The sequence below is a fragment of the Oryza glaberrima genome, chromosome 3 (genome assembly GCF_000147395.1).
Source record: "Oryza glaberrima chromosome 3, OglaRS2, whole genome shotgun sequence".
Lineage (NCBI taxonomy): Eukaryota > Viridiplantae > Streptophyta > Magnoliopsida > Poales > Poaceae > Oryza > Oryza glaberrima.
The window spans coordinates 12,352,842-12,495,713 of record NC_068328.1 but is presented as its reverse complement, the minus strand read 5'-3'; the positions used below and the strand labels follow the sequence as shown (position 1 = coordinate 12,495,713).

The 142,872-nt window shown below is 40.5% G+C and overlaps 10 protein-coding genes, 2 non-coding genes and 1 pseudogene across 16 annotated transcripts; 6 read left to right on the top strand and 7 right to left on the bottom strand.

Moving 5' to 3' along the window:
* Positions 1–2,464, bottom strand: part of LOC127765453 (tubby-like F-box protein 6) — a 2,989-nt pseudogene extending 525 nt beyond the window's left edge.
* Positions 2,465–15,877: 13,413 nt separating this feature from the next.
* Positions 15,878–23,518, top strand: LOC127765703 (tau-cadinol synthase-like). Its single transcript, XM_052290646.1, has 7 exons — positions 15,878–16,044; positions 16,864–17,122; positions 19,028–19,403; positions 19,538–19,756; positions 19,862–19,997; positions 22,670–22,918; positions 23,145–23,518. Exons 1-7 carry the CDS (start codon positions 15,946–15,948, stop codon positions 23,433–23,435), a joined length of 1,629 nt encoding a protein of 542 aa, XP_052146606.1. The 5' UTR covers positions 15,878–15,945; the 3' UTR covers positions 23,436–23,518.
* Positions 23,519–39,832: 16,314 nt separating this feature from the next.
* LOC127766944 (tau-cadinol synthase-like) lies at positions 39,833–50,534 on the top strand. Its single transcript, XM_052292122.1, has 7 exons — positions 39,833–40,023; positions 42,613–42,871; positions 43,062–43,440; positions 46,047–46,265; positions 46,693–46,828; positions 49,476–49,724; positions 49,940–50,534. Exons 1-7 carry the CDS (start codon positions 39,922–39,924, stop codon positions 50,231–50,233), a joined length of 1,638 nt encoding a protein of 545 aa, XP_052148082.1. The 5' UTR covers positions 39,833–39,921; the 3' UTR covers positions 50,234–50,534.
* Positions 50,426–54,611, bottom strand: LOC127766945 (CRS2-like protein, chloroplastic). 3 transcript variants are annotated; one of them, XR_008016320.1, is made up of 10 exons: positions 54,163–54,431; positions 53,782–54,009; positions 53,626–53,710; positions 53,436–53,503; positions 52,820–52,870; positions 52,672–52,745; positions 52,203–52,261; positions 52,055–52,131; positions 51,156–51,437; positions 50,426–50,966 (listed from the first exon to the last, which is right to left on the bottom strand). XR_008016320.1 is itself a non-coding variant. In XM_052292124.1 (9 exons), the coding sequence occupies exons 2-9, from the start codon at positions 53,947–53,949 to the stop codon at positions 51,306–51,308; spliced, it is 714 nt and encodes a 237-aa protein (XP_052148084.1). In that variant the 5' UTR covers positions 53,950–54,009; positions 54,302–54,611; the 3' UTR covers positions 51,077–51,305. The 3 variants fall into 3 exon arrangements, 2 of the variants coding, with proteins under 2 accessions (XP_052148084.1, XP_052148083.1); XM_052292124.1 differs by lacking the exon at positions 50,426–50,966 and having other exon boundaries at positions 51,077–51,437; positions 54,302–54,611; XM_052292123.1 differs by lacking the exon at positions 50,426–50,966 and having other exon boundaries at positions 51,077–51,437.
* Positions 54,612–58,896: 4,285 nt separating this feature from the next.
* Positions 58,897–61,555, top strand: LOC127766943 (BTB/POZ domain-containing protein At1g03010-like). Of its 2 annotated transcripts, none has more exons than XM_052292120.1 (4): positions 58,897–59,007; positions 59,151–59,217; positions 59,305–60,573; positions 60,644–61,555. In XM_052292120.1, the coding sequence occupies exons 1-4, from the start codon at positions 58,916–58,918 to the stop codon at positions 61,235–61,237; spliced, it is 2,022 nt and encodes a 673-aa protein (XP_052148080.1). In that variant the 5' UTR covers positions 58,897–58,915; the 3' UTR covers positions 61,238–61,555. The 2 variants fall into 2 exon arrangements, with proteins under 2 accessions (XP_052148080.1, XP_052148081.1); XM_052292121.1 differs by having other exon boundaries at positions 58,902–59,007; positions 59,317–60,573.
* Positions 61,556–61,666: 111 nt separating this feature from the next.
* On the bottom strand, positions 61,667–61,740 carry TRNAN-GUU (transfer RNA asparagine (anticodon GUU)). The gene has a single exon. It is a non-coding gene; the product is annotated as a tRNA-Asn (tRNA).
* A 16,318-nt stretch (positions 61,741–78,058) lies between these two features.
* Positions 78,059–80,978, top strand: LOC127768536 (bidirectional sugar transporter SWEET12). Its single transcript, XM_052294144.1, has 5 exons — positions 78,059–78,230; positions 78,420–78,456; positions 78,623–78,995; positions 79,344–79,463; positions 80,526–80,978. The coding sequence occupies exons 1-5, from the start codon at positions 78,194–78,196 to the stop codon at positions 80,865–80,867; spliced, it is 909 nt and encodes a 302-aa protein (XP_052150104.1). The 5' UTR covers positions 78,059–78,193; the 3' UTR covers positions 80,868–80,978.
* Positions 80,979–82,642: 1,664 nt separating this feature from the next.
* TRNAM-CAU (transfer RNA methionine (anticodon CAU)) lies at positions 82,643–82,714 on the bottom strand. Its single transcript has one exon. It is a non-coding gene; the product is annotated as a tRNA-Met (tRNA).
* Positions 82,715–83,626: 912 nt separating this feature from the next.
* On the top strand, positions 83,627–95,585 carry LOC127767139 (cysteine-tryptophan domain-containing zinc finger protein 3). Its single transcript, XM_052292369.1, has 11 exons — positions 83,627–83,990; positions 85,136–85,208; positions 85,290–85,423; positions 85,502–85,867; positions 85,969–87,326; positions 87,728–88,140; positions 88,268–89,706; positions 89,801–89,961; positions 91,468–91,625; positions 93,625–93,785; positions 94,978–95,585. Exons 1-11 carry the CDS (start codon positions 83,832–83,834, stop codon positions 95,173–95,175), a joined length of 4,620 nt encoding a protein of 1,539 aa, XP_052148329.1. The 5' UTR covers positions 83,627–83,831; the 3' UTR covers positions 95,176–95,585.
* A 1,983-nt stretch (positions 95,586–97,568) lies between these two features.
* LOC127767141 (nuclear cap-binding protein subunit 1) lies at positions 97,569–109,645 on the bottom strand. The gene is given in 21 exon segments (XM_052292370.1): positions 97,569–97,835; positions 97,838–97,940; positions 97,942–98,016; positions 98,581–98,692; positions 99,094–99,275; positions 99,378–99,677; positions 99,932–100,432; positions 100,529–100,667; positions 100,890–101,008; positions 101,783–101,851; positions 102,169–102,253; positions 103,893–103,963; positions 104,756–104,952; positions 105,194–105,260; positions 105,343–105,468; positions 105,840–106,016; positions 106,859–106,921; positions 107,067–107,138; positions 107,846–107,902; positions 108,495–108,554; positions 109,487–109,645. Coding segments are annotated over 21 exon segments (2,730 nt in total). The 5' UTR covers positions 109,574–109,645; the 3' UTR covers positions 97,569–97,767.
* Positions 109,646–118,963: 9,318 nt separating this feature from the next.
* Positions 118,964–124,568, top strand: LOC127768076 (uncharacterized). The gene is made up of 3 exons (XM_052293592.1): positions 118,964–119,356; positions 120,736–121,554; positions 122,302–124,568. The coding sequence occupies exons 1-3, from the start codon at positions 119,330–119,332 to the stop codon at positions 124,102–124,104; spliced, it is 2,649 nt and encodes an 882-aa protein (XP_052149552.1). The 5' UTR covers positions 118,964–119,329; the 3' UTR covers positions 124,105–124,568.
* Positions 124,569–126,424: 1,856 nt separating this feature from the next.
* LOC127765154 (metal tolerance protein 2) lies at positions 126,425–131,591 on the bottom strand. Its single transcript, XM_052289992.1, has 12 exons — positions 131,150–131,591; positions 130,981–131,050; positions 130,057–130,154; positions 129,729–129,877; positions 129,146–129,261; positions 128,729–128,825; positions 128,137–128,221; positions 127,978–128,040; positions 127,734–127,839; positions 127,050–127,189; positions 126,886–126,977; positions 126,425–126,796 (listed from the first exon to the last, which is right to left on the bottom strand). The coding sequence occupies exons 1-12, from the start codon at positions 131,498–131,500 to the stop codon at positions 126,634–126,636; spliced, it is 1,530 nt and encodes a 509-aa protein (XP_052145952.1). The 5' UTR covers positions 131,501–131,591; the 3' UTR covers positions 126,425–126,633.
* Positions 131,592–134,214: 2,623 nt separating this feature from the next.
* LOC127767303 (E3 ubiquitin-protein ligase JMJ24) lies at positions 134,215–141,148 on the bottom strand. Of its 2 annotated transcripts, XM_052292591.1 has the most exons (13): positions 140,301–141,144; positions 140,055–140,212; positions 139,038–139,137; positions 138,795–138,927; positions 138,648–138,702; positions 137,805–138,564; positions 137,100–137,429; positions 136,211–136,630; positions 136,042–136,114; positions 135,513–135,598; positions 134,897–135,016; positions 134,733–134,803; positions 134,215–134,539 (listed from the first exon to the last, which is right to left on the bottom strand). In XM_052292591.1, the coding sequence occupies exons 1-13, from the start codon at positions 140,670–140,672 to the stop codon at positions 134,440–134,442; spliced, it is 2,778 nt and encodes a 925-aa protein (XP_052148551.1). In that variant the 5' UTR covers positions 140,673–141,144; the 3' UTR covers positions 134,215–134,439. The 2 variants fall into 2 exon arrangements, with proteins under 2 accessions (XP_052148551.1, XP_052148550.1); XM_052292590.1 differs by having other exon boundaries at positions 136,042–136,630; positions 140,301–141,148.
* Positions 141,149–142,872: the final 1,724 nt, after the last annotated feature.

The following is a 142,872-nucleotide window of genomic DNA, read 5'->3' as shown; positions in this document are numbered from 1 at the left end:
GTACTGTAGAAGCAGTTAAATCTAGCATGCAATGTCAATCAACAATGAAAAGGCTCAAGGAGTTGTGATGTTATCACCACTTTTTATAATTGGAGCCTTTTTTTTAGAAAATAGATTCAGCATGTCTAATTGATCGCATTAATCACCACTGTGATTTTTACACTATCGATGAATTCACATATTCAGATCTCAGGTGGTGATGACAATATTTACCAAAACTATCCATAGATTTACTCGGCATAACACAAGTGCTGATTCAATACCTTGCACCCAAAACATTCAGTTCGTAGGGAACATGTGAAACTGGGTAATTCCCGGCAGGAACTCTCGGGGATACTTGGTTCAGACCAACCACACGTGCAGACCGACATTTTGGGTCCATCTATATATATGGCGCCACAAATTTTAGTCCAAAACAGTCGGATTGGACTACATACTGATTACCGCAATTTCAAACACAAAGTTGACAATTAATGAGCCTTGGCAATATAACAAATAAGTAACTTTATTATAATACACAATATAAATTAAATTTACGATAGAAAACTAACGATCACAAAAGTTACACTTAAATAAATTTAAAATCACATACGTAATTTTAATGTATTTTCACTGTAAGTTCCAAAATTACATAAATAACTTTAATGTATTTTCACTGTAAGTTCCAAAATTACATATTTAAGTGTCCTAAAATTACATATGTAATTTTAATATATTTTCACTGCAAGTTTTAAAATTACATATGTAAGTCCCAAAATTACATATGTATTTAATATGTAATTACAATGTAAGTGCCATATAATTGCATAAATTATCACTATAGTGTAATTTTCATTAATTACGATTTACTTTTTCGTACATAACGAATAGAATCTTTGTGCTCAGTTGGTCAAAAGCCTGGTGTTGTAAGCCTGTAACTCGTCGATCACGGGATCGACTCCCCGCCACCGCACCACCGCACCTTCATTTTTCTCGGAAAGCATTAGCACGAATCTTGATACAGATCCTAGGTCTAAAAATCGACTATTTTTTTACAGAAATTGGCGTGCGAGTGAAACTGTCCCACCCGCACACATTTTCTTTTTTTCTTTTTGCCTTTTTTTTCGCGTTTTCTTCTTTTTTTCATCTTTTTCGCATTTTTTTGGCTCCCCCTCCTCTCATGCGTTTTCCCTTTTTTTCCATTTTTTTCCCATTTTTTAATCGTTCGCACAAGTGTTTTCAAAATATTTGAGTTGAATGTTTTCAAATTTTAACTTTGAAAGTTTTTCAATCTGAAGTAAGTTTCAAATCTAGAGTTGAAAGTTTTAAAATCCGAGTTGAAAGTTTTCAAAATTTGTCTTACAAATTTAAATTTTGAGTCGAAAGTTTTCAAATTTAACTTGAAAGTTCAAATTTCGAGTTGAATTTTTTTTTAACAAAATGAGTTTAGAGTTTCAAATTTTGAGATGAAAGTTTTAAATTTTATGTATGGCTTTTAATTTTTCGATAGAAAGTTTTAAATTTTACGTGAAAGTTTCTTTCACATATATATAGATTTCTTTTCAATCTGTTAGTAAAAAAATAACCCCAAAAAAGAAAAATATTCCCTTAATTATTATCCTAAACTAACTCAGTTACGGGAGAAGAGAAAATGCACACTGGCGGCGCGCACGAGCTAGCTTTCTCAGACATTTTGAGACAACAGCTCCATCATATGGTGGATGGGCATCATAGATGGTAAACTTTGTACTATGAAAGTTTGACGTGTTAAAACAAAGGTGGTTAGCTGATTCTTTTAATTGTTATTGTAAGCCATATTTAGATCTGTAAGAAAAAAAAAGATACAACTAAAGATTAAGTTTGAGTAATACACTTGACATCCAAATACATACAGTTTTGTTCTAAGTTCAGATGCTAAATGCATAGCACTTTCAATTTCTTGTACCTTCCAAATTCTAACACTTAAAACAAAAAAGGAGGGGGAAAATGCCATGTGATGCTTTTATATGAAACAACCTACAGTACATCTAAAGGGCCTTCCTTATACATACTTTGTTCATAACACTCCTTACCGCTGCGATTTTCTCATTTTTTGCAAATGTTTTTGGCTCCTTGGAGAAATGGACGCGTGTTGGGCTACTTAGCAAAAAAAAAAAAAAACTCCTTGCATTTGCATGAAATATCGCACAAATCCTTGAACCAACTGATGCCCCTGTCATGTTTTATCCAGGAAACCCCTTGTCTTTCATAGAAATAGAGAAAATTCCGCTTTCAGGGGTTGGACTGTAAACATGGAAAGTATAAGGATTTTTCTGCAAAACATCCTTCCCCCACCCCCAATCCCCAAACTCTCCCTCGATCCCCTCCATCATTCCCTCACCTCAGCGCCTCCACCCTCGCCCTCGTCCTGCCGCCACCGCCGGTGCAGTACTGCCTCCGCCGCTGTACTCCTACCCCTGTTGTCGCTGTCGTCCTTCACCCCCATCGTCTCCGTCCCTCACAACCCTAAACCCGCCACCGCCGTCGCCATCGTCACCCCGTCGAAACCTTCGCTTCAAAACCATGTCGGCCACGACACGTGGCGAAGAGGCATGTCCATCGATGACAAACCCGTCCTGCACCACCACCACCAAATCCATGACGGACGAGCCGCCGACGGTGACAACAAACATCCATGACGGCAGCGACGGCAATGATCGATGAGACGGCACGGCTGAAGCGGAGGATCACGTGGGTGGCAGCGAGAGGGCGGGACTGGAGGCATGGATGCAGATCGAGTGCGGGAGAGGCTACTCCTCTGGGTGGCACCGCGGCAAGCAGCACCTGGGCATCAATGATGACTCTTAGTTCGGCATCTGGGATGATGATCAGGAGCAAGAAGACGACGCGAAGATGAAGGAGGTTTGATAAAACGGATTTGCTAACCTCCTGCTGACAGGTTGTATCCCCCAAATTTTGCAAATTTTGGGCCACCGGATGAGCTTTGAGATTCGTGCTCCATGCCTTCTCCTCCAACTCCGGCGACCTCCTCTTCTTCTCCAGCGCCAGCGACACCCTACGAGTTAAGGTCTTGGGGTGGGGTGGGGGTGGGAGGGGGAGGGGAAGGGGAGGAGTTCGCCGCCTTAGAGGGATGGACGGGGGAGGAGGCAGCCCAGCAGTGGGCGGCGGATCGGGCAGATGGCAAGGCGCCGGCGGCGGCGCCGGAGCCACGGTGCTGGAGGAGGGCGGTGGGCCGGTGTTGGTGGCAGGGGCATCTCGCCACCAACGACTCGCAGAGGAAGGAGGGGGCAGGTGGGACAGGGAGGGGGAGGTCTCACCAGCGCCGTTGACGTCCTTCGGCCAGTCGGCGAGGCGGGCGGCGGCGTGGTGGGGCGGTGGCGGCGGGGGGATCGGGCGGATAATAGTGATGGGATGGGTGGCGGCTGAATACGCGCGACGTGAGGGAAAAGGGAGGAGAGCTAGGGTTAATGCCTCTGCATGAATCTTAAAGCACATCCAACGGTCTAAAATTTGAAAGATGGGAGGTGAGATTTTCTGTCAACAGATGTATTGGTAAAAAGTCGAAACTAATAGGAGTATGAATTATGATGCATGGTTTTGTTATCTGTCCAATTAAATGATCGAATCATGCTTGCTGCTGATCCATCAATGTGCCTGATGTTTTATATGCATCTCTGTAGGCTACTGCAATTTCTGATATGATGTTCAGAATCGTCTACTACCAATTGAATTTGCATGCAACCTATGCTATGTAGTTCAGTTGATTCTTTCTTCGGTGTCAAATTTATGCATGAAGTTCTATACTTCTGTTTATTATGAATTGCAATAAACCTGTCAGGAATTGTTGCTGCCATGTTAGTTTATTTCTTGTTTGTAACTCAGGTAAGGATTTTCTGGTCCGGGGCGATGCAATTCTCAACTGTGCATGACAACTGATTGCCGCCCCTTGCATGTGCTTGTATGCTTCCAGTTTCAGGACATGTATGGCTGTATGTTGGGTGACCATGAAGTTACAGGCAGGTATTTCTCCCAAAAAGAAAAAAAAACTATAGCCAAGGTACTTGTTATAAAATGGCAGAATCCCAATTGCAAATCTCTTGCTAAATAGGAGTACTATTTGTGCTACATTGCAATACCTAACCTTTCAGGTAGGAGCATACTCTGTCGCTGATGCCTTAAACTCTTTCATCTACTGAATTTATAGTAGAACATACAGAGTTAGAAAGTACAAATTAGAAAAACACCTCAATACGAATCATGATTATATTTCGGGGTACTGATAGAAGTTCGGAAATTTCTGATCTGAGAAAAATTGAAATTTGAACAATGTATTTGTTATTTTTTCCTTAATTCAAATAAGAATTTTTTCGCTAAAATAATTTCATATCATGGAACGAATTTCCTGAAATTTCAAACCAAAATATTAAACCCTGCATTGTTTTGCCAAAAATATTTTAATGTATTGACTGGCAATTTTTTTGATTAAGTGTGCTCATCTTAGTTATATACGCATTGTGAATTTTTATTAAGTACATTCCTGTTGTTGTAGTGGTAACTATGATTTTTATTAGAACCCGTATTCAACCTTTTAGGTAGTTGTCCATAGTCAGGTTGGCAACAGTACAACTAAAAAAAAGATAAGGATGCAAGAGTGATGGAGCACCCTACAACTGGAGAGATAAGGATGCAAGAGTTTGTGGTGCCATAGTCTATGACCATTGATGCATCAAAGATTTGACCATCAAACCGGAGGGCCCATTGCATTCAGCGGTGTAAAGTAAAAAAGAATACACACATGCTCGTCTTTCCTTGTGTCGATTTTTTACTACTACTTACATGTGATTGGTTCACCTACATGTTTAGTATCATCAGTTATGATCCATCCAAGCAGCTAAGAAAAAAATAGGTTACATGACCACCGACGTTGTACATGCTATTTGTTTGCACCTATTCCTCTCTTGAACATCGATAGGATAAAAAATTTTGGAATTATGACAATTTTGGTCTACATTAATTTAAAATGTTAAACAAAATTTGGTCACAACTAAATAAATTTTGCTAAATTCAATTTTTATTGAAATGTTCTAAAATAATTGAGAGAAATAGTTTCATGTTGAAAGGGGTTGACAAAATCCGAAGCTTCGATGGTTTATATTTTGTTGGCTGGTGGGAATCAACCATACATACAGTTTAGGATACGTGGAAATGCAAAATGGTTTGAATTTGTAAGTTATCCGATAAGTGAAGATTATGTTTCCTCTTTCTTAAAATAAACTATAATCATCGTCATAACATTAGTTTTTTTCCTATTACAATGCACGGGCACCTTTTATCTTATCTTACCTACTTAAAAAAATTGGAATTTTCCAATCGCCACAATCTGAGATTTCTTCCCCCGGCCGGCACAAAAATTCCGTCCAATGCGTCTGATTCCGCATCCTTAGACGCGCCCTCCTCGGATGATACGTTGTTGGAGCTGCCGCCGATTCTATTGCCGATGAGAGATCGTGCACTGTTGCCAAATGCTACCCACACGATGGCACACATTTGATTTCGTCTTCGATCTCCTCCTCTCTCTTGTAGCGGCGGTGGCGGCGTCGGTGGCCTCCGTCTCTGATGACGAGTTGCTGATCCGGCAGGTCAGGCTGTGGCGCTGTGCCGTGTCCACCGTCCACCCACAGCGTCGCCACGCGCTAGGCGCTGTCTCTCACCTCAACAGCCTAGAGAGAGGCGATTGACCACTGCCTCTACGCCTTGTACAAGGAGGATGACGACTCCCAATGCTGACTGCTGGCAAGGTCGGTTCGGTGATCAGTTTTTTACTTCATCGGTTCTTCCAGCATATGGCCATCCTACAAACAAACACATCTAGATCAGGCTGAATTTATCTCATCATCAATATTGTTTCTCTGAATTTTTCTGCACGCTGATGAAATCTTTGTTTTGTGTTTTCCGCTTTGATGTCTGAATCTGATCCAATTGTCTCATCAGTTTTGTTATATAAAAGTTAGTCGATAGTGGAACGACAACTAATCTTCTCGACTTCAGTCATTGATCCCAAAATATACCAGATGACGACACATAAACAATCGTAACAATGAAATAGAACAATTCTAATTTTATTTATTTTACAATAAATTTAATTTAATTTTATACATCATACATGTTATATATTTACTTTGAATACTACTCCCTCTGTTCTAAAATTTAATGGTTTTAGTTTTTTCACTGTGATTAAGGAAACAAGAAAATTATTACTGGATGATTACTATAATTGTTGAGATGAGGAAGTCACCGAAAAAAAATAAATGAGAGATGACTGTAATTGGTTGAGATAAGATTTTAGGTAGAGAAATTGCTATATTTTAAAATAAATCATTAGAAGATGCTATATTTTGAAATGAAGGAAGTATATAAATCCATGTTTCCAAAAATATTTTAAAATGAAGGAAGTATATAATTCCCTGGTATTTCTACAAAATTTAGAAACAGAAAATGCATGCGGCATTTCTAGATGTGGTAAGAGTTATGGCATATCTTGTGCTAAGGTTATCTTGACGTCATGCATCCAAAGTATAGTTCATAAGGGCAAAAATTGCTGAATTATTGACATTATTATATTCTCACTGATGCACAGCTGCATAATGACATCTTTATCTTCTTCTGTTCGTCTTGAGGTCTTGTGTCCACTCATCATCATTATGGACGATGACCTTGCATGCTGAGGTGCGTTTATCATGCTGATGCTGTTCTGCAACCACGTGTAACACTATTAAAAAACCATTTTACAGACGGTGACATATTTTTCCAGACGCGTAGGCCTTTTGGAGCTATATAGCCACCTACAAAAATAAAAACCGTGAGACGAGATCATTATCTGCCTGTGAAAATTGAATACCATTACTTTTACAGGCGGACCTCGATTTTTGCAGGCGAGACATTATATGTCCGCCAACAAAAAAGTTCATAAGTTACAAAAATCGCAACCTACCCCATTACCAAGTCTCCACCATTATTCCTTCCCTCCCTTGCCTCACCCGATCTCCCCCATTCTCATGCGTGTTGTCCTTCCCCCTCCCCTCCCTCCCTCCAGATCCGACCGGAGGAGGGGAGGGTGGTGGTGGCGCGACGTGGAGGTGGCGCGGAGGCGGTTCCCCCTCTCTCTAGCTGGATGAGGGGGAGCGACAGTGGTGGCGCAGACGCGGCGACGGTGACGACGGTGGAGGAAGCGACAGTGGCGGCTACTCCCTCCTTCCCCGCTCCTAGATCCGGCCGGACGAAGGGGAGTGACGGTGGCGGCGTGCAATGGTGGCGACGTAGAGGCGACTCCCCTCCCGAGCGACGGCGGCGGCACGGAGCGACGGTGGCGGTGCGGAGGCAGCACCCCTCCCCTCCCTATCCTAGATCCAGCCGGAGCAAGGAGCGGGGATGGTGGTGGCGGTGGCAGAGACTTCCCCTTGTAGATCCGGCCGGAGGAAGGGGAGCGATGGCAGAGGCGGCACAGAGGTGGTCGGCGGCGGCGGCGGAGACCTCCCTCCCTCCTGAATCCGGTGGAGGGGAAGGGTGGTGGTGGGGGCCACCGCATGCAGCAGCAGCGGCCGGAGGGCCCTCCCCTCCCTCATTTTCCTCTCTATCCCAGATCCCTCCGGAGGGGGGAGGGCAATAGCCAGATGAGTTCGGTTGTAGGGTTGGAGGTGGGGTAGTTGCAACAGGGGAGGGGGTTTTATGGGTTTGGAGGGATTCCTATGACGGCATCGTCATTGAAGCTAAGCCACATGGGTTGAACAACGGGGACAAAGTGGAGCTAGTGGTGAGAAAGTGGTAGCGTAGGAAGATGATGGAACGGGACCACGTCACCCCCGCTGGATTGAGGAGCAGGAGAGAGGGACCTCGTAGGCGCTGACAAGATCAGGGGGAACGAGTGCAATGGCGGTGGTGTGGGAGGCTGGCTACTGGAATGCATCGATCTGAGCGAGTAGAGGGAGAAGGAGGAGGACAGGATATGGTTGAGGCACAGTAGCTCTATGAATCTCACAATGATCCGGGCCGTCCAAAATGTGATTGAGATGAGAGTGGGTTCTTCCATCAAATGGGTATGTGTAGTCCTTTAGAGATCATGATTTACGTGCACACACGATTAATTAGGGCCTTTTCTTATTCAGATATTCACAAAGGATTTAAAAGTCCCATGTCAACCCAAAATTTCCTGTTTGCATTTTACTATTGTTGCTCAACAAATTAACATCTATATATAGTTTTCATACTTCTAAACTATCTTACTATTGTCAAGCAGGACAGTAACTCCGTATACTCTTCTATTTAGGGATATCCATAGCATGCAATTTTGCAGTAAACAGTATAGAAGCTCTGCAACCCCAAAGTTTTGCCCGCATGAAGCGCCTTAATTCTTGCCTGCTCACCCCCACCTTGTTGACATTAATTGACAGATATTGGGGCTTACAGTTGTGGCAAATGGTGAGTAAATAGCTCGACTTCAGCTGTATAATGTGGTATTTTTCCTTCAGAAAAGCTAGGAGAAGCACCTGTCAGCAATCATTCTGTTTCTCTTCAGTCTTTATAAACCAAAATATATATGTATGTCGTGATCTAGGCCAAAAGCGAGATGAAAAGATAGCTTGTATCTTTTGTGGGGGCAAGGTAGAACTAACCACACATTGACCAATCAATTACTCTCAGGGATTAATTAGTGGTTGGCAATATATATTCATATGAAAGGGACTTATTTTATTTATAAAAATGGAAACCTTTGAGTTTGTAAAAACAAAAGAAGAATCCCATAAAGAAGAAGAAGAAGAAAACAAACGAAGAGAGAGAAAGAGGATCAGATTCTCGTGGCCGAGTTTGCTCCGTAGTCCACATTGGAATCAAAGGTGTGCATTCTCATGTCTAGCATGATAGTGAGACAGCTGACACTAATGTTTTTAGAAGAATATTCAACTAGATCATGTGGCTTGTGTAGAAGCATTATTAGTTAATTTATCTTTCCGAGCAGATGTCTAGCGAATAATCTTGCTGTTTGGCAGCACATTTTAACGGAATTCAGGGTGCCAAGTTGGTTGAATGCAAAGCAAATAAATGTCTGAGGCAAATGAGTAAATTATATATAACTACTAGGCGAGGTCTAATAGTATTTCTCTTAAAAATAATAATTCTAAGACATAGGGGTAGGATCACCGTTTTGATATTTTCTTTAGGTTTATATACACACACAATTAATTAATGCCTTTTGTTAAAAGTTCCTTTACAAGTTAATTGTGGTATTGAAAAGGATTAATAATGGCGGGAACTAGAAAATATGTAAGCCTAGAGAGAAATTAGTCTATCAAATATGATAGTATTGGCATATATTCTTCTATTTGCAGCATGCAATTTCATACCACTTGTAAACAATCGTCTGTCTAAACTAAATTCATATTACTAGAATATTCTAATCTGGATTCTAAATTGCTATATTTTAATAATGAGATGAATATATAAAGTTAAACGAAAATTTTACCCACATGAAGCACCTTCTTACCTACACACCCAGTTATTACCCCACTTTCTTGACATTGACTGTCAACAAGAATTGGGAGAGGTCCACAGATGGGGGCAAATGGAGAGGTCCACAGATGGCGGTGACTCGACGAGGAGGAAGGCTGGCAGCGGCTCGATGAGGTGGAGGAGCGGCAACGGCGGCTCAACAAGGAGGAGGGGCGACGATGGCTAGACGAGGAGGAGGAGTGGTGGCGGCAGCTCGACGAGGAGGAAGGCTGGCAGCGGCTCGATGAGGTGGAGGAGCGGCAGCGGCGGCTCAACAAGGAGGAGGGGCGACGATGGCTAGACGAGGAGGAGGAGTGGTGGCGGCAGCTCGACGAGGAGGAGGGGCAACGACGGCTTGACGAGGAGGAGTGGTGGCTTGACGAAGAGGAGCAGTGGCGATGGCTTGACGACGACGAGGTGGAGGGGCGGCAGCGTTAGGGTGGATCCGGCGGAGGCTCGGAGACGGATCTAGTGGCGCCGAGGCACGCACGCGGCGGTGGCGGGACTCAGTGGGGAGGCGGTGGTGCTGCGGGGAGGTAGGGAGCACTGGCGGCGGCGGCTCACAGAGAAAGGGAGCATCGGTGCACAGTGAAGCGACAATGGCTCGTGGAGGGTGAGAGCAGCGGAGCCGGAGGGTGGAGGGAGTGGTGGCGGCTGCTGCTCCGCACGGATGGGCTCGGGAGTTCGCCATCGGCGACGTGGTGTCCTGCTGCTTGACATGTTTTTTTTTTGGTGGACATAAATTTGTACCATGAAATTGTGTTTGAGGCAGTTTAATATATACTAATTGCACATAACTATATTGAATAAAAAACTTTGAGAAACTAGGTTAAATTCACAAGGGTATAAATGAAATTTTTGTCTTGAGTTAACACCGTCATGTTGCCTTCACATAATAGGGTCAAGCCCCATCTTCGTTTCTAAAAAAAGAGAGTCAAATGATCAAACTCGAAAAATCAGGACCAAATCAGTGGTTAGTCTTCAAAGTAGGGTAAAAAACGCAATCGCCCTATCATATAAAGTCACCCGATTATCTCCAACTAGGGCTTTTCTAAAAGAGACATCAAGTAGTACGCTTGTGAACACATTGGCCAACACGACATTTTTCTTGCTAGCAAGATTATACAACGAGGTAAATAACTTATCAAAAGAAATGTCTCCCAAAACCTCAAAATTGAGTTCCATTATGAATCACAAAAGATCCATGTGAGAGAAAGAGACGATCGACATGGATGATCCCTCCAAGCAGAGGCGTTGGCATAGTACAGAGAACAAATCGGAGGGAAGGACGAGACAACATGGTGAGGGGTTGAGAACTATACATGCTTACGATTGTGGCAAATGGTGAGTAAATAAATTGATTTCAGCTCTACAATGTGGTATTTTTTCTTCACAAAAGTCAGATTCTACTTCTCATCGGTCTTCACAAACCAATGTAGTGACACGTGCCAAAAGCGAGATGAAAAGATAGCTTGTGTCTTTTGCGGCAACATATCCTATGCACACAGTCCCTCACGTGTACACACGTGCACACCAACTAAAAAATGTCACCAAAAAATCTAGAAAAAATCATACACATACTTTAAATTGTATTACACCTAGGGTTAAAATCTTAACGTCAAATTCATTATATTTTAGCCGTAACAAAAAAAACAAAAAATCTGACAGTTTTAAGGTTGTAATTTTGTCAGAATTTTATCTTTTTTGTTATTCTCTATGTAGAATGAATTTGAAGATACGACTTTGCACGTAGATGTAATACTATTGAAAGTATATGTATGAATTTTCCTAGAATTTTTTGTGATAATTTTTAGTTGGTGTACACGGTGTGTACACGTGAGGGCCTGTGTGCATAGGATACGCTCCCGTCTTTTGCCGGGGGAAGGCAGAACTGAACCATGCTATACACCATACATTTACCTATCAATCACTTTCGGACATTGTTTAGATAATAGGATTGGAAAATGATTTCCCACCCATCAAAAGGTATCTTTAAATCCTAACCATTCATTCTCCCTCTTCCATTTAATCCTAACTCTTCATTCATTTCCTAATCCCAATCCCACTCTCCATTTCCCATTATCTAAACACACTCTCGGAGACTAATTAGTAGTTGGCAATACATATTTATTTGTAAAAGATGGAAACCTTTGTACTATGAAAGTTTGACGTGTTAAAACAAAGGTGGTTAGCTGATTCTTTTAATTGTTATTGTAAGCCATATTTAGATCTGTAAGAAAAAAAAAAGATACAACTAAAGATTAAGTTTGAGTAATACACTTGACATCCAAATACATACAGTTTTGTTCTAAGAAGAATCCAATAAAAAAGAAGAAGAAAACAAACGAAGAGAAATAAAGAGGATCAGATTCTCGTGGCCGAGTTTGCTCCGTAGTCCACATTGGAATCAAAGGTGTGCATTCTCATGTCTAGCATGAGAGTGAGACAGCTGACACTAATGTTTTTACAAGAACTAGCATGATGGCCCACACAGATTGTGCGGCTAGCATCATTATATTTTATCTCATATAATAGCATACATATTTTCTCATTATATTATTCAAATATATTAAAATGACATCATAATTTTAAATTTTGCAATAACTTTATGAAACTACAAATGTGTAATATTCATATTGTATTTTATATATGTGTTAGTTATTAATTATTTTTAGTATCAAATTTTAGTTATTTGTAAATTATATATATTTCTATATGGACTCTAGACTCGTCTTTTAATATTTCTTTTTCTTAATTCAGAATTTTCTGTAAATTGTATTTCTATATATACTCTAGGCTCTTCTTCCAATATTATTTATTTTTATTTCTAAATTTTTATTATTTCTAATTGTATTTCTATGTGGACTTTAAACTCATCTCTCAATATTCTTTAATTTTTAATTTCGAATTTCAGTTACTTCTAAATTGTATTCCTATATTGACTTTAAACTCTTATTCCCATGTTTTTCTTAATTTCGAATTTTAGTTATTTGTAAATTATATTTTTATACGGACTCAAAACTCTACTTTTAATTTTATTATGTTTATTCCGAATTTTAGTTAGTTTTAAATTCCTATATGGACTCTATACTCTACTTCTAATATTCCTTATATTTTAATTCCGAATTTCTTTTTTTTTCTTAATTGTATTTCTGTATGAACTCTATACTCTACTTCTAATATTCCGTATTTTTAATTCCAAATTTATATTATCTCCTAATTGTATTTCTATATGGACTCTATACTCTACTTCTAATATTCCTTATTTTTAATTCCGAATTTCGGGTATTTCCTAATTGTATTTCTATATAGACTCTAGTCACCTCTTCTAATCAAGGTTGTCAGGATCAGGATACTAGGTAGTATCGTTTTGCTCAAAGTAATATCGTATCATAGGATCGTATCGTAGTATCGGGATACTGTGAGATTTTCTTTTTTTAAGTTTAATTAATATTTATATTAATTATATATAGCCATTCTATATTAAAAAATATAGTAATGATATATGCCATGCAAATGGAGACTTATCAAGAGAATCTACGTTGGTTTTGATATATTTAACTGATTTTAAATTTGAGCATATTTATTTACATTATTTTCAAATCATGTTATTTTAAATCATATTTTGTAGTATTGTTGGGATCGTAGAATCGGGATACACCTAAGATTTCGTAGGATCGTGTAGTAATGAATACTAGGATCGAGATACTATGAAAATTAGGATACTATGTGGGATCTGTATCGTTTCGGCTTGGTAGGATCGTAGTATCGTAAGATACTAGGATACGAATCGGGATACTGACAACCTTGCTTCTAATGTTCCGTATTTTTTAATTCCGAATTTCAACTATTTCTAAATTGTATTTCTATATGGACTCTAGTCTCCTCTTCTAATATTCCTTATTTTTTAATTTCGAATTTCAGCTATTTCTAAATTGTATTTATATATGGACTATGTCTTTTCTTTTTTCCCGATTAATGTGAAAATTTCTAGGCCATGAGAGCGAACGTGGAGGCTCCTTTTTCTATTCCTTTAATAATATAATAGATATTCAACTAGATCATATGGCTTGTGTAGAAGCATTATTAGTTAATTTATCTTTCCGAGCAGATGTCTAGCGAATAATCTTGCTGTTTGGCAGCACATTTTAACGGAATTTAGGGTGCCAAGTTGGTTGCATGCAAAGCAAATAAATGTCTGAGGCAAATGAGTAAATTAAATATAACTACTAGGCGAGGTCTAATAGTATTTCTCTTAAAAATAATAATTCTAAGACATAGGGGTAGTATCACCGTTTTGATATTTTCTTTAGGTTTATATACACACACAATTAATTAATGCCTTTTGTTAAAAGTTCCTTTACAAGTTAATTGTGGTATTAAAAAGGATTAATTATGGCGGGAACCAGAAAATATGTAAGCCTAGAGAGAAATTAGTCTATCAAATATGATAGTATTGGCATATATTCTTCTATTTGCAGCATGCAATTTCATACCACTAGTAAACAATCGTCTGTCTAAATTCGTAGTACTAGAATATTCTAATCTGGATTCTAAATTACTATATTTTAAGAATGAAATGAATATATAAAGTTAAACGGAAATTTTACCCACATGAAGCACCTTCTTACCTACACACCCAGTTATTACCCCACTTTCTTGACATTGACTGTCAACAATAATTAGGAGAGGTCCACAGATGGGGGCAAATGGAGAGGTCCACAGATGGCGGCGGCTTGACGAGGAGGAAGGCTGGCAGCGGCTTGATGAGGTGGAGGAGCGGCAGCGGCAGCTCGACAAGGAGGAGGAGGGGCGACGATGGCTAGACGAGGAGGAGGAGTGGTGGCGGCAGCTCGACGAGGAGGAGGAGGGACAACGGCGGCTTGACGAGGAGTGGTGGCTTGACGAAGAGGAGCAGTGGCAATGGCTTGACGATGAGGAGGAGGAGGGGCGACAGTGTTAGGGTGGATCTGGCGGAGGCTCGGCGACGGATCTAGTGGCGCCGAGGCACACACGCAGTGGTGGCGGGCCTTAGTGGGGAGGCGGTGGTGCTGCGGGGAGGTAGGGAGCACCGGCGGCGGTGGCTCATAGAGGAAGGGAGCATCAGCGCACAGTGAGGCGACAATGGCTCGTGGAGGGTGGGAGCAGTGGAGCCGGAGGGCGGAGGGAGTGGTGGTGGCTGCTGCTCCGCACGGATGGGCTCGGGAGTTCGCCGTCGGCGACGTGGTGTCCTGCTGCTTGACATGTTTTTTTCTTTTTCTTTTTCTTTTTGTTTTTGGTGGACATAAATTTGTGCCATGAAATTTTGTTTGATTCAGTTTAATATATACTAATTGCACAAAACTATATTGAATAAAAAACTTTAAGAAACTAGGTTAAATTCACAAGGGTATAAATGAAATTTTTGTCTTGAGTTAACACAGTCATGTTGCCTTCACAGAATAGATCAAGCCCCATCTTCGTTTCTAAAAAAGAGAGTCAAATGACCAAATCAGTGGTTAGTCTTCAAAGTAGGGTAAAAAACGCAATCGCCCTATCATATAAAGTCACCCGATTATCTCCAACTAGGGCTTTTCTAAAAGAGACATCAAGTAGTACGTTTGTGAACACATTGGCCAACACGACATTTTTCTTGCTAGCAAGATTATACAACGAGGTAAATAACTTATCAAAAGAAATGTCTCCCAAAACCTCAAAATTGAGTTCCATTATGAATCACAAAAGATCCATGTGAGAGAAAGAGACGATCGACATGGATGATCCCTCCAAGCAGAGGCGTTGGCATAGTACAGAGAACAAATCGGAGGGAAGGACGAGACAACATGGTGAGGGGTTGAGAACTATACATGCTTACGATTGTGGCAAATGGTGAGTAAATAAATTGATTTCAGCTCTACAATGTGGTATTTTTTCTTCACAAAAGCCAGATTCTACTTCTCATCGGTCTTCACAAACCAATATAGTGACACGTGCCAAAAGCGAGATGAAAAGATAGCTTGTGTCTTTTACCGTTGCAAGGCATAACTGAACCATGCTATACACCATACATTGACCTATCAATCACTTTCGGAGATTAATTAGTAGTTGGCAATATATATTTATTTGTAAAAGATGGAAACCTTTGAGTTTGGAAAAACAAAAAGAGAATCCTCGCCGAAAACAAAAAACAAAAAAAAAAAGAAAAGAAAAGAAGAGAACGAAAGATGCATGTCTCAAAACAAGACATAACCTTTTTTTTTTTTGGGGAAAATCCCAGACATAACCTGTGTCCATCGTGATTCTCATTTAACTTAGCTTCTCTGGTGCCTATATAAACCTCTCCATGGTGTCCATCTGCAGTGCACACACAGTTTCTGTAGTTGCAGGTCAGTCACAACTAAAACAGAAACCAGTTAGCTGCAGACAAACCACACACACAAATTCATGGCCTCTTCAAGTTGTACAGCTCCCAAGGCAGCACCTGAGTTTCACCCCACAGTTTGGGGTGACTTCTTTATCAACTATGAACCACAACCCTTGCAGGCATGCATGCTCGTACACTCTATTCCCTTACCTAGTGCAGAGTACACTTATCTCAAATTGAAGCCAAATGGTTTTGTATCTAAATCTTCCCTTTCTAATATTTTTCTGTTTTATAATTACAAGAGAATACACACGTAGTCTCGCCATTACACAAACACACTGGGCTGCTTTTCATCTTTTTTGTTTAGCTAGGGGCTTCATGTTCTTAACCAGTTGAGTATTGGATATGCTAATTAACCAAGATTAACTAAATCAAGTACTTCGTCAAAATTTTTGGAAATGCCTCAAGTACTTTACTTCAAATTTCTGAATTCGCAATCTACAAATCCAAGTGGATTATAATGCATAAAAATCGAGCATATTAGACATTTCACCATGACAAGGGACAACTTATAATATTTATTAAATATAAAAATGATAAAACAAATAAGATCCATATGCATGATCAATTTTAAACCCTTTCCCTTTTTTTTTCAATAAAGGTGGCATAACTTCTTCCTTAAAGTACTTAAACTAGCACTTCATCTCATTTATATTCGAATTCATGAACATGTTCTCCTGTTCCAGTATTTCTACATGTCAACAAGCTCTTTCCACACATATATAGCATTCTTTAGCGATTCGTACAGGTTACCATGCATGCATGATTTGCTTAAAAAGTGATCTGCTGAAACCATAAATTTTTCATGGATCGATATGCATGATGCTTGCAGTATAATACCTTTTCTCATGTACCATGAGAGATAAATAAATAGTCATCAAATTGCTTCTCCTTTCCACATATTTTTACCTAACATATGTATTAATTCGTGTTAGCAGCGGCCAGAGAAATGGATGAGAGAGAGATCCGATCAGTTAAGAAAGGACGTAAGTCAGCTGTTCGACGCTTTCGTTGGTGTGGCAGAAAAAATGAATCTAGTTGACATGCTCCAACGCCTGGGGATAGATCATCTCTTTGAGGAAGAGATAGCCACCACCTTGAATACCATTCATGGTGCTGAATTTGACAGCCCTAGCCTTCATGACGTTGCCCTCCGGTTTCGCTTGCTGAGGCAGCAAGGGTTATGGGTTTCATCAGGTATGCTGTAAAAGTGAAATATTTATATGCTAATACTCCCTATCTGTATTTTAATGTATGATGCCGTTAACTTTTTAATCAACGTTTGATCATTTGTCTTATTAAAATAATATATGCAATTATCATTTATTTTACTGTGACTTGATTCATCATCAAATGTTCTTTAAGCATGACATAAATATATTTATATTTGCACGAAAATTTTGAATAGGACGAATGGTCAAATTTTGGTTAAAAAAGTCAACGACGTCAAACATTAAAATACGGAGGAAATATATGCTATCCGCTTGCAAATACTTTTTTTTTGGTGGGGAAAAGACAGATATATTACTCAGCTAAAGCCTCCTTACAAACAGCTTGTGAGATTAAATTACAACTTCCATCCGGCCAAAACTCCGAACGAGCATTAGTCCGGCCTCTATTAGCTAAGTAATGTCTGATATTGTTCTGACTACGCTGAATTTTCCGAATTCTAACTTCCCTTCCTTCAGACAGCATCTCTCCTATGTCTCTAACAAGGTAGGCAAGCTGAGACCACTCCTTCTTCTTAGATTGGATCATATCGACTGCAACCAAACAATCTGACTCAACAATGATCGGCAGCAAGGTCCATTGCAAAGCCAGATTAATTCCCTCTTTGCAAGCTAGAAGTTCAGCTTCAAGAGGGTTGCAACATCTCTCTATAAAGCCACAGGCTGAAAAAATAACAGTTCCTAACCTGTCCCTGAGCACCGCCCCTATGCCTCCTGTACCAGAGCTCGAATCAAAGGAACCATCAACATTTAACTTCATCCAGCCTGGCTGCGGACGCTCCCAACGGCATGGATCTGATCTTTTCTCTGGTCTTGCCGCTACACAATTCCGTAAACCAGACTGAACCACATGTTTCCCTTTAACCACATCGACAAGGGGAAACTGTCTAACTTCAAGCAGAGAACTGCAGTAACTTTCTAGGAATCTTTTTGACACATCAATAGGCGGAGGAATTTTACCATGATATAACTCATTACGGACGAACCAGATCCGCCATAGAAGCATTAGCAGCATCATTCTCTCCTCCTTTGGTGTTTTTTCAACTTGGTTGAGAAACCAGTAACTTCCTGTACCATTTCCGACTACGCCCATGGACAAATACCCTGAATTCTCCAGAGCTGCCCAAAGATGAACAGCATGAGGACAGCGACAAAGGGCATGTTCAACATCTTCTTTTTCATTCCCACAGATGCAGCAAACATCAACTCGCTCCATGTTTCTCTTTTTCTTGTTGGCTTGAGTTGCCAGGCTATTAGTTGCAGCCCGCCAATCAAATATCTTCACCTTTTGTGGCACTTCACATTTCCAAATCATATCCCAAGCCGCCTTAGAGTTTTGTCCTGAAGAACTTGAGCTTTCATCAGTAGTTGCTAAGGAGAGCACCAACTTGTAAGCACTCCTCACCGAGAATCGACCTAACTTATCCGGGTGCCACGCAAGAAAATCCTCCTCCAGACGCACTGAAGTACGAATTCTAAGGATCTCTTCAGTGTCAATCGGCAGGAAGGTCTGAGACACCTTAAGAGCATCCCAAGAACCATTTGGGCTCAAAAGATCAGAAACCCATTTCAAACGATAGTGTCCCTTCGTGGTAATCGGCCTCCGAGAGTGGTCTCTCGGGATCCATAGATCTCGCCAAATGCAAACTGACTGGCCATTACCAATCCTCTAGATAATGCCTTTCTTAAGAAGCTCTAGGCCAAATTCGATTGCCTTCCACCCCGGAAGTTAGGTTCAACTAGGCAACTCTACTTTTTGAAAGTTAATGTTAACAAAATTCCCAGGCTTAGTAATAACTGAAAAGAGCTGGTAACAAAAAGAATATTATATAACAAATATTATGATTTTAACATGCATGTGTGTACTTTGCAGATGTTTTCAACAAGTTCAAACACAGAGATGGAAGCTTTATCATTGACATAACAAATGACCCAAAAGGTCTCTTAAGCTTATACAATGCTGCCAACCTTCTCACCCACAACGAGGAAGCCCTCCAGGAAGCTATCTTATTTTCAAGGCATCATTTGGAGTTAATGAAAAGTAACCTGAAGTCCCCATTAGCTGAGCAAGTTTCACGTGCTCTTCAGATACCATTGTCCAGAAACTTGAAGAGGGTTGAGGCCCTATCTTATATATTAGAGTACAATGTACACGAGCAAACATACAACCCCTCAATACTGGAGCTTGCCAAGCTAGACTTTAACCTTCTTCAACATATTCACCAAAGGGAGCTCAAGACAATTACTCAGTAATTTTTCGGAGCATGCTCTAAATATATCAAACTCAATATCTATGAGCCCTAATATAAATGGAATTTGACAATGACTAGAACTTTTTTACTATCACTTACAACAACATACACATATCCTTTCTTAATTTCAGGTGGTGGGAGGATCTTTCAAATGACATAGGACTATACTACATAAGGGATCGCATTGTTGAATGCTACTTTTGGTCATATTCTATGTACTTTGAGGAGGAGTACACACGTGCCCGGATGATCCTTGCCAAGTTTTTCATGTTAACATCATTGTTAGATGACACTTATGATACGCATGCTACTTTGGAGGAATGTCGAAATCTCAATGTGGCCATACAAAGGTTATACTATTATTTTTGATTAACTTTCATCTAGAGAACAAAACATGGGTATAATCAATGAGGTGAAATTTGACTAACTAATTCGTGCAAAAAATGACCATGCAGCTGGGATGAGAGTGATATTTCTGTTCTACCAGATTATCTGAAGAAATTCTTTCTCAAGGTGATGAGCAATTTCGTGGAGTTCGAGAATGAATTGGAACCACATATTAGGCACCGCAATGCTTACAATAGGAAAGTGGTATGACACCTTTTTACGTTTACCTCCGTTTGTATTATTGATTTTACAAATTAAATAGCAAGTATGTTCATTTCCCTAATATTCATGTAAAATTCGCACTATAGCTAATTGATCAAGTAAACATGCCATAATCTTTCATGGTGCTACGATATTTTTTCTTAAAAACATCAACCATATTTTATTACATGTAACAGGAACCTAATTTTGGAATTAAGTTAAAGAAAGGTCCCCCAAAAACAGGCAAGGACCACTGATGTAACTGAAACCAAAGATAAATTAAGTAACATCTTCTGGCCCAAGTTTTTAACTTGGAATGGTATGCTGGTTCCAAAAAACTGGCAAGGACCCCACCATTTTTGGCTCACCTTCCTATTGCTTATATTTCGTGAACTAATTTATAAACAAAATTTTAGTTTCCCTAAAGCAAATCGGTGATAAAAGTTGGAACCAGTCTCCTTTTGGTATTTGGACAGTTGTAATTTTTGAAACCCTACATGCTTCATGGTGCTTACATATTACTCCTTTGATCCAGTTACAAGTATATATAATTTTGGATATTGACATGGTGTTCCAAATGCTATTTTTTTAATCAATCACTAATTTCTATTATTTGTAACAATTTAAGTTATAATATTATGGAGTAATTTTCAAGGAAACTACTAAAGTATGTGATCAAACTTTCATGAGTCAAAATGTAAATATTTAAAAATCCACGGATACTTCAAACTTTGAATTAATTGACCAGGTGTTTGAAATGAAATTACTATTTGTAACTGAAAATTAAGACAATATTTAACAAATAGGTGGATGGATTGGTGAAGGACTTTAAAAAGAAAAAGAGAGGTGTTGCGGACTGTTGGAATGGATAGTAAAGACAATAAAGCAAAAACAATGTTTGCCTAACCACAATGTGAGATTAAATAGACCCGCCACATATAAAGTTGCTTGAAAAAGTAGGGCACTGAAAAATACCTCAAAAACTGAATATCCACCACAAAAGATGACTAACTTATTGAATATATTGATTTGTAGAGCATACAAATAGGTACAATCTGCCAAACAAAAAAGGAACCAAGGAAAAAAAATTAGTAGAACGATATTTGAGATAAATGACAATATAACATAACCCAATGGCACCTCCACATCTTCCATTCGCCTAGCTCTTCCACCTCTGCCGCAACATTTCTCACTAGACCCCCAAGATTATGATTAAACAAACAAACAAACGAGCAATCAATCTTAACCAATTAATTATATATGTGCCGGCCGCTCAAATCTGTCCTTAAGTCCGCGCACAACACACACATTTGCAATGTCCTCGAATTCCCAATATCTACACCTCTTCGAGAGAGATGCCGTTGCCTTTTCCTTTATACAGCTTCTCTCCATCTTCTCAAGTCAAATCGATCGCAGTCAGAATGTCAGATGAGCTGAGAAATCAGAGAAGAAGTTGGCTCGCTCGCTTTTCCAGTCTGGTCGTCGGCGGTCTCCGCCGTCGAGGCGGCGTCGACCGAGCCGCGCTTCCCGGGCCAGCCTCCCCATCCTTCCTGGCTCCTGCCGCTCGCCTCGGCCTCGTGCGCCCCTTTTTTTTCTTTCTTTTTTCTTCCGTTTCAGATAATTTACTCCGCTAAGTAGGGCTGGATCGGAGTGGCAGTAGCCCATGGGCCTCTTGGGCCATGGCCCAGCAAGGCAGCAACTCCTCGTCAAGGAATTAGTCTATTGTGGATCCTTCAAGTCTTGATCCTCCCTCATACCGAGTATAACGTATCCCCAATCTTTAAAAACTAGAGCCAATCAGTTCCCTCGACCGTTTGGATAGCAGTCTCATCCTATGTAATGCTCATATGACCTACTTGTCAGTGAGAAAAAAAATAAAAACAATATAGTCTTACATGTCAATCATCTTGGTCTCCCCCTTTGCTCTTTCTCCTCTCTACCCCATCCCCCATAGAGTCATCGTATCCTATAAAAAAAAAGTTTGCTGATCCTTGTAATGGGACTAAATGCACATAAAACAAAAAATGAAACGCTACCTCCGTTAAGGACATCGTCCTATAATACCTTGATTTCTTAAATCATTACTGGATAAAAATATTAAGATTTAATATGTGAAGATAGCATTGATAGATCTGTGATGAGAAAAAAATATTTTATATGGTTTTTTTAAACATATTTTTAGAAATATTAAAAAATATTAATGATGAGACAACTACATTGGAGACTATGGCGGCTTAGCTATTCCTCTATTTTCGTTGGCACGCTTTTCAAACTGTTAAACGGTGTATTTTACGTGAAAACTTATATATATATATGTATACATACATATATGTCTATATGTATATGTATATGTATACATATATGTATATATGTATATGTATATGTATATGTGTATATGTATATATATGTGTGTGTGTATAAGTTGTTTAAAAAAATCTAATAAATTTATTCATCAAATTTTTATATATTAATACTTAATTAATCATATGCTAATATCATTTCTCGTTTTACGTGCGGCTAATTACTGTTTCAAACATCTAAAAAGAACACAGCCATATATATCAATGTTTGGACAAGTAAAGAACAGAGGTAGTATCAGCATGCACTTACTATGTGATACACACACACACCCCTACCTCATAGATCTTAGCATTGTTCTGTTTTCTCCTATGCAGTTTCAATTGTTATCTGGGTATTATCTCCAGGAGGCAGAATGGTTCCATCATAACTACATACCAAGTTTCAAAGAGCAAATAGAAGTGTCGGTGATGTCTGCAGGTATTCAAGCACTAAGTGTATGTATACTTGTTGGCATGGGAAATATAGTAACCGAGGAGACACTTGAGTGGGCCATTGGCAACAATGATGCCGTTAGGGCTGGCGGTGAGGTGGCACGTTTCATGGATGACATGGCTGCATTTAAGGTATGAGTTTAAGCTTTGTAAATAGAACTTACTCCTCTACTGTATTGCTTTTATAATAGGAGTCACTGACATATAGATCCTAGAGCATGTCAGATCCATGTGTCAATATATCGTATTGCAACAGCAGTGCTAGAGATCAGGATCTCTCTTGTAAATATCAAATCTAACTTTACCATGGTATATTGATACACATGCACATTGCTAAATCTGTCATTTTTCTTCATAGAATGGAAGGAACAAATTGGATGTAGCCAGCTCCGTGGAGTGCTACATCAAGGAGTACAATGTTACCAGTGAGGTTGCCCTAGCCAAGATAGGTTCTTTGGTCGAAGATGCATGGAAAACCATAAACCAAGCTCATATTGATCGCCGTGAACTGTTGCCATTTGTACATCGGGTCACCAACCTATCAAGGAGCATGGCTATTTTGTTTCTTGACAAAAGAGATGCATACACATACAGTAAGGATTTCAAAAGGACGATGGAGAGCCATTTTGTCAAACCTATTCCCCTTTAGGTACCGCACGTAGAAGTGTGAACTACTTTAATTATTATGTATTGGGATATTAGTTAAATATGACAATAATGATAATTAAGATGCCTGTTTTGATCATATGAGAGATTCATTATTGAACCTCTCAACTTGCGTTGATACATATGCAGCACTATGTATTGTCATCATGTAGGTCCATGTACGTACTAGCGTGTAAGCGTTTGGATTGTGTATATAACGAGTTATATCATGCGCTTCGAAATCATTCATCATATGTGCACTATGATTGATTTTCTTTTCTTATTACTTCCGCAACCATATTCCTAAGTTGGGAAGTCAATGCAGTGGGAGTCACTCCACCTACCACCAGGGTTCAAATCCTGGTCCCAACAAATATCACAGGCATGCAAATATGGTTTAATAAAATTAAGTGGGGTACGTAAGAGATTCGCCGTTAGTTTCCATCTATTTGAACCTTGTTAAGAGTTGTATTCGTGTGCAGTTTGGTGGCATTAATTCCAGCATATATATATATGATACACACTAATTATTCCTTGCGGAAAAGAATGGGAGCGCATGAACTAAAGTTGATCTCACCTTCATCATAGTTGAAAATACTAGACTGGTGGGTGACTTGGTCAACCTCTCGGTTCACCTATCTGACTATCTGGCCAATCGAACTGCAATTCACTAACATAGAGATAAATTTTATGTTCCAATACAATCACAAATAACGCAGTGGACGGATGGTTATAGGAGTTTACCCCTAGCTCAACCACCTCGGGTTGACTCCCCACCATGCCCATTTTCAAAATCAAGTGCTTGCGGACCCACGAGTTAGCCGGGCCTTTTTCTAGCCTATTTAAAGCAGTGACATGTCCTAGTCCTGGCCTGACTGAAGACGGTTTACTACTGGTTCACCTAACAACCCGCCAGTTTGAGCGGTCCAAAGTGGGTCAATTGTGTGTTCAATATTTCCATATAACTGGACCATGCTGACCTCGAGGAGCAGCAAAATGCTACCGCCACCGATTAGCAGCAAGGCGCTGCCGCTGTTGCCAAGGAGCTTCCTGGTGATTGACAAGGGGCTCGACAAAATTGATGAGGGATCGTTCCTAGAAGTATTTGCATTAAAATCCTATGGCATCGATAAGGTGGTAAGGAAGGAATGTTGAATACTTACATTCATGATCTTGTCCCAATCAACTTGGGCTAGGTTGCACAAGGGGCTGGGGATATCTTCAGCAACGCTCAGCTTGTTGGCCACTGTTGGTAATTCTTAACCTCACAGATAAAATCTGCAAGCGCACGGAATAAAACGATGTAGCACTTCACCCGGGAGTATTCTCAGGTATCGATTTCCACAGGGAATGTGTGTGTCAGCTCTTCACCAGGTTCGTCCAAGGACACAAAGCTAAAGATAGGCTAAGGATAGAGAGGATTCACCGGTGAGAAACAGTGTCCATGGAAAGCTTAACTTTAATCCTAACGCGATACTTCGGGCACTGGCCAGCTTGTTGCTCTGAAATATCGCTCTACTACGCATCCGGACTGGGAGGACTTTAGTGATCTTGAGGGCTGTCACCACCTCACACCTACTGTGGGATGCAGAGCAAACACCGGAAATCAACTACCTAGACACCGCGTCTAAGTAGTTAATAACTTACTTTAATGTTAGCTACACACTAAAGCAATCACTATATTTTAATTGATTATAATGAACGATGGTCCCGTATGCTAATTAGGAACTAATCAAGAAGTAAATCTCACTAAGCAAAACTAAATTACTCAAAAGATATTTCTATTATAATCAGAGTAATTAATAGAGCAAAAGAAATAAGAAGTGGATTACCGACAACTCCGGAACTCCTCCGACTTCTTCTACTCTACTCTCTCCCTAATCTACTATACAATAAAGTACAATAGAGCCTCTTATAATTCAGCTCAAGCTTGGAGTGTGTGTTGAAGTGAGTGAAGTGAAGTCATTATATAGGGGTAGGTATAACGGTTGTAAAACACGAAAAGTCCATTTTGCCATCCAACCGTCATTCAGGAGCTCATCCAGACTGTCCCTACCAAACCCTACATCGGACGGTTGCGGGAGTGGTTCGGCCGAACCCAGGCCTGGTCCAACAGGCCTAGGTTTTGGCCTGTTGTCTCTCCTCCTAATCTTCTATCCATTTCTGCGAGTGGAAGGCCCATTTGATGGTATTTTAGTGTAGTTCTTGGCCCGCTTGTGATATGGATAGGAATTCTCCTTCACTTAAGTCTATAGTTCATCCAACTTTGGCGGTTTGTCACCTGTATTCAAATATTCACCACATTTGTGGAATATGTAAGAATTTAACCCTTTCACTATGTTGGATGTTTTATTTCCTTGATTTATGCAGGTATTGGCGATATAAAATTGGCATTTAATAGCCGTCAACATCCACCACCTTCTTGGTACAGTCTTTCGACCGTATCAAAGTAGGAAGCTCCTCTAGCAGGAAGGCAAAGTACCCTGACCCCCTTTAGAAGTTCGGCCAGGGTGCAGGTACCGAGGTTGTGTTTGGATCGCATGAAAGGATGTAGATAAAAGATATATATAGGTTCATGATGTTTGAAAGCACAATACCCTACTATTGTGTTCTTGCTCTATGCGATCAATATTACAATGTGTTATTGGGTGGATGTTGTTCTAAGTGGGAGATGATGAACCCTTCTTCACTTTCTTGTGTCTAGAATCTAACTTAGTCCAACTAAACCAAATTTCTAAATTGAACCCTTTTCTCTGTGGAATTGGTCCTCCTTTTACATGCCAAGGGGATACTACAGTGCCCATGCAAGTATACATATGTGGGACCCAACCCACAGGAAGTTGGTATGCTTAGTCTTCTCATTGTCCCTCTAAGAGGACCGGCTGGATGCAAAGGGTCTACCTACTGGTTGATGCGTGGAGCAGAGTCACCGAAGCCATCACCCCAGCAGTCATTGGGCCCGTATATCAGCCACAGAGGAGGAGAAAAGTGGGCCCTTACAGCCAGGTGAGCATGGAGCACACGCTGGGTCACTTACTTTTTCTCCGGGGCGACATGGGCAACGAGGAGAGACATGCACCGCCACATCTCCCACGCCGCCCGTGATCTCTCCCCAGGAACCATATCACATGGTAATTAATGTGGAATAACGGGGCAAGGTTGTGCACATGATACCGTAATTAATGCTGAATGACGGGATCAGGCAGCCGGCAGGACTGAGTCAAATCTACCCAAAGACAAACTCGCTCGTAACAGACGTCGGGGCCCTGGCCCACGTGCAGTGACCGTGGTGGCCCTAAGTTGACACTAGCTCGGCCCCGGGCAGCGGTTGTCCTCGGGTCACCTTCTTCGGCCAGGGGCACTACTTGGGTCCCTGTTTTAGTTCTCGCTTTGACCATTGTGGGCTCCACAGTTCCCCATGTTGCTGATGGAGTGGGAACCTCCGGTCCTACTTCTCCGACATATCATGTCCTTGAAAATATCTGCACATTGAAGTTCAGTTTAGGTTTTATATTTCAACTAATACAATGTAGATATCTGAAGAGGAAAAATAACCGTACTCCGCAAGATCATCCAGGTTAGCTATGTACTCGTGCACATGGTGATCATGCTCTTATAAAGGATGGTTCCGACGATGCATGAAATCGCTGATAACCTCATGCGCTATCAGAATACTCCCTTAATTCTCGAGTTATCTCGATAAAGGGATTTGGATTCCAATCGAGTAGAGGACCACGTTTTTTATCGAGCAGGCTTGGTGGTTGAGAATTTGAGGTGGCAAGAACTGGTATCGATGAAGAGGTAAAACCAACCTTTTCTCTATCCCTTCCTAGGAATAGGTGAGGTCATTACTATGTATGCTTTCTTCAAGCCATCTCGGACCCGAACACCACAGTGACGTGTGAACAAGGTAATAAATAGCGTTCATAGCGGGTGCTATAGCAGTAGCGGCCTCCTACCGCTACCGCTACGATGTAGCAGACTGGAAATAGCATGTTGGAACTTAGCGGCCGCTATTTTTACTTAGCGAGCCACTATAGCATGAGCAAATTTATATAATCACTAACCTATAACAAACGGCGAGTTTGTTAGTTATTTTGCCTCTCAAAATATTGTATTCTTGTGAGTTGTAACTTCTAATGAGTAGAATACCAGGTTTGTTCCTTAATTTAGTGTAAGTTGGAACAAGAGATTAACTTTTCGAGTGCTACTAATCCTCAGATGTTATAGTTGTATTGATCTATCACTAATTTGTTTCTTAGTTACTTTGTTAATGTTTTATAAAGTTTGCACCAACTTGACTCACAAGTCACAGCAGAACAAAATATTATCATATACGAATAGAAACCATCTAGAAGTCACAACCATGAAGCAATCTAGAAAATCCAGGAAAACAACTTGAAACCGACACTCTTCCGGAGTTTGCTGGTCTGACTGTCGAGCTACCCAGTCAGACCGCTTCAACACTACTGGTCTAACTGGCCTCCCTGAGCTGATAACTCCATTTGCAATCCGAAAATACTATTCATCGTATTTCAATAAACATTACCTTTGATAATTTCTTCATCACCAAGATTAATCATCACATGACTCTACAACGCAAACTACCGTCCTAAATTGTTGCTACCTAGTTTTTGATGTGACACATTCTAGTACCATGAATCATCCTGTCTAGATTCGTAGTACGCTGGTATTTATTACGAGCACAGAATAATCTGCAAGCTCACAGGTACCGTTGTAGCTTTCACCCAAGAGTGTTCCAGGGTATTGTATCCACAGGGAACGTGTGTGTATAATCTAAGAACATGATTCTTCCAAGGACAACGACTAAATGGTAGGCTTGGGATAGAGAAGATTCTTATGGGTTAAAATTCTTAAATAAGTTATGGTAAAACTCTATCTATTGATTCAGGCATCGGCTTACCCCTGGTCTGCCAAGGAGACTCCGGCCTACAGCTCTATGATGCTCCCGAACGTGAAGGATTACAAAGGACGGACATGGCTGTTACCACTTGCCGCCTACCTCTACAACCCGTGGAGCACACAATAAACAAAGGTAACCTTCAGCCTAGACATCGCATCTATGCTATTGATTACTACGCTAATCTCGATGTCACGCTAGAAGATTAAGGTACTCTACCTAAGCAGAGCGATGAACCCATAACAATGAAAATATATCTTACTTAAATAAGAAAAGTAAATACCAAAGGTAATCACCAATACTTATATAAAAGAGACATCCGTCAAGGTACAAAATCAGAGAAAGTGCTGACATCTCCGGTATTCCTCCGGAACTCCCATGGAAGAATGTCAATATCTCCTGCACGTCTCCGGAACTTCACCGGAGAGAATTCCGATATTAGGGGCACTCCTTTCAAAGCTTCCCCCCTCTCTTTTCCTATATTATAACTCTATAGAGAGTAGCCCAAATGTATAAGTGAGTTGTACTCCACTTGTTATGTGTTGAGAATGAGGAGTAGAAGGGATATTTATAGTGTGAAGATGACTTGATAGAGTGGAGATGCTAAGGGAATATTCTCCTCCAACTCCTCTCAAGCCTCCACATCATAGTTATTAAGATTGGACCGATAATTGAACCGTTGAGGGACTTGGTTCACTAGTTTACTGGTCTAACCGGTTAGACCATCGGTTTAATCTGGTTTAAATAGATAAATGATGCACCAAAATCTCAATAGCTTTCATAGCTCAACGGTGGAGTATTTTGGTGTTGAACACTTGGTCACGGGGTCACAGGTTCAAATCCCAGCCTTCTCTCTTTTTTCCTCAATGTTCTATTACGCACGAGCATGGCTCACAAGCCCCACTCCAATTTTTTATTACTCACAAGCCCCACTCCGCCTGATAGGCCTACATGGGCAGTCACCGGCTTATAGCCGGCCCAAAAGATACAGAAAACTGGCCGGTTTGATCGAGTGTTTACCGGTCCAATTGCGTACCGACATTTTGTTCCGGTTTATTCCGATCAGCCCGCTGTCCGGTCCGATTTTAAAAACTATGCTCCGCATTCCTCCAACCATCATTGGATGGAGGTTTCCTACCTTGAGCCTTGCACCACCGACTTTAGGACAACGATATCTGTCGCCACGTGGAAGCTGAGCGCAAGGGGAGTCAAGCTGCTTCTACCGAACCCTAGTCGAGCCCCTCACGTCGCCTTTTGCCTGGGACACTGCCTGGTGGGCTCTCATGATGGTGCACGGTGGTTGGCTTCAAATATGTTGATTTTACTTTGGTTTGTGGGTCTTCCAATCCGTGTACTCGCATCTGATTGGCCAGACATGTCGAGTGGTTTTCGTCCAAAATTCACATGCATACAAATATTCACCAAGACTTGCGGAAATGGTTAGTAATAACCATTATCTCTAAGTTTGATATTCCATTTTGTATTCTTTCATTTGCTTTTATGTAGGAATTGAAGTTCGAATTTAGTAATTAAGGACCGTCAACATAGTACTAGGATGCGTCCCATCTGCTCAGATTTGTATTACTATGATGCATCTAATGCAGTACTAAGTAGCAATATTTTGAGACGGAGATAGTATATGGTGGGGCTGTTTGAACAGAGGCATGATCTTCAAAACATATTTTGACTATGTGTTTTATTATAACATATACAAGACATAAATAAATATTTATTTTTTGTTGTAGCACTTTCTAATTTTAATCTATATATACATTGCTATATTGTTTTCAAGTTATTGATAATCAAAGCTTTAAAAGTCTACTCAAAACAATATGGAACTGAAGAGGAGAGTACTCCATTGCTAGTGGCTGATGTGCACTGGGCATTGTGAGATGGACGGGGATACCTGTCGCTTTTCGTCCAATGCATGATTGCTAATACTACTGTTGAGCAGGAGGCCCTGTATTAATTATTGTACAAATGACGACAATCGACCCTAAACTTCTTGACCAGGAAGGTATTTGAATCTTCTGAGATTAAAGATAAAGATAAAGGTTAAAGTGTTTCACGCAAAATGATGTGGTAATAACGTGTGATTAATTGAGTTTTAATTATTATAAGTTTAAAAAATGAATTAATAGAACAACTTTTATATATAAAGTTTTCGCACGAAACACATTGTTTAGCAGTCTGAAAAGCGTGCCATAAAAATTTTCATCTTCATGTAACTTTTGTTGGAGAAACGAATGGGACCCATGTCGTTATGTCGGACCAGTGGCTGAGAGTGCTTCGGTGTTCAAAGTTTCTGAAGTTTGGTATGTGCAGCTCTCAGTGTATGGTGTGCATGCTTTCTAAACGGTTAAATTGTGGGTTTTGTAAAAAGGATATAAAAGTTTTCTCCACAAAACATCACTTTTCAGGTATATAATGGTTAGTACTTAATTAATTAATTAATTAATCATACTCTGTCTCGTTTTGCATAGGACTAATTAGCTACTAAATGCAGCCTAAAAGAGCGTGGCTCGTGTAGGAATTAGATTTTGTGTGCCCGTCTTGTGGTGTTAGCATATGTTTAGAGAGAGAATCTTGCCATTTCACACCATGGCTTTTAGGCTAGCTGGTTGCAGGCAGATAAGTAGGGAAAGGCAATTTTGCCCATGGGTCCGGATATCCGCGGATACCCGACCCAATGGACACGAGCGTGGGTGTGATTTTTTATCCGTGGGCACGCCCGCCCGAAACCCGTAGACATCGTGGGCAACAACCGGGTTTCACTTTTTGCCCGTGGGTAACCCATGCCCAACCCGATACATATGTATTAGCTAATTTCGACTTATCTCTTAATTCTTATACCCCTTTCTCTTGGTTCATTTGTGATACTAACTAATAATAAGTTGTGATGTAATTCAAATTATTATTGATAACTGATAATTTGGTAAATTATTGATTTTATTTCTCTTTGTTAAATTATGTATCTTTTGAGTTACTATTAATGTGAGATCCATTGGGTACCCGCCGGTATATCCATGCCCGTCGGGCATGGGTACAGACACAAAGTTTTGCCCGCTAACCCTAGTGGGTAGGGTTTGGACGGGCGACGACGGGCATGGGTTCGGGCATGGTTTTGCTCTACCCATGCCCGACCCGACCCGTTGCCATCCCTACATATAAGGGATTGTAAACAAAGAAATCCATTTGTATTTTACTATTGTTTTACTCACCATAATTTTGTCCCGTTGGAAAACTCAACGAACATTTACAATCTTTCATATATAAATTCAAACTTTTAGGTAATCTCAATATATTATGCCAAAGGATTGTGACCGCATATATATTCATCTACGAGTATTTGGGATAAAGGATGAAATTTTCACTTTTCAAGTTTATAAAGGAGTTGTACTTAATATTTTTCTTTCTATAAAACTAATATTCACTAAATACCTGAAACTTAACATGCAAACATAGTATTTATTAGCACTCCTAAAATCAACATGCAAGCATGCCATATTAACACACTAAACACACAAAACTCAACATGTAAGCATATAGTAATTATATCTATAATTTATTTCATTCTAAAACTAAACATACACATGCTAAATCATCATTCTCAAACTATTTTCATAATATTTCAATCTAAATCATTTAATCATTTCTATAATTTCTAACATATATCCTACAGCAAAGCGCAGTGCATCCACTACTATAGAATAGCTAATATAAGTCGGCACTATAGGTGCCGAAAGTAGGTAAAACATGCATTGATAGTGCCTTTCCCGCCCACGCTCCCGTCAGCTTGCTGCTACTGTTGCTGCTTGCTGCTGCTTATGTGAATGTGTGATGGAAAACCTATGTGAATATGTTTGGGGAATATATTGCCTATGAATATGAATGTGAATGTGAATGTGGCTCTTTCTTGGTGAATGTATGTGAATTGTGTGATTTGGATGATGTGGATGTGAAAATTGAAATATGTAAGTGAATGATGTTTGTGTGATGATGTGGATGTGAATATAAAGCATATTGGAATTGTATGTGTGATCTGTATGTGAAATTGTCAAGTACTGCTATTTTTTTTTACCCAACATATAGGTGCCAACTTTTCATTACAACCAGCCACCTTGTGTGCTTGCCACGTGTTCCTTTTGTGCTAAAACCAACACCTATATGGAACCGGCACCTTTCTCCCCTAATAGGTGCCAGTTCTAACATACAAACCGGCATCTATTACACAGATAGATGCCAGTTTTGAAACCGGCACCGATGACCAAAGTCATTGTGCCGCCTCCGTGGTGCCGGTTGGGAAAACCGGCACCTAAGGGGGTATCCCAACCAGCACCGATTAGGGTTTCTGTAGTCGTGATGATCATTTAGTTAGTTATATACTTATGGCTTATCTCATTTTGCATAGGACTAATTAGCTAACACTACTAGAAAAAGCACTTTCGCAGATGTAAGGGTTTTTTTTTCCAGGTGGGTATGACTTTCGGAGCCAAATGGTTGCCTATGAAAATATAAATCGGGGTGAAGCTCGTCGTCCTCCTACGAAAATCAATTTTTCCAGGCGGACCACATAAGAGATCCGCCTGCAAAAATACCTTTGTTTTCGTTGGTAGACCTCTTAAGTGGTCCGCCTAGAAAAATATGATTTTTGCAGGCGGAACCTTATGTGGTCCGCCTACAAAAATAATGCCTACAGAAAAAATCTAACTCCTATCCCATCCTTGTCTTCTCCTCCACAGCTTATCCTGTCCAGCACCACTCCTTTCCCTCACCCTTCTCTCTCACTTTTCTGGCTCCCTCCCCTCCCCTTCCTTCCTTCCCCTCCCAGATCTGGCAGAGGGGAGGGGCATTGGTGGCTGCGTAGGCGGAGGGGGTCGTGGGCAGCGGCGCAAGCGGAGGGCGTTAGCCACGCAACGACGACAGCGCCTACTGCACGCGACGATGACGACTACCGCCGGCCGCATCGCTGCCCCTTCCCTCCCCTGCCCTCCCAGATCCAGCAGAGGGGAGGGGCATTGGTGGTGGCGTGGTCGGAGGGGAGGTGCGGCTCCCCTCCCTCTTCTCTCCCTCAGCTCTACTCTCCTCAGCCGCCGGCCGCAACAATGACAACGACTACCACAGGACGACGACGGCCGCCGCAGGAAGAGGGGAGCCGGCCGCCGGCGGCGGCGGTCGGAGGAGGAGAGCCATCGAGGGGAGGGGGAGGATCTACCACCTGCAAAAATAGCAAAAATAGTTGCCACCTGTAAAAATGATTTCTGCAAGTCTTTGCTTGCAAGCGGAACGCCTATCCGTATGGGAAAACGGATTTGGCCCGCCTGCAAATACCTTTTATCTAGTAGTGTAACCAACAAGTTCTATTGAATGCAGCCTAAAAGAGCGTGGCTTGTGTAGAAGCTAGATTTTGTGCCCGTCTTGCATTATTACCATATGTCTAGAGAATCTTGCCATTTCACACCATGGCTTTTAGGCTAGCTGGTTGCAAGCAGATAAGGGATTGTACACAAAGAAATTGTTGATAGTGAAATTTGGCACCTGTTTGATTGTGCATGCACTTTAATTAGTAGCCGTGGGGGTAGCTGCCTATGAGTTTTGCATGTAGTGCTCTTATTTGTTTGCATGCATGATCAGGTCGTTTGGAGGGATCATTGAATGGATATGCACATGCACTTTGATAGCAGTCTGTTTAATGGAGATTAATTAGCGGCAAGATTACCTTGGGAGGCTCAGAGATGCGAATGAAAAACTTTGCTGCTTCATGCGACACAAATGGAAAGCATGCTATATGCGAATCAAGGCTGAGCAAGGAGATGGAAAGGTTTGGTTCACACAAGGGAAAGTGAAACAGACTCGTCGGCTGATGAGGATTCACCGTTCGAGTGCTATGAAGTTACGGCATGGCGGCGGCAAGGGTTTCCCTAACTCAATCGATATAAATTCATTCTACGTTCTTGTTTCTTCTTTTTCTTCTTTATGGCTAGGAGTATATTAGTCTAGTTTTATTTGCAAATGACCAGTTGCTTGTCGTCGCAAGAGCGTGATGGTCATCTTTTTATTAATTTGTTTTTGATGAACCGTGTGTTGGTGCTTTTCGATGCCAACACAAATATACTAGTATTGTTGGATCGAATAGTAAGAATCAAGCCAACCAAAGGGGTGAATAGTTATAAAACCTCAAAACCAAAACTTTTAGCGGAATTAAAATTTACCCTCAATTCGATATTCGATGACGATCACTAGTAGAGAAATGATCTTTACTATCGCTTAATAAACCCTCTTAGTACTGGTTGTAGCAACCGAGATAAGGAAATCGAGACTAAAGTTTGTGACCTTTAGTATCGGCCAAAGGAACGGTACTAAATATTCATATTAAGTCAAAAAAATATGTGGCATATTAAAGTCAAAAAAATATGTGGGATGTTCGGATTCAAACTAAACATCTCTCACCTTAGCCCATTAACCATCCCACCAACTCCACACATCTAACTTGGATAGAGATGCTTTCTTTTTAAACTAACCCCGAAGACATCTTTAGCACCGGTTGGTAACACCAACCGTTATTAAAAATATATTTAGTGATACCAACCGGTACTTAAAAATACATTTTTGTATTTTTAACACCGGTTTGGTAAGACCAACCAGGACTAAAGATATTTTTGAGACTTGCGCTTTTAGAACAGGTACTAAAAAGTTTTTAGTATCGGTTCTTAATACATCCAGTACATTTGTGGTTTGGGGTATTGGATAAAAGATGAGTTCTCTAATAGTGGATCGGTCCGACTGGAGTAGATGTGCCGATCTGACCGCTCGAAGACCTTCGGTCTGACCGCCCATTGCGTCGCTATCGCTTGTCGCCGTCTCTGGTCTGACCGTCGTGTCCCAACCGGTCTGACCAGTGCGATGCCACTGATCTGTCCGTTGGTGTCCCGTCAGTTAGACCGTCGAACCCGAGCAAACACAAATCGAAAATCTCTCAAAGTATATTAAAACTTTATTACTTCTCTCTGTGTCTATAAAGTGCAACAATAACATTCACAAACTCAAAATCCTAACTTTTCTCTAAACTCAACTCTATCTAAATTGATACTGAGAGCACATACCCTCCCTCTCTATTTATATCCGTGATAAGTAGCCTAAAGCCACAAAACCAATCTTGTACACGAAGTCATAATCCCCTAGAAAACCTTCCCATACAAGAAACAAACTTTACAAACTCAAATCGTACCAAATTTGGACTCTCTCCAAATTCGACTACATATTCAGTATGCACACAATATATCCATCGTATGCCATATGAAATTGTCACCAACCACGTGCATTGTTCTTTTGGCTAAGCATCCCGCATGATATCATGATCATATGTTATCTTCTCCAAGTTATCGGTGGGGTGGAGGCGGATGACATGTCGCCGGAGAAGGAAGAATGGCCGGTGATGTTCGCCGGTGGGGAGGGAAGGTTAGAGAGTGGAAGCGAGTGATCAGTAGTCTAATACCATGAGAGTGAATATGAATCAACACGATAATCATATTGATATGCGGAGATCAAACGGCCGGAAGCGTCGGCACTTCTCACGCATGCGGGTTCGCGCACGCGATCCATCGATCGATCGATCTGGATACTTGGGCCCTGTTTGGGGGAGCTTGTCCCAGCTGCAGCTTTTCCCAAAAGCTGCTTCTGCTAGAAGCTGCCCCAAAAAGTTCACAGCTTCTGAGAATCTGTAGTTACATATTCTAAAAAATGAACTAAGTAGCCAGAAGCTGGAGAAGCTGGGTTTCAGAGCTTTTCTAGATTCTCAGAAGCTGGCTAACAAACAGCTGCTTCTCAGTATCTAAAACTCCCCCAAACGGACCCTTGGTCAGTGAAGGTGAAATCGCGTGCTCCGGCGGTCTTCATCTCCCTGCCCCCACCTTGCCAGCGGTGGTATGCGGGCGCGCGGTCCAGTGCCTCAACACGCCTGCATCCTTCTCCGGGCTCAGGACGACAAAGCTGAAGCAGCGCGTACGCGAGAGATCGACAGCTTAATTCTTCTATGATTAATTATTAAGATCCAATCAACATGCATGCAAGAGTTTTGGTTGTGGACAAAATGTCCACTTTATGTTACATTATTTGTGAGATTTGTCCGATATGCTGCTTTTGCGATCAGTGCAAGAGTTGGAATTTGCGACAGCTACCAAACAATGTCCTGCTGTTCTGGATCGGTGATCCAATCGATCCACGGCATCAATAATATACACACGTATAACGATGTCAATGGTGCTGTCATGCAGTGACAGGTACTGCAACAAATATGAGCTGTACAACCGACTCTTTGATATTTTTAAGATATGTTTGACCGTTCGTCTTATTTAAAGCTTCTGTAAAATATATAAAACTATATGTATAAAAAAATATATTTAACAATGAATCAAAAGATATGAAAAGAATTAAAAATTATTTACATTTTTGAATAAGACGAACGGCTAAACATGTTTAAAAATGTCAACGGCGTCAAATATTTAGGTAGGGAGGGAGTATATAATTTCTCATTTGGATGAGGGCCTGCATTACCCACATGTATTGCCGTGCATACACACACACACATCAAGCTTCGAATAGTTCCCATCAGATAGGAACGGATCGACCAGGGGCCCTTCATATGGTTGCGTCATGTACTGATTACTTGATCAGGCTAGCTAGAATAAGGAAATCGGAGTTGTCCAATTATAGTAGATCATTTCTCATAGGGATAAGAACTAAACTGATCGGGCCTGCTTAAGAGTCAGGGTTTACTGTATACTAGTTGTCTACTTCCCATTAGATAAGAATCGATCAGGCCCCCACATGTTTTGCCCGTTTTGTATTACTTCTGTGTATTATGCCTATGGAAACACACATTACTAGAGAAATCATCTTTAATCGGTTGTCCAAATTCAACAATAATTCTGATTTGAATAGGAACTGGGACTAAAGATGGGACTAAACAATATATCTTTAGTCAATATCTATTCTTTAGTCTCATCTTTAGTCCCGGTTAAAAGACCTGACGTCACTTTAATTTCTTACCTTTAGTCCCGCTTGGTGTTCATTTTTAGTCCCAGTTTAAAAGAAGGGAAGTTGTGTCAGACCACTCCACTATCTTTAGTCCCAGTTGTAACAATTGGGAAAAAAATCAGCGACCCGCCTCATCCTCCCCTCCCCCAACCTTATCTCTACTCTCTTCTCCTCCTCACCCCCTCATTCCTTATCTTCTTCTCCTTCTTCCCCATCTCCTCCTCCTCCTCCTCTCCTCTCACCCCTCTCCTCCCCCTCCACGCGCCGGCAGGAGGTGGCCAGGCGGCGGCGACTGGCGATAGTGAATGATTTCTATATTAATTTTGTTGGAGTTTTTTTTTTATTTTTGTTGATGAGGATGAATTTGTGATTGATTTGTGGATTGTAGATGTGTATGTATTGTGGAGGATTGATTTTGTTGTGCATGATTTTTGGATAATTTTATTGTGCATGATTTGTGTGGATTTGGGTGGGGAATATATATACAAGCATAAAAAAATAAAAGAAAAAAATCAATCAGGACGTGGCCCTATATATCCATCTTTTAGTCCCGGTTATTTCACCCAAAACTAAAGATACCCATCTTTAGTCCCGGATTCGTACTCCTGGTTGTACATGGGGGTTACGAACCAGGAGTAAAGATCATTTCTCCACTAGTGACATAAACCAATGTATATATGAGTAATTTTTTTCTTTTAGATACACAATTATTACAAATGCAGACGCTTATAACGTGTGCACATTCATCTCTATGAACACTCGCACACTATTATACTCTCTCTTCATCCCAAATATAAGGCACAACTAGCTAGTTAGTAATTTCAAAGACTAGAAAATAATTATTATCACTTTGTTTTTAATGATCCCAATATAAATATAATGCATGCAACCAATAAGATTAGAGATTTTATGCGTGCAGGAATATATTTTTTAAAAAATAATTTTGGAGAGTGGAAGGGGCTAGTTAATTTCTTTGTTTTCATTCCTCATTCTTAAAATTGTGCCTAATAAGTACGATCGCTGCTTCTAACAAAGAATGGACAAAGATCAATGTATATCTTTGTACCATATAGTCCAAACAAATTTCTATATGTTTTGTATTATAAGGTCATTCGCTATATATGTGAGCCTATATGACAGTGGGTATAGGTGAACCACCACTGTGGTGTCTTTTATGCATGAAGTGCGCATGTGTTTTAAAAATGTGGTGCCATGTCTCATCTAGCTAACAAGCCTTTTTTTTCTTTTGAACATTACAAGCGTTATGATCTGTGCAGTGGCGGATCTAGAAAGAGATAGCAGGAGGGTCTGAATAAATTAGATAAAAGCTACAGCCCCCATTCTCAACTACATATATCAAAAAAATTTTAGCGGGGACTTTATGGGGGTTTCATAGTACTCGCGCCAGTAGTGGGGGCTCGATCGAGACCCCACCGTCCCCACGTTGGATCCACCCCTGGATCTGTGTATCTGACTGATACTAGCTAAGGGTAGATTATATTAATTATCTTCTTTCTTTTCTCTTTTCCCCTACCATAACGCAATAACAAAAAGGATAAGGCCTATATATAGAATTAGAGTACTCTCTCCGTTCCAAAATAAGCATAGCCATGAGTTTCTGTGTCCAACTTTAATCGTCCGTATTATTTATTTTTTTAAAAAAACTAAAAAACATAAGTGACGCATCAAGTACTATTCATATTTTATAATCTAACAACAATAGAAATACTAATCATAAAAAAATTCAATAAGATCGACAATCAAAATTGGACACTGAAACTCATGGCTGCGCTTATTTTAGGACAGATGGAGTAACTCCAATGACTAAGCTGAGTTCATTCCAGCTAGTTCCCAACACGAAACAGTGTGCATAGAAAACGAAGCGGTCCATTAGCACGTGATTAATTAAGTATTAGCTAATTTTTTAAAAAAAATAGATCAATATGATTTTTTTAAACAACTTTCGTTTATAAATTTTTGTAAAAAAAAAATAAATTGTTTAGTAGTTTGAAAAACGTGCATGCGAAAGACAAGAGGGGGAGTTGGGAACGCCTGATATCGAAACACAGCCTAAAGCTACTATAACCTTCCCAACCAGGATGAGGCATAAGCTTACACTGATTACACCTCTAAATTTAGTATTCGATGATAATCCATGCAACTACTTCTATTATTTTAGTCCAAAATGCAAGTAATAAGCTTGGTACGTTCTGCATAAATTTAGAACGATCGAAAAAAACAACAAGATAAGTATAGATAGTGTATTCTGTTTAGGCTTAATTAATTGATTCATAAAATAAAATAGAGAAATAACAAAAATTGCAGCACATTACAATGATACACATGCATATCTTAATTAACGTCCACGAACTGACCTTTCACTTTGTGGCAGCCATGGCCCATGAGCCGCTGTCCAGTTTCTATATAAGGCGATTTGTGGCAGCCATGGTCCATGAGCCGCTGTCCAGTTTCTATATAAGGCGTTTGAACTGTTTTTAATAATGTGTGTGTGCAGCAGAGTTTGCAATCTTACATGGCTTCTAACATTAGTGCAGCTGCTCCCATGTTGGTAGAAGCTTTCGATCCCTCAGTGTGGGGCGACTTCTTTGTGAACTATACTCCAGAACCGTTACAGGCATGTTTATATTATTGTTTATGTGTACTACTCACAAAATTTATGTAGACACATCCTCTAGCTCTTAATATACATAAGTTTTCTTACATATATGTAATTTCAGTATTTTTAATTAATGCTACAGCATAACCCCCAACATGTACATATATAGTACGTTCATAGTACTCACTTTGGAAATAGATTAAAGAAATACTTAGTTCATATAAATGTTAGTTTTAGTTACATAGTTGCTTTGTAAGACCATTATAACTAAGCAACTCAGAATAATTTATATATCACATATAAATTAAGGCTGAACTAATCTAAGCATCCATTACTAAGGGCCTCTTCGGATTGAGGGATTTTTAGAGGATTTTCAAGGGAATACTGTAGATGGAAAATATTTCATTTCCTGTCATTCGGTTCATAGGAATCAACCCAAAGGAAAATCAGAGGAAAAATTCCTTTCCTGTGGAAACAATAGAGAAACAAAGGAAAATTTCCATCCACTCCTACCTCATTTTTTCCATTTCCTATGTTTTTCCTCTGCCTATCCGAACACATGTTTACCAATCCTATCTACAGAATTCATGTGTTTTCCAATCCTCCGTTTTACACATGCATTCCTATCATATTCCTACGATTTTTCTATTCCTACGTTTTTACATTCCCGTGATCCGAATAAGCCCTAAGTGTAGTTAGTGGTAGTCTCTCTTCTCTTATTAAGCCACATCGCCTCAGTTATTTCTAACCCTTAAATGATTATCTATGGTCCAAGTTATCTTCCGTCTTTTATTCTCTTATAAAATCCCTCCTTTTCCTTCTCTCATTGACCCATACCACATTAGTTTTGCTTTTGAATAAGTAATTTATACATAATTGAAATTGTTATAAACCACATCATATTGATTGTTTGTAGCTTTTTGTAATAGTCGATCAAAGATAAAATCTATGTAAAGTATTTATGTTATTTCTACAGTTATTATACAAAACTCTCATAGTAGCATGCAGGGTTTTATCTAGTTATTAATGCTACAGCATAACCCCCATCATATATATAGTACATTTTTCATAGTATTCACTTTGGGAATAAACTAAAGAAAGAATTAGTTCATATAAATGTTACTTTTTTTAATGGCACGCACCAGACAATGCGAAGTTCATATTGATAGAGCAGAAAAAAAATACACGATTACAACCCTAGGAGGTTGTAACCAGGAAAACGAAGAAAAAATAGCCACCCCCACGCATCAATAGCACCAACACACATACACGGGAGAAAGCTAGCACCAAACCAGCCACCGCTAGGCCAACAAAGGAACTACAGCCGATGTCGCCTAAAACCTAACCCTAACAACCGACACCAAACCCTCACTCTAGCCACCTCTTTGGGATTGAGGGAGAGAGGGTGAGAGAGAAGAACGGAACCGCTCTCCCCCCTAGGCCCTCCGACGTGGCCAACTAGCATACGCTAGGGCGCCGACACAAGAGGACATGCATCTAGAGAGCAAGCTTGCACCAGTTGTCTAGGAGGATTTTGGCAAGGGGGTTGCCTAGACGACGTCTCCACGGAGAGGAGTGACAAAAACACTGGCGCTGCCGTCCGTCAAGGTCTCAAAGAGAGACGAGATTGGGTTTTCACCCGACAGCCCCATTGGAGAAGATGAGACGGCACGACAACGCCCTCAAGAGGGAAAGAGATGCTCGAAAACGCCATCATTGCCGGCCGGGCCAAGGCTGAGCAAGGTTTTCACCCGCCACCCGCCGCCTACGAATCCACAGTTGACGCACAATGTTAGTTTTCGCTATATACATTACTTTGTAAGACAATTATAGGTAAGTAACTTAGACTAATTTATATAGCACATTTAAATTAAGGCTGAACTAATCTAAGCATCCATATTTCCTAATTTGCAGCAGTCTCCATTCGTGTTATATTCATTTACTGTATCCTACCAAGGATATGATTAATTATACATACGTCGGGATTGACAATTAACTAAGTAGTATGTTGTAGGAAGAAAAAAATCCATTAAACTATTTCGTCGGAACACTTAACCCTGTAAACTATTTTTTTACTCGTTTCGCACCCCAAACTATTGAAAAATTTCACTTTACGCTTTAACGCTATTTCTCCTTTATGTTTCCCTCTACATATATAAGACATTTTTCACTAAAATTCTGGTAGGATGACAGATGCATTAAAACATACATCTCAACTTTTTTTTCGATTTTTCTTACAGTTTAATAGAGAGGTAAGAAGCACTTAAGACTTATTTAAACATCAAGATTTAAAATCCAAGCAAATAGTCATGAAACATTTTGAAAATATTTTAACTTTGATAATGATATCATCTATGGCTCTAAAAAGTTTTAGCTTAAAATACAACTCGTATAAAGAGTAAAAAAAGGAGATAAATGAAGTGAACCATTTTTAATAGTTTAATTATGAGGTAAAATGATAAAAAATAGTTAAGGGGGGTTAACTGCTTTAGTGAAATAGTTCGGGAGAGTACAATGGACTTCTTTTCCCTCGTAAAAAAATATGCTAGAAATTCATATGATTTGATCCCCTTGTGTGTTAGTCAATAATAGTCAGTGTGTGTGCAGAAGTCGGAGGAATGGATGAGGGATAGGGCTGATCAATTGAAGGAGGAGGTAACTTTGCTATTTGAAACTTGCAAGGATGTGGAGGAAAAATTGAAACTTGTGGATGTGCTCCAACATTTGGGAATAGACCATCACTTCGAGAGACGTATTGCCGTTGCTTTAAGCGACATTCATGGTGCTGAATTCAACAGCTCCAGCCTCCATGATGTCGCGCTTCGATTCCGTTTGCTTCGGCAGCATGGGCTATGGGTTTCTCCAGGTATAGTATGTGTGTAAACTGCAAATTAACCTAACATATATAATTGGCATTAACTCTAAATTAATTTGTATCTCATGATGTGGAGAGGCTGGATGCAATGGGTCATTTTTTTTCAACATGTAAAAGAATTGGATTGAAATCGATGATTTTGTATTCTTGTGATAAAAAGATCCCGCATGATTCCTTGCAGATGAGTTCAACAAGTTTAAAGGCCCAGATGGGAGATTCAACGCTGAAGTAATAGATGATCCCATGGGCATGTTGAGCTTATACAATGCAGCTCACCTATTAATTCATGGCGAGGTGGAATTGGAAGACGCTATTTTGTTCTCAAGGCATCAACTCGAAACAATAATAGCAAGAAATCTCAAGTCGTCACCATTATCTCAACAAGTAACACGGGCCCTTCGAATACCTTTACCACGGACCTTGAAGAGGATAGAGGCTCTTAATTATATAGCAGAATACAATCAAGAGCAAGCATGCAATCCCTCTGTGCTCGAGCTTGCAAGGCTGGATTTTAACCTTCTGCAACTTCTTCACTTGAGGGAGCTCAAGGAATTTTCTCGGTATATTTAATTTTCCTAAGTACTTGTTTCATGCCACACATTAATCCCCTCTACTTCCATATAGCTAGCACTAGTACAGATCCTTCTATATATAACGGGCTTTAATATGCCTAGAAATAGCGGGCCGTCATAAGGAAGTCATCTCAATCGGGCCGAAAAGTGCTCGATTGAGATATGGTCGCACAGACATGTTAGATGGGCATAAAACTTAAGCCCGTCACGGATAACAACTATCAGTGACAGGCCGTAGTTTAGGCCCGATTGAGATAACATTCCATTTCTCAAACGGGCCTAAAGTTGCAGCCCGTCACAGATGACCATGTGACGGGCACCAACTGTAGTCCCAATTGAGATAACATTCCATATTTCAAACGGGCCTCAAGTTAGGGTCCGTCACAGATGACCATCATCTGTGACGTGCACCAACTTGAGACCCGTTTGAGATAACAACTAGGCCCGTCACAGATGACTCATCAGTAACGGGCTATATACTTAATCTCTATCGGGCATTAACTAAAGCCCGTCACCGATAAGTATTTTTCCACTTTTCATATGAAGTGTTTATATTTGTAAGTTGAACTATAGCAAAATAATTAAGTGCAGAATAATAATTCATTTCATGAGTCAAAATAATTTTACGGGTAGTAAATGATTTCAAATGGAAAAAATGTCAACAACAAAGTTGTATAACTTATCATGATTTACAACTTTTAGTTTGGTCATTTTTCTATATAACATTTTTTGAACAGTTTGAATTTGAATTTGAAAATATGACAACTTCAAACAACATTTTCAAATACTAAATGATTTCAATTGAAAAAGTCATCAACAACAAAGTTGAATAACTCATCAAGATCTAGAATTTTTATTTTTGTTATTTCTTCATCCGACAAAATGTTAGCAATATTATTTACAAATTTTACATATATGTGTTATAGTTTATAAAACCAGATAAGAGATGTGTTAATTTTGTGAACAATGTTACTATCACTTTGTCGTATGAAGAAATGACCAAAATAAAAGTTTTAGATCTTGATGAGTTATTCAACTTTGTTGTTGATGACTTTTTCAGTTGATATCATTTAGTATTTGAAAATGTTGTATGAAGTTGTCATATTTTCAAATTCAAATTCAAACGATTCAAAAAATATTATATAGAAAAATGACCAAAATAAAAGTTATAAATCTTGATGAGTTATACAAGTTTGTTGTTGATGACGTTTTCGGTTGAAGTCGTTCACTGATCTAAAATTCTATTTGAATTTTTCAAACTGAATTTCAAATTTCAAATTGTTTAAATAGAGTCAGATGGAGAAATGACCAAAATAAAAATTTTGCACCTCGATGAGTTCTACAACTTTGGTTTTGGTGACTTTTCCATTTGAAATCATTTAATAACCTCAATTTGACATCTTGGCCTAGGGCTTAATAGGATTAATAGAATACTCATACCAAGAAGTTACAACTACTTTTCCAGAAGCCGATCTCCAAAGAACTTTTGTGTTAAGCGTGCTTGGCCTTCTTCTCAGGTGCACACGAGTGAGGAAAAAAAAGGCTAGCCAAAAAATAGAAATAAAATTTATTGCCCGTCACAGATGAACATCTGTGACTTCTAGCCTGTGACGGACGCCGTGCTCGATTGAGATGGGGCTTACCGCCCGATTAAGATGATGGTATCCCTTCTAGTGTAGGATGCCACAATATATTTTGTTTGTGTATCACTAACAATATCATAAATTAGTTTCTTTTCCAATATATACTAGGCAATGACATCATCTCAAATTGTCACATAAGTATACAGGCAAATATCATTAAATTTTCGGAGTTGGGTATGGTATTCTTTGTAATAACGTTGCAGGGATGTGGTCATTATTTAAGTTGTCGTGAACTCAGATTTGTACTACTAGTGCAGGATATATAAAAAGGCCTTCCAACTTTCAAAAAATAAATTCCACACTATTATTCTGACTTCTACGTGGTTTCTCTTTGTATGATTTACTAGTTGATACCCAACGCTTTGCAGCGGGATATGTGGATAAATACATGTTATACATTATAGAAATGATAGATGTGTATGTTTAAATAATGTGAAAATGACGTAGAGATAATAATTTGATGCATATTAAGTTCTAAAAATACAACATTGTAAATGATATATCATGTTTGCATGATATTTAAAATGTTCTAGATAATAATTGCTAGTGGGTGATGATGTGGCATACTTGCATATGCTTTAAAATATTCTAGATAATAATAGATAATAATTGATAGTGGTTGACGATGTGCTTACTTGTTAGGAGTTAGTGGATATCAACTATATAGATAGTATAGATATGCAATGGAATATTAATCAGATGTTCAACTAATTGATTTAGCAAATCACATCATCACAATTCCATGAAATGAAGCTGTGCATGCACACAAGCTATATATATGATCGATCCATATATGTACAATTTTCTCTCCTTCTAATAATATGTATATTGATGTGCAAGGCTATTTGTGCGTTCGAAAAAATAATAAAGACAATTATGATTTAATTTATTGCACAAAGCACACATTTTATGAAGATACAACAAGCTAAAAGTATCCCATATTATTTTCAGGTGGGGAAATAATCTATACGGTGCAGTGGAACTAACCTACTCTCGAGATCGTATAGTTGAATGCTACTTTTGGTCCTACACAATTTACTACGAACAGAAATATGCACAAGCACGAATCATCCTTGCCAAGATATTCGTGCTAGCAACCTTACTAGATGACACTTATGATATGCATGCTACATTGGAAGAGGGCCAAAAGCTCAATGAAGCAATACAGAGGTGGGAAAGTATTTTTGCTTACTCTTCCTCATCCCTTAATTAACGGAATAAACCATGCTCATTTTTGTTCTTCTAGACAGAATTTTAATGATTTTTTTCCCTTCCAGAAGACCATTTACTTTAAGTTCTACCATTCTAGACATCTCATGTTTTTTTTTCATGACAAAACTACGTTCATATAATTATATTTTTAATATTTTTATGAAAAATACATTTTAAAAAAAATGATACACATGTGCATTAAAGATTGATGTGTTGATGTCCTAACGAAGTGAAAAGGAATGGATCGGAGGGAATAATTCTTTTTTATCACTAGAATATGAGTAAACTACTTGTGAGAACCGATCCTATTGATATTATAATATATATGGTCGCATCCATCTTGCAATTGATTAACTTGTATGCAAACTACAATGGTTGTGCACAGATGGGATGAGAGTGCCATTTCTGTTTTGCCGGAGTACTTGAAGAATTACTATGCCAAGCTAATGAGTACCTTTAAAGAGATTGAGGATGAACTGAAATCAGAGGAGAAGTACTACATTACTTATGCTGTAAAAGCGGTACAATACTAGTACTCATCAATCCTTTTTACTCCATATGTATGTCATCCTCGTTAATGCAAACAGAGTCATATGGACACTTGCTATGTGTGATCGTGATCGAGCCAACAAAAGTATAACAGGCACAAAATCATAGGCAAAAAGTTGAAGAACACTCACTATGTATAATGTAGGATTGAAACATAGCAAGAGCCAACCAAAGGTAGGATGAATGGTAGTGGTAGAAAAAAAAATCTTGTACAATTGAAATTTCACCGAAAAAGAAAAGGACGAAAAATGGATAACTCTTTTTGTATATTGTTCTGGAACAAATTTAAAGAAATCAAATCAATAAAATCAAGCTGAATTATAAAAACAATTCTCTCTAATCTCACAGCATAAACTCTAGATGACAAAGCAAAAGTCTAAAGCCCTAATTTTTCTATCCACATGTGTGTTCAATGGGGTCCAGGAGGTGTGGGACCCACAAACATAGTGAGGAGAGAGTAGAAACCTAGGTGCATAAAACATTGCGACTATTTCATGATTTCATACAAAGGGGTGTAAAGTTTAGACGTGTCATATAGGATATTATATAGGATGTCGCATGGAGTGTTTGGGCACTAATAAAAAAACTAATTACAGAATACATTAGTAAACCGCGAGACGGATTTATTAAGCCTAATTAATCCGTCATTAGCAAATATTCACTGTAGCACCACATTATCAAATCATGAAGCAATTAGGCTCAAAAGATTTGTCTCGCAAATTAGTCGCAATCTGTGCAATTAGTTATTTTTTAGCCTATATTTAATACTTCATACAGGTGTTCAAACGTTCGATGTGACAGGGTGTAAAATTTTTGTGTGGGATCTAAACAGGGCCAAATACTTCTTCCCTCTCATTTGAATTTGAATAGACCAACCTATAGAAGTTTCCAAGGCATGGGCATTGTGGTGTGATATCTACACATTGGCGTATCCAAGGGGTGGATGAGGGGACCACCCAAATATTCCTTGGGCCAAGGTCTATCTATTAAACAACTGAGGAATTATATTTGTACAATTGAATAAAAATTTATAAGCAATGAAGAATTAAGAGTTGGAAACATGAAATGGGTAATTCAAAAAACTAAATATCAAATTGGACCACCCTAAAATAAAATTCTGGATACGCCTCTGCATCCACAGAGTACCTATAGTTTCCATTTGTCAAAGTGAAAATGTGAAATTTGAATTGAATTGACTTGCTTCTAGAAATTTACATAAAAGAGGACTAGTTAAAACTTGCTTGAATTTTTAAAGTGGTTATATTGATGGACAAAGTTATGAAAAATTTACATTAATCCACCGTAAATAAACTAATATTTGAATAAATTATTTAACGTGCATACTTCCGTAGAGTTTGATGCACCCCAATTAGGGTTTTAATTAATTTTCAAATTTGACTGTTTTGACTGATTTATTTGACGTGCCAAATTTTAGTTGTTGAAATCAAACCAATTTTACCAAAGCTATTAGTAATGTCTAATTGTGAGAATTATCTTCGAATTTTTGGTGGTACAAAACATGTTGAATGAAAGCTAACGGAAGCCCAAGGACCAGTACTTTCCGCTATATTTGGATTTGAAGGGAGAGAGAGAAAAAAAAAAGTGTAGACGTCCGAGCATCGGCAGACAAGAGAAAACATGTATTTGGGATCAACTAGGAGCTCTCAGTGCAAATAGGCTAAACAGCATGTCTGAGTGTGCCCGGGAGCGAGAAAGACATGATCACCAATACAGGTTTGGGCCTCCCAAAGGATAATGACCCTAGTCTTGTTCTTCATCACTATCAAGCAAATTCGTAAAAGTTATAATTAGGAGCTCTTGAGATAGTAGGAAACCAGGTTTCTTGCCCGTATCATGCATTTCACCCCTCTATAGGATCTAAAGATGTGTTTTTTATACCCTACGGCTATCGGCTCTCTCTCCTACAACTACGAGAGACAAAAATCCTATTATACAATCATAAGCCTGAGCTAACTCCTCGTATGATCTATTGTAACAATAAATATCTCATGGGGCTCCACGTCGAGTCCAACTACAGTCTTTAAAAACCATTTTCCAATAGAGGCTTGGTCGTCTTGAATACACCGTATCGCTCAGCATCGCTGAGAGGCAACTTGAAGGAATCTATAGTTAATGTGATGGATGGGCTTTACAGCCTGCGCATCGCTCCCAAGGGTGACGTGGTGACAAACATCCACCAATCTTCGATATGTGAGAATGCCACTTGGTCCTTAACGAGATGACAAGGGGTTCTTACGACACGATATCCGTAGTGTAGGGTCCACCCCCTTTCCTGGGTGTGACTACATGGTGTAAGCCAAAAATGAGTGACTTATCTGCTCCACTTGACCATGTTGCTCAAGATACACCTAGCAGAGTCTCAAACATTTAGCTTTTCTTGAGCTGACAAAAAAAATATAAATCGGTTGAATGTTCAAGTACTTGAATGCTAATTAATCCAATGAAGTGGATTTTCCTTGTTCACTTAGTGGCCGTTGAAATAATTGGAGCTAAAAAACCACTAACAAACATAGCATATTATATATTCGGCTTGGATCAAGGTGTCGCATTAATTTTTATTATCATTCATCAAGATTTGTTTTTCCTTCTCACCTGCAGTATCAAAGGTTATGCAAGCTTTACCTCCAGCAAGCTGTATGGTTTCATCAGAATTACATTCCAAGCTTTCAAGAACATTTGGAAGTGTCCATCATCTCCTCAGGCTCTCCAATGCTATCTGTTGTGTCATTTGTTGGTGCCGGTGATTTAGCAACAAAAGAAGCCCTTGAATGGGCCTTTGATTGCACCGATGCTGTCAAGGCTTGTGGCGAAATTGGACGTTTCCAGGATGACTTAGCTGCATTCAAGGTGTTTATACTATTCCATGAGCAAAGCTGCAGCAAATTCGTTAATGTTATCCTCTGTCGGTGTCCTTTTATTTTAGCAAAATCTTTTATGTTATTTTGACATGTGCATGGGATATAATAAAATCCTCTATAAAATACTACCTTCGTTTTTTTTATTTGACATTATTAGTCAGTTCAAATGGAGGGAGTAACTAATTAAGTGTTTGTTGGTCACAGCACGGGAAGGGCAAACTAGATATGGCCACCTCTGTTGAGTCCTACATGAAGGAGCACAATGTCACTGGTGAGGAAGCCACGGCTGTGATAAGTAATCTGGTCGAAGACGCATGGAAAACTATCAATCAAGCACGCTTTGAGCGTTCCTCGCTTGTGCCGGCTGTGAACCGAGTCGCCTACTTAGCGATGAGCATAATGTTCTTCTACCAAGGCAGCGAAGACGCCTACACCTTCAACAAGCTCAGCATGAATATCATCAAGCAGCTGTTCGTCAAGCTTATCCCCATAATCTAGATATTATACTACACTCCATGTGCCAGCAGTGAATTCCTATAGTAAACATGAGATGCCTAGATGATCTTGTCATCATGCAACGTCTTTAATTCTTTGTGAGTGTTGAATAATTGTGTGCACGCATATAATTAGGTGTTTGTGTCCTCGCAAAAAAGAAAAAAGAAAAAAAAGTGTTTGTGCTTGCAGTTTGCTGGGGTGTTTTGTTGTCGTGCGTGGCAAACTGTTTGCCATGACTTGTGTAATTCTCCCTATATTTCAGTTCAAATGGATCAAAGCTGCGCTTGTTGAGGCAGCACAAAAATCTGTGTGCATCTCTGTTTTCACAGTAAGTGTCATTTCGTTGAATACATCACTGTTCATCAAATTGCAATTTTCGACGCTGAGTTTGGACTGAAGAGCAAATAAAATTAGTTAATAATCTAGGGCTGCTTGGCGCATGTATATATGTGCTCAGTGCTCATGTGGTTTTCCTAATATTACCAGCTTGTTCAGAGAACGTATGGTAATACGGAAAGTACTACTTACTCTTGTGTGCTTTGGATTAAAATCCTCTAACTTATTTTCCTCTAACTTGTGTCATTGATATGTGGGCTCTTTACCTATCGGGTACACATGTCAATCAATGACTCAAAGTCAGAGGGAAGTAAGTAGAGGATCCTCTTCCGTGTAGTTTTGCTGTTTCTTTGGCTCCGTCCATTCAGTCCATGGAGTAGAAGCTGAAGAGTTTTAGCACCTGGTATAAGTAATAGGTCTGAATACGGGCGTAAAATGGATATCCATCTTCTTTTAAAGAAAAATGATCAGCTTTATCTTTAAAGCGCATGGTAGATAGAATCTTGAAGCTGACAGAACCGTCAAGTTTTTATTTATTGAGTCAGTTGTTCAAAAGTACAAAAAAAAGATTGAGAGCATCAAAACTTACAAATCCAATGCAAAGGAGACGGCTGACAGCCCTTGTAATAAGTTTGGCAAATCAATGAATCAAGCAGTTTAGATGTTACCAGGTTCTCCCATCAGGCATTCAACAGGTAATAGTGGATCGCTCTCGGACAAGCAGCGTCTGTCATCATCTTTACAGTTGCATGTCGTGTGTTGTCAGATGCTTATACTTCTGATCCACATTTGATGATCTTGCAGCCTCTGTCAAACCCTTGGTAACAACCAACTTAAGAATCTCAACACCCTCTTCTATGGCTGAATCAATCTAGGATAAAACAAAACATGCAAAGCGTAAGACTACCTGTCACAGCACAATTCTTCAGGGTCGCTACATACAGAATAATAAAAACTGTGACAGTGAAATAATTATGTCAAATATGGTGCTTCCAGAAATATGATGTACCAGAATGATTCCATGGAAAAAAACGCTAATGAGTGACAGAGATTGTCATAACAAGTCCTCCAAGTACCTTCAGGAACCCCAGCAGTTCAATTTTGAGGACATGGTGACATTATTACCTAAAACAATTTGAGATTTAAGAGATCTCAAGGGCTGTAAACTTCACAGGATTGGCTTGGCACACCACATGGAAGTTGACCAGAAGGTAATCTTCTAAACATAGACATGTTGCAAGCCTATAAATCATCTCTCATTTGCGTATAGCACAACAAAATTTATTCAGATTTAACTGAAGTAGAATAAATCTAGGTGCGGCTCACTTCCATGCAGAATATAGCCATGGTTTTGGTCATATGGATATATCCCAGCATATGAGCACGATCATCCGGTGAGAATTATGAAAGTAAATCATCCAATGGTTACTGTACAAAAACTCAGAAAAGGGCATGACGCTAACAAGTACTAGCCATATAGATATTTACCCGTTCTCGACCGGTCTTATTAAACTTCTGGAGCACAAAAGCTTTGGGGTCCATTTGGCCAGGTGGCCGTCCAATTCCTGAATAAGTTAAAGTATAAGAATATTTATCCACATTAAGGGAGGGAAATGAACACAGATGTCGAACCTACCAATCCTTAATCGACCAAATTCTCGGTTCTTACGAAAATGGTATATCAAGCTCTTCACCCTGATAAGCTAGAAAGGTAAATATTTTGTCAATGTAAAAAAAAAAAAAAACTTACTTACAAACAGAAAATAGGATCACATAGCTAATAGTAAAATAAATGAGTAAAATAAGAGAACACTAATAAGAGTGTCATTATATCTGGTAGACCTTTCAAGAGAACTATGGCTGTCTCAGGCTATGTAAAAGGGAAAAAAAAAGAACATGTCCATATGGGGAAAATGGAAAGGTGCATGCAGAAATTGCCACTACAAACGAGAAAAATTTATTAAGTAAAAATATTAGAAGGGAACAATATGTTGTCTCTTCCTGATGAGGTTGTCAGAAAGTTGCTTATCAGGTCAGTCTTTTAAATGACAAATTAATTTCAACAAATTACTTCATTAAAACACATGATTATAAAATCAACAGACCCATTATGGCGCCCATATCCTCCTTTAGGTTGTAAACGAAGAACTCCACAGGGCAGGTCCATGTCATCAAATGCCTAAAACTCACAATAGAGAAATCAGATTGCCATGTAACTTAGCTCTCATAAAGATTAGATATTACAATACTAACCACAAGGACGCGATTAAGTGGTAATTTATAATAGGCAGCAAGTGGCCCAACCTGCAATAGGCCAAAAAGGGACTTATCACCAATAGTCATCAGATCAGGCTCAGTGTATTATAACCATTTTTTTATTTCCAGTTAAAGAAATTTCTACAAGCTGAATTATACACGACCTTTCTATAAATAAGACACAGAACTAACCAAAACAGACATTGGTATGTATTTTATTCTGTATTGAGATTTCAAGTTCAAGTCATAGCAACTAAAATATCTGATTGCTGATAGGATTTTGGTTGCACCAACCAAAATAAAGCTCAGACATAATTGATTTTAGGGGGAAATGGTTCTTAGCAAATCATAGTGATTCAATTAGCACCATAAGAAACATTCATGCATTCATCAAAAACATAATTGATTTTGTTGAGGGCTTGAAGAGGAGACAGAACTGTTGGAAGATAAGTAGTGGCAATAAACCATGAACCAGAACGGTTGGGTTTTAGAGTTCAGGGACAAAAATTAAACCATGCCAAGAGTTGACACGAAATAGACTTATTCCAAGATAGTAAGGAATAGTATAAATCAGATACTAAAACATGGAAAGACTTCTAAAAGTGATGCTTACAGATTCACCACTGAGATTCATATATGTTTGAGGCTTAGCAAGCAAAACAGGTACACCTTCGACCATTCCTGCATCAATGGAAAGACAAGACAACAGTTTCAATTCAGCCCTTTCAACCGAGAGAACAGAGTATATATTGCTCAAAATATAAAAATACATTCTCTATGGGATCAGATGTAATGAACCAGACCTTCCCCAAATAGTGCCTTGAAGGGATGCCTGGTTAGAGATATACCCTGAGACTGTGCAAACATGTCTATCATATCAAACCCAACCTGCAGCGAAAAAGGGTGTCATAGGATTCTGAAAATAAATGACCAAGACAAGAATGAGATGCAAAGCTTACATTGTGTCTGGTGCATTGATACTTCTCACCAGGGTTGCCGAGACCAACAAAGAGCCATGGATTTATCACGGAGCATGACGAAGAAGATGAAGATAATGAGGTCTGAGAGGTTGAAGCATGACGCTTGGATATGAAAGGGGCAAGTCTTGTCCAAAGCTTTCCTCGCATGGCTTTACTCGACGTTAGTAATTCCAAACATCCACCAGATCCAAAAACAGATGCGGCAGTCTGCAGCAGAAGACCAGATTATTCTTTCGGACACACAACAGAAACAATAGTATACAAAGCAATCAAAATGATGTGGACTATTAATAAGCCTCGCTCATTCAACGCCAATACGGCAATACACATGGCAATCATGGAAGGAAGCGCGCCACTAACCATCGCCATGCGGCACGGGCATTACGTCGAACAGCTCTGATGCACACCTACACGGGGAAGTCTAATTCGACGCCCTAATCCTTGTAAATCACACAGGTTTAGAGGCTACGCGACACAAGATCGTCGAGATGCTGCTTACATATGGCGGGGACCCCCGCTGCGGAGTGAGCGGCGACGAGGGGGAGGAAGCAAGCAAGGAGGGCAACAAGAAACGGCCGGTCCCCTCCGAGGCACGCGGCGGGAAAGCAACCAGCCAGCAAGCCGCCGGCGCAAAGGAGGCGGACCTCGAGCGCGAGAAATGAAGGCGGCGATCGCCGAGGAGGGAGGCAGCGACGCCGCTGGGCTTGGGGGGAAGGCGCTTTCGGAGCTGGAAGCGAGGGAGGCGGCGGCGCTCGGGGAAGGGAGAGGGACGAGAGTGGCGGCGACCGGCGAGGATGTTGGGCCCTGTGGGCTATGGTGCAATTTCTCCCTGGGTTTGGGCCGATTTGGACCAGTATATTTTACTTTTGGAATAAATCCACTTAGGCCCTCTTTGTTTAGGGTTATAAGCCAACTTATAAGTTAAAAAATATAAACCTAAAAACAAACAGCTTTTTTTGTTTGGTTTTTTTAAGCCATAAGCCACTCTAACACTATTAAGCCAAAAGCTAGGTTGGAGAAGTTTTTTTGGCTTATGTGAGATAGATGCATGACTCCACCATTAAACTTAGAACATTAAATCCACCGGCTTATAAATCATATAAGCCAATAAACTGACCTAAAAGTCTAAACTAATAAGCCTAAGCCCAAACAAAGAGGGCCTTATTATCCCTCAACTTTACGTCGAGCTCGTTTGACATCCCTAAACAAATCACTTTTAACCGAAAATTCATACATGGGGATTTACAGAAAAATCAGTTGAGTTTTCATGGAAAGCAGAGGATATGTAAATCCCCCACGTTCCAAACTCCAATTTCCAAAGGCTTGTGCTGGCCAAAAGTTGCATCATATCATTCGTTCATGTGCATGCACAAGCACAGCCAGGCGGCGCCGGCGACGATTATTAGCCTCTCTCTTAGCTTAGCTCCGGGGAGATTATAAAAAGAGCCCCCAAAGCGCCGAACCGCCGTGCCCTTTTTTGCTCCATCAAGCAATGCGGTGCACTGCAGCTCGCGCGGCCGACTGCGCCCCCTTCCGCCGGCAACCGCATTGCGTAAATGCGTACTCCTACTACATACCCAGCAGCACAGATCATCATCATCAAGTAGTAAATAATACTCCCTCCGTTTCAAAATATTTAACACCGTTAACTTTTTAGCACATGTTTGACCGTTCATCTTATTAAAAAAAATTATGAAATATGTAAAACTATATGTGTACATAAAAGTATATTTAACCATAAATCAAATGATATGAAAAGAATAAATAATTACTTAAATTTTTTGAATAAGACGAATGGTCAAACACGTAGTAAAAAATCAACGGTGTCAAATATTTTAAAACGGAGGGAGTACTTTTGTCCGCGTAGCGAATCAGGCAGCGGTTGTACACGCATGTACAGATCGATCATCTCTAGTGATCAGATTAACTAATTAACTAACTAGCTTTGATCACGAACAATGCATGATAGGTTTAGCCAAAAGAGATCGAGTAGTTCAGTGATGAGTCTAAGCAAATTAAAGATGGTGATGATGATGAGACGCCTTCCTTTCGGCCTGCCATGACCATGAGCATAGTACTGCATAGGAGTACATGACCAATTGGCGCCTGTGGCCTACGCTAACCCGCTAACGCCTAATGATTCCAAGCGAGAGAGTCGCAGTCCCCATCGATGCGCCAGTGGCGAGACGCAGGTTTTCTCCCTCTCTCGCGTGTTCGTCATGTGTTCCGTTCGTCCTCTCTCTCACGTCAGGTTGTTTCAGATTAGCTCTGAAATCTTCTCCCGGACAAGTTGCTATATATCCCTGCATTGCTGGTCATGGGGAGCAGTCCGGCATTTGGGGGAACTCAAACGTTGTCTGTGTCTGGCAATAAACGCCTGAAGCTCAAAGCTCGATCGATCAGAGAGAAAATAAATGGAGAGAGGGAACAAAATGTGAAGGTTGATTTGTGTAAAAGTTCTTTTTTACTAAAAAAAAATAGAGAGAGAGAATGGTTAGTGGAGGTTGCTGTTCACAAAGTGAAATTCTGCTACTCAATGATTGATAGCCTACGAATGTGATCAAGCATCAAAGTTATACTACGAGCCAGTACTTGAAACAACGAGAGAGATCATCTTAGAATTCAGTAAACTTTAAGCTAGTGAGTGTATATTTAACTGCAGTACTAGCAGTGCTGCTTTTTATGATACCTGCATGTGTGTCCTAGCTTGTTTAGTAATACTCCTACTTAACAGTGCAAAGAGTAGCATTAGGATGAGGATAATAATAATACTCTATTTCTGAAGAAGAAAGGCTGAACACAATCGAATGGGAGCAAGCAAAGCTTCAGTGTCGGCTCTGTCATTTTTTCAAATAACAACAAGATTCTTCTGCTCTTTGCCACCCTCCTTATGATTTCCAGTCTGACTCTGACAAAATGCTTTACACTCACACACTAAAGAAATGCACTTAGCCAATATAGCCATTAGGTAGTTTATTAAAATAAACCGGTTGGTGACAACCTACTACATAGAGTATATAGATTGGCAATTTAATTAGGTTGCATGGCCCACATGACAGAGAGGAGCTAATGCATATGCTGGCATGCTAAGCTTTCCAGGCAATTTGGGTGCCAAAGAATACCTACCCTTTTGTTTAACTAAGCCTTGGCCTTTGCCTTTGCTTCTCTTTTGCCTTAAGCCCCCTCTTTTGATCCTCCTTTTGGCTTATAAAAAACCCAGGGCTTAGTCATGCACCATCATGGAATTTTCACTTTCTTGTTAAACGCCAATGCTGGTCCACGGGAATCCAGCGAGTAATTGCATGCAACAACTAAGATATCAATCTTTGTTGTTTTGTTTTATGATCAAACATAATTTAAGATACTAGTAGTCTCATCTCAAAAGAAACTAAGATATCAATCAAGTATATTAAATACAATTATTCCCCTTCACTTTGTAGCAGGCTATTCTCAATATGGAATCAAGATCCTCTGTTGGTAGCAAAAGGAAATTACAAAACTTTAAGACTACAAAACTCAACAAGCAAAAGAATAGCACATCAAGATTTACCTTAAAATTAACATTTCTCATGACTTAATGTGTATTATGCAAACTACCCTGCTGATGATAAGCCTGCTTTGGAGTACTCCACATGGTAATTTAAGATATAAACATTGTGAACCATATCTTATACAGAGTCAGTGCCACAAATGATTTGCACCTCACATGGCACCAATTCAACCAGCAGGGGGCAGCTTTTAGACCAGAAGAATAACAGAAAGCCATTGCCCGTGCAAATTTTTATGGCAGAAAGTTTGTTCGCCCTGGGATCCCCACACACATACTTCAAAATTGGGAGATAATCTTGAGGCCAGCGGTATGATGAGATATCAGACCAAAGTTTAGATTCAACCATGCTGAGATAAGGTGACAACAAGAGCATCACATTGTTCATCACAAAATGCCGCTTGAGGTTAGCAAGAATAACAAGGTCGATCGACGATAAGCATTTCTGGAGTTTTACACTCAGTTTATTAATTGAAGCTGATTAATGTTCTACTCATGGAAATGACCGAGTGTAAAACCGTACATTAAGCTCAGATGTGAGATAGTTCAGTTCCTATAAAACTCCTGTGTTCCAAAGGAGACATTATTAGAAGAAAAACCGTTTTATCACTTGAGGGATAATTGCTCTTATTATTTGCAACTCTAGAGCTTATAATTGATACCTAGCTGCTGTCACGTCCTGATGGAGTAGTGACGGCACTCGACAGAAACAGCAATTTAGGCGATGGAATTTGGCAACATTCCCTGTATTTTTCCCTGTTCATTGTTCCTGTGCCACTTTGATCCATATATATATATATGATTAATCTTTTTCCATGACACATTTGGCATGAATCGGCATGATTGGAGCTAACCATTTTCCCTCCCGGCAGTTCTTACCCTGCATCATCAGAGTGGTCATTAGGAGAGACAAGAAGCAACTGCAGGAAAGCCTACATGATGCGCACTGCCCCCCCCCCCCCCCCCCCCCCCAACTCCTTTTTTCAGATTGTAACTCATGGCTCATCAATCCTTCCTAGCCAAAATGACTCTGCAGCAGCAGCTTGTGTGCCCTCACCATCATCATCATCATCAAGATAGCCAAAATGACTATGCAAATTGCAATAGCAGCAGTGTTTTTGTTATTTTGTACTACTACTACTACTACTAGTAGTAGCAACTTTTGAACAGAGCTAGCTTAGCCCATCAGATATTCAGAATTTCAGATACTCACTCATGCAGAGTCACAGCTTGTATAGTTGTAATGCATGCATGTAGCTCTAGCTTTACGCACGCACTCCCACACCGCACACTCGCCACTTCGCCCTTAAATCCTAATTATAAGATTTAAGACCTTTCTCTTCACTTCACCTCTCTCTCTCTCTCTCTCTCTCTCTCTCTCTACTCTCTCCCTACAAGTTTCTTGACACCCAACTGCAAGTCTGCAAAGCACAGAAGAAGCTTAGCACACGCTTGCAGCTGAACTAGGAGACAACCAAACAAGCCATCCTTTTGCACTGATCACACTTACTGTTAGTACTCCATTGTGATTTGTGGAGAGAGAGAGGGAGAGAGAGAGAGAGAGAGATGGGCGTGGCGACGGTGACAGAGCTGAGGCAGAGCTTCTCCGGGAAGAGGGCATTAAGACCAACCCTCACCAGCCGCCATGCCAATGAATGGTGAGTACGCCATTGTTTTGATCATTGTTCATGTCACCTGTCCATGAATTATGGAAGATTTTGCATGACAATCAGATGAATTATGGATGATTTTGCATGCTAAATTGTGACATGGATGGTGGCCGTCTTGTTCTTGCATGCAGGCCTCCGACCGACGTCTCCAGCGACCTCACCGTCGAGGTCGGCACGTCCAGCTTCGCCCTGCACAAGGTAAGAGCAGGTTCATCTTCTTCTTCTTCTTGTTGGTTGCACGAAGAAATCGAGATTAAGAATGGTGTGCTAATGGCGACGGCATAGCTGCTCGCGCAGTTCCCGCTGGTGTCCCGGAGCGGCAAGATCCGGCGGGCGGTGGCGGAGGCCAAGGACGGCAAGCTGGCGCGCCTCGGGCTCCACGGCACGCCGGGCGGCGCGGCGGCGTTCGAGCTCGCCGCCAAGTTCTGCTACGGCGTGGGCGTGGACGTCACGGTGGGCAACGTCGCCATGCTCCGGTGCGCCGCGCACTACCTGCAGATGACGGAGGACTTCTCCGACAAGAACCTGGAGCTCCGCGCCGAGGCGTTCCTCCGCGACGCCGTGCTCCCCAGCATCGCCGGCTCCGTCGCCGTGCTCCGCAGCTGCGAGGCGCTGCTCCCGGCCGCCGAGGACGTCAACCTCGTCCCGCGCCTCATCGCCGCCATCGCCAACAACGTCTGCAAGGAGCAGCTCACCTCCGGGCTGTCCAAGCTGGACCAGCTCAAGCCGCCGCCGCCGCCGCCGCAGGCGGTGGTGGTGGCCGCCGCCGCCGCCGCCGGCGACCTCGACTCGCCGGGGGACTGGTGGGGCAAGTCAGTCGCCGGCCTCGGGCTCGACTTCTTCCAGCGGCTGCTCTCCGCCGTCAAGTCCAAGGGGCTCAAGCAGGAGACGGTCACCCGCATCCTCATCAACTACGCCCAGAACTCGCTCCACGGGCTCATGGCGAGGGACATCGCGGCCGCCGCCAAATGCGGCGGCGGCGGCGGCGACACCGACGCCGTCAAGAAGCAGCGCGCCGTGGTGGAGACCATCGTGGGGTTGCTCCCGGCGCAGTCGAAGAAGAGCCCCGTGCCGATGGCCTTCCTGTCGGGGCTCCTCAAGACGGCGATGGCGGCGTCGGCGTCGAGCATCTGCAGGGCCGACCTGGAGAAGCGGATCGGGATGCAGCTCGACCAGGCCATCCTGGAGGACATCCTCGTTGCCGCCGGGCCCGTCTCCGCCGCGGCGGCGGCGGCGGCGGTGGAGCACACGCTGTACGACACGGACGTGGTGGCGAGGATCTTCGCGGTGTTCCTCAACCTCGACGACGACAGCAACGACGAGGACGCCGTCGTCGTCGGCGGCGGGTGCGGCGCGTTCGACTACGACAGCCCGAGGTCCCCCAAGCAGAGCCTCCTCGTGAAGGCGTCGAAGCTGCTCGACAGCTACCTCGCCGAGATCGCCCTCGACTCCAACCTCCTCCCCTCCAAGTTCATCTCCCTCGCCGAGCTCCTCCCCGACCACGCCCGCCTCGTCACCGACGGCCTCTACCGCGCCGTCGACATCTTCCTCAAGGCAAGCAAGCAAGCGACATTGCCATCTTCTTCTCCGATACGACTAACTCTCGATGATTTTGATCGAGCAGGTGCACCCGAACATCAAGGAAGCCGAGAGGTACAGGATGTGCAAGGCGATCGACTGCCAGCGCCTGACCCCGGACGCGTGCAGCCACGCGGCGCAGAACGAGCGCCTCCCCGTGCAGATGGCCGTGCAGGTGCTCTACTTCGAGCAGCTCCGCCTCCGCAGCGCGATCCAGGCCACCGGCACCACCACCACAACCACTAACACCAGCATCGGCGGCGCGCACGACGCGGCGCTCTTCTTCGGGTGCGCCGCCGCCGCCGCGGCGCCGCGGTCGGGGAGCGGGGTGGGTAGCGGGGCGATGTCGCCGCGGGACAGCTACGCGTCGGTGCGGCGGGAGAACCGGGAGCTGAAGCTGGAGGTGGCGCGGATGCGGATGCGGCTGACGGACCTGGAGAAGGACCAGGTGAGCATGCGGCGGGAGCTGGTGCGCGTCGGCCCGGCGAACCGCCTCCTCCGCGGCCTCGCGCGGCGACTCGGCTCGCTCTTCCACTTCCGGGGCGCCGCCGCCGAGCCGGGCCTCCAGCAGCTCGGCGCCAAGGCCACCGCCGACGCCAAGGTCCTCTTCCAGCGCCGCCGCCGCCACTCCATCTCCTGATCGTGATGACGATGGTGGTGGTACAATTAATGGATTTTTGGATGCTGTTGTTGTTGTGAATTTTTTGTGGGATTTGGATGCGAATTTGCAGTTGTTGTAATATGGGGATTGTTATGGATGGATGGACGGATGGATGATTTCGATGTAGGTGTACAAATTAATGTGCAGATTATGGATCATATGCTAAGTTGCTGTTATGTATAAGATGGCTGATTTGTTCTTCCTCTCGCTGAGAGCTACAAAGCTACTAACACATTTAAAACTTGTCACGCATGCTAAATGTTGAAATTCTCTCACACACAAATTGTTCAAACAGCAAAGCGGAAAATAAATTGTTCAAAACAACAAAGCAGAAATTGCTGAAATTCTCACATATATAAATTGTTCAAACAGCAAAGCAGAAAAGTCTAAAAAAATTATAAAAAATATCGCTAGAGGAAGGGTTTGAACCTTCGACCTTGTGGTTAACAGCCACACGCTCTAACCATCTGAGCTACTCCAGCTACTTGTCATCTATTTCTGTCCTTATTTTTATATTCTTTCTGATAGAGCTGCACTATCAACACAGTAAATTCGCTCGACGAATCGATAAATTACCTCTGAGAGTATAGTGTTTCATTATGTATTACGCAAGGATTTTCTCAAAAATTACCTATTTCTAGATTTACATTGCAAATTCGCATTGCCTTTCTTGGGCTGTGTTGGGCCGACTTCTGAACAGAAACTGACCCAATCTCACAAGAACAAAGGTTGCAAGCTTCTAATTCAAAGGATTAAGTCCACTTTGACTCCCTTAAAAGTGACCTGAATCTAATCCATGACCCTCAACCGTAAAACCGAATAGGACGACTCCCCGAACTATTGAAACCAGTGCAATTTGACTCCCTCGGTGGTTTTGGATGGCGGTTTTGCTGATGTGGCGCTGACGTGGCGATGTTGACCTAGTCTTCGTCCTACGTGCACTTACGTGGCCTTAGAATTAAAAAAAATCTGTGGGACCCATATGTGATTCACACATAGAAATAATTGTGGGTCCCACTGACCATGTGGGGCCCACATGTCATCCGCTCTCTCTTCTTCCTCCTCTCTCTCTCTTCCTTCTCTCTCTGGCGGCGCAATTGGCGGGCAGGGGCGGCGATGTCGGGCGATGGCCGGAGCGGCGGCGGCAGCAGCACCGCATCGACGCGCTCACGCACAAGCACGTCGCCGTCGCCGTCGCCTTCTGCTACGCTGCGCGCCTCCTGAAGCGCTTCCCGCGGCTCGATTCGCTCTCGCTCAAGGGCAAGCACCGCGCCGACATGTACGGGCTCATCCCCGACGACTAGGGTGCCTACACCGCGCCATGGATCAACGAGATCGCCGTGCCGTTGAGTGCCTCAAGGCGCTCCACTTCCGTCGCGTGACCGTTACCGACGCCAACATCGCCGCCCTTGTCCGCGCAACTTAGTGTTCAGCCTGCTGACGCTGCCGATCGGCGCCATTGTACGAAGCTCAAAGTGGACTTATTCCTAATTCAAACTGTATTGACCTTTTCGATTGGGGAATTTTTTTATTTATACATTTTTTTATTAAAATATTTACAAAAATAATTTTCTGTTTCGAAAATTTACAAATCTAATCGCCTGCCGCCCTTTGGGTGGGCGATTTTTAAAAATCGCCCTTGCAGAGGGCGGCAAGGGACCTAAATGCAAATTTTTCAGCACAACTTATTAGCTCTATGATTTTACAATTTAAAATTATATTATACAAAGTCAGATGAAATAAAACTTTATATCAAAATTTTAGAGCTCAAGGAGATCTACAACTTTGTAGTTAACAATTTTTTTATTTAAGATGTTTTAGATATCCAAATATTTGTTACAAAATATAAAACACATTAAAAAAATCTCAGATCTACATTTCAACGACATTGGATGGAGATAAACTTTATATAAAAGTTGTAGATCTTGATGAGATCTATAACTTTGTAGTTTATCACTTTTCCATTTAAAATCATTTGGAGTATCGAATAAGTACTATTAGTTTTTAAGCAATTAAAACCGGTGGAAAGGATTTGAACACAAATAAAAATTTTGCATTTAGGTCCCTTGCCGCCCTTTGGAAGGGCGATTTTTATTAGATTTGTAAATTTTCGAAACAAAAAATTATTTTTGTAAATATTTTAATAAAAAATGTATAAATAAAACAAATTCTTCGATTGGAATCATAGCACTTGAAGCCCAACATGTGCTTCACAAGGCCTATTTTTTTTTGTTAAACCTATTTTTTATATATAAAAAGGAAATGAAAAAGGTATTCATCCCAGTAATAAATAGTTGGCATTTAGGATGATTAGGTCAAACTTTATTCTCATATATTGTTTAGTTTTAAAAAATAAAAATATTATACATAGATTTATTATATTTAAAAATACGATATAATAAAATTATTAAATATTATAAATTTATTTTAAGATATTTCTTGAAAATTTATTATTCTTATAAAAAAATTTTGACCAGGAATAGTGCCAGGGCTTTGCCCAGCAGTTTAATTTTATAAATGAAAGAGAATATTTACAAAGTTACAGGGAAAAGAACAAAAGTGAAAGAAAAACAGGATTCCTATATAGTTTGTATCCAATCAGAAACCAGTTGTTTAAGAGGATCCTTCATTCTGCACATATGCAGAAGAACTTTTTTGAAGAGCAATCTCCACGATTGGAAGGTGGGCTGAGTATTTCAAAGATAAGTCCATTCATTTGCTTCCACATATGCCATGCAGCCAAGAAGAAGATCTCAAGAAATCCCCGATGTGCAAACCGAAATCTTGCCAGGACCAACATCTGAAAAATTTCCAAATTTCGGTTCTATTGGATCCCAGGTGTTGCCAACAATTTGCACTAAATGGGCATGTGAAAAAAAAGATGTAGTCTTGTCTCTTTCTAGCCAGTATCACACAAGACACATGTAAGATCATCATCTTCTTTGGCGCAGTGCCGTCTATCCAACATATCACATGTGTTGAGTCTATCGCAGAACAAAAGCCATGCAAAAACTTTTATCTTCATGACACACTTTGTCTTCCATAGCCACAAGAGAGGTTTAGGGGGTTGCAAAGCAGTGAAGTTCAGTTTGTAAAACCTCTTTGGTGTGTAAACATCAGAGTTCCATATAAAGCTCCAAATGTCACCTCTTCCAAGTTGGATGTTTAAGCTATCCAAGTTTTCTTCTAGCTGTAGGAACTCAGCATATGCCTCAGGCGATACGGGGAGTAAGAAAGAGTCTTCCAATTGCCTAGAACACATATCCTTGATTGAATCTTCCTTATACTTGGCCACATTATACAAATGTGGGAAGCTTGTGCATTTGAATTCCTCGTTCCAAATATCATTCCAAAAGAGGGCAGTTGAGCCTGACTGTATTGTGCACTTGGCTATACCCCTGAAGACATCTGCCAGAACAATAATATCCCTCCACCAATAATGTTCCCCTTGTCGACGTTTGATGTCGCGATTCCGGTGTTTGCATAGTATAGGGATCGTTGGTACTAGGATATATGCGAGACTTAGGTAAAAGAGATGGGGACGAGGATTTTTATATAGGTTCGGGCCCCTGAATTGTCAGGTAATAACCCTACTCCTGTTGACCGAAGTCGGTCGTTGCTCTTATTCACCATAATCACACCAGTACAATATTTGGGGTAGCCTATCTATCTGTTGTCGACTTGGCGGCCATAAAACCATCCCGTAGTCAACAACAGAGAAGTCTTCCTCCTCGAATCCGTGTCCGGCGAGATCAGAGACAGCGCTAGATCCCTCCTGACGGTAGTCGTAGGAACCGTATGGGGACTAACTAGGCTTATCTCCGATAGCGATATCCGGCAGCTTGTCTTGACGTATGTTGGCTTGTATGTTGTATCTTGATCTATTGCTCCGTGTCCACTCTCCTCCTAGGGGGTTTTGTATTTATACCCATAGGTGTCCCCTTGTCCAAGTAGAACTAGGGATACCAATATGGATACAATCCGAGTAGTCCTTGTCGTTTCCATGTAGAACTCTATTTATCTTTCCTTATCCAGAACTCCTTATATACCCGAAGGTTGTTTCCGTATAAAACATGGTATGTGGTGGGTCCTGCCGAGATTTAGTCAACTACTATTAGGTATGCGGTATCCATAACCTTGACAGCTATACCCCTGAAGACATCTGCCAGAACAATAATATCCCTCCACCAAAAAGATCCTTTATTCATGATTAAATGTGGGACTTTTGAAGTATAATATGATTCTGAAATCAATTTAACCCATGGCAAATCTGCAGCTTTGTAAAACTTTACAAGGTGCTTCAAGAGGAGGGCAGTGTTTTGCACTCTCAAGTTTCTTATAAAAATTGATAACCAAAGTTTAAAGTTTGACAACATACAAATAACATATTACCATTCGCCTTATTTAAAAACAATTATGTAACTATTTTTAAATATATAACACCGTTGACTTTTTATATACGTTTAACCATTCGCCTTATTAAAAAACAATTATGTAACTATAATTTATTTTATTATGACATGATTTATCATTAAATATTTTTTAAGCATGGCCAAACGTTTATAAAAAGCTAACGACGCCATATATTAAAAAAACCATAGGTAGTACCATATTTTTCAGTGGTGACCAGACCCTGATACCAAACTTTTAATAATATCATTTTACTTTCATTTTTAAGGATCTATACAGGTTGTCGAGACCAATATGGGACAACGGGGTGTGCGATACTAGTTGTGTAAGCTTACTTGGTACTCATCATATTTCTAACTGTTTTGCTTTAGAAATGGCTTAAGCTTTGCGACTAAATATATGAGAGGAAAAAATCTATTATCTCCGTAGGTAGATCTACCCAAAGGAAACATTTCCTCAACAGATAAAGGTTCTTCTTGCCTGTTTTGAACGTAGGATGATGTGCGAGAACTACAGGATCCTTAGCGTAGAACTTAAACTCACATAAATAATTCAAGGATCAAGTAAGGGATGCTTAACAACACTACTTCATATCCACAAAATGTCATACTTCTGATTTTCCGTTTCAGGAACTCTGAGGGATAATACAAATAAGATTTGCTTACCTTACACTGATTATGTCACAATCTTTACTCCAACATACTAGCAAGGTGGACTCTTAACGTGTTACTACTAGAATTAGAAAGTGGCTTCTGGGATTTAGTTGAATGCTCTTGCTTCTTTGTATTCTTCTAGTTCGGCCAACTTCCTCTTTTATAGAAGCTGGAGAGGGAGGCTCAACTTAGGCTTCATCCTTATTTTTACAATACTGCAGCATCACGGGCTTGCTAGAGAGTTATGCGTCTTCTATTGATCTAAGTGTCATAGTGATTCCTAAGAGCACGGCTAGCTTATCTTTTGCAGTGATTTGTCATTCACCACAAGTAGGTTTAGACTCTTTAGGGGAATTGGCAAATTATTTGGTATACTTAAAATATAAAATATTCAGCCAATTATTCCATGTCTTCGAAATATTCTATCATAGATTTCAAAAACCTTTCATAAGAAATATAACAATACATAAAGTACCAATAACTTTATAAATGCATTTAATATTTTTCTTTGGAAACTCCTTATTCTAGTAAAAGTTGATGAACAAAGTTTTAAAAGTTTGACCGTATGGCACATGCCTTAAGTGCCAAATATTTCCTATGGTCATAAATATTTAGTGCTCTTTTGAAATGCAAGATTGAAAAATAAAGTAAAAGAAAAACATATAATTGCGAAGCGTGAAATGATTGTTTCAGTGGATCGCAGGAAACATACAGAAATCAGATGAGAAAATTGACCCAAATGATTTCTCTTCAATATATAGGTTAATTGGAGCTCTTTACTAACTTTCCTTCAAAATCCATTCTATAAAAAAGATTTTTCTTTTAAAAAAAGACATGATTGAATCATTTTTTAAAAAGACTTTCCTATGAATTTTCGGTATCGGATTGAATCCCCAATTATTTTATGTTTTCTGTACAGAACAAAAGGCCTTAACGCAGATTCGATCGAAAACTTCTTTGAAACTTTGACCATACAGTTGTCCACGTAATCAACGACTTAGATACATTGTGCATTTGTGCGTCGATGGTGCATGCCAATATATATGTCGTTGATGAGAGATCTGCAGGTAAAGCTCCCTCTCACCATTGAATTGGTGGTAGGACGATCGATCTGACCGTCGCACTCATGCAGTCAAACAGCAAAAAGAACCAAACTACAAGATGGCGAGTAGCTAGGTTCACTTATTATCAGCATCACAGAAAAGGTTTAAAAAAAAGAGAGGAGAAACTGATAAAGTAAGAAATAAAAGGATGTGTCTGTCTTTGTCCTATAATATAGTAATCTATGATTAAATGAAAAATTTAATTGTAAAAGTAATCTGAAATAAAACATCTAATAGTAAAACAAATTTAGACAATAGAAAAATAAATTTGGATCTATACATCTTAATTTATTTTACTATTAAATGTTTCATCCGATCGTATATTGTTTTATTACGAGACAAAAGGAGTACGCTGCATCACTAATGTATGATGATGGAATGAATTCACCAAGCTAATGAATCATGGAAGCTTTCGGCCACCTCGCAGCAAACACGGAGCAGCTTAGCTAGCTAGCTAGGTACGTAGCCCACAAATCAAAGCTAAGATAGCGTGAGTCTGGTCGGCCGAGCACGTTCGTTGAGCATCATGGGCATCTCAAACCTTCTAATATATGCTGGAAGCTTAAATATGCTAGCTAACCACATCCACGGTAAAAAAGCATGAGACGCATAATATTTGACTTCTAGGTTGATGAAGAGGAGGTGGGTACGTAAATCGTAATATTTGACTTCGTGGTCAATGAAGAGGAGGTAACTGGGTTGGGAAATAGTCCCTCTAACGGAAGTGTATATACATTGTGTGATATTGTTATTAATATTTCGTGAACCCATATATCAGCGACCACATTATAATGATTTTATACTAAAATATACTAGCATCATATATGGGTTGTCCTACTAGTGTCATTTCACCTTAATAGTCGGTCAGTCGGAGCATTTGCCTTATAACTCATACTATGTATTTATTCTTCAACATGATAAGTTCCTAGTGGTTCGGCGGTTCGAGCTTCGCCTCTGTCGACCTCGTCACCTGCACCGAGTCTAGCATCGTGCCTGACACCATCGATATCATCCCATGTCCATCGCCTCCACATCCTCAACGCTACTGATCTCACCGTCGACCATGCCTCAATCCACTTCCAGGTATGCTAGCTCGTGCTTGCTCACTCGTCACCTCATGACCTCTGCCCTTATTTCTTCTCACCGCATTGAGGTCTCACCGTGGCAGGTGACAATTGGTTATGAGATTTGATGCCCATGGAGGTGTATCTCTTTGATGATGATGAGATCCTAGTGTTGAAGTTCGATAGATAGCTTCCGCTCATGATAAAGTATGGAAAAGGGAGAGAAGAAACAGGAAACCGTTCCGTTTAAACCAAACAGTCGATCCCATGCGCAGTAGCACTATTATATTATGTTTGGGTTAAAGGTTTAAAAAAACACCAACTGACTTTATTGTGTTTTCATAAAATTAGGTACGATATTATCCAGTTTTGCATACCTGCTTTGGTGGCCGGCCCTGATTGGGGACTGGGGTTCTTTTATTACTTTTCTAGTTTCCATAGCATGAAAACATATATGTTTATATTTGTTAGCTCAAACCAATCTACCTATGTATCATCATGAAACAATAATAGTTTTATGTACAATTCATGAAATAAGTTTTACTCCACCTAAAAATTAGGTTACCATAAAATCCTGGTAACTAATTAAGCTTAATGGTTTCTTGATCCTACACTAACTAGAGATACACATAATTAATAGTATATGCATATCTATAACCCTACCACGTTAATTAACATCGGGGTTTCCCAATAAGACTGGAAGGTACAACAGTTGCAGAACATTCCAGAACACTCATCTTGTAGCTAGACCATCCTATTAATCACCGTACGTTAGCTGTCCCCTTGTGTGTGTGCTTTGGCTTCCTTAGCTCGGTCGTTTAATTACCTGCACCTATATGTGTAAACATCATCAACACGTATGTCCCTAAACGTTTAGCCTTTCTGCGATTAATTAATGCCTAGTTTAAATTATTAAAAATTTTAATTAACCATGCCACTTTGGGTAGCCGAGAGGGGGGACGTGTCAAGGTCTGAAAAGCCCCTACTCGTAGCACACGTACGTACATGTCAATTTCTTTTTTGCTCGTACTGCTACCGAAATGACATGCATGATGCATGGATGGATAATATATATGCTGAGTTGGTGCCCTTTTGTTATTCCTCTTATTCTATATTTATTAACTTAATGATCATCGAACTAGCTAAGCTATATGCCTAAGATGCTTTGCATAGTTGCATTGGCTAGTACTGTATACGATGTGACTTTCATCGAAAAGAAAATACAATGTGGCCTTGCACGATTGATCTATCTGTTAGGTTGCTTGCTACCTTGTGTTTCTTTTGGAGAAAATATATAGTTTTGTTGTGGTCTCAACCGTTGAAGATATTGATGTCATCACAAGACGACGACATGATCTATGTTAAATTTGTTTCTTTTGTTTTTCTTCTTTTTGTTATACACATCCTTAATTAGGTTGCTTGCTAACCTTATGTTTCTTTTGGACAAAATAGTTGTGTTGTATGGTCTCGACCGTTGAAGATATTGGTGTCATCACAAGACGACGATATGATCGATATGCCTATGTTGTCTTTTATTTTTCTTTTGTTTTTCCTCCTTTTGTTATGCACATCATCAGACTATGTGCAATTTCACTGCTCAATAAAATTGATACTAATATAAAAAGTAATTAATTAAAGGCATGCTAATAGTTAGGACGTGTTTAATCGTTCATTGTCAAAATAAACATTAAGATGAAGAATGTGGATATGTAATATTTGATTTGTGTTTTTATCAAAATTTGGTGTTGTTCTAAGAGTGGAAGTTTTGAGAGCTACTAAAATTTGTTAGACTTGTGTGGTTGGAGCATGTTTGATGAGCATATGTGTACTTACCACCGGGAAACCAGCAGTAAATGCTCACTAGCCAATCAGCAACAATACAGATTTAATTTGGCTCTACATGCAACTAGCGCCAGTAATACTATTGGTAGAAACGATATAAGCCATTATTGATTATTAATTTGATTTTAAGGATCTCACCTTAATTATTAGATAACAATATTAACCTCCATTTGGTTTTACTACTAGCTAGCTAGCTCATTGAGTTGGCAGTTTAATAGCTTTTTCTATTGAATGGAAAAAACCCTACTAGCCAAAATTAAGAAAGAGGTTAAAACATGAACCTTAGCAAGAGTGAGAAATCTTCATAATTGGCTTTCTTTTAGTTACCTCGGACCGAAGATCCTGAAATCCTTTTTTTTCTTTCCTTTCGCTTTGTAGAGTTTACCCCTTCTCTACTAAATGAAATTGACAGCTCACCGATTCGTTCAAAAATAATTGAATGGAAAAACAATGAAATGTGGAGAGACCGTAGTCAAAGTTATCTGGATATTTGATTATACTTGGTACCAACCATACTTTGCCCGCCAAAGTTTGGCATAGAGTAAGATGGTAAAGCTGTATTTGGTTTAATGACAAACATTAAAAGTTATATGCTGTAAGATACAAAGATGGATATTAATTACCAACAAATCGTAAGATAGCAAGCACTTCGTTTGCCATCTTATTCTTACAATTTTGCTATATATTTCTTGACAAATTTTATCCCAAAAATTTGACATATGTAATTACACTGTAACTATAACGTAACTTTCAAAAAATCTCTCCGTAACATGTTATTTCAGTAAAATGGAGGTTGTGGGAACTAATCCTCTCACATGTGTGTCTGCTGTGATTTTTTTCTTCCCACTTGTACAAATCTTATAACAGATCTAACGATTCAAAAATACGTGAAAGTTACGTACAAGTTACACTATAGTTACATACAAGTTATAATGTAATTACAAGTAAGTTACAGTGTAATTACATTTGTCAAATTTTTGGGAGAAAATTTATCAGCAAATGTATAGGTGGTCCCTATTCTTATACTCCCTCCGTTTCTAAATATTCGACGCCGTTGACTTTTTTAAATATGTTTGACCGTTCGTCTTATTTTAAAAATAAGTAATTATTAATTCTTTTCCTATGATCATTTGATTCATTGTTAAATATACTTATATGTATGCATATAGTTTTACATATTTCACAAAAGTTTCTAAATAAAACGAACGGTTAAATATGTGCTTAAAAAGTCAACAGTATTAAATATTTAGAAACGGAGTGAGTATCAATTAACAAATTCTGGTGTAGTGGGCAGAATCGATCCAAAAATTGTTGAAAATTAAAGCACGCGTCCGCTAGCTCATACATGCATGATCGATGCACACTACGAGGTAACGAGGATATCGATCGTTAATTCGTTGCACTTTGCGGTTGTTTAGTTCTTTTCCATGGAAAAGCTAGCGGTTTCTTCAGTTCTTTAACTAGGAGAACATACGCGCACCCACCAAGAGATATAGTCCCAATCTCAGTTGATCAGTTAGGAGGAAAGGCCGGCGTTTCTAATCACGACGAATTAAGCTGATGACTAATTAAGATAGTTTAATTGATGTGCTGCAGTGCATGCAATCAGATATAATTTAGTCATTTTAATTTCAGCTGGTTAGACTAATTTCTCGTGGTGGACGCGGAATTTCAAGACTGAATGTATTTACTCAACAATTGTAAGTATTACTCCCTCCGTCCCATTTTAAGTGTAACCATGAGTTTTCGTGCCCAACTTTGATAGTCCGTTTTACTTTAAATTCTTTTATAATTAGTATTTTTGTTGTTATGAGATGATAAAACATGAATAATACTTTAATCGTGACTTATGTTTTTTTTTCAAAAATACTTTAAATAAGACGGACGATCAAAGTTGGGCATGGAAAACCATTGCTATACTTAAAATGGTACGGAGGGAGTATGTCTTTGATACTTACAATTGTTACTACATCTGGATCTGATCTAAGCCCGTTGAGGAATTAATATGAAGTGTGGTAGCCTCTCACACCATCATGCTAGTTCCGCTCCTTCTACTCATATGCCCTCTGCTACAGCTCGCTCGGCATAGCCATACATATGCCTACACACTACTCCCGCTAAACTAGATTTGTGCCTGTCGGTAGAGATTGAAGATGTAAACCATTTCTATTATTAAAAAAACTAGCTTTGTTGTCCTAATCCTAGTCACCTCCATATCTTAGTCATAGCTGCTCCGGCTTATGGTCGCCATGGTGGAGCAACCGACATGTCATCGCCGCATCTAAGCTTATGGTGGTTGGATCCAGTGACCCGGAGGGATACGGATACGGAACAATCGTGAAAGGTAGTGATGGCCATCACTCGTTGGGGTCGGTGAGTGGGGAGAGAAAGGAGAAAGGGCGTAAAGAGAGCAATAGAAGGTAGAGATGGATAATGTGAACTTATTTCACTTGGAGCGCTAGGGCGACTTGCTCATATAGTTCTACTTGTTCATTAAAAATCAGCACTAACTGGGATCATTAGTTAGGTTTTTGTCTACCCTTATACACGCAGGTCTAGGAGCGAGAAATGCCTTATAATATCGATTTTTGTTTAACCGGCACTGATAGGACGCGTTACATTTTATTGCAGGTCATGTGGTAGTGTGTGCAATAAATAAAATATATTGCCTCGTAGAAAAATTCAATTGCGTGTGGCACGACAGGATGTAGAGATCTAATGAATGATCGGTCTTATATAACCACTGTGTAGATATGTAACAAATGTGTGGAGGAGAGAAGAAAAGAGAGAATAGTTTGACTCTTCCGAGAACAACATGGGAACTCATGAGAAAAGTAAGCCTATTTTTTTCACCCTTGAGCCGTCTTGCACCTATGTTATTATCGTCATGTTGGCTCCTAGTTATTATAGGATCCCAAGATATTGTTAACTTGACTGCTTGTCCACTACTTTGATTCATCCAGATCTGGTGGCTGGCTGAGGAGTCAGGGGGCAGACGATCTGTCAGGCAAAGTGGTTGCTGGGTTCCGTCCATGGGCACCTGTCTTCACTAGCTATGGCCGCATGCCACTTGTAACACCCATAAATAATTAGATGCACTTCATATCAATAATATATGTTTATATACCATGGGCAATTGGGTACAGTATATGCATGCAACATATAGCCTGATCTGATACGAGCGTTTATGCATCTAGTAAGTGAGATGCTAGCTTTCTTTCGTTGTTAAGCATATCATCTCATATCGGAAACCTGATCGATCGGTCCATGCATGGATACTATATGCACACGCATGACGTTATGCTAGATAGCTAGCCTCATCATCGTCTAGTGCTCTGCCAATTAAGCGAGCAAATGTGAGACTATTTAAGCTGCCGAAGTGGCCGATCGAGCAACCGATTGGTTATCTATCTCTCTCTAGGCCCAATCGCCTCCTGAAAACATGCCATCTGGCGCATGAGCATGCGCCCATGGCCAGAAAAGCGAAATGAGTGAGCGACCAACTAGGTTTCCATTAGTAGGTGCTTAACTATATTTATTAATACACAACATTTTAAAAGAAAACTTAATTTGGAGTAGCACTAGACCGATCTAGTTTGAAACATACATATTATTGAGCGAGATTAGCTCTACTTAATTATAGAAACAAATTAAATATTGTGATAAATAAACTTCACAAGTTACTTAATTCTAAGCAATAAAATAAAAAAGTTTATTTTTTTAAAAAAATCGAAACGTGAAGGAAATAATTTGTTTCTACAATCCGGTAAATACTCTGAAAATAACTACTTAGTCTAAGGAGTACTATGCTAACCATGTACTGATCTGCTCTCGGGCAGTTTTACGAGACCTATTTAGATTGTGCTTGTCTAATACACACGCTAGAAAATTTTTACATGCAGTATAGTCTATTGGAAACATCTATTGATGGTCAACTAATATTCACAGATACATAAAACTATAACTAATTAATAGATATATTTATCGAAATCAATGTTAAAACACAAGAACTTTGTAGATAAATGATTTTCTGGCATTTTTATAGGCGCCACTTTTGTAGATTTCGGTTCCCACATTAATCGAAATTTCGGCATCTTTGAAGATGGCCCAACTATTTTGGGAAGAATAAGGTGAGGGTAGGAAAAGTATTGAGGAAGGAAGTTACTAATTTGGCCAGCCTATGGCCTGCCCTTCTCATGCAAAGTGCCAGATACCACTATCCCTGTCGTTCATGGCCACAAATATCTCATCCCTTATAAGTTTTAAATGATTTTAGTATTGATGATATATTTAGTTGCCCATTCTTTTCATGTTGCTCATTTTGAATGATAAAAAACGTCATTTTTATTAGTTCGTTTACTTTCCCTTAAATAATATGTAGCTTTTTGAGGGGCAATTCTATATAGTTACACCAGCAGTAAGTCATTATATGACTAATGGTTTTTCACATCATACGCGTAAATATAAGCACTATGATTTAAACTTTAGTGTACAGAGAATATCCGGTGGCAGCATCATCATCCATTGCATCCACTCCCCCTCTTAGGCGAGCTCATCCACAACGGCGGTAGTCCTTGGGACGGCCACATATCCCTCAATGGCAGGCAAGTGGTAGGGCAAATCTGGCGACGTGTGGGCAAGAAGGCGAATTCGACAACGCAGGCGATGGAATGATGACGACCAGAAGTGTGTTGCTTCTGGCTGCGACGACAATGTTGATATTGTTCTACTGTTGTTGAAAATTCTTACATGCCATGTTCTACCGTCATGCTCTGAATGTGTATTTAAATAGGTGTCTACATGGTGTGAAAATTGGTTTCTTTTTAACAAATTTTTTTTACAAGGTCTGAAGGGTGCCGTTTGCGAAAATCGATTTTCGTACGTGGATCTATTAGGGCATCGCCATTTTCGTAGGCGGGTGTTGAACCGCCTGCAAAATTGATTATTTTTACATGCCTTTGGTCATAGGTGGGACGACTGACCTGACCGTAAAATTTTGTTTTGACTGTAAAGCAGTGTGTTGTTAATTTGTCACTCATATCGTTTTGTAATATATATTTTTTAGTTTTGCATGCAGACACTAGTAATTAGCCGCCGTTTAGTAACAAAAAAAAAACCACAGCATATTTCGCCGGAGAAACACGTCAACGGCTGAGATTACCCCATGTAAGGCGTAACGTAGGTCGCCCCACGTGGACGGTGCGGATCTCGCGCCGGCACACCCAGGCCTAACCGCGCGTAGGCCGCTGCATGCTTTTGCTTTTTGACGCGCGCGTACGCGCCTACGCGGGGGAGACAAAAGCTTACTACTAGCTAGTAGCTATAGGGCTAAGCTGCGCGTCGTAACACACTTTCACCGCGGGTCCAAATTAAGCTAATCCACTTTGCCGGTACGGATTTTTACAGCACACGGATGGGTAAAAAAAAAGAGGACAGGATTGGACTAGGGGTTTTTTTTTTTTTTTTGTTTACGTGCTGCGTGCGATTGCAACAGTTTTAATTTGTCCTCCTAATTAACTAATTAAGCATGCAGCTAAGCTTGAGACTATAGCTGGCCTAAAACGCTTTCTTATTAGTTAACCCATTTATCTCCAATGGGAACTTCAAAGCAAAGATATGGGGTATCCACATGCATGCAGAAGTGCCCAACCCTCTTTTTAACTTTTGGTCGCGTTAGTGTGTTAGTTTGATGTTAAAGAAAACGATCGAATTGAAAAGCACTTTCGATAATTAAGCGAAGTTTCGGTCGGGTCACAGACGATACCTGTTGTGTTTTGGATGTCGATCGATCGATACGGTACTCTCTCCGCGTCGTTGCAACTTTTATCGCGCTAATTTCTATATACTGCAATGTGTTTGTGAAAAAAAAAAGGGGCAATAAACTGTGCATACTAATTTGTGATTGTAGTTTTTGAGCATATCTATCCGTATGATTTTCATACGTCCAATTAAAACATTTTAGTAATTCTGTACTCCAAATTTTAAAAGTGACAGAAGACACAATTATTTATGATAGAGTACTGAATACTTCCTTCGTTTTATATTATAAGTTGCTTTGATTTTTTTAAAAAACAAACTTCTTATAGGAATATAGCAACTCCTATAAGACCAGATTAGTTGTATTAAATATAATATTAAATATATTTTGATAATATGTTATTTTTTGTTGAAAATATTGTTGTACTTTCTGTAAATTTAGTTATTTTAAAAAGATTAACTTTGAAAAAAAAGTCAAAGTGTATTGTAGTAATATAAATTGTATAGGTGCATATAGAAAAAAAAAGAAAATATGCATATTTTTTTCAGAAATTTATTCATAGTATTACAATTAATCACACCGGTATATACGATATAAAACAAATCATCAGATTAATAGCCAATATTGTGTTTTGGGGAAAAAAATCAAACCTGGATTTTGTGACTGGTGATTAATTCCAAACACCAAACTATTTGATGGTTGTTTAATTACCGTGGCGGATCCATAAAATTGATTCGTTGGTATCATAGCATGCTAATTATATTTTAACTATAGTGTTATAATATATGGATAAGCAGTTTAACCATAGGTTTTGCTGAAAGTCGTCGGTGTCGTCTGACACCGACGCTAACACAGCCGCCCCTGGCTGTTTACATATATATTTTATCACTCCTTCAATCTCACATATTATTGTTTTTTAAAAAAAACATCTCACATATTATTAAGAGGAAGGCTAAATGCAGACCTACTCAAAGTTGAATCTCCATCAATGTAAAAAGGAAAAGCCAAACATAGAAACAAAGGTCAAAGCACCTAATCACTCGTTCATCTCGTTTTAGCAACAACATTTGCTCTCAAGCTAAGAAATTGCCATGATAATTAAATAGGGAGAAGAAAATATATACCTTTAATTAATCAACTGGTGTAGCTAGCTAGATTAATTGGTTTGTTATAGATGTTCAATATATTCACTTAGAAACAACAATTGAATGTATAGAAAAACAAACAAGAATTATCCATCAAATATAAGACTACTTTCAAACAAATTTTGAGCTAGCTCCCCAATTTGCGTGCCAAATTTGGATAGTTAAGAGTTTTTTAATGCTGAAATTACCGCCTACATGAAATTTTAGCTAGCTAGGGGTTTGAAACATTTGTTTGCAAACCAAATTCAATATCTGAGGAACAAATTAAACGTCGAGACTCTGCCATGTACATAGTTTGGTTCAAACCCTCATAATTTTTTTCTGAGTGATCAAGAATGTATGTATTGAATCGATCTATGCATGCCAAGCTGTCACCAAGCTATACATACATATAGCTACATATGCATATATATTATCATCATGCTTCCATTATTGGGACTTCCATCGACACATTTAGAGGGTGAATTTCCATGTGTCAGTCGAAGTGCCCTAACCTAATGCGACATGTCATGAACGGATGACCGACACATAGGCCAGTCAAAGGCATGAACAGTAGAGAGGGTCCAGGGGAGATTAGGCCGGGGATCAATGCAAGCAAAAGTGAGTGCGCCCGGCCACACGTATGCATGCACTGGCAAAGCTCGATCAAACAAGCAAATGGAACTCGATCATCTCTCCGGCCTCTTTAATTTAGCTATCTAATCTTGAGTTGATCCGGCGATCGAGCGAGCTACTAATAATATAAATGTTGGGCTCTCCTTTCTTGGCCCTATAAATACCAGGGACGATGCCCAGGAAGAGCAACCTGTGTCAGTTCAGGTGGTAGTAGCAAACACACACACAGCTAGCTAGAGGATTTATCTCCTAAATTGCTCTTGGATTAATACTGGTGTGTAGAGCAGGAGAGGAGATCATCCTCTGATCAAACTCTAATTAAGCTAGCATCTCATATCCTCCAAGATGGTTCAGGCATTGGTCTTTGCTGTGGGGATCGTAGGTAACACACATGCACACACTAGCTAATTCGAGATTACACACTTCTATAACAACTAACCACATCTAGCATGCAGTAGTATTAGTGGTTTCCACAACAAGTATAGTATGCATCCATGCATGCATGCATTATACTTCAATTTGCCACTCGAACTAACTAATTTTCCTTATTGCTGGTAAATGTTTTTTGCAGGCAACATCTTGTCGTTCTTGGTCATCCTTGCACCAGTGTAAGTAGCTAGCTATCTAGACAGAGCCAGTGTACACAAGCATAAATACATGCAAGCTAGCTTCATGATCATTGAGCTAAATAATTATGTTGATGTGCTGTTTCTTCTTGAAAAGAAGAACATGTTAAGCTAATTAATGGACATGATGTGCAATGCAATAATGCAGGCCGACGTTTTATCGGGTGTACAAGAAGAAGTCGACGGAGTCGTTCCAGTCGGTGCCGTACGCGGTGGCGCTGCTGAGCGCAATGCTGTGGCTCTACTACGCCCTCCTCACCTCCGACCTCCTCCTCCTCTCCATCAACTCCATCGGCTGCCTCGTCGAGTCCCTCTACCTCACCGTCTACCTCCTCTACGCCCCCAGGCAGGCCATGGCCTTCACCCTCAAGCTCGTCTGCGCCATGAACCTCGCCCTCTTCGCCGCCGTCGTCACCGCCCTCCAGCTCCTCGTCAAGGCCGCCGACCGCCGCGTCACGCTCGCCGGCGGCATCGGCGCCTCCTTCGCCCTCGCCGTCTTCGTCGCCCCGCTCACCATCATCGTAAGCGCATTAATTCATTCCTCACATAGTCACATACATAATACCTCCGTTTGTTAATAGACGATACCATTAACTTTTGAACATAAAATATATAAGATATAAATCATGCTTTAAATATTTTTAAGTTATAAAACAACTTATAATAAAATAGATGATAATTATATAATTTTTAATTATACATATTTTTAATTACACAAATGATCAAATATGTATACGATATTATCTATTAAAAAATACCATAGCTTCATCTAACTATATATCTGTTTCATTAATTTGATTATAAGATAATTAATTAAGTAGCATATTAACAAGAACTAACATCAAGTTTGATTAAATTTGGTTTTGCAGAGGCAAGTGATCAGGACCAAGAGCGTGGAGTTCATGCCCTTCTGGCTCTCCTTCTTCCTCACCCTCAGCGCCGTCGTCTGGTTCTTCTACGGCCTCCTCATGAAAGACTTATTCGTTGCCGTACGTCCTATTATTTTCTCTTTTTTACTTGTTTTTGTCCCGTTCTTTCTCAACATCTCTAGCTAGTAGCAAGCAAGGAGTCCATCCAGCCATGCAAGCTACTCCCTCCGTTTCACAATGTAAATCATTCTAGAATTTCCCGTATTTATATTGATGTTAATGAATCTAGATAGATATATATGTCTAAATTTATTAATATCAATATGAATGTAGAAAATGTTAAAATGACTTACATTATAAAACGGAGGAAGTAGCTAGCCAGCCAGCTTAAGCAACTGTTAATTGGTGTGCTTTTATTAGGTAGTAATAATTAATTAATCATGCAAATGCACGGATAGTGATGTGAGCTAGTGCGTGTCGCTTGTGTCACCGCCCATGAGCCAGATGTTTTCTGCCGAGAGGCGAGAGCACAGCACAAAAGATCACCGCCACTATTCATCACTTGTATAACCTATCTTTCGCCAAAGCAGAGCTTACGTACTCTCGCAAGCCTAAAAAGCCCTGATTAAACTACGTAAACGTACTCATCACACACGATTATATTTAACCAGGAGATTTTTGTTGTAGCCAGCTGCATGCATCCCCGCATATATTCCAGTAGTAATTAATTAGAACAATAAATTAAGCTATATATATTGATTAAATTACGGATTTGCTAGAAAATTTTCACAAGTTTTTTTCCCTAGCTCAAAACTTTTCTCGAGGCTTGTGCATGAAGAAAAAAATTAATAAAAATAAAATTTCACACATGTTACGTGTAAAATTTCAATACTAGTTGAATGCAAGTTTTATAGTGTTGTAAGTTATATCGTAGTTACCATATACTCCCTCCGTTTCACAATGTAAGTCATTCTAGCATTTTCCATATTCATATTAATGCTAATGAATCTACATAGATATATATGTCTAGATTCATTAGCATCAATATGAATATGGTAAATACTAAAATGACTTACATTGTGAAACGGAGGAAGTAATTACATTTTAATTATATTATAACAACTTTTTAGCGGTAGTGTTTTAGATACTCCCTTAAATTATTAATATCGCATTTATATGCAGACGCCGAACGTGCTGGGATTGCTGTTTGGGCTGGCCCAGATGGTGCTGTACGTGGTGTACAAGAACCCCAAGAAGAACTCCGCCGTGTCGGAGGCGGCCGCCGCCCAGCAGGTTGAGGTCAAGGACCAGCAGCAGCTGCAGATGCAGCTCCAGGCGTCGCCGGCGGTGGCGCCGCTCGACGTCGACGCCGACGCCGACGCCGACGCCGACTTGGAGGCGGCGGCGCCGGCCACCCCGCAGCGGCCAGCTGACGATGACGCCATCGACCACAGGAGCGTCGTCGTCGACATCCCGCCGCCGCCGCAGCCGCCGCCGGCGCTGCCGGCCGTGGAGGTGGCCTGATCGATCAGTGAGAGGGTGACGTATTGAGCTGCTTGTACTGCACGCGTGATGACCACGACTGACCAGAGTGACCTAATTACTGTGTGTTAGCTGCAGCTCATTCTAGCTGAATCGCATGCATCTTAGCTAATTAATTATTATATATATCTGCATGCTTAATTAATTAAGTCGCGATATATATGTGACTGTATGTATCTGTGGCCGCGTTCTTTATTCTGAGTTGTAGGATGATTAGAATTTTGCTAGTGGGCTAAGTACATGTATGCACATGATCATCTATCAGCTGCTGGTCGATGCGTGTATCGCCGTACGTGTATGATTGGGGACACGTGTACTGCATCTGCATGCTAGTACGTGGCATCTCAGTTTATGGTACTAGCTAGACACTGTACTACTCTCCAATCAATAAAAGCCCATGTATCAATTGTTTCGTCTCTTCGATTTTACGGAGTAATTTTTTTTTGGAAATTTACGGAGTAATTACAAATGTGCTCTGTGTAACTACCACTTTCTTAATACGGAAAAGGCTTCTCTGACGTAAAGTCAAAGAGACATGGTCACTGACACGTGTGTCCATAAAGATAGGACCTACCTATTATGGATATTCACGTCCCTCTGACTTTATGTTAGAGGAGCTCTTTTCTTTAGTACTGCTCGTTAAGCTTAGTATGCATGTAAACTTGTGTTTTCCAGATTAGATTGACTATTGATTCGATCGAGTTCGATTATTTACCGTACAGTAGAATTTGTTGCTTTGATATCTTCTTGAACTGGTCAGTTTTGGCGTCGCCGGTCGGGCGGAGGCAAAATGGCATTGGCATGCAGATGAATCGGGGAAGCATCGTTCGACCGGTGATATACGGCATGATCGTTAGCAAGATGAAAGGCAAAACATATGAAGTTTAATAGATTGAAAAAAATTGGCAGTCATGCATCCCTGATGACGATATCTGTGGCACATCAATAGTAGTAATTCAGAAAACAAAAAGAAATAAAAGAGGAGACTAAAAAAAATCAAGAGTAGTAATTGAGAAGACAACATAACAAAATCGAGAGTAATTGAGAATAAAATCCAAGACTAGTACTAACTGATAAGAAAAAATAAAATAAAAATTAATTGCAGAGTGTAGTAATTGAGAAGACAAAATAAGAAAAAAAAATCGACAGTGGTAAGACCAAATAAACATTAATTGGAGAGTAGTAATTGAGAAGAAAAATTCAAGAGTAGTACTACTAATTAAGAAGACAAAATACAAAATAAAATAGAATTAAAAATTGAGAGTAGTACTCCCTCCGTACTATAATATAAGGAATTTTAACATTTTGCTTGCATTGTTTGACCACTCATCTTATTTAAAAAATTTGTGCAAATATAAAAAAATGAAAAGTTGTGCTTAAAATACTTTGGATAATAAATTAATTCAATAATAATAATAATTCTAAATTTTTTTTGAATAAAACGAATGGTCAAACAGTGCAAGTAAAATCTCTTATATTAGGAGTTTGAGGGAGTAATTGAGAAGAAAATTCAAGAGTATTACTAATTGAGAAGAGAAAATACAAAATAAAATAAAAATTAATTGGAGAGCAGTAATTGAGATGACAAAATACAAAATAAAATAAAAATTAATTGGAGAGTAGTAATTGAGAAGACAAAATTAAAAAAAATCGAGAGTAATAAGAGAAAATAAAAATTAATTGGAGAGTAATTCGAGAGTAGTAAGAGAAAATAAAAATTAATTGGAGAGTAGTAATTGAGATGAAAAAAAATCGTGTATCAGAGCCAGGTTTCGATCCTGGGACCTGTGGGTTATGGGCCCACCACGCTTCCGCTGCGCCACTCTGATGTTGTTGTGGGTGCTCCCGTTGACGTGCTCTCGCCTATCGGGCTATACTGCTGTAGGGTGTGGCTGTGGCGGAGGCCCACGAAGAAAGGCCCACAGGAGATCGAACGAGGCCGCGTACCGCGGACGTGACGCCCACAACGCAAACACCGTTGGCGTGACCCCCGGCCTGCCCGCTCCCGTGTCGGAACCGAAACGCATCGCATAACAGATCACATCTTTTCGTTTATGCTTATCAGGCCGGGTTTAGATCAAAAAATTTTGAATAAAAATATCACATTAAATATTTAGACACATACATATGATACTAAATATACGAAAAAACCAATTACACAGTTTGCATATAAATTGCGAGACGAATCTTTTGAACCTAACTACGCTATGATTTGACATTATAGTAAACATTTGCTAATGAAAAATTAATTAGGCTTAATAAATTCGTCTCGTAATTTACATGTGGAATCTGTAATTTGTTTTGTTATTAGTGTACGTTCCGTATATTTCAAAAACTTTACACCTAAAAAATTAAACACACCCTCAGATAAAATTTAAATTTTCAACATTAAATTTAAAGCTGATTTAAAGTTTTCTTTATCAATTTTATTTTTAAGTCTTTTAATCGCTAATAATATATATATATATATATATATATGTATATATATATAAATTTTATTCACAAATTACTTTTTTTTCCGTAAATAAACGATGGGTCCGCATATCTCAAACCAAACCGACCCGCAGGTGTCAGGTGATGGGCCCCAAGTCGGCGGCCACACAAGGAAACGAAACGACCCGGTCACGCGCCGCCACCCAACCAACCATCCAACCAACCAAACGCAACACGCACATACACAGCTAGTAGTAGTAGCCTAGTACTAGGAGTAGCTCTAGCTAAGCTGAGCCTGAGAGAGAGACAGGAGGGAGAGGGATAGAAACAGAAATAGAGATAATCGGAGGGGCCCCGCGGTAAAAAATATCTGCGGCGAGGTCGAAGCCGGAGGAGGAGGGGGGCGGGGCGGCCACAGCCAGCGTCGACGGGGAGCCGCCGAATTGTGTGATCCCCTTCAAACCCTAGCGAGCGAGGGGGCGATTTGGAGCTGGGTGGCGGCGGCGGCGGCGGATGCTGTCGGTGCGGGGGCGGCAGGAGGAGGGGTTCCGTGTGATGGGCCACGGCGACGTCGAGCTGGAGGAGGGGGAGGCCTTCCCCGACGACGACGGCGGCGGCGGCGGCGGCGGCGGCGCGCTCTGCCTCGATCCCGAAGTCGCCTTCTCCTACATCGTGAGCGCCCCCACCCATCCTTGTTGCCTCCCTCTCTCTCGCGTGGCCTCGCGGAAATGAATGAATGAACGAATGAATGTGTTGATTTCGGCGCCGTTCAGCGCGGGGGACTGCTGGATCGGTATGGTTTTGGGAGGAGATGCGCGGCAGCTTTTGCACGATTTCGCAGTTCGTTGATTGGTAGGCAGGATGTTGGTTTAGTTAAATTAAGTGGTTACCATCAACATCTCAGTTTCGTCTTTGTCTCGGTAGGGTGAGGAAGCGCCTTCGTTCCATTCGAATTATTTGGAGGATGAATGGTGAACTCTGCTCGTTTAGGTGATTCGTGTAAGCGCAATGATCAATTTAGTCCAAGCTTCTTTCATTGCGCTGTCCTCACAAGTGAAGCGATGCTAGCTTGCCTCGTTGTTTCGGTTATCTGTGATGTGTTGAGTTTACTACTAATCCACTTTTGGTGTGCGGTAAAAGCCAACTGACTAAACGACCCATTAATAAACATTAAATTGTAATAATTCCCTTTTAATTAAATGTGCAAGTCTTTACCGACTTATAAGAATTGTTATCCATTTTTGGGGCATTCATTTCTTGTTGATTGACCCCATCTGGTATCCAAAGTTCTGACTTATGGTCAAAAGGGTGTTTGGTTTGCTTGGACACCCTAACTAAAAGATGTTGAAATTCTGTTAAAGGCAGGCGCGCGCGCACACACACACACATGGTCTTTTTAGTGTTTTTAGGTGATTGCTGCAGTTATTGCCTCCGAGACCAGTTACTCCCTCCATTCACAAATAGATGCCGTTATAGAATGCGTGCAATGAAATCTTGAAAACATAAACCCTAATTTGCAAACATACTAAGATTTGAAATGTAAAAATGTTATTACTAGATTTGTAACGAATGGTGCTTTCATATTGTTATATTTCAAATTTCTTTTAATAAATGTATGGTTGGAGAAGGCAATGATAAAACATATGAATTGGAGACTGTGTTGATGTCGTAAATTACAAGTAAAAACGAACTGAGAGCATTTATTTTGAGGAAACCCAGAAACCTTTATGTTTGCTTGTGTGTGATATGTCCGTTTCTGTGATCAAAGCATTTATCTCTGGTCCTCATTAATTGCTTTCCATGTTTTTTTTTCTCAGGATGAAAAGATTCAACATGTTCTTGGACATTTTCAGAAAGACTTTGAAGGAGGAGTATCCGCAGAGAACCTAGGTAAAGAGCTAGTAGTTGCTGTACTTGTTGCTTTTGTTCATTGCATTTCAGTCATATTAAGTGGGAAAAACTTTTTGACAGGATCAAAATACGGTGGATATGGTTCGTTTTTGCCCACATACCAGCGCTCACCTCCACCTTTGCCTCAAAGCAGAAGCCCACCCAAGGTTGCAAACGTTGGCACTTCAAGATCACCTTATCAACAATCTGCTGAGGTGCTTTATTAGTTTTCCTTGTGCTGTTAACCAATGTATATTCTGGCGTATGTTCATGTGTCATGATTACAAATGCAGAGCATGGGTCAATACCCTTCAACTGTGGCAAATGAATCTATCTCCCGAAATAATGGTTCCACTGCACCGTCATCTGGTGATTTATGTAAAAGAGAAATATGCTCAAGCACAAACGGTGAGAAGGACTCTGTTGCTTGTTCTGATTCCTTGGACAGCTCATTTAATGGTAGTGACCAGAAGACACTCAAAGTTCGGATCAAAGTTGGTTCCACTAATACTTTGGCAAGAAAGAATGCATCTATCTACAGTGGCCTGGGCCTTGATATTTCTTCTTCTTCATCCATGGAAGGAAGTCCTGATGGTCATGAGGGTCAATCTCCAGTGTGTAGTAATGTGCCATATGAATCTCCTCGGACCATCCTGCAGGTATAAATGCTTTATAACCACTGAATTATCACTTCTATGTCATTAAGCATAGTCAAACAATGGTTATAATAGCTTATATTTTTATCTGCATGATCAATCAGATCATGACGTACTTTTCAGTTCCTGGAGGATTCTTGCTGTCACCTCTGCATGGAAACATTCTGAAATTGACGAATAAGGTCACCCCATTGGTTAACAAATGGGAAACTAATCTGGACTTAAAAAATGTACCTAGAGCAGTTGATGGCCATTCAGAACTTTCTCTTTCGTCTGGGCATGTCAAAGCCCATGTGGCTAAGAAAATGAAGCCTGATGGCAAGAAAAAGAAGTCCATAGATACAAAGACTAGAAAAGATGCAAATAATACTAGTGCAATATTGGGCAAGGAGGCTAATGTAGAAATACCTGGCAGCCGAGTGATTTTATCAGACACACATGATATAACCTGTTCTTCTGGCGCCCCAACCACAGAGTTAAAAGGTGTAAGTCAATTCACAGAAGAATCAACTAAAGATGCTCGACCGAAACAACAGATGGGCTGCAATGACCTGGGAACAGTTAAAAGCGAAGCAGTCAAAACAGAAGTAACAAAGCATATAGAAGAAAACAGTAGTTTTGACAGTTCAGGAAATGGTTGTTTAGCACCACAGGGGAAAGTAAAACTTAAGGCGAGTAAAGTGGACAGGACTTCAGAAGACATGAATATAAGTAGTCACAAATTTTCTCCGTATGATAGGAAGAAAGAAAGCAAAGTAAAACCTATGAGAACATTTGAGCCTGCCATGGATGATTTTGAAGGCAATGTGGACAAGGACTGGGGTGCTGGGTCATCAGATGATTTGAAGACAATTCATGGTAAAGAAACCTTTGCCAGTGAGAGAACTGTGGAAGATAACTCTAGAACGGAGGTCAAACGAATGCAGAAGGAACACAAAGCTAATTTTGTAGCACCATCTAGTTTCTTAGAGGATGGTAATTCTACCCATTCTTCTGTACTAGTTAATGATGGGGCAACTGATTCTCATTTGAAGTCTAATCATTTTGAAAATAAATCGAAAGCAAAATCTCATAAAGACCTTAGTGAAAATCTGCCTAAGAGATCTATAGGAAACAAGGAAGGGGCTTCATTGGAGAGTGTAAGTGTTCAGGGTCAACGGAAAGAGAAGATGATGAACAGTGATAATGAGAAGGAACTTCATATAACTGGGCCAGCAAAAAAGGAGATCCCTTCCAGTGTAAAGCATGGCACATTTCCAGGTTCAGAGGAACAGCAGTTGCATATGCCGTCAAATGGCGGGATTATACCTGGACCTGCAAATGCAGCTTCTCTTCCTGCACCTGTTTTGATAGAGGATAATTGGGTATGCTGTGACATGTGTCATAAATGGCGTCTCCTCCCCTACGGGACAAACACTTCCATGCTTCCAAAAAAGTGGATATGCAGCATGCTTGACTGGCTGTAAGTTCTAGTTCAGTTTGATTAGAATTGCATTTATCCAGTGTTATGCCTCACCATACATGCTTGCTTCAATTGGCACCTTACATATGTTAAGTTGTCCTTAGTACATGGTTAAACGTTGTTAAATATAGTTATTTGATCTGGAATTTCTTTGTACACCTTAAACGATTTCTGATTAGACAGGTAATTTGACTAGATTCTGATATCTCCCCCCGAACACCCATCCACCCCGCCTTAAACAAAAAAAAAGTATTTTTAAGTGGTCCATAAGCTGTGCAAATTCAACATTGAGGTAGCACTCTAATTCAAGGGTCATGCAGTTTTCTTTCTCTGAGTGGTCTGACAATTGGGGAAGAAAAAATTCCATTACTGAAAAATACAATCCAAATTTGTCTTTGCAGACCTGGGATGAACAGATGCGACATTAGTGAGGATGAAACAACAAATGCTCTAAATGCACTTTATGTCACTCAAATCCCTGCCGCTGGTGTTTCTTCAGGTGGCCCTCACACTGCGCATGCAAGTGTAGCAGCATCTAGCACCTACAATATAAGTGGACAACTGGGACAGAGTAGGAAAAGGAAAAATGCTCTGAAAGACGAAAACTGTTACGAGCATGATCAACAAGCCCCTGCAAAAATGACTCTCACGAGCAATCAACAAGCCCCTGCAAAAAATAGAGAAGTTGTTGATAGTGAACATTATACTAATGACAGAGATCCTGTAAGCACACATGATCTGGTGCCACAGAGCAAATCAGCTTCTGAAAGGCATAAGTCTAAGCACAAGGGTCGCAGTAGCCACTTGGATGGAGGTTCTGCTCTCTTTCATGTTTATTGCTTATATTTAGCTGATATGTATTATCTTCTGATATTTTTCAGTAAATACTGTGTTTAGTTATTTAAATTGTTTACTGACATATAATTCCTATTTAAATACAGGAGATCTTACAGAAAAATCGAAGAAGCATTCAAAATCAAAAAACAGGAGAGGAATTGATCGAGATGAGCACAAAACATCTAAGAAGACAAAAAAAGAGGATCGACATTACTTTAACAAAGATTGGAAAAATGAATACGATTTAGCTGGCAACGAAGTTCGTGATGAAACCAAAACTTTATCTGCAAAAGCAAAAATGTCAAAGGACTCATGTGAACAAGATGAGTTTTCTTTACGCAAGGAAAAAGCTTCAAGGTTTGATATTTTGGAAAAAACAAAGAGAATTAATGATGATGATGTGGCCTTTCATGAGAAGATGAAAGAACATCGTGCAGGCATAGAAACATTAGATTTTTCTGGCAAAAAGAAGACAGTGAAGGAATGGGAGGATAACCGGCTCAGTTCAATGGACCACACAAGCAAAGGGGGCGATAATGAGAATTTGAACGAGAGATTATCAAAGATAAAGAAGTCCGAAGCTAGGCCTGAAGAAGTTCAGTATGCAAATGCATTATTTTCTTCTGCTGGAAGGCATCAAGATAATGAGCTAGTTGCTGACAACAAATTTGTTACTTGTAAAGAAGGTCCATCAGAACTATGGGATAATCAACCTCCCAGACAGGTCTTGAACTTGGCGGAACCCACTAGGAGGGATGTTGCCTGTCTTCAGTCTTCTACGGTTGCAACTTCAAGCTCTTCAAAGGTCTCAAGCTCTCGGAGAAACAAAAATTCTCGAGAAGCAAAGGGCTCTCCAGTTGAATCAGTATCTTCATCACCACTGAAAAATTCAAACACTGATAAGATTTCTAAGGCCAGGAAAACTGGAAAAGATGGAGAATTGAATGCTGATTCAAGCATCTTGCATACCCCAATGAAATATCCAACCCACGAAGTTGGTTTACTACATACTGGGCAGCAAGCTGTGGGTGAAGCCATTCTGCGTGGTTCTACAAATAACTCCGGTATGGGGAGAGTAGATAATCAATTGTACCCTGGTGATAAAAAGATCTTGGATATGCATGGCCCTACACTACAACCTGATCAGCAGGATTGTTTTAACCCGAGGGCTACAGCTGATTCCACTGGACATAAAAGTAAAAATAGTGCTCCTTCACACCAAGGTAGAAATGGATCCAGTAACTTGATTTCAGAGGGAAATAAGCAGATAGAGATGTCATCCAGAAAAGAGAAATTACGTCCTAGTATTGATAATCAAGATATGCAAAAGTCTATTGGTCAAGATAATCATTCTCATATGAAAGAAGGCAAATCAGAGGTTCACACCACTAGAGTAAAACCAGGTGCTTCAAAAAACCACACACAATTAAGGTCCAATGTTGAAAATGGAGATTCTGCGAGTCCAATTAGGAGGGATGGTAATATGGTTGCATTTGCACTCAAGGAAGCTCGGGATCTAAAACACAAGGCTAATCATTTGAAGGTTGGTGACACCAATTGTGTTAAATGTTGTCTCAGGCAGCATAATTGTGCTGTCAATTTTGCTTGGAAGTATCTAATGACAATTTTCCCTGCAGGAAAAAGGACTTGAACTTGAAAGTATGGGCCTGTACTTTGAAGCGGCTTTGAAGTTTCTGCATGTTGCATCTCTTTGGGAAACTCCTAATCTGGACAATTCGAGATCAGGCGATGTTGCTCAGTCAATGAAGATGTATTCTGAAACTGCAAAACTCTGCAGGTGAGCTACCTGTGATGTCCATTGAATAAGTCTATAAAGTTTATATACTTCGTTTCAGCAAAAGTTTATATAAAGTTGTCATAGGTACAAAAGAAAGACACACCACGATTCACCAAGGGATGAAAACAGTCTAGGTATTTAAAAATACGAAAAAGTCCACTTTACTACCTCAAACTATTTCATAAGTCCACTTCACCCCCTAAACATATTGTAGGCTCACTTTTTTTTCCCAAACACGCAGGAGATCTGTGTATCATTTCATTAAGCAAGGAATAAAAGGTCGGACTTACAAAACAAAAACACGCCATCACACCCGCTGAAAACACAAAAAAGACCCACCCACATTCGCCCCCTCCTAGGGCACAAGAGCTATTGCCTTGGCCAACAGCTCTTGGAGGTTAGAAGCTCCCGCCATACACCATAGTGTGCCCTCATTGTAGGCTCACTTAACCCCCTAATCTATTAATACCAGCCCACTTAGCACCCTAACCCAGTTTTGTTAGGTGGTATTGCCAGCGTGGAGTGGTTTTGATCAGTCAAGTCACGTCTTGTGCGCCAGACGCAGCCTGGCTATGTCCTTGCTGTGGTTGAAGCTTGAAGGGCAGCAACTGCGTCTTCTTCAATGAGCTGTTGCCTGTTGGTTTCTCACTTGGACTTCGTCGCGGTTGTGGTCACCTGTAATTTAGAGGGACAGTTGGCAGCATGCCGAAAAGTGTAGGATGGATGATGTCACAGTAACAGGCCCACAGCATCGGCTGCATCGCACACGCTGGTGCAGCTATGGCAACCAAAATTCTGTTACGCAGCAACATCCATCTGATCTGACTATTCTTTAAAACTGGATTTAACATCCATCTTCTGTATCTGATGTTGCTGCAATGGATTATTAGTTACTAAGGATGCGGTAGTGGCTGCGATCGCTAGGATGGAGAATTGGAGACGGTTGACGGTGGGCAGGAACCTTGACCACAGCCTCGCCACGTGAGCAAATGCAACTATCTGGAAGCAGAAATCAGAAAGCCACACGAAGCATGAATGTCATGATCTATCCTACCTTTGCTCCGCCTGGCGCCTGCCATGACCCTTATACTCCACCTCAGCACATATGTGTGGCGTGGCTAGGTTTACCGGTAAAAACCACTCGACACTGGCAATACCACCTAGTACCAGGTTAGGGTGCAAACATATGTCTGCACAAATAAACTAAGGGATTAAGTGAGCCTAAATAATGTTTAGAGGGTAGGTTGGACTGTGAAAATAGTTTGAGGTAGTAAAGTGGACTTTTTTTCAAACAAATTGAAGATAAATCTGGCTGTTTTAATTAAACTACACTGAATGATGACGAATTGGATGGTTGCATCTAATCACGTAGTGAATACTCATCCATATTAAATTGATCAGAGTTTTCTTCACGTATGGTTAGCTATGTCTAACTTTGAAACTATATGAACTAAGCTTTTTAAATGCAGTATACTAAAATGCTTTTTTTTTTATTTGACTGTCCAGCTTTTGTGCTCATGCCTATGAACGATGCAATAAAATGGCTTCTGCCGCTTTAGCATATAAATGTGTAGAAGTGGCTTACCTCAAAGCAGCGTACTACAAACACCCTAGTGCAAGCAAGGATCGACAAGAACTACAGTCGGTTGTACAGATAGCTCCAGGTAATTGATGTCTAAAAAAATGTTTGTTCTAGCTTGTAAACTTTAATTTGAAATATTTGAATCCTTTTTATTCCTGCTGAGCTTTTCTGGGAGTTGGAGGCTGCTTCTACTATCCTTTGTTCCGCACTGTGTCACTCACTGGAGTTCGAGTATTACCAATTTATTTATTTAGGATGATGAGCAATTTGGTCCCCAACTTTCTCACTTAGCTCATCAAAAGGACCAATTTTGACCATCAATTCAGTTGCCTTACACTAAATGTTTAAGATGAAAATAACCGCTTGCTGCTTCTTGACTTGTTTATGCGAGGTCTGTGTGCATCCAAACATGTAGGGACTGGATTTGGTATTCATAGAGAATAATGAATTGCATTCTTTGTTGAAAGAGAACATTGATTGTGTGTGTGATATGTAAGGGAATGGTATATTTTGTCTTCTCATGGCATTCTGAGTCATCTAAATCCCAAGTCAATGCTACTTGTACGCCACATCAGTAAAAGGACCATTTGATCCAAATGTATAAGTTGATGGACGAAATTGACTATTTTAAAAGCTCACAGACTAAAGTAAGATTTGAATGTAAGTTGTGGGACCAAATTGTTCGTCGTTTTCCTATGTTGTGCATCAAGAATGGGTAGAATTTTGGAAGTCCAGGCACAGGGCTCAGCTATTTTTTTTAGATAATGGGAATTTATAAAACCCGGCTTCTACACCACAGGGGTGTATACAGCCACAGAAATTCCGAGTGAACAAGCTCAGTTCTTACACAAGTTTACAAACAAAAGGAGCACAGAGGCTCAAGCACCTTACATAAAACTAAAAGAGCACAAAGACTCCAAAGCCTTTCAAAGCGAAAAAGACCTTCCAAACAAACCAACGACCACATTACCCCCTTAACCGCTTTCTCATGTTCCATCCATCTTTACCAAAGAAGTGCACGACAGTTTTCTCCAACAGTTTGCATCCTTCCTTCATCACATCACAAATGGCTATGCAACTTGTATTTATGTAATCATAGTAATCATAGTTTTGTATTATGTAACTACAAATGGTTTACTAGATAAACCAAATTATACAAAAAATACAGTTACAGGCATATACTAGTAATGGATTTGTTGGCCTAGAGAGTGCCGCATGCCTGCATGTGGATATATGGATTATATTGACCTGGCATTACCGAATATCTAATTTGGTTTTATACGATTCTTGGTAAATCCATTTTGCTGATATGGCTATCTGGTCACTATAAACTGTACTCCCTCCAATTCTATATTAACTGACGTTTTGGACAGCATTGCAAATACCAATGACTTATTAATTAGTCACCATATTTCCTGTTATACCCTTATTAAATACCCATATAGCCTTTTCCGCTGGATGGAGACGAAGCAACAGCATTTACTGTTTGCATGCATGCATGAGGGGTATTCTGGAGAAATAAAAGGGAGAGAGTTGTGGAGAAAGCTAAAACGTCAGTTTTTGCCATCCAAACAGCATTAACCCATAACGCCAGTTAGGCCGTGTTCGAATGTCCAACAAAACTTGGATGAAGTTTTGGATTAAAGTGGCACGCTTTTCAAACTGCTAAACGGTGTGTTTCGTACGAAAACTTTCTATATGAAATTTGTTCTAAAATAAGTTTGAAATAATTAAAACTCAATTAATCACACGTTAATACCATCTCGTTTTGCGTAAAAAACTTAATGTTCATCTTCATCTTCATCTTCATCTTAAGGAGATTCAAACACCACCTTAATATAGAACTGGAGGGAATAATCAAATTATGCTTGGTGCATTCTGCAATCTAACCATTTGAAAATTGATAGGTACTTAGTTTTTTTTCATGATGTAATCTGGTTTCTACCAACTTTGTTTTCTATACTATTGCATTGTTATCAATTCTCAGACTTCATAGTATACTCTGAAAATTTTATTTGTATTAAGTATTTTATGGCAGTGTATGGAGCTTTATGTGTATATTATTTCTTATCTTTATATAGGTGAATCTCCATCATCGTCTGCCTCAGATATCGATAATTTAAATAGCCATGGATTGTCAAAGGCCCTTTCAACCAAGGGTGGAAACTCACCCCAAGTGGCTGGCAACCATTTGCCACTGGCCGTTCGTAACCAAGCACACTTATTGAGGTTACTTGCCTATGTAAGTACCTTATTGCACATGTCCCAATTAATTGTTACTTTCAATCAAGCTATTTACCTTTAGCCTGGTACAATCTTTTTATTACTAGGTTCCTTCATCTGTCCCTTCATGAAAACATGTTTATAGATATGGATATGCAAGTTGTTCCATTGTGAACTGTTTCTAGTCTATGGTTTATGTCTCTGTGCTGTGGAGGCTTGTTTCGTACAGGCAGAACCAATTGCAATTTAATACATAATCTCTTTTGGGGATTTGAACAATGTATATTAACGACTATACCCTTCAAATTGGAAATGAATTAGTAGGAGTTTGACGCAGTAACATTTTCTTTAGCTCAATTAGTACAGGCAGTAGTGGTTATTTGTGCTATGGTGCTACTGCTATCCTGTGCTTTGGAATCTATTTAGTGAGGGAAATCTTTAGTGATTCCAGTAAGGCTTTGCTGTTAAAGCTAAAAAAATCAACTAATATTTTAATAAAAAAATATGGATAATGAGTGCTTTTGAAAAGTCACTGCATTGCCAAACAGGGCCTAAAATCAGGCAGTTCTCAATAGCTAAATTGAAATTACAATATCAATGGTCAAAATGGCATTTAACTCATTAACATTTTGGGTAAGGTGTAAGTGGCTACCCGCGAATCCACTTATAGATCAAAATAAGCCGCGAACTCGCTTATTTTGACCTATAAGCGGGTTCACGGGTTAGCCACTTACATCCGTAATTTTGGTTAGTAGCGAAACCATGAATATCATAAATATTGCAATTTAATACAGTAGTATGAACAGCATCCGCTTTGATGACAGGAGTTGTTTACACTTTGACCATAGAAAATGTAAATGATAGTTTGGTCAAATGTCTACCAAAATTACTTTTGGTTTGGTGATAATTGGGTCAGATGTACATAAAGTGAATATGCAACTTAAAAAACAATCGAGAGTGGTACTGGTACCTAAACATTGTTGTCCCTGTTTTGGACACCATCCTGTGCTTGTCAAATATGCTTCCACATTGGTCCACAGGAAGCAGATAGCATGGAACCAATTTTTAATTGAATTGAATATTTATTTATCATCATCAATAACTGACTGTGATTGTAGTAATTAATGAGTTAGCATAATGAAACTTCAGTGCTTTGCCATCGAATAATGATATTCGGAATCTAACTTATGTTTGTTTTTTCTGATCTTTAGACAAATGATGTCAATTGTGCATTCGATGCAACTCGGAAATCACAGGTTGCTATTGCTTCTGCTGCTAGCAGTCAGGAAAGGGGAAAAACTGTGGACGATGGTCTTGCTTCAGTAAGAACAGTTTTAGATTTTAACTTCAACAATGTCAATGAGCTACTGAGACTTGTCCGGCTTTCTATGGAGTTAATCAACACCTGATATGTTCAGAATTGCATGAAATGGCACCCCATGAATAGCTATTGTTGGAATGCCTGGCTGCAGTTACCTCAGCATATTTACACGGTGCAAAAGAGATGGGTCTACTAAGTCTGCGTGAGCTCCATAGGAACTGGGACCGGCTTGCCTGGTTTATGTACATTTAGAGGCATCCAGCGCTTTTTCATACAAATAGGATCACCACTTCGGATTAATCTTATACGTTTTGGAGGCATTCAGTGTTTTTTTTTTTTTTGGGTATAGTTTGGAGCATCTTCGATTAACCTGTTCCTTTTGGAAGCATATTGTACAGTTTAGAGCATCTTCTTGGCAGTTGGTACGCAATTACTGTGTGAACGGATCCAGCTGAGGTAGAACCGGATTTTCATGCGTGATGGTTTGAACTCTGGCAACCATTCTGCTGTAGGTAGGCAAATGTGTTTTATCGGGAATATATGGGCTCCATATCAAGCATTCCCCTGCCATGGTTCTGTAGATTAGGTGAATCTTTGACTGACGCTTACTTATACTAACTTCGAAGCAGCATAATACCTTTTATTGGTGTTACTGTGGGGCACTGATGATGTGCCAGCACTCAAGAACAATTTTGTAATTGGTAATTGGTAAGTTCCACCTGAGTATAAAATTCTGAAGGCTAAATGGTTAGTCCTTCTCGTCTTTCCATGACATTTGGTACAGTCTTGAGCAGGGGGGATGAGAGAAATGAGCTGTGCTAACCAAGATAAGTATTCTCCGTCTCCTCAAGCAGGTATTGGTATTTTTGAATTAGCAATTACAATATTATCATCATCAGTTCATGTCTCCTGCTTTAAGCAAAGCATATATTTTTCATTTCATTCCGACCTTATAATTGCCCACAAAACTATCGTAGACTGACCCGTTATTTGAAAGCTAACTATTTTCCCTGTTTGGAGATGCTGCCTGAATTTCCACTTATTTGTGAGCAACATATGCCTGCAGATAAAATAATATAAAAAGGTATCTATGCTCATTAATTGGTGCTGAATTGCACTTATGTAGACCTACCTCTTGGAAGCCTCCCCCTAGTACAGTTTTCTTAGTACAGGTTAAGATTGAACTTGGCTCATAACAGAAATCCTCTAACAAGCTTTAGCCAACCTTATACTTGATCGATTTGTCCTGCTTCGCATTTGCCACGAAGTGTGAAACCCTATTGAGCATACTGGAAAATGGTGATACTCCACCTATTAATTACTCCCTCCCCCAAAATATAAGATTCTAGAATTGAGAGTCTTGTCCAGAATCATAGTATTAGGATGTCTTATCTGGACACAGATTCTTATATTTATATTTTGAGACAGAGGGAGTAGTCATGAATTGCCCCTTACATGCGCATAGCTTCTGAAATTCACTGTGTTGAATAAATGCATTAAAATGGTGAAGTTTTTGTAGTTATACGAAATCTCCTGCTGATTATGGATTGTTTGTTTCCAGGTCTTACGAAATGGAACGGTTTGGAAGCATGGTGGGCAATGAATTCTATAACCCTGTAAATCTCATGTACAGTAGAGATTAACCTGTTTGTTCATTACAGTAAACAGAACCAGCACCTGCGCATTGTCATTTACCCGAAACCAAAGAGATTTTTTCCACGTGTTTCTCTGCAAAACAAAGCCATAAACCTGTAGATATTATTTGCTTGCAATTTTTGTCAGCTCCTAAACATAGTTTATGGATTATGATATGTAAGGATTAGGCTGAGTACGCTTTGCCGCGTAAATATTTTACGCACTAATTATGTGCCCGATCAAATGAGTATAATCATTATCCGAAACATTCGTTTTGTTGCCCTTGTTTAACACACTAATTGGTGACTTCGGCACCCTAAAAAAACCGTCCATTTTTCGCTGGATGATTCATCTGTCTATTTTTCAAATCAAGCGCCTTAATTTTCATCCACCTGATTAGTGAATAAAAATATTCCGTTGCATCCTAGGGATAAACAAGAAGTATAGTTCGGCTTCAGTTGGTAAACGTCCCATTCCAGTTGTAGTAGCTATGCTGTTTTGTTTGTGGCACAGAATCTTCCGTTTTACTCCGTAATGATTCTTTGCAATTGCATAGAAACAACAAATTAAAGACAGGAAAGCGTGAAGAGACCCCTCTTGGACCTAGCTCGTGATCCTTTTTCCGATCTACCCTAACCCAGAGATAAAATAGTCGCTAGTGTACAAAGCATAGCATTACCAAGATTTTCGTTATGGCAGCTCCAGACTCCATGGCAGGTAAAAAAACAGCTTTGACAGTGCATGCTCAGTAGAAGCTCAGAAGACGTTGCAAGGACCAGTGTTGCAAGCAAGTTCCATTGGAATTTGGACCAAGTAACAAACCCACCAATGCGACAGCTCAACATGTAAAGTAATGACGGCTTCAGATCAGCTTATCAATAAACACGGCGTTGTCCTAACACAGGCAGAGGGAATTAAGAAAGCTAGACCATAGCAATTACTCACCCAAGAAAATTAGTCCACTACAATTCAAATAAACCTAACTGATAATTTAATCACCTAAAGTCGTTACAGTGCTTTCTTGGGGTGTTCCTCGGGGCCAGGATTACAGGAGAATCGATGGAGTTCCTGAGTACACATCAGAGTACTTTTGGGCATGTCCAGTTAGTGAAGCATGATGAAAAATTTGTCGCGTATAATACAGGTAAACTCCAACTCACTGGAAGGGTCAAAATCAAAGGTGAGACCCTTCACTGGTAGGTCTGCACAAACCGGAGAAAGCAGCTTTCCGGATAAGAGGGTGAATATTCCCAACGAAAATCTCCTGATCCAACATGGCAATATGGGACCAGATCTACAAAATATGTGTAATATCCAATTAGTAGAAGCTATGGAGGCCATGGAAAAGAAAACTACTTAAAACGTACTGCAGAAAAATCAGTCATTTACTAAGACCTTGAGTTCTTTTGTAATAATAAAACAATTTTAACATGCAGCCTGTGATATTTGGCTCTAGTACACCGTAGCCTGGATATTTCAAATGCTAACACATTAGGCTTCTCAACTTTCTCCTGACTGTAAGCTGTTTGGAACTTCTAGGCCATTTGTTTCTTTTCTTTCATGTTTGCCCTTGAAAAAAATAAATACTACTACACCTCTCACAAATAAATGACTATTCTTTTTTCCAGAACAGTGTAAATTAAGGGTAACAGAATCATATGAGCTTTTTTCTTAACTACGGTGCACAAGTATAAAATGATTTACATTTGGAATCAAAGAGAGTATACAGAAATTGTCAGACAGATAGTTTAACTACACTGGAGAAATCCAGTTTGGCCTAATCATTTATAAAAAGGAATTTGATCTAACAGGTATCCATATTAAAGCATGATAACTCTAACTCCCCACAGGTCCTCACCTCAGTAGCATATTGACGAGAAAACGACTTGAGATAGCCCAATGTGCAGAGACACCATTGCTCAAGCTCTCCAACATTGTGACTGATTTTCTTGTTTTGACCATTCAGCTGACTGCTAAAGCATGAAGACAAGTTAGCAGCCGAATAATGACAGCCAAGCCCCTAATGCAGGCACGAACATATTTATACTGAACAGTAAATATGGGTTCCTGGCACTTCAAGACATAGGTGAATACTGCAATTAAATCATGGTCAGCTGATATTAATCCATCCAAGAACCTGTTTGTCTTGACTGGTATCTAGCAATCTCTACTGAATTTTTTTTCTACATTTTAAGAGTAAATTACTCTTATAGATATATGCAGGACTAATACAAAATCCTAGTCTACTAGAGTTCATGCAAGCTTTCCACAAAAAGCTCGTTTCAGAATGAACCGCCCATGAAAAATAGTTGTCCATCCTGTAAAAGTAGTTATCCTAGTAATAGCATTGCAAACAAAATAATAAACTGACCTATCGTTATCTCCTCCATTTTCATTGTCTATTTCCATGGTTGTTGCTTCAGGGTCACGGGCTGAAGAATTTACATTCGGGTCTCCAGCACGTAAATTAGGAACATCTCCATCAGCAGAAATAGGTGGCAAACGTTCAGTTAGCACTTCAACAAAGCTCTTGAATAGTAACCTAAGCAATTCCTGCAAAACCACATGAAGAAAGGATGCTCAACTCTATTATTATGGGGGCAAAGTACCAAGCAACAGTACAAAATTAAGGTGATAATAAAAGCAACGGAGCACCTTGCTTTCTTCAAGCCCTCGAGCAAGGAGGGCCTCCTTTGCTTCTAAAGATTCTTCAGTGGTTACTTCTCCTTCTTTCGCTTTGTCAGCACGCGCTTGAAGTCGTCTTAGCCTTCCTGGATTTTCAGATGGCACAGGTTGGCCATCTACAATCTCAATAATAGATTTAGCCTCCTCCAACTCTCTGGCGGCCTTTTCACTGGCCTCTTTAGCAGCTTGAAGACCTTTCCTGAGTGTCTGAATTTCTTTCCGGAGGTCAAAAATCCGATTGTATGTTTTACTAACAGCATTTCTAAGAATCTGCATAAGGGAATGTAGATCAGAAAGATTTAATTAAAATATGGAGCTATATTATAATACAGAAAATTAATGAAGGATTGTCTTGGCAGTTCTAGATGGCTTGAGTATATCACCATTCAATAAAAGTAACTAAACATGCATGCACAAAGCACTGAAAGCAGAAAGCTCCTACAGTGCGCCATCACTCACAAGCAGTATAGGTTTGTTTTAAATGCAGAATAGGTTTGGTTATTCGATGAGGATAAAGGATGTACCTCCCATGGACGATCTGAAACATGAAATTGATCAACATTAGCAGGAGAAAAAACCCATTTGACTATAGCCAGATTGGAAAGTAGGCGATAACCCATCATCCTATCAATAGCTATGGCAATCATCTGGGTACTGTTCTTCCAATAAGCACTGACTTCATCCATCAACAATAACTGCATTTCTTCATTCGGGCACAGCTTTGATATTATTTGACCATATCTCTCCAAAACAGTGATAAGATGGGTGAAACTTTTTGAGCCAATGTCCAGAAGTGTCTGGCTAACTACATCAAGTGCAAATTTGGCACCATTTACAGGAATTATTTTTTCGTCTACCCATGAAATAATATCACCTTGTGTCTTCCTTCCTCTAACCATGGCAACAAGTTCCTTGGAGAGTCTGTGGCCATCAGTGCTTTCTTTGCCTTCATCACTATGATATCTGAAGTTAGGCCCAGCTTTTGGGGGTAACAGTTCTTCCAATTCAACAGCATCCTCTATGCTCTGGGAAAGAAATAAGAGACAAGATCCAATTCAAATGACTGTTGGTCCATCAGTAGAAACAGTGAGAAGGAATATGCTTCCTTGCATATCACTAACCTGCTTAATTTTGTCAAAGTAGGACAAGCGAATTTCCCTTTCTAATACTTCTTGGACAAAAACACGCTGTGGAGCCCATTTTGGAAGGTCCTTGACGTAAGCCCACTCCTGCCAAGGCCAAATGAACTGAAAATTTGACCTGCCAAAGCAGAACAATATCGATCACAATTTGGCAGCAATAAGACTTGAAGTTTGTCTTGAGGGTGATATGAGAAAGAAGGCGACGATTTTTTTAAAGGTTTTGGAATATCTCATGTAATGGTCCACAAGAAATTCCCAAGAAAAAAGACGTATAGATAGTAAACAACAGAAAAAATATGTATAGCAGGTCAGACAGTAAACAGTAGAACAATCAACTTACAAGTGATGTGAAAACCATAGGATAAGTCGGGTGCGGCACTCCATATCCATGTTGCTAATTCTGTCAAAAAGAGCATGTACAGCTCCTACCACAACTGAAGGAAATGCACCTGGCAATGCCTGGAATTTAGACAATTAACTCAGTGTATCATCCCAAAGAATGCTAAAAGTGCCAGAAGCTGAATTATTCTTTGGGCGTTGTACTTATGCATTAAAAGCATAATTGAATACCCAAAGAATGTTTTTAATTGAATACCCAGAAGTTAAAAAAAAAACGGCAGCATGCGTTCCCCGTATCCAGAAGTTCATGAAAGATCAATATAGGTCGAATTAGCTTTGCAACAGTACAGAGAACTGATTGTTTTTTTCTGATAACCTCAGCTCACCAAAACAATCTTACATTAGGCCAATATGCTACATTTTTGTATCAACAGCTGTTCTTGAATATAGTTCAGAGATGTACAACACAATGCTACTAACATTTTTTCACAGAAGCTGGTTGTTTACCAAAATGAAACAATAGGTGGTGTTTGATTCATTGCCAAACTGTCAACTCAAGTTAGGGAAGTTTGACTTTTTGAGGCAAGCGTTTGGTTGCAAGCCAAAGTTATGGTGTGCCACACTTCACTATTCTTATGCCCCACAAGTCAGACTCACTTGCAAGCCAAAATTTGCCACAAGTGTAGCTAGCTTTTTTGGCACCACAAAAACTGTGGCAAGCCACACTTGTGGCATAGAAGTTTGGCAAGTTGAGTAAACCATCAAAACAGCCATGATCTAGACAATATATTGCTAAGGGGGGCATATTAGTCTCAACAATATATTGGTATCACACAGTAACGCAGTCACAACAAACAGTGTTAGCTCACAAGATCAAAAGCATGAAAATAGTACCTTGCAAAGGTCAATAATAACCAAGGTATAGTAAATTGGCCTGAAAGGGGGATTCGGCAATAACAGTAGCTGCAAAATATCAATATAATACATGATTAAACACACAAAAACATATGCTTTTCTTGACTAGTTAATGTGCAACATGCATAAATACCGTTAGCAGGTAGTATCCTAGCTATGCGCATATACTGATTTGAGCCAGTTTGCATAGAGTGGAATATAACTTAGTCCAAGATTTTTTGGGTTTTTAAACCAAAACTATGTCACATTGAAGCTGGTTAGAATGCGTTGCATGAAGGGTTGTTTTTCATAGTGAAGTTCTCTATACAAACTACCCTACTAAATCAACTAAAATCAAAAATCAAACACTGAAGATTAAAAAGTACCTGTGAAAATATGGTCTCAGCCATCAGGTATTCATAACGGAAAGGCACAGGTAAGCTGACCAGATAAAATGCACATTCTTTGCGACTGTCTTTCAAAGAAAAACATAACAAAGATAGAATCAGTAAACAAGTTGAAATTTCACTAATCAGTAGGCAAACATTAAATCGTGTCAAAACAATTTGCTGATATCTTTTGCTACCAATAAAGCTCTCGCAAGAATGCTCAATATATAAAGATATAGTACTACCTCCGTTCTTGAAACTTGAAAAGATGAAGTCCTAGAATGCGTGCAATCAAACCTCAAAATCTTAAATCATTAATAGATGCTAGTTCGTGTATTAGTAGATTATGACTTAAAATATGAAAAATTATTAGGATTTAAAATATGAAAAATTACATTAGTAGATTTGTCATGAAAAACTCTTTCATGTAGTTATATTGTTAATATTTTTTTATAAATATATAGTTTGAGAAAGTAATGATAGAACATTTGCATTAGAGACTACTTCCTCCGTCCCAAAAAAGTTGACGTTTTAAGGTTGACAGCCAAAATTAGTATCAGGGTAAAATGACCAAATTGTCCCTAGGATTTGATTCGACGCTGAGCCCCCATCACCATGCCGCCTGCATCCTCTTCGCCTTCCTCCAGTTGCCTGCGGTGAGTGAAGGTCCGTTTCCGCCACCCTACACATGCGTCCGGCCCTGGCCGCCGCGCCATGACCGGCGACGACTCGGTGTGTGCCCGCCATGCCGTGACCTCCGCAGCCGCGACGACCGGTGACTCGGCGGGTGCGGGCCGCGCCGTGACCTCCGCAGCCGTGATACCCGTCGACTCAGCGCGCCTGCGGCTCCGTATACGACCAGCGACTCAGCGCGTGCTCGCTGCGCCGTGACCTCCACAGCCGCTACACCGGCCGGCGAATCGATGCGTACCGGCTGCGCCGCGACCTCCGTAGCCGCGACTCGGCGCGTGCCCGCCTCACCGTCACCAACGCCGGTAGTGCAGAGGAGAGGACAGGTGAGGAGGATGAGGAGCGACAGAGGAGGTGAGAGAACAGAAGAGATAAGGTTTCAGGACGCGAGACGGCGAGAGGATAAGGTTTCTGTGCTGTTACGCGAGGATTCCATCGACCGGAAGAAAAAAAAAACAGAAACATGGGCCCCACTTTCTCTGATTAAATATCCAAAATGACTTGTTTTTTGGGACACCGGCTAGGCGGTAGAACGTCAAGTTTTTTGGGACGGAGGTAGTATGTCAATGTGTCCAAAATGACATCATTTTGAGAACGGAGGTAGTGTAATAATGCAAGTATGATCAGAACCAAAACGGTGCCAGCACCAAAAAGGAAAGAAGAAGAAGAAACTCCAAATCTTAAAGCATAGGCTCTCCACAACTTATTTTGAGAAGAGTAAGTCTTGTTAGGTAAAACCAAGTTAAAACTCCTCACTGGCTACATCCGAGCAAAACATAGCAATAGACAATAAGACAAAAGTATGGGGGCTAAATATGACCAATTTTTGTTTGTAAGAGAAGCAAGACACAAGAGCAATAAGAATATGGTAGTGCATGTTTAGCATAAAGACTGACAAGCAAATCTTGTGACTTGATGGTCAACTATGCCTTCCATGAAATATTAGCAGGTATGTAGGTGATACCCTCCAGTCTCAACTACTGTGAAAAATATAAAGGTGTTGATAATCTTGGAAAAATTGAACTACTGACCATCCATTGAAGAAAAGTAGCACATCCAATATGCATTCTTCAACAACAAAACGATCTACAGGTTGCATGTTCTGCAGCCAAAACTAGATGGTTAGACATAAAGGACATGGAATACAGTTGTCATACATATTGATACAGTACATTAGTTGCAAAAAGTACATATGAGAAATGAATCAAACCAAGAAATGATGGAATTGTTACTGTTACTGAAGCTGATGTGCACAGTAGTTTCTGGTGTAACTGCATGCAATTAATATGACATGTTTGACATCACCTTGGTATTCAAGATTCAACTTTGACCGCTACTTGTTATATGAATGTGTTAGCAGCTGTTCGTTCAATCATTATATAATATAAAAATATTTTCCAGGACAAATCTAATCATACCATTTTCACATGACTAGTCATATACGACAAGAGATGTCTGCCTGTGTGACTATTTTTGTCTGACAAATGGAACAGCTACAAGGAATTAATTAATAATATTCGACTCATTAACAGTAACAGATTATTTTAATTCCATTTCACACAAAGTCAGGTATTAAGGAACATATTGGTCCAATGTTCAGATATTATTTGCTTCTATCTAATAACAGTATCTGTGTAATTGCGTCTTTATGAAATAAAATTTAATTTTAGACTCTGGGTTGTACATACTGGGACAGCATGAAGCATATAGGAACACAGCTGGCAACAAATTGAGCAAACTCAGAGTGAAATATTGCAATGTATTATTTAAAGAAGAGTTATATAACAAAATGACTTTGTAGTGTATAACAAAGTGGTATAAACTTGAAAACGTGATAATCAAAAACATGAAAAGTTGCACTGATATCATGAACAGAAGAAAATTTGCACATTACCTCAGCTTTATTTGTTGGAAATATGTGAAGCCTACGAAGCCTTTGAGGATACTTCAGATCAGCTTCATGCTTTTCTTGACCTTTTACTATTTCAGAAGATGATTGCGAGATAGTAGGTGGGGGGCAACTAATTGGGGAGAAACGGTGAGAAACTCCAGCTACCAGCTGAGCTTCAAACGACAGGTGAGGTTTTGGAACTGCCAAGGAAGTAAAATAGAGTGCAGAAACCAATTAGACACAAGCATGTCTAAGATTTTGGAATACCACCAGCCCAATTTAATATAAGAAAAAGGTGTTCTGAATGTAACTATTGGATGCATATAGGGTTTTTGAAACATATTATGATATAACTCTGTATAATTGTCACATATCATATGCAATTGCAACTGAAGGTCAACAACATTTGTTCATTAAGAAATCATATGGACTATCACATACCACTCTTAACCTTCCACCCATTGCGAGAAAGAACTTGAATACGCTCCCATAAATCTTCGATGAAATCCTACAAGGACTAACTTTAAAAACATTGATCTAGATATCACTAGTGGAGTCTGAGTTGATAAGGAGAAACAGTGTATGTTCACCTTTTTGTTGGGAGAGTTGCCTTCATCTGTTTCAAAGACTGAGAAAGCAATATCATCAAAATGCCTTCTAATGCTTATATAAGACTGTATACCAACCAGAACTCTCTCAAATTCATCTGGAACTTGCTGCATGTTACATATCATTAGTGTATTATACCACTGGATTATCTGCAGAATTTTCTAGTATACAATTTCAAAATGGCTTCAAAAACGAAGGTAGCATGTCATGGATCCCAAGGTAAAAGAATAATTGAACAACGGGTGCTCCTAAAGTGGAAATGTATTGTATTTTCATATAGTTTCACATGTTTCAAAAAATTGTTGACGCTTCAGCTTTCCCTCTAGCTGCTCATATAGGAAATAAAACTAAGAAAAATGATAAAACAGTTATGTACATGAAATAGTATTCACATGCACAACTAATTTAGATACAGTGATACAGTCATGCTGAACTGCATATGTTCACATCAGCAGTAAAGAACAGCAGTTCAAGTTACCTCAAACAATTCTGAGCCACCCCATGGAAGGGAAGCCAAGATACAATAAACATAGAAATCAGCACGTGGTTGCCACGAAGGATTTCCGGTTTCCTCATCTAATATTGTTGCAGCAGATGATAATAGTGCCTCAAATGTTTCAATAATAGAATTTGGCAGGACAACTTTGCTGCACATCTACAAGGCAAACATTAAATAGTTATGAAAAGAATGGAGAAAAGAAAAAACAAAACTATGTTGCACCACAAACAGCTCAATCATATCCATATAGTGTGCAATTAAAGAAAATGTTTGTCACGAGATATGAAGAATTGAAGAGTGTAGAAAGAAGTCACTCTGCTCTTTTGGAGAGGAGACCTAAAGCATTCACAGTTTATAACTTGTCAACTCAGTCCTAGGTGGCAATTTGGAGAATCAGAACTAAAAACATGGCTCAAGAAGGCTCTAGGTGCTAGAGGATCGGGCAGGGTCGGTGCCTGCACACCGCCTAGGTGGCACCTAGGTCCAACATAATTAGTCAATTAAAAGCAATTAGCAAGTATATGACAGAGAAGTTAGATAAATGAACACTAAAATAGTAGCACAAGAGTCGCCACGGATAGTAAGCTGCCTGATTGACCATCTAATGCCTAATCGGAATGGGTACCCGGCGCCTAGCACTAACTTTTAGAATGCAGACCAAAAGTAAAGATTATGCTAACCAAATGCAAATTTTATGAATCACTAGTTATAAATGCCTGTGAGTTTGCTATGTTGTGTCATGCAAATGCACTGTTGCATGATTCATAAGCGCTCAAGTTAGTAAGGTTGAAAGACAAGAACTAATAGCCTTGCATACTTGGGAATGTTGACAAACAGATTCAATTATTCGCAAAGATGTGTTGTTTGTATGAAACATAACACTATGATAGTATGTCAGTTAGACACATTTCAGGCATCACCAATTAAGATTAGGAAAGCAACAAGCACAATAATGTCAACAACAAAATCAAATCAAATCAACCAAATACAAAACTTACCAGGCCACAGAGAAATCGCAGCAATATCCTGATTCTGTCACGATTTTCATTATGCAAGGCATCCTGCAATTAAGACATCATTTATAACCTAAGATAATCTTTAAGAAGGAGAACCATAATGTGATTTCGACTTAGTATTCAGCACCGAAAGAAAAACATCTACATAGACCTAATACTGCTGGGGCATAAGAAAAACATCTACATGTACCTGTAAATTGGCATGTGTTGTATCGACAATACCCTTGGAAAAATCTTCATTTTCCAAGTTTATCAAACCTATCTGAAATTAGAAACAAAAAAAGAGCCATCTTACGGACTTAGTTTAATGCCTAGGTCAAATAATAAAAACTAAATTGCCATGTCTTGTTCTTACACCAATATTGTGTAAAAATAAACTTAAAACAAGATATAGGTAATGTTTGGAACGAAATTGACAATCCAAGTTCCATAGAGGATACATAGTGAACAGTCAAACACGCATAGGCGGCAGAATAATGAACAATAACAGCTTCAGGAAAAAAAAACTATATTTAAAAGAACAGAGCATAGTCATATGCAACAGCTCAAGAAATAACAGGACCGAGCAAAACAAAATATGAAGCAAAGCGTATGTCAACTTCGGATTCCTCTCACACAATAGTTTCATCAATCATGTTAATCAGCACTCACAATTATGCAGTGTGTTTGTGGCTTGCAACCACCTTTAAGAGCTAATCTAACTTCTCAAGGCTTGTTCTCGAAAAATAAAAACTTCAAAGGCTTCATAAATTCAAAAGGCATATGAGTACTAGATTTTTTTTTAGTACTACACTAATAGTGGTTGAATTTGTTGTGCATTCACCTTCTGGGGATAACAAAGGATTAAGAGGGCACAGTAGCATATCATTATATTGTGACAAAAAAAATAAAATGCTCACAAATAGCAATAACCAAGTTATAAGGCCATAAAATAGCATGTAGTTTTATAAGGTTCAAGTAGGTGCACACCAATACTCCAAAGAAAGGAATCTTGTGAGGCAATTGATCTGCACATTGGAGGAGAAACTGCTCAAAAAAAAGTATGTTCAGTTAGTATCATATCAATTCATTCACAAGATGCAGAATATAAGATATACTATCTCTCCATTGATATCTTTATTTTCTGCCTTCACTGCAGAAAAGTTGACAAGATAAATAGACATCTTGGCTTTAGAATTCTTTACAAATACTACCTCCATTCCAAATATAAGTATTTGTAGGTTGTTTAGTAGAGATTAAGGAATAAGGTTTGAAAATAAATGAGGGGTGGTTGGGAATGGGAGGGTGGTTGCGGATAAAGATGGGGAACTTTTGAATGAGAGGTTGATGGGACAAGTAGTACTACAGGAATGCTTATATTGTGTACAAAATTCGAATCCTAGAAATGCTTATATTTGAGAAAGTAGGAAATACTAAGATTGGCTTAGCCAATGGACTATAGTTTTTTTTTCTAGAAGGGGAAACTGACTGCAGTTGGAAATATGCCAATTTTAGGCATCGATATTTCTTCATAGGACTAAGACAATATATAGCTTGCTATAAAAACAAAAGACCGAATTAATTGTGAATTTAGACAATACTATGTGAAAAGGCACATGATAGAATATTGGGTGCTGACCTCAAACATTGCATCTTTGGAGTGTTCGTATTCTCGACAAAGCACACCATAACAAGTTTCCTACAAAGAAAACGCTTGGTCAAAACAAGTGTAGAAGGATCATAAAATAAAAATATTAATTTATACTACTTAAAAGAGTTGATGGTGGTGATGCTGTGCTCTGAGCTAATCTTCAGAGGATTTATGAATGTAAGCAAGGTCAAATTAGTTGACTAGAATATTTGTCCATTGGTTGCACTGGTTCTCAAATAAAAATGCCATCAACACATATAGCATATAAAAGAGTAAAAAGTTCAGAATTGCATCAACACATTACAGCATCACCTTCCATGCTACCATGCATAGCGCCACAATTTCACTAAAAAAAGAGCCTTTTCAACTAGAAGCTGGAACATAGTGTAATAACAACACTTAAAGCACATCAAGATTGCTGTGCATTTACAGACTACAGTGTTCCAAATGTGCATTGCCTTGTGACTACATCTGTGAAGTACTTTAGCAGGGTTCAATTTTGATCTCTCTACCTTGAACTGTTTTCATCATTAAAACACACACACACACACACACACACACACACACACACACACACACACACACACACACACACACATTTTCCAATATTCAAATGGTAGAAATTATGCAGAACAAATTATCAAAACACGTCGTTCTGTCCTTCCTGTTGTTACTACTCTCCTCATCTCCATCATCCGGACAAGACCGTCACGGCTCCGCTCCACACACCCAAACCCCAAGCGCCCAGCAATTGTTAACAGGTGGCTAGGGTTTTGAGCTCCCCAGCTCCACCACTACCGCCTCACTCCCCCTACCGCAGGCAACCAGGAACGAAGCCCACTCAAGCACGAACCAACGCAATCACGCCCCCCAAATCCGGACGCCGAAAACCTAGGGTTCGGGCGCGGGAGGCCCCCCCGGGGGGGAGAGAACAAAACGAGCGGGGAGGGGAGGGAAACGGGGGGGGGGGGGGCGCTCACGATGTGCTCCTTGTGGTCGGCGGAGCCCCCGTACTCCGGGCACCTGTCGCCGATCCGCAGCAGCAGCGTCCTCCAGCCCGCGCTCATGGCGGCGGCGGCGGCGGCGCGGCGCGGCGAGGAGGGAGAGTAGAGAGAGAGAGAGGGGTGGTCGGGATACTCGTCGGGTTCGAGGGTTTTGGTTCGGGAGCGGGCGCGGCGGGGGTTTTGATATCGGGTTCGTCACGTGACGCGGTGCGACGCGAACGCGAACTCGACCGGCTTGGGTTGGGTCGGGTCGGGTTGGGAGATGCGTGTGGGCGGCCGGTCGCCGAGGGGGTTTGTGTTAAGTTTGCGTATTAAAGTGTCGTTGATGAAGCACGGTAATTTGTGTGACTAGTCCAACTCAAAACAAAATAATTGTGTATGTGACATATATATAGCACTAGCGTAGGTTTCCGTGATACACATAAAGGATGATCACAAATCAAATATACTCTGCTAAGCTGATTAACTTTTGTAAAAAGATGTCATCGATTAAATACGCGGACTCAAACGTAATAGATATGTGTGAATTATATGGTACTTAAATTTGTTATAGATATGTCACTAAACATTGAGTTAGGCAAGGCTTAGAAAATGAATGGTGGTTGTGATACTCTTGGACCTCCATCGTATTATACCTAAAAATTGGACACCGTCTTGTATAAGAGTCGCGGGATACAAAGCTACATGGTAAGCTACTTAACTTTTAGAAGTATAAATTATATGAAGTTGGGTATTTATGGACGGTATGTGCCCATTTATTAATTGCTAAATTTTACTCACTTTTGATAGCCATTTGATGTAGATCCAACCGTCAAGCTGATAACTTTGATCTCTATATAAACTCCCTCCTAGAACTAATTTCATTTTAGGACACCAGTATTCTCCCTTGGGAGCAAAGGAGGCGCACCCACCAGGGCCTCTCATCGTAACATAGACCCGTTCACCACAACACCTCCTAACATCTCCGTAACATCTGCAACCTATCATGGACTCGAAGACCAGTCACCACTCTACGCGACAATGAAGCCCATAGCAACCAACATCTTCCTCCAAACCCTAGTGATCGAAAGTTTCATTGCCTTTTTCATGTTGCAGATGTTCAAATCTTTCAACGACGGCCAAACATCGCTAATGGATTTTGTTTTTATTTGAAATCTGTTGTTGGAATAGAAGCTTTTGTTGAGGCGGTTGCAATCGGTAAAGGGAAGGATGATTTGATTGGTTTTGTTTTGGACACATCCAAACCAAACCAAGTCCTTTCTATTCAGCCTGGCATACCTGCAGGCAAAGATTGTTCCTTCTTGCTTCAAGAGATATAATCGAATTCTTAAAGGGTGATTTCAAAAGAAGCAAGACAAGATCAAATGATCTTTTTGGGGAAGCTGTCTGGCCTCGTTTGCTTGCAAGAGGGTGGCACTCAGAGAAGCCAAATGATGTCAGCACCACTAAGAATTGCCTTGTCTATTCATTGCAGCTGGTATTCAAAGGTTTTCAAGAAGTGAACTTACAAAAGGCACTCATTATTTTGATTTTGCCAGTGATGTCCTCAAGAAAGTAGTAGCAGATCTTGTTTGTCTTAAGCTAGAGGTTGATGAAATGGGCAATGGTGTTAATGCTAAGAAAAAAGGCTTTGATACAGACATAAAACTGAACCAAGATGTTCCTTTGGATGGATACCACGAGCTTCCAAAGTTCACAGTAATTGATACTAACATGGTCCAAGGGAAAGAAGCCTTGCAAGTGAGGAAGCTAACGAGTCTTTTAATACTTCCATTTGCAAATGTTTTACCCTTATGTTTTCCATTTTTTACGGTTACCATTCCCTAAGGTCCAATAGGTGAAAAAAAGGGGGAGCAATAGCTACTCAATGAAGACTTACCGGCGCTTTTCAATCTTAACATGTGCGTAAGGGACAGAGTTGGGTTGAGGTTTTGAGGTGGGAGGCCTCGTGTAGAGGGTGGTGGATGCTCACGTGCATGGAGGCTATGATGTTCTTGCACCTCCACCACATCGTTGATCCATCATGGACTCAAAGACCAGTCATCACCCCGTACAAAAGTAGGGCTTGCAAAGCTATGGGATAGATTGCTTGGATTTTGGAAATAAAATGAATGTTGTTGGACATTTTTGGATGGCATATGTTTATTTATTTGATACTAAATTTAATATCTTTCAATAGTCATTTGATATAGATCCAACCGTCAAGCCGATCCCCTTCATCTCTGTATAAACTCACTTCTAGACCTAATCTCCACCATCCTCATCTAGGACAACCTTATTCTCATTTTAGAGAAAGGGAGGCCCACATGAAAGGGACTCTCATAGCCATGTGCATTCGCTAACCATAACACCTAGCCAATCCCGTTCATCTCTATATAAACTTACTTCTACCTAGTCTCCACCATCCCTACCTAAGATGCCATTATTCTTACTTGGGAGGAAAGAAGGCCCACCTACAAGAGCCTCCCATCGTCGTGTGGATCCATCGACCATGGCACCTACTAGTGCCTCCATCATGCTGCAGGTTTACTAAAATGGGGCCCATACCAACCAATGCCTCCCTCCAAGCCCCGACGAGCACTAGGCGTAACATGTAAGCTGGTGGTCTAGCGGTGGTTATCATTCTTGACCAGCAAGTTGGTGGTATGGCGGCAACAGCCACCAGTAGTAATCGTCATCTGTGCGATGAAGAAGGAAGCCCACAATCAAGAGGTTAGAAAATTCTATTGAGATTTTACCATTTGTGTCCAAAACATTTTTTTCATGTAACACACATAACCTGCGGAAGTGTGGAGCACACACCCGGTTCTCCCACTTTTCCAACGGAAATGGAGCCCACACATTGTTTGTCCGATGGTCTGATGGCGGCTATCAGTCTTGATTGGTAAGGTGGTGGTCTGGTGGAGGCGGCCACCAACATCAACCATCTTGCAAGCAATGAAGAAGAAAGACCCACAATCAAGAGGTTAGAAAATCATGTCGATACTCTATTGTTTATGTCAAATACATTTTTTTAATGCATCACACATAACCCGCGAAAGTGGGAAGCACACACCTAGTTGTCCCACTTTTTCCCTTACTAGTAACATACCATATGTTGTAGCGGGCCAGGCCCATATAATTAGGGATGGGCTAAGAGTGTGATTGAGGATAAGGCATTCGATCCGAGAGTTACACACGCGTACGTGGGTGTTGTGCATTCTGGGAGGGAATTGCAACACGACAACTTCGCTTTTACATTAGTAGAGAAACCCACCCCCAGCTCGAAGCTATAATCCTCGGTTGCACTAGGATAGAATACACATCTACATGCGGATGACATGCAGTTGTTGACGTGAAATTCGTCGCACATATGAAGGCTTGAGAGATTTATTTTACTATAGTGCATGTCCTATCAAATTGGGTTCAGAGCGTGCTAATTAGTTTGATTCTGCAATTAATAAGAAAAACAAAAAAGATTAGATCGTGGGGCCGATCAGCCATAGGGCTGATATAGTATTGAGTGCCCAACCAATGCCCATGGAATTTCGGATCGATCGGCTATAACCAATGGATGAAAAAAAATGAAGGATTAAAATGACATCGGCCGGAGTCTAGGTATATATGTATACATATGTGTATATATATATATATATATGCTTGTAAATATTCTAACTTTATTACAATTAATCTTGATAGATCGGACTCAACCGAGGCAGTATAATATTGAAAGTGATAAAATAAGCACTTTGACAATTATATTTGTCCCTAAATATAGGCTGATGTACCATAATATCAATTAAAACCTATCATTACTCATTAAGTAGACAAACTAATATAGGCTATCCCAGCTTATAATTGTTAGCAATCTAAATTTATTAATCACAATCTTGATAGATCGGGCCTAACCGAGACAGTATAAGATTGAAACTAATAAAAATAACAACTTAACCGATTATGGCAAAATTTATGCATTATTCGATACAGTAGATTAATTTATAATAAATAGATAACTCATCAGCTAATATTTCGATTAAACTATATCAAGTATTTATTGACTTGAACAAATCTAACTAACAGATTGTAACCTAGAAGATTGGACTTAACCAAGATAGTTCTAGATCAATAACAAGTTTGGTAGATCTAACCTAATTGATTGATACTTTTGATAGTGATTGATATAAAAACCCTAATAATAATGGCATGAACAATCAAAGAAAGACATGATATATCCGATAGGCAATGCAAGCAAAGCTTAACTAGTATATCGGACTTAACTGAGAAAGTATTAATTCCTCCGATACAAGCGAAGTTGATGGAACTTACTTTCTCGCGGGAGATCAAAACTGATGCAGCCTAAACTTGAAAACAAGAACTCGTCGAAAGTAAAACTAGGGTTGACGATGTGCCAAAAGTTATATATTGAACTGTCGTTAATTTATAAAGACCTTGGGTGTACATATTTATACCCATAGGTTATACTAAGTCCGACTCTATTACGATCGGATCAACTAAGGACTCTATCTCTAATTAAGGAAACTACTAATACAACTCCAATTCAGACACGACTCTAATCAGCTAAACTAAAAGAAAAACTTATCTGAGCCCGATCTTAATATGACTCCGTTGGCCCAGAATTCTATCTATAGAAATAGAAACTTAAAAATATTCCTTATCATGGAAGTACATTACAAAAATGTGGATAATCTTGCTAACCGAATCAACTAAAATTATGGCGTGAATACCATCTTTGACTCATCCTTGACTAACAAAAATTGCCAAATTTTGCCGTTAACACCAATAAAGGCCAATGTCCATTCATTGTCCACACAACCCTGTTACCTCCCACATGCATCACCTCCACCACCTTTTCCGGCCCAACCCACGATGTTATCGGCCCAATGGTAGCCCAACAACCTACAAGACCGTCTGTCCTAACCACAAGCCTCTTTCTCTTGCTTGTTATCACCATTCTCTCTCCATCTTATCTCTCGTCCGCCTCATTCTCTCTTTGCTCCACGTGTTGTCTTTAAAGGTGTAACTCCACCCACCGCTTCTGCTCCGAACCAACAATGCAACCATGCTAAGAACCACCACGGGATAAGCCACTTGGCTTTTAGAAGCAAAATGCATGTTTTTAAGGCACTTTTGGATGGCACATATGCATGGCTTTTAGAAGTAAAAAATAAATGTTGTTGGGCACTTTTGGATGGTGTGTGTCCATTTATTTGCTAACAAATTGATTCTCTTTCAATTGTCATTTGGTGTAGATCCAACCGTCTAGCCATTCCTCTTCATCTCTATACAAACTCACTTTTAGACCTAATCTCCGCCATTACCACCCAAGGAATCGTTATTCTCACTTGAGGGCAAGTAGGCCCACCTGCAAGTGCCTCTCAGGCAGATCCATTAATCACGACACCTAGTTGATTCCCTTCATCACTGTGTAAACTTACTTCTACACTTAATCTTTGCCATCCCCACCTAAGGCGTTGTCATTCTCACTTGAGAGCAAAGGAGGCCCACCTGCAAGGGCCTCTCATCACCGCACAATCCTATCACCTCCACCTCATTGTGGGTTCATTATAGACCCAAAGACCGCTAGCGGACACCACCACTAACCTTCCACCTCACCGTGGGTTCATCATGGACCAAGATCGTCAGCAACCACCATCACTACCCCTCTTCCACGTGTAGGCTTGAAAATGGTTGAAAAACAACCTCTATCATTTTTTTCTCAGAAAGCGGTAGAGCCGAAAATGGAAAAAATGCCAGAAACAAATTTGTTAGGGTAGAACATGTTGTATCGATCAAAGAATGGAAATTCAAGTTGAAAACATTGAATGTAAAATCACATGTGGAACTTAACATGAATGAGAGTTGATGGCCTGTTGGCCTACGAGCCAAATGGAGACATGGGCCATGGTTATTGGGAGTATTTAGAAGCATAATAATCTATGTAAAAAATATGATAAACCAAGAAAACGTTTGGTAGTACAACACAAACATTTTTGTTTTTTTTACCATTTATGTTTTCAATGGTTTATCCTTTTGTTTTCTATTTCTGATGGTTACCATTCCTAAATGGTTCAATCGGTAAAAAAAGGGCACAAGGGAGGGAGTTAGGTAGGGGCTTCGATCTATGGGGCCTTGAATCGAGGGTGAAGGTTGCTCACGTACATGGAGGCTCTGGTGTTCTTGCACCTTTCCGTATCGTCGAGTCACCATGGACTCGACCAACCACCACCATGTGAAAGCTAAGGGGTTTTTATAAGTAAAATGAGTGATGTTGGGCATTTTTAGATAGATATGTCCATTTAATTGATTCTAGATTTAATCTCTTTCGATAGTCATTTGATGTAGATCCAATCGTCTTGCCGATCACCTTCATTTCTATATAAATTCACTTCTAGACCTAATCTATACCATCTCCACCTAAGACGTCATTATTCTTACTTGAGAGCAAAGGAGGCCCACCTGCAACAGCCTCTCATTATCGTGTAGATCCATTGACCACAACGGCTAGCCAATCCCCTTCATCTCTATATAAACTCACTTCTACCCAATCTCCACCATCCCCACCTAAGACACCATTCTTCGTACTTTGGGAGGAAAGAAGGACCACTCGCAAAAGCTCGCCACCTTGCAGATCCGTTGAACACGACACCTACTAGTGCCTACTATATTGTGGGTTTATTATGGAACCAAAGACTTTCAGCGGCAACAACTCAATAGGGAAATGGAGCCCACAACAACTAGTGCCTCCCTACAAGTCTCAACAAACATTAGCCGTAACCCGTAAGCTGGTGGTTCGGCAGCTGTTATCGGTCTTGACCGGTAAGCCGTTGTCCGGCGACAATGGCTACCGACATCAACCATCATCCAAGCGATGGAGAAGAAAGCCCCAAGACACAGGTCAATTTTTTTTTGCCAAGATCTCACCATTTGTGTCAAATACATTTTTATCAAGTAAACCCAAATATCTGATAACCCGTGGAAGTGTTGAACCCACATTTGCCCTCGAATTCGTCGCCTATTCGAAGCCATAACCGTCAGGTGGCTGCAACAACTAGCATGGTGTCCACGACCGCATCCGCATGTAGACGGCACATGGGAAGGCAGCCGCAGCCAACGCCCATTTGCAGGTTCGAGGTCGTGCACGCGCGGCACGATGTCGTCATGCTCTGCACGCGGACGGCCTATCCCAGGAGCGAGAGGCCCACGAGGGCATATGTGCGTGATGTGACCACCACCAATCTCTCTCGTAGTCACTGTCACTGTTCTCTCTCTTTCTCTCGCCTCGCCTCGCCTCAGCCCCCATCTCATCTCCTCTTCTTTGCTCCTCGCGTCTTTAAAGCCTCTCTTGACTCCGCCTCAGCCCCCGTCTCCACCTCAACTCTGATTCTTCGAACCACCACCACCACCACCACATCGAGGGCGGTGTCGTTGTCGTCGAGGACGCTGCTCCATCCGGACGAGGGAGGGGGGATCACGCGTGGAGTGGCTGTGGGCCTGCCTGCAAGGTACTCTCGTTGCCGTGTAGATCCCTAACCATGACGCCTAACCAATTCCCTTCATTTATATATGAACACACTTCTACCAAATCTCCACCATCCCTACCTAAGACGTCATTATTCTTACTTAGGAGGAAATAAGGTCCACCAGTAAGAGCCTCTTACCACCACACATATATGTCGACCACAACACCTACTAGAACCTCCACCACGCAACGGGTTCATTGTGGACCAAAATATCGTCAATGGCCACCACCTCATATGGAAACGGAGACCGCAACAACCAACACTTCTATCTAAGCTCAACAAACACCGGCCGTAACCTATAAGTTGTTGGTCCGAAGGTGGTTATTAGTCTTAACTAGTAAGACGGTGGTCATAGCACCTCCGCCTCACCCATGGGTTCATCATGGACCCAAAGACTGTTGGTGGCCAACACCACTACCCGCCCACATGTAGGTGTGATATTGGTTGGAAACCAACATCAATCATTTCCACAACCATACTTTTTCTCGAGAAACGGTAGAGCTGGAAAATAAAATGAATGTTGACGGCCATTCTTGGATGTCATATGCCCATTTATTTGATGCTAAATTTAATCTCTTTGGGTAGCCATTTGATGTAGATCCAATCGACCAGCTGATCCTTTTCATCTCTATATAAACTCATTTGTAGATACCTTATCTCCATCTCCATCGAAGGCGCCATCATTCTCACTCGAGAACAAAGGATCGAGGCGTATTCGCAAGGGCTTCTTGTCACTTTGTAGATCTGCTAAACACCACGCCTAGCCGATCCCCTTCATCTCTATATAAACTAAGTTCTACCTAACCTCCACCATCCCCATCTAAGACAACATTCTTCTTACTTGTGAGGAAAAAAGACCCGTCGTTTATCCATATTCATACATAATTCTTCATGAACTAATACCCAACTCTTTTCGTTTATTAATTGTTATAACGAGTGTTTTATTCCAAGATTAAGTTATTGCTGAACAAAGAAAAGTACCATTATATTATAAAGGATGAGATGAATTCCGAAGCGTTTTTTATTATTCTAGCAGACAGAATTCCTTTGGTCTAATTTAGGACATTGAAATCGATTTTATCTTAGATAATTCTACCACTTGCAAGGGCCTCTTACCTCTGCGTAGATCCGTCAACCAAGGCTCGTACCAGCGCCGCCACCACGCCGCGGATTCACTATGGACCAGAAGACCACTGGCGGCCACCACCCCACATGGAGACGGAGCCCGCAGCAACCGATGCCTCCCTCCAAGCCCCGACGAGCACCTGTCGTAACTCCTAAGCCGGTGGTCCGGCAGAGGCTATCGGTCTTGACCGATAAGCCGGTGGTTCGGCGGTAGCGTCCACCGGCATCAACCATCATCCAAGCAATGAAGAAGAAAGCTCCAAAACACAATCTTAGAAAATTCTATCAAGTTTTCACCGTTTGATTGTAATGCCTTTTATTTTCACGTAATACATAACCTATGGAAGAAACACAAGGTAAAGAAAATTCTATCGAGATTTCATCGTTTATGTCGAATACATTTCTTTTTTCACGTAAACTCACATCCCCCCCCCCCCCCCCCCCCCCCCCCCCGCGCACACACACGCACGCACGCACGCACACATTTCCCCCGGGATCCGCCCCTTGTTCGAACTTGGAAGCCGTAACCGCTGGGCGGCTGCAGCTATAGCGTGGCGTACACGCCCGCATCCGCACGCGGACGGCACACGGGAAGGGCGGCCCAGCGTCCGTCCGTCCGCGGGTTCCCGGTCGTCCACGCGCGGCACCCCACCCACCACGTTCGTCACGCTCTCCGCGCGGAGGACGGCCCAGCCTCCCAAGCCCAGCCCACCAGCAGCGAGCGGCCCACGAGGGGGCGGGGGGTGTGTGCGCGGCGTGACCACCACCAATCTCTCTCGCAGCAGTCGCTCGCTGTCACCGTTTCTCTCTTCCTCTCTCGCTCGGCCCCCGTCTCGTCTCCTCTTCTCTCTTTGCTCCTCCTCCTCCTCTTTAAAGCCTCCCCGTCTCCGCCTCCGCCTCCGCCCCGAACCACCACCACCGCGTCTCGAGGTCGTCGTCGTCAACGTCGCGTGGGGCGGCGCTGCCTCGTCCGTGCGCGTCCGGAATCACGCCGCGCGGGGGTGGTGGCTGTGGGGGCTCTCTCCTGTCCGTGCGCGTGGTCCAGATTCTGCCGTCTGCTCCGCGGGGGAGGGGGGGAGGCGTGGGGTTCTTGGCGGTTGGCGCGAGGGGAGATTGGGGGGGGGAGCTCGGGAGGAGGGCGGCGGCGGCGGCGGTGGCGGCTTCGCGTGCGTGCATGGACATGGACATGGAGGCGGCTAAGGTGATTCTCTCCTCTCCTCTCCTCGCCTCGCTCTTGTTCCCTCCCTCCAATCTTTAGCTCGCCTCGCCTGCTGCTGCTGCTTTGCTTGTCCGCCCGTGTTCTTGCTTTGACCGTGGGTGGGTGGTTTCCTTCCGTGATCACGTCATCCCTTCCCCCCGAGATTTTCTTTTAGGTCCGTGCTAGTCGTTCGTGAGGGTTCTTGGAGCGCCATGGATTAGGCCCCCGTTGCTGCTCCGTGTCGTGGTCGCGCGTGGGCGTGGCTCGCCTGGGTATCTCGTGCTCGACGGGATGCGGCCGCCGCGGGAGGTGGGATTGGGTGGGTTGGTCGCGGGTGGTGGTGTGTTGCCACCGTGCCCGGGCCTTAGATTTCGCGGAATGCAATTGTTGACCCTGTATCTACCAACATGGCTCGAATTTTACTCGTGTTTTGGGTTGTAGCTGTGTGCCACGAGACCCTCGCCGATGCCGCGAGCAATCTTGATAGGTTCTAGCCATGGTGCACTCTTTGATGCAATGTTGCCAGTGAGCAATTTGTGTTGATGTCGAGTAATTCAATCTGTTGGGTGGCTGGTAAAATTTCTTTTCTTTTCGTCAATCATTCTGCCTGTGGGTTATGTCCAACGATGAACCCTACTCAGCCAGTGGTTATACATGACAGACATTGTGTTGGTTTGCTTCCTGCAAGCCATATTGCTGCCGGCAATACGATGCGATATGCGCACGAGTCTCCGAAAGCTTTGGGGCTCGGAAAGTAAGTTTGGTGGTCGTCTGCTACGCGGCATTTTGAATGCATTATGGATGTTTGCATTACAGGGGAACTTTGCTGCAATTGTGAGAGTAGCAAGGTTTTTCCAAATGAGTTGTGGTTGCTGGGAAAATTTAACCCCTTTTTATAAAGCATTGTTTTCTATTATCAATCTTTCATGAGAATGGGTAACTTCAGGGACTTTGTAGAACTGTAGATACAGTTAGGTATAGTACATTATTGATGCCATGTAGACTATGTTTCTGCTTCAGTTTCTAACTGCCAAGTTCATAAATTAGTACTTGGTCATTTTCTGTTGCATACAGTATATTTTAGATGCCAAAAGATGGTGCATCATAGGGAAAAATGTAAGTATATAAGAGTTCTAGGAGATTAGACTTGGGCTTAAAAAGGAAGAAGATTTTACATGCGTTGAACTTACTGCAGTTAGCTGTTTTTGTTTTTCCATGTGTTAACAAAGAAGAGCTGTGTTGATGATGCATCCTTCTGATTCATAATTCGAAAGTACATTGACAATTTAATTATTTGTGCTGATGGTGAAGTGATAGTGCACTTGTTTTTGTATCAATGTGAAATGTTTTACAAATGTTCTTTTTTTTTGTAATTTTAATAGATGGAGTCACTTGAGCCAGAAGACGGTGATGGACACCAATCAGATGCTACAGATGACGACTTACCACCACGTATATGCACTGGAAAAGCGTACCAAGCAGAGATCCCTAATCTTGCCACAGAGGATGAGTGTCGTCAGTACATGAGCAACACAACTGATAGTTGCATGGCACTTGGTTATGATTGCCCTATACCAATTATGTGGACATTACCAAGTGAATTCAATAAGAAGGAAGAGGAAATACAAAAGCAGCATTCTTCAGAAACCAAGGCTATAGAAAATAGCAGAGATGGGGATAGCCAAACGACCTCAATTTGCCCAACCAGTAATAACACAAGTGGACAGTGTTCAACATCTCAGGATCCGCATCCAGAGCTACCTGATCAGATAGTATCTGACAGTCATCAAGCACACGATGATAAATTGGCTCCATGTTCCACTCAAGAAGGTCTAAACTTCACTGATAAGGCCATGGCAGATCAAGGAGAAATTGAACAGTTTATTCCAGTGCCTAATTCATCCACTTCCATTTGGAGTGATCAGGAAGCAGAATTATTGCTCCTTGGCCTCTATATTTTTGGCAAAAATCTGCATGTGTTGAGCAGATTTGTAGGTAGTAAGACTGTTGGGGATGTGCTTTCCTACTATTATGGAAAGTTCTACAAAGGAGAAGCATATAAAAGATGGTCAGCCTGCAGAAAAGCAAAAATAAGGAGATGCATTCTTGGGGAACGCATTTTTATAGGTTGGCGAAGGCAGGAGCTTATATCTCGCCTTAAATCTAAAATCCCTAAAGAAGCTCATGATCTGTTGGATGAGGTACGTCACAATTATCACTCATACTTTGATCACCTATTCGGCTCTTCTATTTCTATCTATGCACCGAGTAATTAAACATTGAGATGCCTCATCACGATACTATTCTCATGATTAAATGAGGTTCTGTTAGTCTGAACGCCAGTTCCATCACTGTTTTTTTTTTTCTCATAGCATTTCTTGTTATAATGGAAAACACTTCCAATCTTTGAAGTTTTAGTTTCAAGCCAGATTCTCTTTTTAGATTCTTGCCAAGTTATGTCAACCAGATTAATCTCTTACCTATTTTCGTAGGTATAAGTCTCACCTCATCATATGCCATATAAATAGAATGAACAAAGTTATCTTGACTTAATCATATGGAGAGCTATCCAAGTGTCATGGCATTTGTTTTGGCTGATCTTGCATCAGAGTGTAATAACTACTCTATTGCAACTATTACTATAGGATTTCAGTTATAAATATAGATGTTACACCTGAAAATTGAAGCAAGTGCACAGTACACTTCATTTGGCTATTATGTTGGGATTCTCTTTGCACTTTTTAAGGTAGAGCTGTTCCAAAAAGACAAAAAACCCTAGTGCTCTCCAAGTATGAGTACACACAAGGAGTTCAATTTGCAATGGTCCAAGGAACTTTACGTAGTTTAATTTCACAGAACTAAGTTATTTCAAATTTATGGATATTAATAGATAATGTTTTTCTATCAATCAGTGCTATATGAGTTGCATTGTTTTTTTCATGTTGCAGATGTTCAAATCTTTCAACGACAGCCAAACATCATTAATGGATTTTGTTTTTCATCTGAAATCTGTTGTTGGAATAGAAGCTTTTGTTGAGGCGGTTGCGATCGGTAAAGGGAAGGATGATTTGACTGGTTTTGTTTTGGACCCATCCAAACCAAACCAAGTCCTTTCTGTTCAGCCCGGCATGCCTGCAGGCAAAGAGTGTTCCTCTCTTGCTTCAGAAGATATAATCAAATTCTTAACGGGTGATTTCAGAAGAAGCAAGACAAGATCAAATGATCTTTTTTGGGAAGCTGTCTGGCCTCGTTTGCTTGCAAGAGGGTGGCACTCAGAGAAGCCAAATGATGTCAGCACAACGAAGAATTGCCTTGTATTCATTGTGCCTGGTATTCAAAGGTTTTCAAGAAGTGAACTTACAAAAGGCACTCATTATTTTGATTCTGTCAGTGATGTCCTCAAGAAAGTGGTAGCAGACCCTGTTCTTCTTGAGATAGAGGTTGATGAAATGGGCAATGGTGTTAATGCTGAGAAAAATGGCTTTGACACAGCCATGAAACTGAACCAAGATGTTCCTTTCGATGGCTATCACGAGCTTCCAAAGTTTACAATAATCGATACTAGCTTGGTCCAAGGGGAAGAGCCCTCTCAAGTGAGGGAGCTGAGGAACTTGCCTGCTGATGCAAATATTAGTTTTGGCCCTTTGCGTCATACACATAATATGGTGAGTGATAGTTCCTCAGACGAACATGACACAGATGACAGATCATCAGATTACAAGGAAGGCTATGCAGGAGTTACAGCTGATGAGAATGGCACTGAAATGGTTTCATCCAAGAATGCAGACAATGAAAGCCAAGTGGACTCTTTTCGAAATATGGCTGCTACATCATGCTCAGTTTTTCCAGTTAATGGCCATTCTTCTAATGGCAATGGTGACACAATTGGTGCGACAAGCTTCTTTCCCCAGAAAACTAAAATTGAAAAGCGCAAGTACTTATCCCCAGTGACGAAGCGCAGAAGACTAACTAGCTGTAGCAATGACCAGACCAGTCGACGCAGCTTTTCTTTCTCAAAAGGCCCCGGTTTAGAAAAAGAGAAAGTCAAGCTGCCATCAACTTCATCAAAACCAACTGCTATTGATGTTGGTGGTAGTTTTCAATCCAAATCACTTGCGAGCTGTTCTGGCAAGGAGAAGCCATGTCAGCAGATAAAGGATGCATCAAACTCTCATGCCAATGACAGATCAAATGAGAAGATGAATGTGGCAAGGCCAAAGGAGAAGCCATCTGGGCATAAGGTAGATACACTGGCTTCTGTTCATTCGAAGACCGCCGTTGAGGATACAAAACCTGCCAAAGGAGTAGCTCAGTCTAGTGATTTGGTGGCTAATCAGGTTAAACTAGAAACACCGCAGGATGATAAGACTGTCACAATTGCGCACGCCCCTTCATCAGACAACCATGGTAGCATCCTCAAGAATAAGGAGACTACTTCCAGTTCAAACACCGAGATCGTTCATGATGCCCCGGAGGCAACAAGAGGAGGACCTGCCAACCCTCAGCCTGATCTTCAGGCTTCTTCGCAGGCGATGAATCCTCGGAGGCAAGGAACCAGAGTCAGGCCTCCCACGGCAAGAGCCCTTGAAGCGGTCGCCTTTGGCCTCCTCGGAAGCGGGAAGCGCAAGGCTGACCCCACTGGCTCGAGCAGGCCTCGTCAGCGAGCTCGCAAGTCCACCAAGGAGGCAGCTTCCGTGTCCACCAGCAGCGACACCGAGAAGTCGAGCATGGACTCTGGAGCTCGGCAATGAGCTTATGCCTGTCTGGTGCCCGCAGATGACGAACGAGGAGGACACCCATTTCGGCATTGTGAGAGTGATCGATCGACACCAGCCTTGCCGAAGGAAGAAGAACATCAGGTGACATCGTTGGAAGCGACGGTTTATGCAGATAGGGAGATATGCAAAGGTGAGCTGCTGTAGTTTAGAGGCAGTTGCGTGTTGCTACCATGTGAAGGCTTTGCGTAGGTGCGGCTCTTGTACCGGGAGAGGAAAAGAACGAGAGAGGCAGTACACCGTACTTTTAGAGAAATTCATTCTGTGATTAACAACAGGGTTTTCTTTTTTAAATGTTCTCGTTGATGATGCACTGATCATCCATGGTGGATATGTTAGTTTAGCTTGATGATGATAGTAGGAGCAGCAAGTGGCTGTTTCACCGTCCTTTAACTTACCATGCAATGCAATGTTGTTACGCGACAGTTTGTGAGTTGTGTCACCTGCATGTAATGGTGGTCTCGGTGCAGGGGCGAAGCCAGGATTTAAGATTAGGGGGGTGTAGGGTGAAGATAAACCATGAGACCGAATAAATAGTCCTTTAAGAATAGTCACCGTCAATAACAAGCAATGCGTAAATTAGTCCTTTAAGAAAAACTTGAATTTTAGCTCTTTAATAATATCATTGGAAATTTAAAACTAGTCTTTATTGCTAAATTCTTTTAATGTAAACTATTAAATAATCTCACAAATAAGTATCATCTATTTTACTTTGAAAAAGATGAGAAATCACAAACTAATTTTGTAGATCATGTTTCTTGCTAATATTTTTAGACTTGCTAACTAATTAAACTGATAATACTTTCAATCTACACAAAATAAACTAGATAAATACTTATCTTAGCTAACTTAATATAGAGTAAAAACATGAGGGTGTAGTGGTGGTAGTGTTTGGATAGGGGGGTGTTGGCACCCTTTGGCACCCCCCTTACCTTCGCCACTTGTCTCGGTGCGATACCTTCTTTTATTCATTTCTCCTGTCCTGTCCCGGTGCTATCGTTTTGTAGGGTGGGATGAAAACGGGGAAGGAAATTCCCGACTGACTTAAGTATGGTTTTCGTACAAGTGGTATTGATTTTGATTCTGACTATTTGTGTGACTTTCTATTTCTAGTCAAATAGGAGTACCAAATTTATTTATTTTTCTAATTATCGTTACTATAGTTAAATCAATGAATATAAAAAGTTTCTGACCGGTTTAGAACTGACAGATGTGACCCAAATCTCTCGTACGTTAGAGGAACCTCCTACACTTGTACTAGGCAGTTGGAGCAGCTTCCTACACGTGCGTACTACTAGCTACTAGCACGCGTAATCCACCACACAGTCTCCGCACGTCGCCGATCATCCCGAGCCGAGCTCCATAGTCGAGAAAGCAACAACTCGGCAACGCTAAGCAAGCAAGCAACAGCAAAGCTCAGAAGTCGAACGATAACAAACTCGTCTAGGGCATCCTTGCCATTGCTGGACCGACCCATTAACGGAAAATTGGAACAATCATTTTTTGACGTAGGCGATATTCACCCTACGTCGGAGGAGCTCCGTCCGGCTGATGAAGTGATGAGGGACGAGATGGATATTGGAGGCAGCCTGTGTCCGTCTGTGTGGGGGGGACATACCGGGTGGTTGCCGACGCCACCAGACCACCACCCCGTCCGTGCGTACGAGTAGACCCTACATGATGGTTAGACTATCATACCCCACATGATCGGGACGCGACACGGATGGGGGGCATTGCGGCGATGCCAATGACGAGGTCGATGTGTCTGAAGCTGGTTTTACAATGATTATTATTGTTCCATAATAACACAAAACGAATGAATTAGAAAGTCGATAATTAAGTTGATTTCAAGCTCTCTAAGATATGCTGATGAAGAGAGTTTTAGAAGCTTATAAAAAGCATGTCACAGTAATCCATAATCCTGAAAGAGGACCGAAGTGCAACCTAGCGCATCTGGCCAGTTGCATGCATGGTTTTGTCAGTCTGGGTGCAAAAAAACATGCCAACTTGTGTGCAATATAGATCAAAATATGAATTCAGCCTCGTATGGTAGTATAGTTGGTAGATTACTCAAATTTTCATCGAAATAACAAGTGTTCCCGCGATACAAAGGAGAAGCAGCAGCAGCCTCTCCTGGTATCGGGCAATTTATACATTGGAAGTTCACAGCCGGTCGTTAAGGTCGTAGTCTCTTCCAGTAGCCATCTCTAAGCATGTCTGCTCTCTACATTATTATTATAGTAAAACCTTTATGGATATATATATATATATATATATATATATATATATATATATATATATATATATATATATATATATATATATATATATATATACTACTCCATAGTAGTATCTCTGAAGCCTGAACAGGCTAAGATCACTCTGTACGAAGCTAGAACTAGTCTACTGCCTCAGCACTCAGCAGCAAGCGAAGTCGATCGAATAATGTTTGAAAAAAAAAAAGAAAAAAAAACAGCCTAATCAACCGTGACAGTGTAGCTGACGCTACTGCATTTGTGCCTGTTGATTCTTCGCTCTATTTTTGCCTCCTGGCAGCTTAAGTTGCTTAATTTGCTGGCCCAATCTTAGCTGTACGCTTACTTGGCTTATGCTGGAATCAGCCTTCAGTATCTCCTCTTCCGCTTGCTTTGCAATGTCCATTGCATCCCTTTGGGTCGAGCAATTGGAGAAAAAAAAACACAGGGTTAGAAGCTTGTAAGGTGAAGATTTGGGATGGAAATGGAAGAGCTAATTTACCGGATCATAATTTCTGGAGACATTGAAACTTCGACCTGAAGTAACACTCGTCCTTGCAAGTAATGCAGCATTAGGTGTTCAAGTGACATTTTCTGCACCAAATCATGGTTTCAGTAGATGCAGGAGGGAGGTGTTCGCATTATCATGGACTGTGAAAAGATTACCTTTGAGAAATGGGAGGAAATTATACAAGACACAATGGCTTCTGCCGTTTGTTGTCGTGGGATAGCATCTGAGTTTCTTCTCTCTATATTCTCCCAAATCCCTTTTTGGTCCATGTTGGATTCCACTGAATATGAAGGATCTACAATGCATGTACTTCATAAATATTCCTGCTGTGGGTTTTGGCATGGTTGTGCAATTAACCATGAGAAAGATTGCACAACCATGTCTCGTGGTTAATTGCACAACCATGTACTTCAGAACTGTACGTTTGCAATACAAACTGCATGTGTCTAACAGCTTTTCAGAAAGCCACAAGAGTTAGAACTCTAAAATTTCAAGCCTGCAACACTAAATTCTCTGTGTCTAACAGTTTTACATAATCGTAGTACTATGAGTAAAAGATGTATTTATACACTTTTTTTTTAACAAGTATGCATACTAGTAGCAGTCCCGCAAACCATAGATTGGACTAAAATAAGATAATGCACAATCAAGGTAGCTGCCCAAAACATATAATAATAGCTTGTTTCACATAATGAAATGCATTCCAGTAGGCAGTATGTATATAAGGGTTTGCGATATTAAAAAAAAAGCTAGAGATACCAATTAGTACATGCAAAGAACTCAATGCGTACAGTAGCCAAATGGTTAGAGAGCATTCTGGTTTAAAGGTTGCAGGCTACCTATGTGTATGAAAACCTCAGCAACTTGATTATGTGACTTTTGTATTTGATGACGGACAGTCTCCCCAATATCATGTGCTGCACTGACACTTAAGAAAGGATATACCTACAATACAACAGATATCATAATCAATTTCTCTTATTAGCACCTAAGCACCCACATTACAAAACTGTCAGGGCTCTCATCTTGAAATCCAAAAAAAATAAATACCAAAGCAATAAACTAAATCACAATGCCATGTACCTCAATGTGTACATCAAGATATAAGGAGGTCCCAGCTTTTCTTCCCCTCAACCGATGGCATCCCTAGAATTATTTCAATACTTTCATTGTTTTCGACTTATCGGTTTAACATTTTGAAAATCATGATGGCACAAAGGAAATTTATCCAGGCTGTATTACCTTTACACCATCAACCTGCAAAATTGTTTCCTTGATTGGTTGTAGAAGCGATGGATCCACAGCTGCATCAACTAGTTCCAGCACACTGCATCAGTGAAATCATCACTTCAAGTAGCATCATGAAAGCTAGCCTTGAATACAGTGGCGGAGCAGAAACACTGGATTTTATTAGTTAGAGGGGCCCAACAATACTAACGATTTAAAATTTTATAAAAGCTACAGTAAATATAGTGTGCTTGGGGGAGGCGAGACCCCTTCCTGCCCCTCCCTGTGTCCACTACTGCTTGAATATAAACTTCTAAAGGTGAAGACTGTAAAGCACTAAACAAGGAACAGTAAATGTAAACAGACCAAATTTCTTTCATTCTTGAAAATGATTTTCAGCAAAAAAAAATAAAAATCCAAACATGCCTAATTAATTAGACAAGAAGAAACACTAATGCGTAACAAAATATTCCTTGAGTAGAAAACAATTCTTGATTTGAGATTGACAAAATATCATTGAACTCATCATGACCAAGTTAAATTGAAAACCCTGACTGACAAAACAAGTTCAATTGACAATCCTGCTTGACAATAAAAAGAGAGTTACCTCTCATATCCAGTATGAACACCAGCTTTAAGAATCATGCCCGAGACAACAAGTCCAGCTAGTGGATCAAGATAAGGAACTCCAAGAATGGAGCCACCTGAAAAACAAAACAATGTCTTAACATAAACACTGTAATTTCTGTAAGACCTTCAAGGTGAAATTTATAAACCAGGTGATTTTTCTTAATACTGCTAACTACAAGATAAAATAGTGCTCTCATATCAATTGCATAAGAACTCCAGGTCAAATACATACAACTATTTCCAAAGCCAACAGTCCCCCACTGTACACAGGGAGTAATGGATGCTATTTCTAGCTCGGGGTTCATAATGCATCATTCTACCATTCAGGATCTAAAACATGAAGAAAACTTGCCTACTAGAAAATGGGAGTTCAGTCCTTCATTTAAGGTCTTACCTACCCCTAATAGGGCAACAACAGAAGAAATAGCATCTGAGCGATGGTGCCATGCATTAGCTTTCATCAGCCCGCTCCCTTCCTTTTCTCCAGCTCTTTTTGTGATCCAATAGAGCCTGTAATTCCAGACCGTAACTTAATTTTACACTTTCAGATCTTCTTATGTGATTTGTCGCATGATAATTAACTGTGCATTAATAAACAAAATAAATTCAGATTAAAACAGAAGAGTTTTAAGGAGATGCTGCTACCTGCTATGGATATAAACGGATAGAAAAATAATCATTAGCCAAAACATAGAAACATAATGTCAGGTGTTCAGAGCTACATATATTCTACTATCAACAAAGTTAACAAAGAAACACTTCTGCCATTGAATTACAAGCATTATATTACAGGAGAACATAAAATTTAAAATCATGGTAGGCAAAAATAATATCAAGAAGGGTAGCGAATAACACTTAGTAGCTGAAAACAGCAAGAAGTACACCACATAAGATAAGATTGTAAAATCTGGTAGAACAACAAAAGAAAAACTTACACAGTTTTCGCAGCATGAGTACAGTAGAAAACACTCACTTACCCTTCTTTGACAGATATTGCAAAAGCTGTCACACTCAATGCAAGGATTGGATGTTCCAAATCTATTCCATGGTGATGCCCACTGCTACCATGGCTATGATGAGCATGCGATACATTGCCAATAATATCTGGAGCAGAAGACATAACTCCCTGAAATAAACACACTTCAACATGTGAAGTCCATGTGTAATTATGTATGATGGGAGTATATGTCATCAGGGACCAAACACCACTTTACAAAAACAGAAATTATATAAGAAAAAAGGACAACATCACTGAAAAACATAAATTTAGTGTTCTTGACATTGTGACATTGAGTAGTAATAGACCTGAAGAACGTCAAAAGCATGCCAGGCAATCCCACCTGCAGTAACTAATAACATACTTGAAATTCCAAGAGCTCCTAAACTCTCAAACTTTCCATGACCTGGAAGGGAAGCAAAATAAGACATGGAATCTTCAACACTTTTAGCACAATCAAACAAGACAATAAATCAAATAGGCATGGAGGCTGTTCTATGTAGACTTTAATAATTATTATAACGCAAGCAATTCAGGTAGCTTAGAAAAAACATTAGAATCAGTAAGAAAATGCCCTTACTAACTTTTCTAGCATTTATATCTTGTTGCACACATGAACAAGCATGTGGCTGCAATAACGCACAAGCACATGTAGTAATAGCTTCCATACTGTAAACAACTGACAGATTTCAGCTCCCTTCATATTCTTTTTTTTTCTTTCAAAAAGTAGGCTAATCATCATATATGAGCCCTGACTATTCTTAACAGTTTTAACACATAAAACATGACCCTAGTAACAGCCTATGTTCTAGTGGAGCTAAGTTTCTGCAATTCCATTATGAATGCAAGTAAACTGCCTATGTCAACAAAGGAAGTGGGAACAGGAGATTGTCGTCTTGTCAGTCAGTATATCAGTTAACTAATTGCAAAACTCCCATAAATTGGTAGACAGATGCCTCTTAGAAGTGGCGTTCCTACATAGTAATTCCTGGGGTCAGAGGTCCCCAGGTAGATTATTCAATTCTAGTTAATTTACATCATATTAATTAGTATATCAGTCAATAATTAGATAATTAGTATCTATTGGACCCTCAGTAACATTTATTCTGGGTTCGCCACGAGCTTAGAACAATGCATGACATTTACCTAAGTATCAGTCCTGCCACCATAGCCAAGAATCACATCCGTATACAAACGAGGATCACAGAGTAGAAGAGAATTGGGAGACTGACCATACGGATGCTCCTTGTCTCTGGGAGCCTTGGCCGCCTTGTACGACAGCAGAGCCACCCCGCTCAGCACCTGCACATCTCAAAAAAACCCTGCACAATCAGCACCCAAAAAAAAAAAATCAAGCCGAAAAGGAGCACCGATTTTGTCATCAGGGCTCAGGCAACGCACAATGTCGGAGAGGGAGTGAGCGGCGTCGGCGGCGATCGCGGTGCTGCCGGAGAGGTAGCCGGTGACGGCCTTCCCGACGGTGAGGACGACGTCGGCCGCGAGCCCCAGCCGGAAGATCCTCTCCGACGCCTCGCCCCCCACCTCCTCGCCGTGGTGGTGGTGGTGGGAGTGGCCCACGTGGCCGCGGGAGGGGACGAGCCAGTGCGACTGGCCGCCGCCGCTCGGCTCCCACGGCGAGGCGAGGAGAGGGGCGACGAGCGCGGAGGCGGCGGGGCGTGGCCCCCGGAGGCGGGAGGAGGAGGCCGCGGCGCGGGCCACGCCGGCGGCGAGGTGGGCGAGGCGGAAGCCCATCGGCGTTCGGGGGGAAGCGAAGGCTGATCTCTCCAGATTCTTCGGGGGTGGCGTGCGAGCGACACTTCCCCGAGAGAGAGAGAGAGGAGCCGTGCGGAGATGCCGTTCACGATTCCGACGAAAACGGTCGAATTCCACGAAATTTCGACGTTTCGATATGGCTTAGAATTAAGTTTCGATTGGAATTTTGAGAGTTAAACAGTAGATTTGATTGAAATTTAATCAAAATTTATTGAAATCTGATCAAAATTTATTGGAAACCGCGATACTAATAGGGCTCAAAATTTAGTGGTCAACCGGTAACGTAAATCCTGCTCCTGTCCTAAGCTTTGCCAATTGCCTAAATTGCTAGTACTATTACATTTTTCACAAAATTTCAAAATTTTGAACCGCTAGGTTAACTGGTCAAACTTTTTTTTAGAAAAAAATATTGCAGAATTTCAAAATATTGACGAAATTTGTCTCAGTTTCAACGATTTCTTTTCACTTGTGGACACTACTTCTACCTTTTTCATAAAATTTTACAAGATTTCACGCCATGTCCATCGTAATAATAAAAAATGTAGTAGTAGAACAAGAAGAAGTTCATCGCTGAAAAACATGATTTTACAAATCAAACTGGAATTAACTAATGATTTTTGGACAAATTTATAGTTTTGAATCTTGCAAAATTTTCAACCAAGGGATATAGCCTGTTTTAAATGAAATTTTAAAAAAATAGACAATCGTGTCAAAAAAATCATAAATTTAGAGAAAAACATTAATTCCATCATCTATTTTTTGTGCACTGTAATTGAGTGCAAGTGCACTACAACTCAATATAAGTACAATATAACTCTGTAGCCATGTGTAATTAAAAAGATATACAAGATGCAAGATCCTATGAACTAAAAAGTGAAAGACAAGAGCCTAAAAATATGTCACTAGTAAAATAGCAAAACCGTTCAAACTTGTGTCTGAAATTACCACGAGACTTAACAATCATCGATTGGCCATGAGGTGATTACAAGCTACACAAATTATTAGGACAAAAACAATTTAATTTATATTCCCTCCGTCTCATAATATAAGAGCTTTTAGAGGAATATGACATAACTTAGTACTATGAATCTAGACGAGGAGCCTATCTAGATTCGTTGTATTAGGTTATAGTATCACATTACTCCAAAATCTCTTCTATTACGGGACGGAGGGAGTATTTACTAGAAAAATATGCCCATGCAATGCAACGGTGAAGGCTATTTTAATTTTATTATTGTTATTATGGTTTAGTTAAGGTAAAATTCACTGTGGGAATTCACTTGGATATATATATTTTTAGAAAATCATGGCTTGTAGTTAGGAGTTTGATCGTCTCAAATTAGCATGCAAGTTTATTTAAAGAGATTTCTTATATGTGTTCTTCTATATTTTCAAAAGCGAACGAAATTAAAAACCGACTCCATACACAGTAACACAAAATAACGTACTTATACACAGATGACGTACCAAAGTACCGGTAAAGACCTTCAATTTTTATAACAGTAGAGATGAGTCCTAAGCAACTTAAAAGCCAATACAATAAAATATATTTCATTGAAAACATCATAAAATTATCTCCAAAGTTAAGTTTTAAATATTAAATTTTGGCAATGGTTAGAGCCTTTGCCCATATTAACTAATAGTAAAATTAATATATAGATAACTTTTTTACGTATTTATTCGCAGCGACTTAAAAACCAACGCTAAAAAGAAATTACGTTGAAAATTACTCAACAAACATAGTATTTCTTAAAACAACACTTCTTTCAAAACTTATTATCACTAGCAACAAGATGGTTGGAGTCACACAAATGCACTACTCCCTCCGTCCCATAATATAAGGGATTTTGAGTTTTTATCTGCACTCTTTTGATCACTCATCTTATTCAAAAAATTTTGGAGTTATTTATTTTTTTATGACTTGCTTTATTATCCAAAGTACTTTAAGCACAACTTTTTGTTTTTTATATTTGCGCAAATTTTTTGAATAAGACGAGTGGTCAAACAGGACAAGCAAAAACTCAAAATCCCTTATATTATGGGACGGAGGGAGTGCTTCGTAAGCTAGTTTATCTGCAATGGAAGGAGAGACTGCGCAATTTTTTTGAATAAGACGAGTGATCAAACAGGACAAGCAAAAACTCAAAATCCCTTATATTATGGGACGGAGGGAGTGCTTCGTAAGCTAGTTTATCTGCAATGGAAGGAGAGACTAGTTCTCTTTCGAGAAAATGCACATTCACCATGATAAAACAGTGCCAATCTCCAGAATACAGATTGCTCACTGTAACAAGTTCAACATGTTAAGCAAAGTTACTTAATAACAGTCAACAGATGTAGGCCTTATTCGTTTTGAAGGATTCCTAAAGGAAATCTCAATTCCTTTGGAATAAACACTATTCATACATTCGGTTTGTAGGATTCAAAGGAAAATTTTCCATAGGAACACTATTCCAATCCTCTAAAAATCCTCCAAAATGTACTAATTCCATAGGAATGAAAACATCTACTCTATCCTCTTTTGTTTAGCTCGGTGGAGGAAAAATTCCTGTGTTCCAATCCTTTGTTTTGCACGTACATTCCTACATTATTCCTACGTTTTTCCTATTCCTGTGATTTGGAAATCCTTTGAACCGAATAAGCCCGTAAAATTTCTCCCAGAAGCGGCAGAAGAATTAGTTGTATCAAAGTGATAGTCTCTAAGCAACCCAGTAAATCTCATTCTGACAATCTAATGCTAAATAATTGCTCCACGTTTATTCTGTTTACATGAGCTCAGCCGTTAGTCCTAGTCCAATTCCAATATACAGGTGAGGGCTTATGCTATCTGATAACAATTAGAATGTGTCATTGTGTTCCTTTCATATGACACCATGTAATACATGTACAATTGCTATATCTAATTTAAATGGAGTATCTCAGCTGCACGGTACATTCCGTTGTTTGGTGACTCTAGCCAAGTTCTCAGAAACCGCCTGAGTTAGATTCTGATCCTTGAATTTAAGGTCTAGATTAAACCTGAGAAAATGCGAAGGAAACTGATTATAATTTGTACGGGTAAATAGCAAAGTTGTACGAGATGTTATAGCTCAAAGTTTTAATAATTTGATGACGGTGCTCAAGATATAATTCCAAGCTGGCAGGCAATGCATAAAGAAATGAACACAACAGGTGAAACTTTCTCTAATACTCCAAGAAATAATCCACTTACTTGGGATCGAGGGTTATTCTCTGAATTTCTCTGACAGCAGAACTAGCTGCATATAAAGAGATTTTTCCAATCTGTACAGGGACAAAACTTTTTTCAGGTTCTCCAAAACCTAAGAAAGTTAGGCATGAAGTCAACTTATAACCAGATTAGTACTAGTCAGGTACCTCGAGCATCTTCAGTTTTGCATCATGATCATTTGGTAGGCAGCGAATCTCCTGGGCCATTCGGGCCGACTCCCCCAAACTTTCCGGTGACAGGAAATCAAGAGCCAATTGAACCGTAGACTGAAACATTTTGAAGAAAAAAGAGAAGATTTAACTCTCCAGTGAGAGAGAATCAACACCATGTGCAATTATCATGTGCTCCCTAAGCATCGATGCCTCCCAGCATCTATTTTCTATCTGTATTTATTCTTTTGGTATGTCTACATCCAAATCACTAGATAATTAAACATATGATTATATGAAAATCCTGCATTTTTTGTTTTTTATAGTTCATTTGCCCAATTTTTAACCGCCATAGAGATTGTTTACCCAAATCGACATTCACATCAGCACATTCTTTATTCATAGAAGAAAGCTTTTGACCATACAGAGAAGGGAAGTATGAGCACATAATTAGTGCTTGGAGTACCATGGTAAGAATTTGATGGAGCAAAAATTATGCTTTATCCAAAATCTTCACATATTTAGGTTGCATAATCTAAATGATCACTTACAAAGCAAACAAAAATATTTCAGGACAATAAAAGGGCAAATACGAGGAACGGAAGAATCACACCTGGAGATTTTTCACTTGGAATGGGCAGCCAGCAGGAACAAATACAGCCTCACCGATTTGTTGTTGGAATGTCCAGGGTTCAATTCCTGTAACAAGATCCAAATTAAGGCTCTCACAAAAAGTAACTTAGAACCACATTAATAAGATAGAACTAAATTTCAATAGCCTGAGATTATCCTCATAAATATTATTAGCATTCTGCATGGTTCACTAAGCGCATGTACTGTGGCACGGAAATCAGATATCAGGCAGCAAGCAGATCCTAGCAAAGCAGACTGCAGCACTTGGTTGCCCTTCAAGCAAAGAACCAATGGAGTCTTATTGGTTACTGGAAATTTAGACAGCTATTGTCTATTTGCTTTGGTATTGCAATGAAATGTTTTCTTTGGAATATGGACACAAAGTCTGAGGAGTGAGTGAAGTAACTACACGAAATGAGATGCTATGGCATATCAGTAATGATAAGTTCACAGCTAAATCATCTGCCAATTTAGAAGCGACAATCATCCATGCCGTACTTTGTGCTTACCATATTGATCCTTCAGTATCCTTTTATGATACTTGTTGAGATATACAGATTGTTCATAAATAGGATTCTTAACCTGCAACAAAAACAGATAATCATGAAATAGCTTTCTCAAGGATATGTCAACAATATCCGTCATAAAGAATTGTGATGTCATTACAGAGAGCGCTACCTGACTACTAGCTGCCAGTTCTTCCCAGTTAGCAGTTAAATATTCATTCAGCTTTGAAATATCCTGCCTGCGGAACACATCCCAAACAGCACCAGCCTGACTTCTTTCTGAACCATTAACTTTTGGTTCCTCTGAATGTGACGAGCAAGAAAACTCAGTTGAAGAGCCTTCGAAACCACAATTAAGTTTGGCATCTGAAGACTTCTCTTGTAATCGCAAGGCAGACGCATGCGCTCTTTCATCAAACTTTGAGCTTACATGGTCAGGTGATTGTTCCCCCATATCCACATTCAAATTTTGAACAGGTGCATGAGCATTTACATGCATTGTCATTCCATTGGCAATCTTTTCAGATCGCTCAGGTTGTAGCCTCTTTGGACATACGTCATGCCCTTTGGCTGTATGCATTAGCATATGCACCTACAAGAGGAATAAATAGCACATGTATCAGATGACTTTTTTTTCATGCACTTATCTGTTTAGAATTCAAATGTTTTTTTTTCTCCCTCAAGCATTCTCCTTTCTGACCATTGGATAAATATCCAACAGATCAGACAACTCCCTAATCCACTTCCTGCCCATCCGGGCATCCCCTGATGCCCTTTAACTGCCCCAATCTATTCACGCTTGTGTTCTTCGTTTCCCCCAACCTCGACCCAACCCACTGCTCTCACCCAACAGGCACACAGGGCAGTGCTACACGCCAGCCTGGCTTCCTACCATAACCTCGGAGCACCCTCTCTTTCCCCTCCCCACCCTTTACCTTTACTCTGGTGCTTGACAGCACGAATCTTCGAACAGGATCTAAAAGAAAATCGCATGTTCTTGCCTCCTCCCTTTGCAACAAAATCACAAGAAACTCGAAGTGAATCTAGAAAGCCCTACTTACCACATCAGCCATGTTAATCATTAGATTTGTCACTGAATCACCTTTACCAGCTTCTTGATGTCTTCCATATGCAATTAACAGCTTCAAGCCAACTTCGGGTTGTAGGGTGTCTGGGGGCAATTTAGCAGAAAGATTTAGGAGCCCCCACCTGGAATGTATAAAATCAACTAATGGAAAATTGACAATAAATTCTGGTCTTTGGCATAGCAGAAACTCCTCCAATACACTGGGTGGGGGCCACTCTTTCAATTTCAGCATCATCAATTCCCCATCTTCCCCCTTGTGACCATCTGAATAACCTTTGATAAACTGTTTCAGCTCAATATCCACCTGAAAAGAAATAGAACACAGGATATATTGTTCAGATGATCATAGTACTAAGACTTGGTAGCTAGAAAAAGTTATCCAATCCATTACTTCTATGTTACATATTTGCCGGATGAGTAATATGTGCTATGATCATGAATTCATATTCAAATAGACTAGCAGTAGCACTAAAAGTTAATAACATGGCAACATCCCAGAATAGAAGTCATAGCACTTGGGAATCTATATAGTGCAAACAGGAGGCACAGTGAATTCAAATAGGAAGCAACTTTTTTGTTCGCGTGCCTTATGCAGAAGGCGAGATAAATCTATTCCTCTATCTAAAAAGAGTAACTTTTGTTCAGAAAGACAAATTAGCAACTAAAATTTCCTGCTAACCTCTGCTTGGTTTGAGCAATCCACAGCTTTGACAATGACATCGTCATCCACTTCTTCATCCATAATTTCCTGGATTCCTCGCCAAATATTTAGTGGGTCCCAGCTTGATGACAGAGAAGGCTCAAACGCATTCCTGATAACTACAGGTTCTCTTTTTATCCAGTGTTTACGAAAATGAATAATACCTTCAGATTTCAAGTCCTCTAATACAGGAGAGAACACACAGAACCGATCAATACCACCATTATTTGAACATGTTGAGACACCAAAGTTACGATGACCAGTTAACTCTAATGTTCTGCCATCATTGCAGGATGAGCATCCATTCTCAAGAACATGTACTTTACAACCATTGACCATTTCCTCAGAATTTTTTACAAGCTTACTAATCCAGTTTATTTTGAATATTCGCCTTAACACTAACTTCGAGGAGCCACAACCACCAGCCTCATGAGGCCCACAAGTAATGCTTCCATCATTATTGACTCTCCATGTAGGGAATAAAGATCTAATGTCAATATTTTTTATGTCCCTTCGTTGTGGGACTGACTTATCATTTGCACTTTCTGCAGATGGTTCCATTCTTGCTCTTTTATTCGAAGTATCTTTACTTCTATCTACCGCACGACCTTCAGCATATTCTCCTCTTGCAACACTGGTCCTAGATCGCCTTATGTCTCGACAACAGTCAAGACATAAGTCATACAAACACCTTGGGCAGTGTCGGTGATAATCAAATACTGGCACTTTGCAGAAGTCACTGCGAGGATAATTTGAGGTATCACTACAAGCCAAAGCATAGAAATAAGAATCTTCTTGTGAAAAATAAGCAACAGACAGTACCAGCACATTTGCTCATCAGGATTGACCTTCGCCCTGATTATATCTGTCCTAAGTCCTACACAAAGAATATGGTGTGCTAGTGTTAGAAATATGAGATTATTCGGATGAAAATAACAGAAAAGAATGTTAAGAGGGGAACTGGAATACCATAAGCTTTTGTATCAACACCAATTTCGAAACATTGGTCAGAATAAATCTGCTTTAATACTGGAAGGACAGATGCCAGAATGCTATGAAGATATTCCAACTTATCTACAGCAGATATCTCCTGAACCCTTGCCTTGTGATTTAAGAGTGAAAATAATAAATTTAAGAAAAATCAGTCGGCATAAAAATAATAAATAAATATGGCAACAGAGAAGGGAAAAACTCTTGGTAAAGGTTAAATACCTTTATTACATTATCTCCTAGTAAGCAAACTCTGCAGTTACAAATGCCACGACATGCTGGACAAACCTTTCGAACATCATCAATTGGGATATCAGAGTACCTACAGTTCATGGTAACATTAAAAAAGTGTAGGACAACATAATGCATGTAATGATCCAAAAGTATCCAGATGGCTAGATATATGAAATCTGGCCAAATAATCACAAGGATGTCCTGGTCAATTTTCAATAGTTTGGCTTCACACTTCCAACGAGGACAGTTTTTTTTTCTGTGACTGGAGGGAGTACTTCATATGATAGGTCTGTGGTGTCTGGATAGCCATTGCCTTTGCATTTGGTGATTTTGAGTGAGCCGATGGGGAAAAATTAGCCTTTAAAAGACAAGGCGAAGATTGTACTTCTGAAATTAATAAGGTAACTAGTAAAATATCCATGTGCTTTGGCTGCATATTGGAATAGAATGCCCTAAAACAGTTTTTTTTTAAAAAAAAAAAAACATTGTATACACAAGGGTTTTCTATGTGAACAATAAGATGATAGTTTGGGAATTACCATTACTAACCGCAGTGTGATCACAAACATTAATTGTCTAGCAACAACTTCTGAGGAATAATTCTTTCAGTGTGATCATATACTAATCATAAGCTGCACACATAGTTGAAGAAGATGCTAGATTCTAATAGGTCGGCAAGGGCTCTGCCTAGGACAAACTCGACTAGAGAATTCCAAGCAATTAGCAAGCATATTACATAAAAGTACACGATATAACACTAAAGTAGCAGCAGAATAGCCCCCAAGGCAGGTTAGCTGCATAATCCACCATCTAATGCTTAATCGCGGTGGCTACCCTGCACCTAGCAGGGACTTTTAGAACACAAAAACTGAGTGCTGAAAATAAAATTCTCTAATAATAATTACAGATGGTCAGTCCTCAAGCCTGTTCTGAATCTACTCGGAAATCATCCTTATGGGGAACTAAAATTTACTCTATAACAGCACAACATATACCGGAGCATACCATCTCGAGATGCAGTTGGTGCAGTACCCCCTTCTGTCGCAGCTTGTACACCAAATGGTATTAGCGACCCTCCGGCACTGATGGCAGGTTGCGGCCGCTGCCGCCCCCGCCGCCGAGCTGCAGGCAACCTGCCCCGCCGAGCCCCTCCCGACCAGCTCCTACCATCACAAGGCACGACGAATCAATCAGCACCAAGCACACCGTGGATTTACCCAAAACTAGAACGCGTCCCGGAACCCAACTCACCGCCGCGGTGCGCGCGCCGGCAGCATTGCCCATGGGCAGCCCGTGGACCGGCTGCCTCCTCCGTGGCGGCGGCGGCGGCGGCGGCAGCGCCGGCTCCGCCACGTACACCGGCTCCCCCGCGACCCTGCCGTAGATGGGCCTCGCGACCGCCATCCGCGCAGGCGGGGTCGTGCCCCGCGCGGCGGAGGCGGAGGACCTGCGGAGGGAGGCCCGGAGCGCGGAGGAGGCGGCGCGCTTCTTGGCCTGGACGTAGTGCTTCTCGCAGACGGTCTTGTCGGGCATGGAGGGCGCGCTGCACCGCCACTGCTTGCCGTCGGAGCGCTTGCACCGCAGCTCCTCCGGCACGGCGGCCGCCGCCGCCGCCGCCTCCATCCCCGTCCCCCCACCGCGGCGTCACACCCCGCCGCCGGCGCCGCCGCGGCGGAGGAGGGGGGTTTCTAGGGTTTGGGGAGATCGCGCGGGGAGGGGAAGGGGGAGGAGGGGAGAGGAAACCAGGAAGGGGTAAAAGCGTGGGTGGGCGCCGCGTGATCGAATGAGAGTCGCGGGTGGGGGTCAAGTCTCGGGTGGTGGTTGGGCTCCTCGACTCTTCTCCTCGTTGCGTTGCGGAGGCAGCCGCGCGCGCGGACGGTGGTGGTGGGCTGCGGCTGCGGCTGCTGCTGCGTCTGCGCTGCAAGTAGGAGGAGTAGTAGTAGTCTCCATCTCCTCTCCGCTTGCTGGTTGCTGCTGCTGCTGCTGCTGCTGGCGCCTGGTTTTTGGTGCGGGGGAGTAGTAACTCACTCCTTCCTTTTTTTTCCCCTCTCCTCGTTCCCCGCTTTCCTTTTCCTGCGTCACACAGCCTGTGCTGTGCTGCGCACTGTGGGGGAGAGAGAGACACACAGGCGAGGCGCAGCGCAGCACGCGCGCGTTTGAGTGGAGGCGGAGAAGGAGAGGAGGAGGAGGCAGGGAGGAGTTTTACCGGAATGCCCCTGCGAGATCACGGGGGAGTGAGGGATTTGGGGTACGTACGAGACGAGTTTGCAGAGGAGAGCGCGGTTTGCGACAAGGAAAGGGACGACGAAATCGCCCGGTGCGATGCGACGACTTGGCACGGCCGTGGGGGTTGGGCTCACCAGGCAGTACTGCAGCCTGCAGGACAGTCAATGCATCTACAAGCGGCGTCAGATTGAAAATCGACGCTCGTGGGTTCTGTTCGGAAGGTGATGATTCGTACAACAAGAAAAGCATTAACGCCCTATGAATTAAAATTTAATTATTACAAACTAGCTGGGTGGCCCGCGCAATTATGCGGCTAGCACCTATACAAAATTATCTATTTTTAATATGATTTTACTTATAATTTATTAAATAGATATTTCATTGTCTTAAAACTTTGAAATACCAAACCATATCATCACCGTATTTCTAATGTTGTAACTTTTATAAAAGTCATTTCAGTTGTTACCCCTTACTTTTTTTCACCCTATTTTTATTTGCTTGATCGATCTACCATGCCTTATATTCATTCTCCTTTTAACCTTTAAAAATTGGATCTTATAGTTTTTTTGAGTTTATTGTCTCATTGGGTTTCATTTTTTTATTTTTAGAAGTCCCGTTAAAAGCTGCCAATATACTTCTCTATGGCCTATCCGCTGCTTCCTCTCTTTATTGTCATTGGGATTTTAAAAATCGAACATAATTATTGTTTGAGTTCAATTTTTACTCTCTAGAGTCCCACCAAACCGTTTGTACTCCTCTACGGCTCGCCCGCTTCTTCCCATACTTTATTATATTTGAGATTTTAAAATCGAATGTGATTATCATTGAGGTTTATTTTTTAATTTTTTGGAAATCGCGCCAACCGTCGTGACCATTCTGCTTAACGGCATGTCCGTCGTCACTCCTTTTAATTGTCATTGGGATTCTATATGGGGTTTTGTTAATAGTTTTTAGATGTCTCATCAACGGTCACCACTCTACTCCTTTACAACCCTGTTACTTCTTCGATATTTATTATCATTTATCATCGTTGTGTTCTAGATGATGTTTTTTGAAATTTCCATATTTTTTTGTTCCGATAGATTTTATTTATAAATTATATTCCTAGTTGTTTTATTCTATTTTCAGAATTTATTTTATTAATTATTTGGAATTTTAATTAATCTCGTTATGTGTTCCAGATGATGTATTCTTTAAATAATCTTTATTTTTTATTACGAATTTCAATTACTTTTAAATTGCATTCCAAGTTGAACTCTTCTTTTATTTTCTTATTTCTAATTTCAGATTTTATTTTATTTTTTATTTGAAATTTTAATTAATCTCATATTGGGTTCTTATATATGGATTTGTATGAATTGAGGGCACTATATTATTTTTCTGCTGCTGCAGCCTAAGCGTGCTGGTCTGGTATCTCCACCCTATATATGTGCGGGAATGTATGTTGGTTTAGAACTCTATACTGTACAGTTCTGCAATTGATTTTTCTAAACGGACAAGGACTCCTAGTACGGATGGTATGATCCATAATTAGATTGATATGATTATCTTTTGTACAGTAAATCTATTTAGTAATTTTAAATTTGTATTTCTACTC

Excerpts from the sequence above, each read along its gene's own strand:
- LOC127765703 (XM_052290646.1), top strand. The coding sequence starts at position 15,946 with ATGGCCTCTTCAAGTTGTACAGCTCCCAAGGCAGCACCTGAGTTTCAC. Across the intron at positions 19,404-19,537 it reads GAGCTCAAGACAATTACTCA|GTGGTGGGAGGATCTTTCAA; the intron begins GTAATTTTTCGG and ends TCTTAATTTCAG. Across the intron at positions 19,998-22,669 it reads ATGCTTACAATAGGAAAGTG|TTTCAATTGTTATCTGGGTA; the intron begins GTATGACACCTT and ends TCTCCTATGCAG.
- LOC127766944 (XM_052292122.1), top strand. The coding sequence starts at position 39,922 with ATGGCTTCTAACATTAGTGCAGCTGCTCCCATGTTGGTAGAAGCTTTC. Across the intron at positions 43,441-46,046 it reads GAGCTCAAGGAATTTTCTCG|GTGGGGAAATAATCTATACG; the intron begins GTATATTTAATT and ends TATTATTTTCAG. Across the intron at positions 46,266-46,692 it reads CTCAATGAAGCAATACAGAG|ATGGGATGAGAGTGCCATTT; the intron begins GTGGGAAAGTAT and ends GGTTGTGCACAG.
- LOC127766945 (XM_052292123.1), bottom strand. Across the intron at positions 53,711-53,781 it reads ATCAATGCACCAGACACAAT|GTTGGGTTTGATATGATAGA; the intron begins GTAAGCTTTGCA and ends TTTTCGCTGCAG. Across the intron at positions 52,132-52,202 it reads ATTTGGTCGATTAAGGATTG|GAATTGGACGGCCACCTGGC; the intron begins GTAGGTTCGACA and ends TAACTTATTCAG.
- LOC127766943 (XM_052292120.1), top strand. The coding sequence starts at position 58,916 with ATGGGCGTGGCGACGGTGACAGAGCTGAGGCAGAGCTTCTCCGGGAAG. Across the intron at positions 59,218-59,304 it reads CCAGCTTCGCCCTGCACAAG|CTGCTCGCGCAGTTCCCGCT; the intron begins GTAAGAGCAGGT and ends GCGACGGCATAG. Across the intron at positions 60,574-60,643 it reads CCGTCGACATCTTCCTCAAG|GTGCACCCGAACATCAAGGA; the intron begins GCAAGCAAGCAA and ends TTGATCGAGCAG.
- LOC127768536 (XM_052294144.1), top strand. The coding sequence starts at position 78,194 with ATGGTTCAGGCATTGGTCTTTGCTGTGGGGATCGTAG. Across the intron at positions 78,457-78,622 it reads TTGGTCATCCTTGCACCAGT|GCCGACGTTTTATCGGGTGT; the intron begins GTAAGTAGCTAG and ends GCAATAATGCAG. Across the intron at positions 79,464-80,525 it reads TGAAAGACTTATTCGTTGCC|ACGCCGAACGTGCTGGGATT; the intron begins GTACGTCCTATT and ends ATTTATATGCAG.
- LOC127767139 (XM_052292369.1), top strand. The coding sequence starts at position 83,832 with ATGCTGTCGGTGCGGGGGCGGCAGGAGGAGGGGTTCCGTGTGATGGGC. Across the intron at positions 88,141-88,267 it reads CAGTAGCCACTTGGATGGAG|GAGATCTTACAGAAAAATCG; the intron begins GTTCTGCTCTCT and ends ATTTAAATACAG. Across the intron at positions 89,707-89,800 it reads ACAAGGCTAATCATTTGAAG|GAAAAAGGACTTGAACTTGA; the intron begins GTTGGTGACACC and ends TTTTCCCTGCAG.
- LOC127768076 (XM_052293592.1), top strand. The coding sequence starts at position 119,330 with ATGGACATGGACATGGAGGCGGCTAAG. Across the intron at positions 119,357-120,735 it reads TGGACATGGAGGCGGCTAAG|ATGGAGTCACTTGAGCCAGA; the intron begins GTGATTCTCTCC and ends TAATTTTAATAG. Across the intron at positions 121,555-122,301 it reads CTCATGATCTGTTGGATGAG|ATGTTCAAATCTTTCAACGA; the intron begins GTACGTCACAAT and ends TTCATGTTGCAG.
- LOC127765154 (XM_052289992.1), bottom strand. The coding sequence starts at position 131,500 with ATGGGCTTCCGCCTCGCCCACCTCGCCGCCGGCGTGGCCCGCGCCGCG. Across the intron at positions 129,878-130,056 it reads ATGCTTTTGACGTTCTTCAG|GGAGTTATGTCTTCTGCTCC; the intron begins GTCTATTACTAC and ends TGTTTATTTCAG. Across the intron at positions 127,840-127,977 it reads ATCTTGATGTACACATTGAG|GTATATCCTTTCTTAAGTGT; the intron begins GTACATGGCATT and ends GTTGTATTGTAG.
- LOC127767303 (XM_052292590.1), bottom strand. The coding sequence starts at position 140,672 with ATGGAGGCGGCGGCGGCGGCGGCCGCCGTGCCGGAGGAGCTGCGGTGC. Across the intron at positions 138,703-138,794 it reads TGTTGATACAAAAGCTTATG|GACTTAGGACAGATATAATC; the intron begins GTATTCCAGTTC and ends TTCTTTGTGTAG. Across the intron at positions 134,540-134,732 it reads AGAATAACCCTCGATCCCAA|GTTTAATCTAGACCTTAAAT; the intron begins GTAAGTGGATTA and ends GCATTTTCTCAG.